Source organism: Pleurodeles waltl, chromosome 2_1 (genome assembly GCF_031143425.1).
Source record: "Pleurodeles waltl isolate 20211129_DDA chromosome 2_1, aPleWal1.hap1.20221129, whole genome shotgun sequence".
Classification (NCBI taxonomy): domain Eukaryota; kingdom Metazoa; phylum Chordata; class Amphibia; order Caudata; family Salamandridae; genus Pleurodeles; species Pleurodeles waltl.
This window is the reverse complement of record NC_090438.1, coordinates 657,111,467-657,255,645: the sequence shown is the minus strand read 5'-3', so window position 1 is coordinate 657,255,645 and position 144,179 is coordinate 657,111,467.

Below are 144,179 nucleotides of genomic sequence, written 5' to 3'. Positions count from 1 at the left end.
ATGTTCCACGCTTTTGACGTCCAGAAAGATTGAGCGGTGTTTCTTCAAGACCAAAAAGAACCTCTACCTAGTCCACACTATTAAGCAAAAATGTATGCTCTCAATGTGTGTGTTTATTTGTGACTTACACTCATATATTGACTCCGTATTTGAGATAACCCGTGAAAAAAGGAAAGAAACAATCAAAGGTATTAAAACAACTTAACACAGACACAATGCATGTTGTGTCCATAGGAGTCAGTGTTCACATCGACACACTAAGCGAGTGAACTTAGTGTTTTTGCCATCAAGACTTGTTTTGTGATAGTCATAAGTCTTGTGATGTAGCACGCACAAACAAACAAAATCTTACCCTCTAAAAGTAAGGAAGGGGCCCCTTCTGCTGCTCAACTTCAATAGGCCTAAGCTTGCTGAGTGATACGTCATATTATGAACCTATTCAACTAGATCCAGCAAAGGGTTTACAACATGGATGCACTCCATGATCGAGGGAGCAGAAATAAATGAGTGGATCACACACAAGGAGGCAGAGTTTTTGGAGACTCACCATCCACAAACCCCGTATTTTTACTGTATCCCCAAGATACATAAAGGGGTCCAGCTTCCTCCTGGACAATTTATTGTCTCTGGAACTGGTTCTATTTTGGAACCCTTGTCAAAGATTTGTAATTTCTGCCTCCAAATAATTGTACAGGCCACACCAACATTTTCGTGGGACACTAAGGATGTCTTGAATCTCATTTATCACATTAGCATAAAAGGACCAGTGGATGCCTTGATTAGCCTTGATGCTGAGGCACTCTGTACCAGCATACCCCAAGAGGCTTCATTGACTGTCGTGAAAGAAATGTTAAGTGTCAGAGACTGGACTTTGGCCACACCTATCCATTTCATAATGGAATGTCCCACACTAGCACTCACAGAGACGGTCTTCCAGTTTGAGGACCAGTTATACCACCAGATACACAGTACATCAATGGACACTACTTTTGCCCCAAGCCTGGCCTGCCTTTACATGTTCAAATGTGAGAAACAGTTCATCCTGGCTCAAGGTAATCCTATTTCACAGAATTTCAGACTGTAGTGGCATTACACTGATGACATCTTGATTGTCTGGAAAGCGATCTGCAGGATGTACCATGGTTTGTTAATGGGCTGAATAAGTTCTTGAAGTTCACTGCTTCTGTTTCTGATAAGGAGATTTTATTCTTGGATCTCTAGATTACCATCAATCAGGGTAAATGAACTATTAAGACTTTTCAGAAGACAAACCGTAATAACTTACTTCTGCTTGACAGCCATCACCCTTTGGCACTTAGGAATAATTTGCTGTATGGACAGTTCCTCAGAGTGAGACGTAATTGCAGGGAAAAGTTTACATTTGAGGATTAGGCTGATGACCTGAATCAAAAACTACTAATCCAGGCACATTATGAAAACTGACAGAACGAGATCTCATAATAACGATAGAGGGACTACCTTTTGAGAAACCAAACTACACTTGATTAATGTGTGTCACCACCTTTACACCCTTGTCCAATGAAGTCAAGAAAATCATCAACAAATGATGGTCAATTCTAAGGAGTGGGTGTGATGAGATCTCAAAACCCCTATTTGCCTTTAAAAGAACAAGGGACATAAAAGATATAGGCCCTCATTATGACATTGGTGGTAAGTCTCGCTTACTGCCATGCTGACTGCCGCCAACATACCGCGACCGATGCGGTATACCACTACCCATATTATGACCCACACATAGCAATCCGTCACTATACAGACACAAACACAAGTCCGCCATCCCAAAGGTCAATGATAAAATGGAGGTAGCAAAACCCACACCGTTACGCCAACAGAACTACGCCCACAACATTATAACCCACGAATCATTGCAGCAGACATTCAACTGCGGTAAACCATTGGCGGTACATACCGCAGCGCTCAAAATACACACACGCATACAAAACAACACCACATTGGACAATTTAAAATACACATACCTGACACTCATACACACACCACACCTACAACACTATACAACACACACACACATTACCCACAACCCTTAATGACTACAAACAATTGCCAACGGGGAGAGAGAGACACACCAAGAGCACCCACAGAACCAGAGCCACAGAACAACATCACCCATACACCATCCACGCACCTCACAGCACGCACCCCAACACATCACCTCACACACCCTTACACACACCACTCACGCTATACCCATGGCACCATAAAGACACCCCAAATTCTCAGAGGAGGAGCTTAGGGTCATGGTGGAGGAAATCATCCGTGTAGAGCCACAGCTATTCTGATCATAGGTGCAGCAGACATCCATTGCAAGGAAGATGAAGCTATGGTGGAGAATCGTAGAAAGGGTCAATGCCGTGGGACAGCACCCCAGAACAAGGGATGACATCAGGAAGAGGTGGAACAACCTCCGGGGGAAGGTATGTTTCATGGTTGCAAGACACCAGATAGCTGTACAGAGGACTGGCAGTGGACCCCCACCTCCTCCCCCACAGCTAGCAAAATGAAAGGAGCAAGTATTGGCAATACTGCATCCTGAGGGCCTGGCAGGAGTAGCAGAAGGACTGGACTCTGGTATGTCAATTCTCCATTAGTATCACCCCCCCTACCTGCATGCCATCACATACTCCAACCCCTACCCTCACCCCATCACCCCATCCCCTCACATACACCCCACCATCACAACCCACCCATCCCAATACCCAGGACTGCATGCACCACCAATGCATGGACATCACTCACAGCCCTGCATGGATTCCCACCACCACAGCATACACACTAGAGAGAGTCACCTAGCCCACAAAATAACTACTCATACAAGGCAAAGCTGACAGGGCAGTCACAACCATTCAGGGCAACACACCCATGCACAAGATGTCACGCGCAGAAACAATAACACTGTATTTACATCCCCACAGGTCCCACACCCAACGTCACCGGAGAGGAGGTGCCAGCAACAACTAGTCCACCCCCCCCTAGAAGAGGTCCACAGTGATGACAGCAGCTCTGCTCGCCTGGATCTGGATGACCAACCTGGCCCATCAGGAACCTCTGGACAGTTGGTTACCCAGCCACAGTCCCATACCACCACAGAGCCTCCCCCCTCAGCAAACACCACCACAGCACCCACCCAGATGGCCCATACCTCTGTCCCCAGGACACGTCAATCAGCAGTGTGTCCACCACTACAGGGACCCCAGGATACCCCACAAACACAGGACGATCAGGGGCCTGGGGTCAATGGCAGTGGACACATGGTTCAGGGGACAGAGGCAAAGGACAACAGGGAAACTGGGAGGACTGCTGTGTGACAGGGGGAGGACATGCCCAGGGAACCGATTCTCCACGAGGCAATCACCAACATCCTGGGAGCATACCACCATTCCTAGGAGACGATGGGCCAGATACTGGCCAAGTTGCAGGAGACCCAGCGGCTGCAGGAGGGGCAGTACCTGGGGATCAGGGAGGACCTGAGGGACATCCACACCACCCTGGTCACCATTGCAGGGGCGCTGGCTGACATGGCCAACACCAAGAGGGAGGCAGGCCCCTCCACAGGAACAACAGGCCACCAGCACCCCACCCCCTGCAGAAGGAGAACCACCCCACAAACAGTCCCTGCGATCCAGGCAGAAGCCAGAGAACATTGCCAAGGTCCCCGTCAGGAAATAAGACTCTCCTGATAGTCACCCTTATGTCCCACTCTGTCACCCTATCCACCTTGAACTGCCATTGCTTTACTTCCTATGTCCCCTTGGACAATGCACCTGTGATTCAATTAGAATGGACTCTATCCTGAACTCTCCTCCACCATCACCCAAGCCCATTGCACATCCCCATTTACTTTTAAACGTTTAAATTAAATAAACACCCTTTGAAAAAATACAAGTATGTAGTATGTCAAATTATTTAAGTATGTATTCCTTTAATAATCTGTAGTCACTGCAATTAGACCGTATAGTACATATCTGTATTGTGCTGCAGTCAATACACCAGGAGCCAGAGTAGGGCACAGATATATGTGAATAGACATGTCAAAGGGTACAGTAAGTGGCCATAGTAGTGGGAACAGCAGCCTGCCAGTGGAAATTTACAACACAAAACTGCAATGGAAGGTGAAGTTAAAGTGTCTTACCTGTGTGTCACTAGAAGTACTGTTGAATGATAGATGTTCTGTTGTCCACATCCTCGTCATCTGCCTCCTCTTTGTCACTGTCCACAGGCTCCACTGCTGCCACATGCCTATCTTCAGCCTCATCCTCCTGCAGGCTGGCAGTAAAAAGAAAATGAAAATATTACCATGGCGGAAACCGCCCAGACAGACCGACCGCCACGGCAGTAGCAACAAGCACCACAGCGGTAACCGCTAACAGCCAGGTGGAAGACAATGCTCCACCCACTGTATTAAGACAGGCCTATCCACCACCTTTTCAGGGGCGGTACCAACATCATCAAAAGCATGACAGAAATAGAAAACAGAAGGGAAATGACTCACCTCTGGAGTCTCAGGGAACAACCACGAAGACAAGGAGTCCGAGTTGCACATATTTCTCATGCTTATACACCTCTTCATGCATTACGAACATCAACGTCGGCGAAGACGACCATGGTGAGTACTGCTGCCTAGCACAGAAGGGAGAGGGGGAGGAAAAAGAGAGTGACGCACACATGCAACATGCAACACTCCCACCCCCAACACCATACACACAAACAGATGCAATAACATTACATATCCACCCCGTACCCCTCAGGAATAATGCAAGGACATAAGGAATTGATTAAAGTGAGTGTAATAAGATAAAATAGTATAAATACATGCTTCAAAATCAAAAAGTATATACATATATACAAATGGAGGGACACTGCCTAGACCTCAATGTTCGTGGGCCACAGGGACACTGCATATAGGCCGCCTCACTACTTCAATAACACGGAAAGAACACTGCAGGGGCATCAGGTCGAAAATACACAGGCACCTCATGGGGACGGGGAAGGGGGGGCACCTCAGCCGGAAGATGGTACAACGCCACTGGTCCTGGAGGGGGCTACAATCCCTGTGCGATGTCCTGGGGAGTGCAAGGCCACAGTCCCTCAAGTGGGTGGTTTGTCCACTGCTTGGTCCAGGGGAGTGCAAGGCCACAGTCTCTCAAGTGGATGGGTTCTCCACTGGTTCTCGAGGGGGTCTTGTGCCCATTGTGCTTCATCCTGGCAAGGATGAGGTGAGTAGATGGCTTCTTCCACTGGTTCTGGAGGGGGGTTTGTGCCCAGTGTGCTTCATCCTTTGTGCTTCATCCTTGCAAGGATGGGGTGAGTGGATGGCTTCTTCCACTGTTTCTGGAGTGGGCGTTGTGCCCAGTGTGCTTCATCCTGGCAAGGATGAGGTGAGTGGATGGCTTCTTCCACTGCTTCTGGACGGGGCATTGTGCCATTTGATGCAGCACTTGGGGGCTGCAAGGTCACAGTCTCTCACCTGGGTGTCACACCTACAGGATTTGCAGGGTCCAGGAAGCACTACAGCCCATGGGGGCAGGACTACACACTGCCCACTGGTGGTGGCGGCTGCTCAGTGGTGGCAGTGGAAGGGCTGGTGTCGGGACTGGCAGTGGAGGGGGAAGGCTCCAGAACATCCCCTACAGCCTTGGACAGCTGCCCACTGGGGCTGTTACTGCTGGCAGTGGTGCTGCTGGCGGTGCTGGCAGTGGTGGGGGGAGGCTCCAGCCCATCCCCTGCAGTATCGGGCAGCTGCCCTTTGGGGCTGCTGTTGCTGGCAGTGGTGCTGGTGGCGGTGCTGGCAGTGGTGGGGGAGGCTCCAGCCCTTACCCTCCACCCTCGGATGGCTGAACTGCCATGGTTGGTGGTGGGGGCTCAGAATCAGTCCCTGCACCAGGCCCCCTGTTCTTCCTGCTTGCTGGTGCAAGCCCCTTGCCCTTCCCTTTGGGAGCTGGTGGTACCTCCTTGCCCTTCCCTTTGATAGCTGATGGTGCCTCTTTGCCCTTCGCTTTGGCAGCTGGTGCAGGCACACTTTCAGTGCTGATGGCTGGTTCCCTGGAGCCTCTCTCACCTGCAGTAGCTGTCGACACTACTGTGGCTGTGGACTGGGTGGCTGAGGTGCTCGCCTGGGTTCTGACCACCCTAACCCGATGTCAAGGGTGGAGAGGAAAAGCTTCTTAGGGACATTGGGGCGGGAAGAGGGTGAAGGTTTGGGAGAGGAGGAAGAGGGAGTGGTTGTATGAGGTGTCAGTCTGCTGTGTTAGGGTGCAGGTGCATGGTCTGGATGCTGTTGTGAGATGGATGGCTGTTGGGTTTCTGAATGCTTGCGTTTGTGTACTTTGGGAGGAGGGTGCACAGACACAGTGGGAGAAAACACAAGGGACGTGTGCATGGATGTGGGGGTGGTGGCTGCCAGTGAGGGGTGTGTAGTGATAGGTATGATGGTGATGGAGGTAGTGGATGAGGATATAGTGCATGCAGGTGTGAGCAGAGACTCTACTGGGAGCGAGGTGGAGGAGGAGGGGAAAACAATGGAGGCAGTGGATGTTGGTATGTCTGCATCTGAATGGTGTTTGTGTGAGTGCCTGTGGGATGATGTGTGGTGCTTGTGTTTGCCTGAGGCACTCCTGTGTGTTGTCTTGTGTGCATACTGGTCTGCCTGTGTGCTTGGGATAGGTTGGGGTTGAGGGGAATGGGACTGGGTAGAGGGAGTTGGAGGGGGAGGCTAGAAACAGGGCAATGGTTGCCATCAGGGAGGTGACCAGAGCCTGGATTGATCTCTGTTGGGCTGCCATGCCAGAGTGAGTGCCCTCCAGGAATTAATTTGTTTGTTGCAAATGGCCTGCCAGCAACTGGATGGCATTCACTATGGTTGACTGATCAACAGAGATGGATCACAGGAGGTCAATAGCCTCAAGGCAGCTCAGGGCAGCAGGGCTAAGTGGACCAGGGCCTGAGGTGCCTGGAGTAAAGGAGATGCCCACCCTCCTGGGTGATTGGGCATGGGAAACTCGCTGAGGGGCTGTTGGGAGGGAGGTGCTGGTACGGGGAGTGGCAGCTGTACCTGTAATTGGGGTGGGCAAAGAGGTGTCCACAACCAGCAGGGAGCTTCCATCGGAGGAGGTATCACTGTCAGAACTGTCCCCTCCTGTCTCCGCCGTGGTGCTCCCCTCGCCTTCCATCCCACTGGTGCCCTCACCATCGTTGGATTCGGCCTCATGGGCTCTGTGGGATGCAGCTCCCTCTGTCGCCAATGCCTCTACTCCTCCGCTAGATGATGCTAATGCACATAAGGACAGGATGACAAAACAAAAAGGGGTGGGAAGAGACAAAGGATACACTTGGTCAATGGCTGATCCAACACCACCGTTGGCTTACACAACACACACACACACACACACACAGGGAACAGCCCTACACACTAGGCAATGCACAACCAGTCACAATGCTAGTCACCAGGCCATGGATAGGAATACCTAATGCCAATAGCAACATAGCTCACACCCGCAGACCCCTGCCCAGTAGTGGATGCCTACTAGCTTGGTAGGAGGTGGTGTTCATCAGCCCCTGCCCAACATGGGACCTACTATGTCTGACCTTGCCTAGGGGCACCCACAGACCCACATCCCCAACCTGGAGACCACCCCACCCCATGCAAGTAGTATATTGGGAAACTGTACTCACTCCCTTGTGGCTGCAGTGATGCCCTCCAGCGCCTATCCAGCTCCAGATAGGCCACCACCAGTATGCGGGCCATCAGGGGGGTCAGGGTTCGACGGGCACCCCTTCCTCGTTGGGAGGCCATCCCTAGTTGGGCCTCCGCCGTCTTCCTTGCCCAGTGTCTGAGGTCCTCCCACCGTTTGCGACAGTGGGTGCTCCGCCTGCCGTAGACCCCCAGGGTCAGCACGTGCTTTGCGATGGCACGCGTATACCCTTTTATGAAGGGCGCTGACCTGCAGAAAAATACACATAGAAAAAGGTATCAGTCAGACCGTCCGGCCTGTTACACTCATGTCCCACCCTAGCCCTCACATCCCCTCACACACAGACATTGCCCACACGACATGCATCATGCTGCCCAGAACCCTTCCACCAACCCCTCCCACACAGCACTCCATGCATTCATGCCCCATGCATCGTGCTCAAAGTGTACTCACCTGTTGGTCTGGAGGCCCATACAGCTTTCGGTACTGGGCTAGGACCCCATCCACCAGTCTCTCCAACTCCGCAGCAGTGAAGGCAGGGGCCCTTTCCCCAGTGACACGAGCCATGGTCGGTTCCAGACACAGGTCACAGCAGCACTTGCAGTGTAGGTCCTCTCCTGCTGAAGGTCAGGTAGCAAGTGAGTGAACAGATAGAAAATGGTGGTCACGTCTGTGGTCACCAGCGTACATCACCATTGGCCACTGTAACCCATAGGGCCCAATGACAACCAATGAGGAGTTGCACGGAGGTACTCGACCGCCTTCTGCAACGGCGCACAACATCAGTGGCATTACCTCATTTCTACATGTCCATCAACACTGGACAGGCAGACGCCATTTCAGGGGGTTGCAAGCCATGGCACCTAACTGCGTCACAGTACACTTAGGCACAATTTGGGCCGATCCAACAATATACTATTACAGTCACAACATGCAATGCACTGTAGTGTTTGGAAATGTAGAATAGCGACCAGCTGCTCACCATTTTGCATCCTATATTACAACCATTGCGGATGAATAGGAGATGGAGACATCCCCCGTGTACAGACCCCTGGTGGACTTATGGAGGACAGGCACATAATACTCACCTATAGACTGGACGGGGCCACAATCACGGAGCTGTGTGCTCAATTGGAACCTGACCTGATGTCTGCTATCCGTCACCCCACTGGGATCCCCCCTCTTGTGCAAGTCCTACCTGTGCTCCATTTCTTGGCAACTGGCTCCTTCCAAGTGACAGTGGGCTTGGCAGCAGGAATGTCACAGCCAATGTTCTCAATAGTGCTGACCAGAGTGTTGTCTGCCCTGATTAAACACATGCACAGCTACATTGTTTTCCCCCAGGTGGAGGATTTGGCCACATTGAAAGCTGACTTCTATGCAATGGGACATAGCCCCAACATCATTGGGGCAATCGATGATGCACATAGTGCATTTGTCCCCCCCCAAGGAATGAACAGATATTCAGAAATCAAAAGAGCTTTCACTCCATGATTGTGCAGATAGTGTGCCTCGTGGACCAGTACATCTCCCACGTCAATGTAAAGTATCCTGGGTCTGTGCATGATGCCTTTATCCTGAGGAATAGCAGCATCCCATTTGTGATGGCTCAACTCCAAAGGCACCGGGTGTGGCTAATATGTGAGCCCTGGTTCCCACCCAGTGGATGTTGGTGTATGACTATGGTGTGGGCTCTAAGTATTAGTGTGTGGCTAACAGTTGTCCCTCGATATTTGCAGGTAACTCTGGTTATCCCAACCTCTCATGGCTACTGACCCCTGTTAGGAATCCCAGGTCAAGGGCAGAGGAACATTACAATTAGGCACATGGGCAAACAAGAAGAATAATAGAAAGGACATTCAGCCTCCTGAAGGCCAGGTTTTGTTGCCTCCATCTAACTGGTAGATCCCTGTACTACTCACCCAAGAAGGTCTGCCAGATCATCGTGGCATGCTGCATGCTGCATAACCTTGCCTTGAGATGCCTGGTGCATTTTCTGCAGGAGGATGAGGCTGGAGATGGGCATGTGGCAGCAGTGGACCCTGTGGACAGTGAAGATGAGGAGGCAGAGAATGAGGATGAGGACAAAAGACCAGTAACTATATGATAGTGCTTCCAGTGACACACAGGTAAGACACTGTACCCCCACTTTACATTGACATTTTTGTGTATGACATTGTACATGGCAGGCAGATTCTCCAAATTCTATGGCCACTTCATATACCTTTTGGCATCTCTATTTTCAGATATCTGTGCCCCACTCTGGCACCTGGTGTGTTGACTCCAGCCTACTACAGGTCATTCTTATGTATTTATTCCAGTACAGTTGTATTGCAATGTTTAAAGCTTGTTAAATGAATACATTGTTCAATCATTTGACAGAGTCCATACTTTGTATTTTTTTAAATGGTGTTTATTTAAGTGCTAAGAAGTAGAGGGGGTACTGGAATGGGCTGGGTTGATGGTGGAGGAAAGTCCAGGTTAGAGTCCAGTCTATTTGTTTCACAGGTGCATTGTCCAAGGGGGCATAGAAAGGGGACTAATGGCAGTTCAAGGTGGACAGGGTGACAGAGTGGGACACAAGGGTGACAATCTTGAGAGTCTTATTTCCTGGCGGAGTCTTGGCAATAGTCTCTGGCTTCTGCCTGGATCGCAGGGACCTTTGGGGGGTGGTTCTCCTTCTGGAGGGGAGGGGTACTGGTGGCCTCTTGGTCCTGTGGCGGGGCCTCCTGTCCACTAGCGGCAGCAGAGGTGGAGGGCTGTTCATCAGTGTGGCTAGTGTCAGGGCCCCGGTCGTGTGCCACTACCTCCCTCATGGTGTTGGCCATGTCTGTCAGCACCACTGCAATGGTGACCTGGGTCGTGTGGATAACCTTCAGGTCCTCCCTGATCCCCAGGTACTGTCCCTCCTGCAGCCACTGGGTCTCCTGCAACTTGTCCAGTATCAGGCCCATTGTCTCCTGGGAATGGTGGTATGCTCCAGGATGTTGGTGAGTGCCTCCTGGGGATTCGGTTCCCTGTGCCTGTCCTTCCCCTGTCGCACAGCAGTCCTTCTAGCTTCCCTGTTGTCCTGTGCCTCTGTCCCCTGAACCGTGTTCCCACTGCCACTGACCCCAGGTCCCTGATTATCCTGTGTTTGTGGGGTTGCCTGGGGCCCCTGTAGTGGTGACACACTGCTGATTGACGTGTCCTGGGGACAGAGGTATGGGCCCGCTGGGTGGGTACTGTTGTGGTGTTTCCTGAGGGGGAGGCTCTGTGGTGGTATGGGACTTTGCTTGGGTAACTGACTGTCCAGAGATCCCTGATGGGCCAGGTTGGTCATCCAGATCCAGGTGTCCAGAGCTGGTGTCATCACTGTGGGCCTCTTCTGTGGGGGGACTGGATGTTGCTGGCACCTCCTCACCGGTGACATTGTGTGGGGGACCTGTGGTGATGTAAATGCAGTATTATTGTTTCTGCGTGTGACATTTTGTGCATGGGTTTGTTGCCCTGTATGGCTGTGATTGCCCTGTCTGCTTTGCCTTATGTGAGTAGTGATTTTGTGGGCTAGGTGATTCTATCTAATGTGCATGCTTTAGTGATGTGTGTCCATTCAGGTCTGTGATGGGGGTCCGTGCATTGGTGTTACGTGTATGGCTTGGTATTGCGATGGGTGGTTTGTGATGGTGGAGTGCACGTAAGGTGTTGGAGTGATGGGGTGAGGGTAGGGGTGGATGTAGGTGATGGCATGCAGATAGGGGGTGAAGGTAGTAAAGAGTTGACTTCCCAGAGTCCAGTCCTCCTGCTACTCCTGCCAGGCCCTCAGGATGCATGATTGACAAGACTTGATCCTCCCATGTTGTTAGTTGTAGGGGAGGAGGTGGCGGTCCACCGCCAGTCTTCTGTACAGCAATCTGTTGTCTTGCTACCGTGGAATGCGCCTTCCCCAGTGGGTCGTTCCACCTCTTCCTGATGTCATCCCTTGTTCTAGGGTGCTGTCCCATGGTGTTGACCTTGTCCACGATTCTCTACCATAGCTCCATCTTCCTAGCAATGGATGTCTGCTGCACCTGTGATCCGAATAGCTGTGTCTCTACCCTGATGATTTCCTCCACCATGACCCTTAGCTCCTCCTCAGAGAATCTGGGGTGTCTTTGTGGTGCCATGGGTGTGGTGTGTGTGAGGGTGTGAGGGGTGGTGTTGGGGTGAGTGCTGTAAGGTGCGTGTGTGGTGTATGGGTGATGGTGTTCTGTGGCTCCGGTTCTGTGGGTGCTCTTGGTGTCTCTCTCTCTCTCTGTTGTCAATTATTTTTAGTCGTTTAGTCCTAAAGGGTTGTGGGTAGTGTGTGTGTGTGTTTTATGATTATATTGATGTGGGTGTGTCGGGGTGGTGTGTGTATCTGTGTCAGGTGTGTGTAGTTTGAATTGTCCAATGTATTGTTGTTTTGTTAGGTTGTGTGTGTTTTGAGCATGGCGGTATGTACCACCAATGGTTTACCGCGGTTGAATGTCTGCCGCGGTGATTCGTGGGTCATAATGCTGTGGGCATAGTTCTGTTGGCATAATGGTTTGGGTTTTGCTACCACCAGTTTATCCCTGATCTTTGGGCTAGCGGACTTGTGTGTGTGGCTGCATAGTGACGGATTGATATGTGTGTGTCATTATATGGGTATGTTGGTAGCAGTCAGCAAGACGGTAAGCAGGACTTACTGCCAATGTCATAATGAGGGCCATAGTGTATAAGAACCAAAAACTACAAGTTAGTAAAAACACTACTACCAATGCATATAGATATACCAAACATCCAAAAACTGCGTAGATAGCTTGTAGACCTCCCCCATAAAGCCCCCCTGCCTTTAAAACCCTTGGAAATCCTTAAAAAAGGATTTCCCTTTTCTGATAAACAGCAGCACCACACCACAGCCTGGTTCTGGGAAAATAGCCTAAAAATAACACAAAAAGATTACAAAGGTAGCAGTGAAAATGGCTGCTAAATGAAACTAAAAAGACTACCTTGTCCTCTTAGAAATACATGGAAAATGATGTAATAATGTTAAATAAATGTATGAACATTTTTAAAAATGAATTGAACATGTAAAACATGTCAAACAATGTTAAACATGTAAAAAATATTATAAAGTATAAATAATAGTATTAATGGATGCAATTATTAATACATACTGAACAATCTTGAAAATATGTATATGAAACAATGTAAGAAATGTTAAAAACTGTGAAAACATGTTAAATAAAATTAAAACATTGGAATGTTGGCAGCTCCATTGAAAACAATGGATTGCTCCGGGCTTTTACTGGTGGTAAAATCCTGCAGCACCAACATTCCAATCTTTGTTCACAGCAATAGCTGTGAACAAAGCCTCACGGAGCCTGAGGGGATTTTAATCCCTTCCGGTTCCGTGAAGCCTTTGTTTAATTTATAAGAACATTCTGCCCTCTAATGGCAGAATGTTCTAATAGCCTTAGAACCTGCCGTAACAGGCTCTACCGGCTATTAAAGGCTCTCTTCCTTGTTAGAGGCGGGAGCGGGCCTTTAATAGCTGGTAGAGCCTGTTACGGCGCGTTCTAAGGCTATAATAGATAATATACAACATGTAATAGCAATTAAATTTGATGTACTTTTTATAATAAAAATAATGAAAACATATTTACTTAAGTTTAGATTAACTATATAAACTTTGAAAACATAAATAAAATGAGAAGCATGTGTTACATCTTTATTGTTTACAAATATAATACATTACATTATTGCCTACAAATACACATCTATTTTTTTTATGTTTCCAAAAACAAATATTACTCATAGATTTAATCAAATGATTTCTATTACACAGAAATGCAACTAAAACAAAGGATTTCAGATTAAAATTATACAATTAAATAATCACACAAACCATTTAAAAAAATGAAATACACTAAAAGGTTTTCATTTACTATTCCCACTCTAATAAAAACAAGTTTGGAGAAAGTGTTTGACACTAAAGGGTGACATTTAATATTCCCACTCCAATCTAACCATGGAGGAGGAAGCTGTTGAACACTAAAGAGGTCAGATTTACTATTCCCATTCCAATCTAACCATGTTGGAGGAAAGTGTTGAACACTAACTGTGATATTTATTAATCCCACTCCAATATAAAGAAATATGGGGAAGGCTTTGGACACTAAAATCATGCCATTCACTAGTCCCACTCTAATCTAACAATATTGTGAAAAGTGTTGGACACTAAAGGGGTGACATTTTACTATTCCCACTCCAATCTAATCATATTGAGGAAAAGTGTTGTACACTAAAGTGGTGACATTTACTATTCCCACTCCAATGTAATGAAATTGGACGAATGTGTTGGACATAAAGGGGTGACATTTACTTTTCCCACTCTAATTCAGCCATATTGAGGAAAGGTGTTGAACAGTAAAGGGGTGACATTTACTATTCCCACTTCAATCTAATCATATTGAGGGAAGATGTTAGACAAGAGGTGCATTTCCTATTTCCACTCCAATCTAACCATAAGAAGAAGTGCTGGACATTAACAGGATGACATTTACTATTTCCACTCCAATTTATGGGTATTTGAGAAGGTGTTAAATGCTAAAGAGGTGAAATGTACTATATAAACTTGCAAATTAAACATTCCATATACACAATCAATACTCCATACACAAACACAATCTAAACCATAAAATGCAATATAATATATTATAAAAGCAGACTAGCTGAAACTACAAACATATAAATACATATATAAACATTAACATTGATGCAAAATCTACTAAATTTAATAATGAATATATTCACTACTATTACTAAACTTTATACCATACAAAAGAATTAAAAGCAAAATCCAAAATTAACAATCATGAGATTAAAAATTAATAAAAAGTAAATGTTAATATAAAATTAAAATTGTAAAAACAAAATATATTTACAATATTTGTATCATTTAAAGATATTGCTGAACAATGTAAAAATGTTACATGTTCACGGAAAAAGTGTTTCTAATTATTTGACTTTATTAAACTACTTTTGTATTTTATTCACATTTGTTTCTAATGTACATTTTGTTCACGTTTATTTTTTAATTTAATATCATTATTGTATAATTTATTTAACGTTCAAGTAACATATATTAAACATATTAAAATAACAGTGGGAATTTAAAATATTATTTACAAAAATTTCCAGAAAAATTAAAAAACTTTAAACGTTCATATAAAATATTTCCTTATCGTTTTACTCATTAAACTATTTGTTTTATGAATTTACATTTTTATTAGTATTAACAAATTGTTTCATAGTTAATACTACTAATATATATTTTACTTAATATTACATTAAAATATATAAAAATAATAATGAAACAAAATACATGTAAAAATTGAAAAACAATAATTTTCATATCATTAACATTATTACTATAGATTTACTTTAAAGCATTCTCTTTTAAAAAAAACTATCCACCCTTATCCCCTACAAACCCAATATCCTGATACAAACAAAAATATAAAACCTTTATTTTCATACATTAATACAACTAAAAATTGAATTTCAGCATTTTCATAACTATACATGATATATTATAGTATAAATTATTACTAAAAACACAAATAAAGATAATACACATAGACAGTCAGACTACATTATAATACATACTAATCAATACATACAAACAATATTGCATACAACAATATTTTCTTCTGCAATATTTTTAAAATGATATTCAAAGTAACACTAAAAATGAAACTTTTATCTTTGATATTCATGTCTATATTTCTGGCATCATGATTTTTTATACAATATATTTGTACCACAATTTGTTTTTCAGATAGTTTTTCCAAACACTGGCACATGTACACAAACACAAGTCAAATGGGAAACCTACATCTAGTCCTAGTTTATTTGCCTGCATCACTATGCATATTGGTACAAATAGATTTGTTTACCTTTTTAAGTGTGGCATAGAATTTGCTGTTTGATCAGTTCTGTTGTGTTCTACCTATATTAGTGAGAGGGGCTTTCACAGCATCAGTATCACACCTCTTGTGTGAAGGCAGCTCTCCTTGCTTCCCATGGTTCATCGTTTTTGTGAGGGATGCTTGTAGTGCTCCTTCTTCGGTTAATGGTATCTATTTAAGGAAGGAATCTTTTGCAGCTGTTACTCATTGTTCTGATTTTTTAGTTAGAGAAAAACTTGCACACTCATTCTCTATGCAGCATGAAGGCTTACACTGATGCTGACTGTATTGCACAATTTATTTTGAGAGTTGTTTGCAAAGCTCCTATCCAGGATGCATTACTGTGTGAAGAATGTTTGCAACGCTACTGCTTGCTGTGTGCCTGTTTTATATGTGAACGCAAAAACAACAGATGATGGATGGAATGCAGAGCAAATCAAACATTCACCCTCAATCACAGATCTGGGTTTAATCCATCAGTTTTTTTGCTTGCCATGTCATTCCAGTTTGGACCCAGCCATATGCAAATCAGTCTTGACCCTGTTCCCTATGGGAACAGTGCAGCCCGAACTGCCAGGCCAGGTCCTCCCTGGACCAGATACAAGCATCCTGTGACCAGTTTCAAGGTATCACCCTTCATCAGCCAGGCTAGCTTGAATCTGGTGGCATAGAAAGCACAGGACCCACGTCTGGGCATACCCTTCCCACTTGGGGTGACAAATGCTTTTGTCGTCAGAAGTGCGCTGATGAAGTGGCTGATGAAGGATGATACCCTGAAACTGGTCCCAGGATAGAGTTAGAGTTCAGCATGATTACAGAAAGTCTAGGCCCCATATTTACTAAGGGTTTGCATTGCTCTTGCATCACGTAAGGTGACTTAAGGACTTAAACAGGATTTACTAAGCTACTCAAAGCCACCTTGTGCATCTCTGCATGGCTTAGAAACTTCAGCGTAACACAAGGCAGCACAATTTGCTGCCTTGCGTTACTCTGTGGTGAGAAGGGGTTCTATCAATGGTGCCTGGGCATTCCCAATCATCAACTCATTAATGTTGATACAATCCCAAGTTTGATACACCTTCCCAAGTGAGACTTAAGGACTTAAACAGGATTTACTAAGCTACTCAAAGCCACCTTGTGCATCTCTGCATGGCTTAGAAACTTCAGAGTAACACAAGGCAGCACAATTCGCTGCCTTGCGTTACTCTGTGGTGAGAAGGAGTTCTATCAATGGTGCCTGGGCATTCCCAATCATCAACTCATTAATGTTGATACAATCCCAAGTTTGATACACCTTCCCAAGTGAGACATAACAAGAACTATCATTATTTCTCCTTGTTATTTCCTCTTCATCTGTGCTGCGTTCTACAGCACACATAGAAAGAGGAAAACGCCTCTAAGGTTTGTTTTTGTGCAGGAATGCATCTCTTAATACACAAAAAATAATCCTGGCTGTAACACAGGCATCCTTATACCATGGCGCACCATGGCTCAAGGGTGTCTGTGTTTGCACTAGGCAGCACTCTGTGAGCCAGCAAAGAGTCTGAGAAGGATGTTTCATATCCGAGTTGATAAGTCTAATTTTTGCTCACTCCCTCTCACACAAAGCAACACAGCAAGTTTTGTTGCTGAGTTGTGTAACTTTTTAGTAGATCCGCTGCTAAGAGCGCAAGAGCAAAAATGAAGAGAGTGAAACAAAGGGGAAGGAGCAATTGTGTAGAGGCAAAGGGAGAGAATTAGGGCACAAAAGTAAGAGAGGGAGGAAAGAAAAAGAAGGGAAAATATCAAATGATATTTTGCAGCAATAGCAAAGGAGATATTACAAAGGGGAAAAATATGCAAGGAAGGGAAATTCAAGGTGAGGAATCAACAAGAAATGTTAATGAAAGGAAGCAGGAAATATGCACAGGTAAGTGAACTAGTAGTAAAGGAACAAAGGACTTGGAAAAAAGAAGTAAGAAGCACCAAGGATAGTTACTAAAATGAAAGGCTGTAGAATGGCAAAAAGAGCATGTGCAGGTGATATCAGGCAAAAAAGAGAGAGCAATATCAAATATGATAGAGTAAAGGATAAGAGAAGTAAAATAATTGAAAAGAAAGGGGACATCTATGAATATTGAATTCATAAGGGAGTAAATTGAGGGAAGACGCAGGAAGTTGACTGAGCTGAAATGAAAACTGGGAGTGATAAAATCAAGAGGAAAGCAGGAAGTTGGAAGATGCATGTAAGTGACTCGAATGAGAAAGGTAGAAGTGAAGGAAATCACCAATAGGATTGGAGTCTAAAATTTAAAAAAGTCCGGTAAAGGAGGAGATAGTTGGGATATGGGGATGCAGAAACAAGAAGATTACAAAAAAAGAGATGGAGGTAAATGTGGCAATGAGTGATGATAGTGGGAAGATGAGAGAAATTAAGCTAGACTTATCAGATCAACTGAAGAGATAGAGGTATTTGGTGGTCAAGAATTGTATGTTAAAAGGAAAGTGGATGCATGGAAATTAGAAAAAGTAAAGTGCACAAGTTGAAGATAAATTGGAGGGTGGAGTGCAGAATGAGAAGTGTGGGTCTAAGTGAAACTGGGAGAGATAGAGGTGAGCATGGGAAAGATAGATAATGAAAGCTTGAGCACTGGAAGTAACAGATAGTCCTTAATTTGAGTCAGTGGTTGATTCTCAGCACCAGCACTGTTGTCTATTTTTGAGGTGAGCACATCAACAGTGTTTCTTAATCCAATATGTGTTATAACATGTATAATAAATGCTATACAGGGCACTTCTATAGGTTTAGGTGTCCTGGAATCATTGGAATTGTCACTCTTTCAAGGGTGTGATAGTAGTTGTGTTCGTATTAGCATTGGCAGTGCTGGCTGGAATAATGAGTGGTGTAAGCTAATGCAGCCATGTAAGGAGGGCCCTGGCACTTTTATACAACTAAAGCTGTGTAAGCAGCAAATCTGAATACACAGAATGAACAGATGAGACATTCAGGTTAAGAGTAACCCAGAAGAAATAGAGGGGAGGGCAAGATTGTCTATCATTGTTGGACTTGGCCCTCTCTGCAGGGTCGCCCTCAATCCTTTTGTTTTCACCCCTCCAATTTTTGCTGAATTCATTTTTTGTTGGCCTTAGGACTCTGGCACCTTTATCAACGTTAAACAGTACTAAAGTGCTTACTCCCTTTAAAATTGGATAACACATGATTGGCATATTTAATTTATGCATAAGTCCCTAGTAAAGTGGTATACCACCTACGCAAGTACATTAAATGCTACTAGTGGGAATGCAGCACGCATTGTCCCACCCACTTAAGTAGCCTCTTAAAACATTTCCCAGAACTGCCACCGTAGCCTGTTTGTAGTCTTAAACTGCCAATTCGACTTGGTAAATAACCCTCTTGCCAAGCCTTAAACTCCTTTTTTATTAGATTTAAGCCACTCTTAATGTATGCTCTAAACAGCCCATAGGGCAGGCTGCATTGTGAGACATGTAGATTTAAGTTTGAAATGCCCTACTGTGAGGCCTACTTCTCCCATAGAATAACATTTAATTAGCGTTTACCTTTGATTGGGAGCAGGACAAATAAGAAAGTCATATTTGGTGTCTTAGAAGTAATTTAAAATCCTCTTTAATGGTAAAGTCTGATTGTCTGGTTTTAAATCACAATTTTAAAAATGACACTTTTAGAAAATTAACATTTTTATGCCCTATTTGGTGACTGCAGCCTGTTCCTGGGTCACGTGACTGGGTGTGGTTTGTGGTTGGCTTTTGTATATTCCTCCCAGACAGCTACAAAATAGAGGGATTAGGTGTTCCTGGATGGGCCATCTCAGGCAAGATGGAGGGATGGAGCTGGGCACAGCCTCACTTCCAAGTCAATAGAGGGTGCACTGCCTTCACCAAACAACCTCACATTGGGTCCTTTTTGCCTCCAGCCTGGATAGAAACAGGGCAGGGAGACAGAAAATTCCAAGCACTTTTGAAATAGAAACTTCTAAAATCTTCTCCAACTTCAAAGAAGGCACCACATACATAAATGTGACTCTCAGACCCACTCTTCAGATCACTTCTGGATCTGTTTAAGACTCAGAAAAAGGACTGCTCTGCTTCTCTGCTGCATGAGTAAGAAGGACAGGACCTGCCCCTTGAACCCTGTTCCAACAGAGTGACTCCAAGGGCAAGTTGGCTGGCCTCCTGAAATGAGCCTACGGAACCTGCACAGACTCCAACCATCTTCAACCTGCACCTGGATTCTGCCTGCTCTGCGTCCTAACCCTAAAGTGATAACTCCTTAGTCCTGCACCTTTCGAAGTGGGGATAAAGGGACTCTGACAGTCTGTCTGTGGTCCCCATCAGAACCAACACCGCACAACTCAACCTGACACAGCGCTCACAACTCCTTATCATAACTAATGCAGCTAGATGCAACTCAATGCAGTCCTCGCATCACAGCCCTTGCAGCTCCCCATCCAAACCAATAAAGTGCAATACAACTCGACATAGACCCCAAATCACAGCCTGCACAGCTCCTAATCAGAACTGAAGCAGCACAATGCATCTTGATGCAGGATTCCACATCGCTCTTAAGAACTGTTACTGCATTGCACAATGTCCCACATCAAGGTCATAAGGCATTATTCTCATGGGCCTAGCTTGGTCCCTGTATCGGGTCTAGACTCTATTCCGGTCAGCCTGAACTTGTGACTTTTTAACCACAGTTGGAGCTATGTGCTTTTAAGCACTCTTTTTAAATAAATCTTTGACATTGCACATCTCTGGTTCTACTCTTTGGATTTTTGTCATTTTGGGTCAAACCATTTAAGGGCCAGGCACACACCAGCAGAGGCCACCAGTATAGCTCAGTCCAACTCTGGGTGTAACTGGTCCATTCATCACTTAAGATATAAGGCCTCCTGCAGCTTGTGATGTCAGCCACACAGGAGGTCAGCAAATGGACACTTTGAGTCAAATTCTCAGTCCTGGTCAAAGATACAGAATTAGTGCATTAACTGTACTTTAGCTTTTGTTCACATAACTACCTACAGCCCTAAGAGTGACAATAGCTTTTTTTTTAGGATGGTCACTCTAGGAGCACGCAAACATCAAATTCTTATATTTTCCACTTTTTAATACCAGACTCTCTACTTTGTTGGCTATAAGGCCATCTTAGGGTGCCTTACTGGTTGTTTAAAAGTAGGGTTTTCCTCCTGCAAAAGGTTAATTTTGACATGTCTGCCTGTAGCTTTAAATGTTACAGGAGTCAGGCTACACATATAGGCCTGAAGTCATGTTTTCCTTGTCATTCTAGTGAATGACATAATAGGTGCAAACCACAGGCGATATTTAAATTTCTATTTTCTCACATTATATACCATGGTCTTACTATAAAGACAATGGGTTGAAAATGCCAAATGGGGATTAGCCATTTTGCCCAGAGTGCTTCATTCTGCTAAGGACAGAGGTAGTGGATGGATCTCTCGACTGGTTCTGGAGGGGGCATGGTGCCCAGAGTGCTTCATCCTGCTAAGGACAGAGGTAGTGGATGTATCGCTCCACTGGTTCTGGAGGGGGCATGGTGTCCAGAGTGATTCATTCTGCCCGTGACGGACTCAGTAGCATCAGTGCCCTTGGCGCTCATGGGCCAGCGGTACTTGAGGCGGCGGTGCCCTGTTCAGCGGTGCGTGCGGCGGCGGTGCCCTGTTCAGCAGTGCTTGAGACAGCGGTGCCCTGGTCAGCGGTGCTTGAGACGGCGGTCTCCATTGCAGGGACTCAGCTGTTGGTGGTCCTTCATGGCCCAGCGGGGCTTGTGATGGCGGTCCTTCATGGCCCAGCGGGGCTTTTGGTAGTGGTCCTTCATGGCCCAGCGGGGCTTTTGCTGGCGGTCCTTCATGGCCCAGCGGGGCTTTTGCTGGCGGTCCTTCATGGCCCTGTGGGGCTTGTGCTGGCGGTCCTTCATGGCCCAGCGGGGCTTGTGCTGGTAGTGGCCTCCTGGGCAGCTGGGCTTGTGCTGGCGGTGGCCTCCTGGGCAGCTGGGCTTGTGATGGCGGTGGCCTGCTGGGCAGCTGGGCTGGTGCTGGCGGTGGCCTCCTGGGCAGCTGGGCTGGCGCTGGAGGTGGCCTCCTGGGCAGCTGGGCTGGTGCTGGCGGTGGCCTCTTGGGCAGCTGGGCTTGTGCTGGCGGTGGCCTCCTGGGCAGCGGGGATGATGGCGGTCTTCTACACCGTGCTGCTCTTCCCAGACTTGTCGGGTTTCTTGTGGCCCTTCCCCACCTTGGAAGGTGTCACAGCTGACTCCACACTCCCACCGGGACCCCTGGGAGCGGCTTTGGTGGCTGGAGTCTTCCCCCTCTCCCGCCGGGCACTGACCAACTTCTGATGCTTCACAGGTGGGGGACTGTCTGTGCTGTGGCTCCGTGCCACACTGGCTGCCCTGGTGGCCAGTACACTCAAGATTCCGGTGACTACAGGCACCACTGGTCCCGGAGATGTTTTTGCTGAGGTGCTAGTTCGGGACCTATGAGACGGACGGGGTGGGGGAGGTGTGGGAAAGAGGTCAAGGTTGGACAGGAAAAGTTATTTTGACACACTGGGATGGGTAGCTGTAGGGGGTTTGGGAGTGGAGGAAGAGGTTGTGGTTGCAGGAGGTGTTCGTTTGCTGACTTTGGGTGAAGGTGCATGCGCTGGAGGCTGTTGTGAGGTGGATGGCTGTTGGGTGGGTGTGTGCCTGCGTTTGTGTATCTTCGGAGGGGGCGTCAAAGACACACTGGGAGAGGACACAGGGGACGTGTGAATGGTAGTGGGAGTGGTGACTGCACGTGAGTGGGGTGTGGTGGTGGGTGTGCTGGAGAGGGACATAGTGGCTGTAGAGGTAGTGCATGCAGGTGTGAGTGTAGACGAGACAGGGAGGGAGGAGGGAGATGAGGAGGAGGGGGACACAGTGGAGGCAGTGGATGTTGGTGTGTCTGCATGTGTGTGATGCTTGCGTGAGTGTCTGTGGGATGTGTGGTGCTTATGTTTGCCTGAGCTTCCCTTGTGTGTTGAGGTGTGTGCATGCTGGTCTGTAGGTGTGCTTGGGATAGGCTGAGGTACAGGGGATTGGGTTGGGGTGGAGGAAGTTGAAGGGGGGAGGCTAGACACAGGGACAATGGCAGCCATCAGTGCTGAGGCCAGAGTCTGAAAAGCTTGCTGAAGGGCCGCCTGACCAGAATGAATGCCCTCCAGGAATGCATTTGTTTGTTGCAACTGCCTTTTTACACCCTGGATGGCATTCAAAATGGTAGACTGCCCAACAGTGAGGGACCTGAGGAGGTCAATGGCCTCCTCACTGAGGGAAGCAGGGGTGACTGGGGCAGGGCCTGAGGTGCCTGGGGCGAAGGTGATGCTCACCCTCCTGGGTGAGCGGGCACGGGACGAAGGCTGAGGGGCTGCTGGGAGGGCGGTGCTGGAAGGGAGGGTGGCGGTAGTACCTGTAGATGGGGGGGGCACAGATGTTGCCGCCACCACAAGGGAGCTCCCATCAGAGGACGAGTCTGTGTCACTGGTCTCAGCTCCTGTCCCCGCCGTGGAGCTCCCCTCGCCCTCCGTCCCACTGGTGAACTCCGAGTCCGTAGTGTGGCCCTCCATGGCCATGTGGGATGCAGCTCCCTCCTGCTCCGGTGCCACTGCTCCTCTGCCTGGTGATGCTAATGCACACAAGAACAGGGAGACCACAAAAAGGGGACGACGACAGAAGAAAGACATGTTGAGTGCATGCATTACCGCTACCGCTGGCGGACACAACAGACACAGAAGCCTCCTGCACTACGTCGCAATCTTGGGCTCCACTGTTCAATTCCTGGGAAATGGCCTACCAGGCTATGGACGACATCTGCACACATAGATGACACAGGGGCATGACTAGGTGTAGTTGGCACTCTACAGAGGTGGGGTGGGGTGCCACAGGGCCTGTCTTACGGAGGGACCTTGCCTACGGAACTCGCCCTGGTGTAGGGAAACCCACAGCCCACCTCCCCCACCCAGACCCCTCCACTGCACGCAAAGTCAGCAGAATGCGAGTGTACTCACCCCTTTGTGGCTGCTGTGATGCCCATCCAACTCCAGGTACGCCACCGCCAGGATCCTAAACATCAGGGGGGTCATGGTGCGACGGGCACTCCTCCCACATTGGGAGGCCATCCCCAGCTGAGCCTCGCCGTCTTCTTGCTCCAGTGGTGAATGTCCTCCCAACTTTTCCGGCAGTGGGTGCTCTGTCTTTGGTAGACCCCCAGGGTCCGGATGTCCTTGGTGATGGCACGCCAAATATGTTTTTTCTGGTGGGCGCTGACCTACATGAAGAGAAAGTTATTACCAACTGCACCGTCAAAGTGATTGGCCCCCATCCCTACCCTTGCCATGTGGCACCTGCACTCACCGTTATTTCATGCAACGCCGCACTCTCCCCACCTTCCTTCTTACATCCACCCCTCTCCACCCAGGCATAGCCCATACATCATGCTCATAGTGTACTTACCTGTTTGTCTGGAGGACCGTAGAGTAACATGTACTGGGGGAGGACCCCATCCACGAGTTTCTCCAACTCCTCCTATGTGAAGGCAGGGGCCCTTTCCCCAGACACTCGAGCCATTGTCTCTTCCAGACCGAGGTCACAGCAGCACTTTCAGTGTAGGTCCTCTCCTATCGAAGATCAGGTATCGAGTGATTGAACAGATAGAAAATGGAGGTCACATCCGCGGCAGTGCGTACCATCACCACCAGCGTACATCGTCATTGGCTCCTGGGACCCATAGGGTCCAATGTTAACCAATGCAGCATTGCGCCTACCGTGACGGTGTACAACGCCAGCGCAGTTACCTCACATCCCATTGTCCCACTTTAGAGGTCAGGCAGCCACCATTTCAGGGGCCCACATGGCTTCATTTTCTACTTCGTCACACATACCTAGGCCTAGACTCAACACACATACATGCCACTTTTTGAGTATGAATGATGTGAAGGCAGGGGCCCTTTCCCCAGACACTCGAGCCATTGTCTCTTCCAGACCGAGGTCACAGCAGCACTTTCAGTGTAGGTCCTCTCCTATCGAAGATCAGGTATCGAGTGATTGAACAGATAGAAAATGGAGGTCACATCCGCGGCGGTGCGTACCATCACCACCAGCGTACATCGTCATTGGCTCCTGGGACCCATAGGGTCCAATGTTAACCAATGCAGCATTGCGCCTACCGTGACGGTGTACAACGCCAGCGCAGTTACCTCACATCCCATTGTCCCACTTTAGAGGTCAGGCAGCCACCATTTCAGGGGCCCACATGGCTTCATTTTCTACTTCGTCACACATACCTAGGCCTAGACTCAACACACATACATGCCACTTTTTGAGTATGAATGATGTTCTGTGTAAGCTGTGGGTACGTACCTCTGAGTTGTTTGATTCTGTGCTCGCTGTTGTCCTTCATATGCAACGTCCGCTGGGACATGTGAGGAGATGGCGGCATCCTCCGGTGTACCGACCGTTGGTGGACCTGTCGACAATGGAGGAAAAACATGTGATAATCACATACAGGCTTGACCGTGCCACAATCCAGGAACTGTGTATCCAGCTGGAGCCAGACCTGATGTCAGCTATCCGCCATCCCACAGGAATCCCCCCTCAAGTGCAGGTGCTGTCAGTGCTCAATTTCCTTGCAAGTGGGTCATTTCAAACAACAGTGGCCATAGCATCAGGGATGTCCCAGCCTATGTTTTCCAACGTGTTGTCCAGAGTGTTGTCTGCCCTGCTGAAACACATGCGGAGTTACATCGTTTTCCCTCAGGTGGAGGATTTGCCTACAGTGAAAGGTGATTTCTTTGCCCTGGGGCACATCCCCAACATCATAGGTGCCATTGATGGGACACATGTGGCTTTGGTCCCCCCCCCACATGAGTGAACATGTGTACAGAAACCGGAAGAGTTATCATTCGATGAATGTACAGATGGGATGTTTGTCAGACCCTTACCTCTCCCATGTGAATGCCATGTTCCCCTGCTTAGTGCATGGCGCTTACATCCTGCGGAATAGCAGCATCCCTTATGTGATGGGTCAACTCCAGAGGCACCGTGTGTGGCTATTAGGTGAGCACCTGGAAGCTAGTCAGTGGAAATGGTTGTCTGGGTCTGGGGATATCCCTCCAGATTAGTGTGTGTCTAACAGTTGTCCCTCGCCATTTGCAGGTGAGTCTGGTTACCCCAACCTGTCATGGCTACTGACCCCAGTGAGGAATCCCAGGACAAGGGCAGAGGAACGCTACAATGAGGCACATGGGCGAACTAGGAGGGCGATCGAACGCACCTTCGGACTCCTGGAGGCGAGGTTCAGGTGCCTCCATATGACAGGTGAATCCCTATTCTACTCACCAAAGAAGGTGTGCCAGATCATCGTGGCCTGCTGTATGCTTCACAACTTGGCTTTTCGACGACAGGTGCCCTTTCTGCAGGAGGATGGTCCAGATGGTGGTGTTGTTGCAGCTGTGGAGCCTGTGGACAGTGAAAACGAGGAAGCAGAGGAAGAAGACATGGCAACAGGGACTCATTGATCCAGCAATATTTCCAGTGAAACACAGGTAAGAATACAAACCTGCCTACTACAAGTACGTATACTCTACTACCTCTCTACTGTCTGTCTTTTTCACCCAGTGTATGGTCACTGAGTTGTCACTTTCCCTTACGATTTCACAGATCTGGGTCCCACAGTGTGACATCTGCTTTGATTCCTCATGGACTAGAGCTGTGTGACATAGGTATGTTGACATTACAAATGAAAGAGCTTTTTGCCACAGTTATTGCTAATACAGTATTCCAAAATCACAGACAGACTCCAGATTGTTTTGTGCTTTAAGGGTGTTTATTTTAGTGCTCAAAATTGGAGGGGGTAGCAAAATGGTGAGGGGTGATGGCGGAGGAATGTCCATGGCAGAGTCAGGTCTATTAGTCTCACAGGTGCATTGCCCAAATGGGCATAGGAAGTAGAGCTGGGGCAGTTTAAGGATGGACAGGGTGACAAAGTGGGACAGTAGGATGACAATCAGGGTAGTCTCATTTCTTGGCGGGGGTCTTGGCATTGTTCTCTGTCTTGTTCCTGGATCTCAGGGACCGTTTGCGAGGTGGTTCTCCCTCTGCAGGGGGTGGGGTGCTGATATGGTGGTCTGTGGCGGTGCCTCCTGTCCACTAGCGCCGGCGGAGGTGGTGGGCAGTTCATCATCCAGGCTACTGTCAGGGGCCCCTTGTTGTGCCACATTGTCCCTCCTGGTGTTGAGTACTTCTTTCAGCACCCCTACGATGGTACCCAGGGTGGAATTGATGGTTCTGAGTTCCTCCCTGAAGCCCATATACTGTTCCTCCTGCAGGCGCTGGGTCTCCTGGAACTTGGCCAGTACCGTTGCCATTGTCTCCTGGGAGTGGTGGTAGGCTCCCATGATGGAGGAGAGGGCCTCGTGGAGAGTGGGTTCCCTGGGCCTGTCCGCCCCCTGTCGCACAGCAGCCCTCCCAGTTCCCCTGTGTTCCTTGGCCTCCGTCCCCTGGACCATGTGCCCACTACCACTGCCCCCAGGTCCCTGTTGTTGTTGGGGTGGTGGGTTAGCCTGGGTTCCCTGTAGTGGTGGACACACTGCTGATTGGCGTGTCCTGGGGATGGAGGTATGGGCCCGCTGGGTGGGTGCTGTGCTCGCATTTCCAGAGGGGGGAAGGTCTGTAGTGGCCTGTGCCAGTGTGTGGGAAACTGACTGTCCCGAGGTCCCCAATGGCCTGGGCTGGTCATCTAGATCCAATTGGACAGAGGTGCTGTCATCACTGTGGGCCTCTTCTGTTGGTGGTGTGGACATGTGTGGACCCTCCTGTCCGGTGACGTTGGGTAGGGGTCCTGCAGGGGTATAAAGGCATGATTATTGCATCTGTGTGTGTCAAGGTGTGCAATGGGTGGGTGACCGTGTACCCCAGTGCTAGCATTCCTGTGTGGGACCTTGTGTGATGATGGTTTAGGGGGGTGTATGGGTATGTGCAGTGGGCATGCTTTAGTAATGGTGTCCATGCTTTGGTGTTGCATGCAGGGCTTGGTGTTGGGATGTGTGGTTTGTAATAGTGGGACATTTGTGAGGAGTAGGAGTGATGGGGATGAGTGTGAGGGTGGGGGTATGTGCTGGCATGCAGGTAGGGTGGGGGATGTAAAAGAAAAGCTTTGACTTACCAGAGTCCATTCCTCCACCTACTCCTGCGAGGCCCTCAGGATGCAGAATCGCCAAGACCTGCTCTTCCCATGTTGTTAGTTGTGGGGGAGGAGGTGGGGGTCTGCCGCCAGTCCGCTGAACCGCCAGGTGGTGTCTGGAGACCATGGAACACACCTTCCCCTGTAGGTCGTTCCACCTCTTCCTGATGCCCTCCCGATTTCTTGGGTGCTGTCCCACTGCGTTGACCCTGTCCACTATTCTTCGCTATAGCTCCATCTTCCTTGCAATGGAGGTGTGCTGCACCTGTGATCCGAATAGCTGTGTTTCTACCCGGACGATTTCCTCCACCATGACCCTGAGCTCCTCCTCCGAGAACCTGGGGTGTCTTTGCTGTGTCATGGGGTGGTGTAGATCATGTGTGGGGTGGTGTGTGGGGTGATATGTGTGCTGATATGTAGTGGGGTGTTGTGTGTGGTGCGTGGAAGTTATGTGGGTGATGGTGTTGTGTGCCTGTGGATGCTAGTGATGTTGATGGTGGTGTCTCTCTCTGGCTTTCATTCGTGATTTGTGTTCGTAAGGGTTTGTGGGTGATGTGGATGTGTGTTTTATAGTGTATTGAGTGTGTGGGAGTGGTGTGTGTATGTGTATCAGGTGTGTGTATTTGGAATTGTCCAATGTGGCTGTGTTTTGTAAGAGTGTGTGTATTTGTGTGTCGTGATAGTGTGGGTGTATTTCTGTTGGCATGAGGGTGGAGGTTTTGTTATCGCCAGTTTATCACTGACCTTTGATGCGGCGGACTTGTGTGGGTGTCTGAATTTTGGCAGATTCCGAACTGTGGGTCATAATAGCTGTGGCGGAATTCCTCGGCCGCGGAGGTGTGTTGGCGGTCTTCTGCACTGCGGTAAGCGGCTTTTATCGCCAATGTCATAATGAGGGCCACAGTGTTTGAAGGACATATGTCGAAGACATTATAGAATGCTCTGTTAAGAATATTGTACTTCATTTCAGAAGGTTAGTGTAAAAAGCTCAGTATGTAAGTAAATGTGAAGGCCCTTTCGAAGCAAATTCACCACTTCATTTATTGTCTGTGGCAAGCAAACTTTTATCATTTTATTTGTGTATGAGGCTGATGGGAGCTCCATTGATTAAAACAAAGGCCCTCATTATGACCCTGGAGGTGGCTGATAAACTGGCGGCAATACCACCAACAGGCTGGCGCTAACCACTGCCAAAAATATGACCATGGCGGTGATATCTCCGATAGACAGCAAATGTACCACACCGACCGCCAGGGTGGAAAAAACAGTCACCACGGCGGTAGCCGCCCACAGCCAGGCGGAAGACAAAGTTCCAACCACCATATTAAGACCCGCCACCTTTTCCGGGACGGTACCAACGCCAACAAAAGCCAGGCGGAAACAGAGCACAAAAGTGAAAGGACTCACCATTGGAGACACAAGGAAGAACCATGCCACCATGGAACCCGAACTGCAAGTTTTCCCAATGATCTTCAACGTTATGCTCCACCATGAACACTAACGCCGGCGAAGACGATGACAGTGAGTACAGCCACCTAGCACACAAGGGAGGGAGGGAGGAAAATGAGAATGACACATACGCACAACACACACCCGACACACCAAACCATACACACAACCAGCTGCATTACAAAAACATTTGACCCTGAAAATTGAAGAATAATGCAAGGACAACAGGAATTTATGAAAGTGATTGTAATCAGTGCAACATCAAAATTAATAATCCGATTTGGCCATGAAACAGATATGTACACTTGTATAAAAAAGGGACTCTGTCCAGTCCATACTTGAAAGAGGCCACACGGCCACAGGGCACAGTCCAAGGCCCAACTCGAATCCTGCATCAATCCAGATAGAACACTGCAGGTGCATCAGTTGCCAAATAGGCAGACACCTCAGTGGAAGGGGGGGCAATGCAGGCAGATGCAGGAACAAGCCCACTGGTTCTGGAGGTGGCAACATGCCCTGTGTTTTGTCCTGGGGAGTGCAACGCCACAGTTCCTTGAGTGGGTGTCTTGCCCACTGGTTCTGGAGGGGTCAACATGCCCTGTGTCGTGTCCTGGGAAGTGCAAGGCCACGGTTCCTGGAGTGGGTGTCTTGCCCACTGTTCTGGAGGGGGCAACATGCCCCTTGCTTTGTCCTGGGGAGTGCAAGGCCAGTCTCTAGAGTGGGTGTCATGCCCACTGGTTCTCGAGGGGGCAACATGCCCTGTGTTTTGTCCTGGGGAGTGCGAGGCCACTGTTCCTGGAATGTGTGTCTTCCCCACTGGTTCTGGAGAGGGCAACATGCCGTGTGTTTTGTCCTGGGGAGTGCAAGGCCACAGTCTCTCAAGTGGGTGTCTTGTCCACTGGTTTTGGAGGTGACAGCCCACACAGTAGCCCCTGAAGGGTGGACTACAGGGCGCATGCCAGCGATGATGGCTGCATGCTGGTGGTGGTTGTGGGAGGCTCCTGGACAGCCCCTGCACTCTGTGATGCCTGCATGCTGATTGTGGATGGGGGAGGCTCCTGGACAGCACCTGCACTCTGCAATGGCTGCATGCTGGTGGTGGTTGGGGGAGGCTCCTGGGCAGACCCTGCACTCTTGTGATGGCAGCACATCCACAGCTGGCGTTGGGGGCTCTCTGACATCTGCTGGTGGTGGCGTGTTTGGCTGACAGCTTCCACTGGCATAGAGTGTCTCTTCTCCTGGTCCTGGGTTTGGGCTCCCTTACCCTTCCTGGCAGGGGTGGATGGGCTCTTCCCCCTCTGCCTGGTGGTGTAGGTTCCTTCCCCTTATTCACAGCTGGTGCAGGCTCCTTCCCCTTCTTCCTAGCTGGTGCAGGCTCCTTCCCCTTTCTCACAGCTGGTGCTGGACTCTTCCCTTTCATCCCAGGCTGTGCTGCCTCCTTCCCCTTCAGTGTTGTTGGTCTGGTATCCCTACCACCACGAGTAGGTGGTGCTACCACTGTCTCCGTAGACTGTTTGGCTGAGGTGCTGGGCTGTATCCTTGCTACCCTGCCCATACGTGCAGAACAGTGGGGAGGGGTAGTGAAGAGGTTAATTTGGGCAAGGAAAAGCTTTTTAGGGACGTTGGGGCGGGAGGCGGGAGGAGTAATGGGAGTGGAGGATGAGTGAGTGGTCGTCTGAGGTGTATGTCTGCTGGATTTGGGTGCAAGTGCATGGGCTGGATGCTGTTGTGAGGTGGACAGCTGTAGGGTGTCTGAGTGCTTGCATTTGTGTCCTTTCGGGGGGGACAGACACAGTGGGAGAGGACACAGCGGACACGTGCATGGATGTTGTGGATGTGTCTGCCAGTGAGGTGTGTGTTCTGCTTGGTGTGTTGATGATGCTGGTAGTGGATATTGATGTAGTGCATGCAGATGTGAGTGTGGACGTAACTGGGTGGGAGGTGGAGGAGGAGGGGGAGACAGTGGAGAGAGTGGATGTTGTCGTGTCTGCAACGGTATGGTGTTTGTGTGATTGCCTGTAGGATGAAGTGTGGTGCTTGTGTTTGCCTGTGCCACTCTTGGCTGTTGTCTTGTGCGCATGCTTGTCTGTCTGTATGCTTGGGATGGATAGGGGTTGAAGAGAATACGACTGAGAAGTGGGAGGGGAGACGGTAAAAACAGGGACAATGGTTGCCATCAGAGAGGAGGCCAGAGCCCGAATGGATATGTTGGGCCGCTAATCCACCATGAATGTCCTCCAGGAATGCATTGCATTTCTGCATCTGGGCTGCCAGCCCCTGGATGGCATTCACAATGGTTGACTGCCCTACAGAGATGGATCTCAGGAGGTCAATAGCCTCCTCACTCAGGGCAGCAGGGCTAACTGGGGCAGGGCTTGAGGTGAGTGGGGCGAAGGAGATGACCACCCTCCTGGGTGAGCGGGCACGGGCAACTCACTGAGGGGCTACTGGGAGGACAGTACTGGTACGGAGGTGGCGGCTGTACCTGCAGCTGAAGTGGTCACAGGGGTGTCCGCCACCACCAGGGAGCTCCCATCGGAGGAGGTATCAGTCTCTGTTGTCCCCTCCAGTCTCCGCCGTGGTACTCCCCTCGCCCTCCGTCCCACTGGTTCCCTCAGTGTCAGTGGACTCTGCCTCCAGTGTCCTGTGGGATACAGCACCCCCTGTCGCCAGTGCCTCTGCTCCTCCGCCAAATGATGCTAATGCACATAAGTACTGAATGACAAAACAAGAAAGGTAGAGAGAGACAAAGGATACACTGGGTCAATGACTGCAACAACAACACTGTTGGTGTACACAGCACCCTCACACACAGGGAACAGTCCTACACAGGATGCATTGCACTACCAGTGAAATGGCTAGACACTAAGAATAGAGGAAGGGCACACACCGCCAACTGCAGCATACCTTGGACCCACACAGCCCTGCCCAGAAGTTAATACTCACAAGCTAGGTAAGCAGTATTTTTACATTCAAACCCTTGGCCACCAAAGGACCTACGCTGCTATGTCTGGCCTGGCCTAGGGGCACCAAAGGACACACAGCCACCACCTGGATACCACCCCACCAGCAGTAAGTTGTAATGACAGTCACTGTACTCACCTTCTTGTGGCTGCTGTGATGCCCTCAAGTGCCCATCCAGCTCTGGGTAGGCCACCGCTAGTATGTGGGCCATCAGGGGGATCAGGGTCTGATGGGCACCCCTTCCTCGTTGGGAGGCCATCCCCAGCTGGGCCTCCACTGTCTTCCATGCCCAGCGTCTCAGGTCCTCCCACCGTTTCCGACAGTGGGTGCTCCGCCTTCCATAGATCCTCAGGGTCCGGACCTCCTTGGCGATGACACATCATATTCCCTTCTTTTGATGGACGCTGACCTGCAGAGGCAATACAGACAGAAGAACACCATTAGACAAACAGTCCAGCCTGTCAGACAAATAGCCCCCATACCAGATCCCATCACCAATGGCACACACATAGCCCACTGCACAACATGTACACTGCCAAGAGGACATCCACCTACCACCCTTACAAGATGCCTTCACACACAACTCCATACATTCATGCCACATGCATCATAACCACAGCGCACTCACCAGTTGGTCTGGAGGCCCACACAGCAGTCCGTACTGGGGTAGGACCCATCCACCAGTCACTCCAACTCCTCAGAAGTGAAGGCTGGGGCCCTTTCCCCGGTCACATGTGCATTGCTAGGTTCCAGACACAGGTCACAGCAGCACATGCAGTGTAGGTCCTCTCCTATGGAAGGTCAGGAAACAAGTGAGGATTGAGATAGAAAATGGCGGCCACGTCCACGGCGGTGCAGACCGTCACCGCTGGCGTACATCCCCAGTGCCAATGTCCACCATAGGGCCCAATATAAACCAATGAAGAATTGCACGACGGTTCACGACCCCCTACCGCCATGGAGCACAACGTCAGTGGAATTACCCTACTTCCACCTGTCCCTCCACACAGGACAGGTGGTCGCCATTTCAGGGGGGGTGAACAGGCCTATCGGTAATTGCTGCGTCACAGTATAAATAGGCACATACATTATAAATCACACTGTCCCAAAGCATGTTTGCACGATGTGGACTGCTGTTGCGGTATAATTGTTCAGATTGTGACAGCCTACTCACTCTTGTGTCCCTTAGATACATACCGCTGCAGATGAATAGGAGATGGAGACATACCCCAGTGTACAGACCCCTGGTGGACTTGGCTACACTGGAGGACAGGCACATTATACTCACCTATAGAGTGGAAAGGGCCACAATCACAGAGCTGTGTGCCCAGTTGGAACCTGACCTGATCTCAGCTATCCTTCATCCCAATGGGATCCCCCCCCCTCTTGTGCAGGTTCTATCAGTGCTCCAATTCCTGGCAACTGGTTCTTTCCAAGTGACAGTGGGCTTGGCAGAAGGAATGTCACAGCCAATGTTCTCAATCGTGCTAGCAAGAGTCTTGTCTGCCCTGATAAAACACAAGTGCAGCTACATTGCTTTCCCCCAGGTGGAGAAATTGGCCACTATGAAAGCCGGGTTTTATGCAATGGGACATATCCCCAATATAATTGGGTCAATTGACGGAACACATATTGCATTTGCCCCCGCCAGAATGAACAGGTATACAGGAATCGTAAGAGTTTCTACTCCATGAATGTGCAGATGGTGTGCCTGGTGGACCAGTACATCTCCCACATCAATGCTAAGTATCCTGGATCGGTGCATGATGCCTTTGTCCTAAGGAATAGGAGCATCCCAAACATGATGTCTCAACTACAGTGTGTGACTAATAGGTGAGCCCTGGTTCCTACCCAGTGTATGTTGATGTATGCCTATGGTGTGGGCCATATAGGATAGTGTGTGGATAAATGTTGTCCCTCAATATTTGCAGGTGACTTTGGTTACCCACACCTATCATGGCTGCTGACCCCTGTGAGGAATGCTAGGACAAGGGCAGAGGAATGTTATAATGAGGCACATGGGTGAACCAGAAGGATAATTGAAAAGATCTTTGGCCTCCTGAAGGCCATGTTCAGGTGCCTTCATCTGACAGGTGGATCCCTGAGCGTAGGGTGCGAGGAGGAGTGTAGAAGGAGATGCGGTGGTTGATGAGTTCTGGTCCGCGGTTGTGCAGGGCTTTGTGTGCGTGGGTGAGGAGTCTGAAGGTTATCCTCTTGTTGACTGGGAGCCAGTGGAGTTTCCTCAGGTGTCCGGAGATGTGGTTGTGGCGGGGTATGTTCAGGATAAATCGTGCAGCAGCGTTCTGGATTCGTTGAAGTTTCCTCTGCAGCTTGATGGTGATGCTGGCGTACAGAGCGTTCCCATAGTCCAAGCGACTGGTGACGAGGGCATGGGTGACGGTCTTCCTGGTGTCGGTGGGGATCCAGCGGAAGATCTTGCGGAGCATGCGGAGGGTGTTGAAGCATGCTGAGGTCACCGAGTTGACCTGTCTGGTCATGGAGAGGGAAGAGTCCAGGATGAAACCGAGGGCCAAATGAGGGCCAAAGTTAGTTACATACTCTGCCTGAAGGCTGTAGAAGAGGACATTATAAGATTTTCCCCTGATTTGACACAAAGCTTATCTTTTAGTGTGTGTTTAATTTAGAGCATTCTGCTTTCAGTGCTTACTATGACAGCTTTTCAGTATTAAAATAAATCTGCTATAAGATATGCACTCTCTTCTTGTGGAAAGTCACTTGTAGCAAGGGCATATAACATGGGAGAGAGGCTTTAGTAATTAGTATACAACTTCACTGTGGGCAATAACTCAATATTCGGACATTCGAATGTTGTTATCTACACTAAAGACAACGAAGTGGCACAGGCCCAAAACTGCATGGTACATGCATCATACTACTATATTCAAGCACTTGTTTTTCGGTTTATCCGAGTTAAATGTATAACATTTTAACTGCTATAGGTCTTATATTCGAAAGCATTATTGGCCTCATTACGAGGCTGATAGTCCGAGAACCACCATCATTGTGGTGACTGTCTGACCGCCGCAAATGTGATGGTCCGTCTGCCACATTACAACCCTGGTAGATGGACCCTCTAGGAGACCACCATTCCTGCCAGGAAAAATTTTCCCAATAGGGATACGGCGGTCTGTGTTCTACTCAGCCTGGTGGATTAAACTCACCTTACCACCAGCCCTTTGATAGTGGTCACCCCAGTTTGGAAAGGTTGGTGGTAAGGGTATGCTGGGGCCAACCCTGCCCGCACCCTCTAAATGAGCACTCTCTATTTTGCAGACACTGCACATTCCGAGAGTGCTGGAGTGCTTCACTATTGGCATTGGCTCCCTTAAAGAAGCAGAGACCAATATTGTAGCACTGTTCCCACTGGTCAGCCCAGCAGGAACATGTATTACAATGTTCCCACCGGTCAGTGCAGAAACATTGTAATACGCTCGAGGGGGAGTGGCACCACCATGGCAGTTGTGTCCTCCCTCTGAGTATTTCCATTTTTGTTTCCCTTTGACTTAACTGCCCCTGTGTTTTTATTTTTCAGTTTGTGCACCTGTTTTATCTATTTTAACCAACCTCTTTCTCAAAGTGGCACCATGTCCTGTGGTAAACAGAAATGTGAGTAGTAATGCCCCAATTTCAGCAAGGCAGAGGTGGTAGGGCTGAGATCTTTCACACCTTTTTTCATACTGGCAGCAGGCAACAGGCCCAGCAATTGCTACTCCTTGGAGAATTGTAAGCTGTGATGGGCGAGTGTGTAGCACAGCATGCACCACTGCACCGAAGCCTACCACCCAGCGGCAGGTGACACACCGTTGGACAGATATCATTGCAGGGAAATGCTCTACCTGTTTTGCGTCATGGTGACAGGACTAGGTAGGTGATGTTTAGAACTTTTCAAGATGCATTATTTACAAAACAGGTAAGATTAAATGAGATATATAAGTATATAAATAATGGTGAATGATGTATATTTTAACCCGGTGTCAATCAATACTGCGCAGTAAAAACAAGTTAGAGTTTCAATAGGAAGAGTGTTTATTGTTTTACTACTTTATTGTTTTACTGATACATTTGGTGCCATTTGACAAATGTGCATAAAACTTTCCAAAACAAGTGTTTTCACTTCAGCTCCCTTCTGGAAATGTTATTGGTGATCTTTCAAGAAAAAAGTAATGGCAATTGGAAAAGTTTCCCCATGATTCAGAAAAAAGTCTCAACGGATTTACACCATGTTTGACTAAAAGGCTAGAAATTTACTCAGTACTCAGAAAGTGTGCTTTTTGTGATATGGTGTAAATCTGTTGAGCCAGGTTTTACAAATGAAAGTTTAAAAAGGTTCTGGGTTAAAAAGTCAGGTATACTTGGATAGTTGGTACGGCAAGAGTCCTACTTGAGTCCCATGGTGCTGAAAATTTTAAAAACTAGGACCCTTTGATTAGAGAGGTTTTTTAAAATCAATACTTTTGCTGTTGCAGAACCAGGACTGGTACTATAGTACAGAACAATCTCATTGGCTGGGACATATGTGACCACCACTACAGCACTTGGGGGCTCACCCCCGTATTCTAGAAAGGTAAAAGAAATCAGATAAAAAGCAGCAGGGTTGAGACACATTTGCTTCTAGGCCCTTGTGTGGAGTACCCAGCAAGGACACCTCTAGGGACAAAGGGGGTGATTCTGACCGCGGCGGACGGCGGTCGCCGCCCGCAACGCGGTTCCCGCCGAAAGACCGCTCTGCGGTCAAAAGACCGCGGCGGTCATTCTGGCTTTCCCACTGGGCTGGCGGGCGACCGCCGAAAGTCCGCCCACCAGCCCAGCGGGAAACACCCTTCCCACGAGGACGCCGGCTCAGAATTGAGCCGGCGGTGTGGGAAGGTGCGACGGGTGCAGTTGCACCTGTCGCGAATTTCAGTGTCTGCTAGGCAGACACTGAAATTCTTTGTGGGGCCCTCTTACGGGGGCCCCGCGGCACACCCTACCGCCATCCTGTTCCCGGCGGGAGAACCGCCAGAAACTGGATGGCGGTAGGGGGTGTCAGAATCCCCATGGCGGCGGAGCGCGCTCCGCCGCCATGGAGGATTCTCAAGGGCAGCGGAAAGTCGGCTGGGTCAGAATGCCCAGCGGTGCACCGCCAGCCTGTTGGCGGTGCTACCGCCGACCTCCGCCATGGCGGTAATTACCGCCAGGGTCAGAATGACCCCCAAAATGTTTAAAAATCAAGTTGTCACAGGTAGCGTGGCAAGTAGCTGACAGGAGTTTCAGATCAATTCCACAGATAGGCGCAGTGACACCACAATGGTCCAAAGAAATATGTCCCAATCAAACACACATTGTTCGAAGGGGTGCAGACATACCCTGAACAACATAAATTCACATGCCCCATGAAGTTAGGAAACTTAGCCGATCAGAACAGAGCACGCACAGCAACATGCAGCAATCATGCGCCCCTCAGGCCGTACATCTGGACACGTCACCAACTGGCCCTCATTGTTTCCTCTCAAGGTCGAGCCCACCTACATTTGCTATCAGGGCCTTATTTACGACTCCAAGACACCACATTCTTTACCTACAAAGGAATGTTGAAATTGTTTTGTGGCGCTTAAAGAAAGGTATAAAACACTGCTTAGACCAATTGTACATTGAGGCAGTCCTCGGACTCTGTTTCTGTAATTGTTCTCCCAGAAGTAGTGTTTAACTAAGTCAACTGTCCTGTTTCGCCAAACACCTCTTGTCTTTTCTTTTTTCAAGGTAAATTCATATTCGAGCAACATTTTGGCGATCCAGATATGAGCTGATTTGTACCTCCGACCCTACTGCAAATGAAGGATGGGGGTCCCGCCCAGACTGAACCACATTTGCGCAACAGGAAAAGGTGAGCAGATGCCCTAATTGATTGGAAGCTTTGCAGAATCTGTGGGAAAGAGGTCCATCTTCAAGTTGCCATCAGAGGACAAGAGGCTACACCATAACCTTAGTCCAGGATTCGGCAGATGGCAATCTAGGAAGAGGCATAAAAATTTAACCTGAGCTCCCTGCCACTGACATAAATCTGGTATGTTACCTATTTTATGTGTCCAAACTGAGTAGCCGCAAGGCTTTGGAGGTGTTCCAGTGGAAGTCAACTTTTTCAGATAGACAACAAACTAGGAAAAGTGAATGTTGTTTGTTTTTATTCACTTGGACTCCTGGGCATGACACAGATGCTATGCTTGTCCCCTGGGTATCATACAGGGTTGGGGCTTGTTTTCTTGGGTTGACGGGCGTGACACAGCTGGCGCTCTTGTCCTGTGGGTGTGATACAGGGTTGAGGTTTGTCGCTTGGACCATTGGGTGTGACATACATGGTAAGTTTGTCCCCTGAGTGTGATGGAGGGTTGAGACTTAGTTGCATGGACAACTAGGCATGACATAGATGGTATGCATAGGCCCTGGGTGTGATAAAGGGCCAGCACCTCAATATTGAGAGGTGTCTTTCGATTGTACTGCTGTGTATGGCACAGATGGTACACTTGCAGCCTGGGTGTGATACAGGGTTTGAGGCCTCACCACTTGAACTGCTGGGCGTGACACAGATGGTATGCATAGGTCCTAGGTGTTATATATAGAGTATGATTCAGACGTTAGGGAAAAAGATTTTAATCTGGAAGGTTAAGTATAGCTTGTGTTTGGCCAAGAAGGGCCCTTGGTTGTCGTGTTATTACTTCTTCTCTGCATAAATTGCTATTATCTTTGTCCCAAAGCCGATATTGGCAGACTATCATGCTCACTTAGTCCCATGTGCCACGCATAGAATCCCCTGGTCACAGGATAGCATGTGCTAGGAGTGGGCTAAGTTGTTTTTGACAAAGTCATCATTTTTGGGGGAAAATTGATAACAATTGTAGGCCCAAGGTAGAAATCAGCTATGTTGGTGGAGTTTGTGGAATTTGGGCACTTTGCACTATATGGAGTAGCGCACAGTTCCCGGATTCCACAAAACGGTGTGGAGCGTAGTTAATTTGTGTGCGTGAGGTTAGGCATTGGCGCTCTCTCATGAGCCCCTCAATACTCCTGGGCCACTGGAGAGCACACGCAAGACTGCATTAAATTGTGCTGTTTCCGGTCACGCACACAAGACTTTGGGGGTTATTCTAACTTTGGAGGAGGTGTTAATCTGTCCCAAAAGTGACGGAAAAGTGACGGATTTACCACCAGCCGTATTACGAGTCCATTATATCCTATGGAACTCGTAATACGGCTGGTGGTATATCCGTCACTTTACCGTCACTTTTGGGACGGATTAACACTCCTCCAAAGTTAGAATAACCCCCTTTGTGTTTATTGTGCAGATTATAGCCACAATGGCTGCCAAAAATACTTCCACTCATGAGTGCAAATGCTCCTGGAGTAGATTCTCTATTCCAAATACATCTAAATCTAGTCAGTGGTTTTTGAGTGGAATTTATTATCCAATGGACCCTTTTAAGTTGTTTTCTAGATTGAAAAGCCTTTTTTTTTAAATAGGAAGGAAGTGCCCAAGATTCTCCAGCTTCCTGTTCTTGTCCAGCAGGCTCCTCTCTGTGTGTTGTCCATCTCCTGGTCACTTCTTACTAGGATTTTTGAGGTGGAAGGATCACTCTCTTTGTCTCCTGAACATACCTTTGGATTTAAGGACTTACGGCCTCATAACGAGTTTGACGGTCATGAGACCACCAATCTCTTGGTGGTGGTCAGAGCGTCATAATCCTGGCAATCCGACTACCAGATTATGACCCTGGTGGTTGGATCACTAGGAGACAGCCGCCACTGGCAAGATCACAGGTCCCAATGGGTTGGCAGCAGTTGAAGTCTTGGTCAGACATGGCGCCACTGAGTTATTCAACTCTTTACTTATCACGACTTCCCTTTCTGACAGCCTTTTCATGGTGGGTCCCTGCCATGAAAAGGGTGGTGGGCAGTCAGTGCTGGTGCACACAAAGGCCCTCCTGCCCAGCACCTTTAGAATTCTAGCTGTCTGCAACAGCAGACAGTGCGCATTCTGAGGGTGCTGGGGGCACCATCTATGCAACAGCATTGACCTCAGTTCCATGAGGAGCTGAGACCAATACCACTGCAATATTTCCACTAGGCTGACCAGCAGAAACCTCCTATTACTGAGGTTTCTGCTGGTCAGCCCAGTGGAAACATTGTAATAGGGCGGAGGGACCTCTAACTTTGCGGTGGTCTTCTTCCCATGGGTCTGGTAGGCCGATGGCCGGCCTGACAAACTCATAATGAAGCCCTTAGTTTTTGTGTAATCACACAAGTAAGTTCCAAAACCATTGAATAAGGGTGTTTGTTTGCATGAGCATGCACTAATATTTCTTTGTATTTTAATTTGATTTAAAAAATATATATAGTGGTTGGTGGCCTTGAGTTTAATTATGGGTCTAGTTTATTTATTTATTTATGGTATATTTCATTGATTTTTCATCTTGTGTAAAGGAAAATTGTTGCACAGCTGTTCTTTTCTAAATGGTTCTAACATTTACAATGATATATTACTATATGGCCCAGATTTCCAAAGGGCCATCTAGCCAGTAGGTCCAGTACTAGTAGTCATTAGCGCATTAAATAAATATTTCATTGGTAGATGTTTTTTAAAACTTCATTTGGGACAGGGATGGGATTGGTTAAATTAAAAATACAGCTATGTTTTCATTTCATTTTGTTTTTGCAAAAAGTGTACATGTTGTGTGGTAGTATTTGAGGGCATAGGAGGGCGTGTGTATTGTTGTTGTGAACGTTTTATAGCTCAGTTAATTTTCATGTTTTGCACTGCTGAATTAATGTTAGTGTTTTCTTCAGGCATGTTACTACCATGGCTCCCTATGGCCGTTGCATGTGTGTGTGTCATCATCCACCATTTGTTTTTGTTCTCCGTGCAGTGTGGCCAGCAGCCAATTTGTGTAGTCTATGTCCAGAGGCGTGCACGTGTTCTTTTTTCTTCATGCCTCCTTGTTCGCAGTTGTTGTTTGAGCTTGTGGCTGACAGTCATTTTCTGCATCCAGACAGTGTGTCTTTGCAATAGGCTTGCAGGTGTTCTTGTTCTCCTTGCTCCTTGTTGTTGTTCTTTGACCAAGTGGCTGGTAGCCATTTTGTGCATGCAGCCAGTGTTCCTTTGCCACAGGCTTGCATGTGTTCTTCTTCATAAATGTTCTAATCCTTATCATCTAAAACTCTAATCTACCAAAAAACATACTTTAAGATTGAGCATAATTCAGTATGCAATGATCTCGGAGAAGAACCAAGCAACGGAATCTATGAGCTGGGAAATGCTAATTATGTCTCAGGTAGTACAGCCAAAACATCTACAGGCTCAGCTGTAAACTTAAAGAGCTATGGAGCTTCAACCATACTGATCCTTTGGAGACCTGGCAAGATGGAACACTCTCTGGAGACTATCTGGAGACTAATGGCAACACCATTGACTGTTCTTGGTCATAAGTAAAAATATCTATCTTCTTGTCTACAGGTGTATGATATTAATGTAGGGAATCACAACTAATGACCAAAGGAATGGGCAAATATGTACACTTTTTAGATACCAAGGAACTGCATGGGGTATTAAATGCTGACAGGCATGGTACAGATATACAAAAATGCTAACCAGTTTAAGCCAGCTCAGCAACTTACGTAATGCTTATATCCCTGAATCTGTTGAACAGAGTTAGACCAAATCATCATAAATATGCTTTCTCACTAAAGCTCTATTTTCATAACAAGGTTGGCATACATCCATTTTAGATGTAGACACAAGCAAAATTTACAAAGTAATCTAAAATGTGAAAACACAACTTTATGGATTGTCACCTAACTTTTTTTCATACACAGATCATCATGAAAATTGTTATGCCCAACATTAGCCAACTGCGCCAAGCAATAGCCAGATTGGTGCAAATCCATTCCTAGGGCTTAATGGTTATTGGTAAATCAAAAAATGCATCTTCAATAGAAAGCGTGGCTTAACCATAACTGCAAGTTGGTGAACCTAATTTGCAGCTATTAGTGATGCAGAAGAATCAGAATTATAAAATGTATTTTCTGAATAGAAGTTGACTTACTCTTATGTGGGTCTGTGATTTTGATTATTATGTGCCTTCCTAAACTCCTCCTTAATTTCCATGAACCCCACCCCATTTGTAGTAATATTTCTCCATGTTCCCACCACTCTTTCCTTTCCCTTCCATATTTACTACTAAATTCTATAAATGTCATTTGTGCAAAGATCTCCATCACCAGAACTAAGATCTCAGTACAGAAAATATATTTATTTATTTAAGTTAAAAAAAAATAAGTATAATTGATGCTAGATTTAAAAATATTTAAAAGTAATATTACAATGAATTTCAAAATACATCAAATTAGGGTTTTAACTCTGTTTAAAAGTCTAGAATTGTGACAAATAATTGAAAGCACAATTGACAACCAAGTCACTTCAGATTTGATTAAGCAAAACACACAAGTGTCAGGGTGGGTGATTTTAATTTTTAATTCATTTTAAAAAATAACGAATATATTTTAATTTACCACAAAGTTAGCTTTAGGAGGTAGTGTGTTGAATATATTGTAATTAGTCTTAGGTTAGTATTATTAGTTTAAATCTATTTTATATTTTTATATTACATTAAATGAATCTTACTTATTTCTTTTTTTTTTTACTTTGTCAATTGTATTTTCCCATTGGTAGATTTCCACCCCCTTGTGAAGATCTCCACAAACAGATGGAAAGTTATTAATATTTAATTTACACTCATAAATTCAATTGTAGGAATCTCCACTCTCTCACTTGATTAACAAGCACAAATAGGTCTGGTTGTATGGCAGACAAGGAAAGTGATAATCAGCAATGACAGCCCTAGTAACACTACTCAACACGGGGTTTGAGTCACTTTTTCTTCAGTTAATTAACTTCTCAGGAAACCCAGGCATCTTGTCTTTAATATACATTAACTGTGGTATTGATGGTTTATGATCAGGTAGGTCAGTAAAATATCATCTGCATGTAACATTAGTTTTATGTTCCTAGTGGATGTCTATAAAATTCTCTTGGAAACTGTCCTTTACTGGGACCTTCCCAGTAGACATCTACAATGGATTGTGCAATGTCCTCACAAGCAATGTCACTGTTCAATTGACAGGTGACATCATTTGGAAATGTTGGAACTGAGAAGGATCATTTGGACGAGTTTTCTATCAAAGTTTTGTATTGCAGTGTACATTGATGAGATGTATATAGCATTAAGAGAGATAGAGGTTGTGTGCATTTACCTATACATACTTACCTTCTCAATGATGTGGTACTTAATACTGTGGATGCAATATTTAGTAGTATGACATGGCTTCATGTTAAAATCTTTTGTTGTCTTCAAGGTAGCCTTTCCACATTTTCATGTAATATCATCTTTAATGTAGGAGTTTTTGTGGGCAGTAATGTTTTTTGTTCTCCATTGCATTGGATGGTGGAGCCACAAAGCTTAAGTCAAAGATTAGTTACACTGAGCATGATTCCTCATGTGTCTTCCACTGTCAAGTAGTCTTGAGTGTTTGAGATAAGAGAACCACTCATGTGGAAAAGTAATTCTAGAAATACGACACCAAGGTTAAGTAACTTGCTATGAGACACAGCATTCCCAAAGAGCCAACAATTAAAGTCTTCCAATATGTCTTGTAGAACTAGTCTATACACATTATTAGCAGTATAAAGGTTGTCAGTTTTGTACAATGTGGGATCAGGAACATTGCTCCTCCCCTGTAATCATAGGGGTGCTCTTAAAATGGTGAATAGTCTGTAATGATTAGAGAGAACTGACAACTGTTGTGACATTAGGTGCTAAAATTGAACTGATTAGGGTTAAACACAGTTTAGATCATTACAGCGATATACCAGCTTTTTCAGCAGTCAATGTCTTGAGGACCTTCAGCTGCAAATATTTTCTGAAACTTATTCTGCATTTTACTTTGAACTGCAGGAAAAGGTAGCCTATGTGTGCCGGACCAACAGAAAGCAGGAGCTGCTCTCACTTAACCCACCCAGACTCTGTTCAGTTTTTTCCAAATGTGCACGTCTTGCAGTAGTGCCATTTCAAAAACATTTGAAGGCAAGTATCATGTTCACGTTGACATAATGTGAAAGGCCATTAACATTGAGGGATAATATGAACAGGGTTTGTTGATTAGAATTACCTTGTTTATCAGGGATGACCAGTGTGCTTAAAAGGGAGGCCACAGTGAGGATGAAAAAATGATGTTGGACACAGACAGAAAGAAGTTCCCTGGAAGGCATCTGCTAGAACAAAGTCTATAACAGTGAGTAATGAGAGAAGGAAGAATTGGTTGAGTATGGAGGCACTGTTAGTGAAAGAAAATAGGATTTTTTCATACATATGTAAAAGGCACATATAAGGATGTGGGAGAAAACCGGATGCTTGAGTTTAGACACAGGTGTCTGTTAGGCCTTAGATGACTTAACCAAGCTTGAAGTACTTTCACACCATCGGCCTACTGGTCTAATAGTAAATGGAGCGGTTGATGACAACAACCACTAAAATGATGAAACAAGTCAGAGCACAATTAACATTATCAAGAATTGCAAAAGGGGCAGTGGGTGATAAATTACAATAGAAAGTATTGGGAAAAATATTGTCTAAGTTACAAGTTACAAAGGCCGAGTGGCAGGGATATCTGCTTCCATAAGTAGTGGGATTCAACATAACATGGTGTTGTAGATCAGGAGTGTAAACCTATGTACTAAACAATAAAATATCCAATGTGGCCATCTCCACTCACGATCACAATGGTGACAATGTAAGGAGTCCGCCAAAGGTGTACCATGCACCAGGTCAGTAGAGGGAGTCCCTTGCCCCTAGAAGCCTAATGGTTGCATGACACAGCCACATGTGGGGGGAACTGATTGTATGTCAGAATAACAACTGTAAAATGTTCTGGCACAAAATGTCTCATGTCCAAACAATCAATATATTCTGACATTTAAAGTATGAAAAATATCAACAACAAAAGATTGCCAGTAAAAATATAGAAAATGGAAATATATCAACTACAAATATGCAGAGTTTAAACATATAGCATAAAAAGTAAATAGAGTCGACCATAACATTGTTTTCAAAAACATAGTTTGCACCAATATTGAAAAAATATTATAATACGAAAGCTTAATTCCAAGTAGCAAAGGGAAAATTGAATATAGAAGTTTGCATTTAAATATAACATTGAATGTTTTGTGACTTTTTTCAAACATTCAAACAGATTGTTTTATAAATAAACAAGTAATGTATGTTAGCAGGGCCCACAAATGCTTACAAGCATCAGCTCAGTATGTCAGCTGGAAGTCAATTAATTTGATGAAATACCACATTTAAGTGAGACATTACCTATATTTCTCAGAATGTAGCACAATTTTGAATGTGTACTGGATCGATCCTTCCAGTGAACTCTTGGCCTGCTATGGTGAGCTCCAGCATCCTGGGACCTGAGTAAGAAAATGTGTCTAAATTTTCAAGTTTAAAGAGAAGGTTTATTGATAATTAATACAATATTCAAAAGATATAAATACATGTGATGACATGAGTAAAATAATTCAATAACACTTCAATTTCAAGAAAAGTACTTATTGAGAAACACAATAGATATATTAATACTTTGAAACGTGAGTATATATGCATATATTAAATATATAGAAATAAGAAGTTATAAATAATATAAGTAAGTACAATAAAATGTAAAGGAAAAAAGTTCATGACAGTTTAGAAACCTCTTCATTTCTAGGAAAATGATTATGTGAAGAATAAGCGTTTAGGTAATTTGTTGCAGGTATCCTTAACAAATCTCTCTTAATAGCAAGGGATAAGGGGGAAACATAAGCTCTATCCAGCCTATAATTATAACATATACCATACCACCAAGCTTGAAAGGATAATTTAGAAGAGTCCTTCCAAGTTTTCGTAATTCGTTGAAAAGCAACAGCCAATAATAAATCTAAGAAGAAGATATTACTTTTGACATAACAGGACCATTCCTCTGCAAGGCAGCCCAAAAATATATTTGTAAAGCTTAAGGTAACTTGAGTGCTAAAAATAGTGTTATTTGATTCCATACTTTAACCCAAAATTGAAATGTATATGGACAATCAAAAAGCATATGTTTAAGATCTGAGACCGGCCTATTACAAGACCAACACTAGGACGGATAGTTAGAATTCATTATATGTAACGATGATGGAGTATTTAATAACCTATTATATTTAAAAAAATAAAGTTTGAATTGCATTAGCTGCTCTTGAGGACTATCGTATTTTAATCTACACCTTATTCCATAAAGAAGGTGAAGATGAAGCATCCAAAATCTTTCTCCCACTGTATTTCTATTGCGGATTTAGGTCTGTCATCAGGAAGAGCTGTAATTGTTTTATAAATACGAGAAGCCGATGAAGACTGTATTAGTAGATTCTTAATTAGAGAAGGTCGGACAAAAGGTGCTTGCTGAACTGGAAAGGATTGATATGAACTATTCACAACATGTATTAAAGCATCATACTTTCTATCAAAAGAGGATGAAACGAAGTTGCACCTGTACAAAAGAAAGACGGGATTCATTTTCAAATAGTTGGTGCACCCATCTTAGCCCTATTAAATGCCACATTTTCTAGTAGATAGTTCTATTATTCAACTTGATGTACTTATTATACCAAATTGACAAATTTAGAAATTGTACTCTTTCTTCATTGTAGGCTGGAACACTCTGCATGAATTTTTCAAAATAGGATTGGAAATAGATGTTGGTTCATTTGAAAGAGTTAATACCTCCAGAAATGTCAATGGGACAACAAATGACTTTTCAACTTCAACCCATAATGGTAAAATAGTAGATTCATCTTCATTCAATAAATAAGAAGCTTGTTTAAGGGAAAAGGCCATATGATAGGAGCGAAGATTCAGAAAGTAACCCCTCCACAGGTTTTAGGCCTCATTTATTTAAGAGACATTCTGGGTCTCTTATTATTCCATAAGAATTTGACTAAAATAGAGTTCAGCTTCTTAAAATAAAGACATGGGCTATTAGTTGGAAAATGTGAAAAGTAAAAGAGGATTACAGGAAGAAACATCATTTTAAAAGAGTCTAATGTACCCCATCAGGATAAAAATGAATGGTTCCATTTAGATATAAGAGAATCAAGAGTAGAAAATAGTTACAAAAAAATTACAGGAAATTGTATCTTTAAAAGAAGATTTAAACCAAAGTCCTCAGTATTTAACTTTATTAGTGTTCCAATGAACATTTGAAGATTTAAAATCTTAAGGAAGGTAGAATTTATTTACAGGTAGTATTTCACACTTATCTTTATTTAACTTATACCCTGAAATAGAAGCAAAATTCTTTACTTTGAATTGGAAAGTAGGAAGTGAAGATTTTGGATTTTATATAAAAAGCAAGATATCATCAGCTTAAGCCAAATATGTTATCTGCTTTTCCCCATATTGGAAACCATGTAACTTTGGATTAGCTCTAAGTTTCAATTAACAGGGTTCCAAAGAAAGAACAAATAAAAGAAGTGACAATGAACATCCCTGATGAACTCCTCTATAAAGCGAGAACAAGGGAGAGATGAGACCATTTAGAAAAATAGCAGCTTTAGGAGAAGAATATGACAATAAGATTAGATTTAGGAATTTAGTTCTAAAGCCAAACCATGAAAGTGTCGTAAAAATAAAGATCAAACACGATCAAAAGCTTTTTCAGCATCTAGAGCAATTGCCGATAGAGAGTCTTTATACGTCACAGACTTACTTAAAATATAAAAAATTATAATCTTGTGTTGTCAGATAATAGACGTCCTTTAATAAAACCAGTCTGCTCTTTACCAATTAATTTAGGAAGAATCAGTTCCAAATGCATAGCAATAATTTTAGCAAAAATGTATAATTCAAATTTAACTAGAGAAATAGGTCTATATTTCTTACAAAACTTTGGATCTTTGTTATCTCTTGGTATAAGAACTATTAAAGGCTCTTGAAAGGAGCCTCCAGAGGATTATGCGTTGACAAAATAGGTAAAAATTTACAAATAATCCTGGAACTAATAGTTCAGAGAAATGTAAATAAAATTCAATAGTAAAGCCATCTGGGCCTGGAGCTTTACCTTTCTTGATATGATTTAGCGCATTAAGAAGGTCTTTAATGGAAATATCATTATCAAGAGCAGAAAATTCATAAGGGGAAATACAGGTGGATTAATGGTAGACAAATATTGATCAATAAGATCCTGCATTGGGTAAGATTCAGGAGTATATAATTGTATGAAGAAATGAATGAATTCATCCAAAATATTTTTATTCTTATGTAATAAAAAATTGGAAGAATTATAAATAGATTCTATCTTTGTTCTATCTTTTTTAATTTTAGGATAATTTGTTAGAAGTTTTCCTGATATCTTTTGACCCCCATTGTACTTAGCACTAGATTGAGAAAGATAAGAATTAGCAATATCAGTCAAGTTTTTATTAAAAGTAAATTTTGCTTGAAGTAAAAGATCACTTGTAGACTTGGAAGAGTAATATAGATTTTCTAATTGTTTGATATGATCCATCAAATGAAGTAATTTTTTAGTAGCCATTTTTCTTTTATTGGCAACATAGGAAATAATAAAATCCCTAGATACCGCTTTGAAAGCATCCCAAATGATTTGAACAGATAACTAAGGGGTATCATTTTCTACAAAGAATTGTGTTGCAAACTTCTCAAAAAGTTGAGTAAAATTAGTATCAAGAAGTAAAGAATGATTAAATCTCCATCTTTTACTTGGCTGATTGTGTACAACAAGATCAAGATCCATACTTACTAAAGAATGATCCGAGATTAAAATAGAGCCAATTTCTGAACCCAAGACATTTTGTACGAGATGCTGTGAGACAAATAAATAATCAATCCTCGACTGGGAAGAATGTACGGGGGAGAAAAAGGAATATTCCTGTAATGTGGGGTTACACAATCTCCAAACATTTGTTAATGCTGTTTGTTTAATCGAAGAGGGATAACTGTGAAAATATGGTGGTTTTTCTTTCAACGTCTATGTATTGTTGTATTATTGTCTGTGTGCACGTATCTATCTGAATTACATCCTGCTCTGGCTGAGAGATATACTGCTGCTTGCTTCTCCCCGGAAGTTGCACGGAGTATAAACTGTCTTGATTTTTCACGTGATATCCTCGATGACAAACGTCATGCACTACATCTTTACACTTCTATCTATGGAGGTCCCATATGAGTCAATCCCAATGTTTGCTTATAATCTGATTTAACATGGATGTACTATCGCCTCTTTGGGAAGTCTGTGATTTGGAATTTTGCGTAGTAGTTTTATATAAGCCTAAATGTTTGTATGGGGCTGTGCAGAACTGCTCATGATTCTTTAAACTCATGCGATTGTTTGCACTGCATTTGACATGTTTTAAACTGTTTTTATCACTGTTTTTGTAGTTGTGTGAATGTATATTTTTATCATGTGCTTTAATGGCTTGAGAAAAGCTGAATAAAGTTTTTACTGAGTACTGAGTGGTGGATGGCGTAAATCTACAAATGGATTTACGATCAATAAAAGGGTCCATACCCATATTACATTCTCCTCCAAAAATTAAATATATATCTGAAAGAGTCATTAACTTAACTAATATTTAATTCCAGAAAGATTTATCAGGGTGAGTAGGAGCATAAGCATTAAATAAAGTTAAAGGTAATTTATTAATATACATTGAAACTATAACCCATCTACCCATCACATCAAATTCTTGAGAAATATCAGAGATATTCAAAGCTTTGTGGCACCGTATAATGACTCCGTTTCTCTTCCCCGTGCCCAGAGATGAAAAAACATGCCCTACCCATTGCCTTTTAAGTTTGGCTACCTCATTATCCGATATATAAGTCTCTTGTAACAGGGCAATATCAGCCCTCAATTTTAAAAATGTGTTAAAACTCTTTGACACTTTATTGGGGATCCTAAACCTTTAACTTTACATGAAATAAATCTAATTGTGATTTAAAATAAAGAGTATATAATATAACCATGAATTAATGCAAATAAACCAACTATTGTTGTGGAAAATGTAACCAAAATAAATAGAAACAGTAGAATATAACTATGAACCAAAAATAGAGAAAATAGAAAGAAAAAAAGGAAAAGAGGAAAAACAGGAAAAGAAGAGGAAAAGGAGAAGGAGAAAAAACAGATCAAGTAATAAAAACATACCTATTAGACAAAAACAACGTGAGGATTGTGAAATCACAAAGGGAATACGACGCAACCTTCACTCCACAACTGCAGACATGGAAGGTAAGAGAGACCAGGCCATACAGGTTGCTACCACAAAAGATGGGTACTTTAAGGAAGTAAGATCTAAAAAGAGAAGAAAATAGGGAAATTCAAATCCCTTGGATAATATGTCACTCTTAAGATTACATGATCTGGTAATGGGCATAACCATTAAATAGAAAACAAAACAAAACAAAACAATATAATAGTCAAGTCTCAGATACATTAGAAGTATCCATTTTTCACCTCTACAAGAGTCAATAAATTGCTGAAGTAATATTGGGTCCTCATATGTTGTGGTTTTATTATTGTTAGTCACCTTGACAAACATGGATGGAAGAGACCATATCGAGCATTAAGCGACTTTAGTGCTGGACGCATATCCAGAAATTACTTTTGTTTGTCTGCAGTAGACTTAGTATAATCCTAAGAAAAGAAGAGATTGAAACCTGACCATGTGATCCGACCTTTAGCTCTTGCTGCTCTGAGAACCTCTAGCAGGTCAACATACTCCAAAAAATAAGGTATTATTCCTCTTAGTTTCTTTGACGTCGAAGCCATATGTGAAGGATTACCAAGTCTATGTGCTCTTTGTATATTTGAAGCAGGAGAAGAAGGTAGATCCAGAAATTTTGGGCAGAAACAACTGAAAGAAAGACAATGAGTCTGAACCTTCAATTCCTTCAGGTAGACCATAAATACATAGATTATTTCTTTGGTTCCGATTTTCTATATCCTCTGCATGTTTCTTCAGCATAACAACTTCAGATTGACTTGATAGATGCCACTGAGTCCTCAAGAACTTCCACTCTTCATTCTACAGGAGGGACTCTGTTCTCCACAAGAGACCATTTGTCATCCAGGATTAATAATTGTTTAGTTGTATCTTCCATACAGGGTTTAAGAGCTCTTATTTCCTCAAGAAGTAACTCCATAAATATGGTATCTACAACTTTAACAGGAGATGGAGGATCCTTTTTAGCTCTCTTATTTGTGGACGTCGATACCGTTACTGGACGTTTGGACGATACTTTATTTATAACAGTAGAGGGAGAAACAGGCATTGAAGGTGTAATGTCAAGATTAGTAGCCACTGTACTCTCCATATTGGACAAAAGGGCAAATGAGTTTGATAAAGGAATATTATTGGAACTTTTCTTACTTTGTATTTTACTATTAGTCAATTGAATGTTTGTAGATCTGCACATAAGCAAGATATCTAATTTTGCCCAATATGTAGTAAATCATATATTGTATGAAATGCGGTCCCACCTCATAAAATAGTAGACCAAAATATGAATTAAACTGGACATATTCTGGCAAAAGGTAGGATACGATAAGCAAAGAGCGAAAGCAAACACTTTTAGGCCAAAAAGTGCAAAAACAATACCTCAGGGAACGATGTATAAAGTAGAAAAAGAAAATGTGAGATGAAAACAAAAAACAAAATGGTGGTCGCAATCGATTCCTCAGATGACTGCCATTTAATTCAGTCAATTAGGGCATAACAATTAGCTTTCAAGGCACCCAAAGGGGAATAATGCATTCCAGGCATATTCCCCTAATGTTTCCTCTCTGCAACACTGAGAAAAAATACCAATAAGTACGAGCCGGCTCCCTCGTCTCCCACCGCCATCACAGAGCTCAGAAAAAGGTGGCCATCTTCGCTCAACGCCAAGCCACACCCTGTGTCTACATTTTTAAATTTAATATATAATGTAATTACTTTTTATTAAATGTATTTGATTGTTATTTTAATGTTAATTTACCTATACTAATATTTTAAAAACAAAGATGCAAAATTGGAAAACCGTGCATGCGATTTTCTTTACTATTATAACCAACATAAATAGATATACACTTTTTTTGCTTGAAAAGCTTTTAATGAGGAGGAATCAAAATTTGTAAAATATCTTAAAATGTTTAATTAAAACCACCATAAAAATGAAAGTATGTACCATTTACTATATCATCTTGAATTCTACAAACACTGAAAATATGAAACTCTCAAAAAATATTAATGTATTATGAATGTGATTTAATTTTTTTAAAAAAATGTTTTAAATCACATTTTTATCCTAACTCCAAAATAAAAACATTGATGAAAACATACTGATGAAATAAATTAATTGTACTATTACCACAAACACAAGTACATATTTATTTGGGTGGGTAGATTCAACTGTACTATCTTTAGTCTGACATAAATTGGGAAAAAGGCATATATTCTGGAGGGTGTCAAATGTACAATTCTGAATTGAATCCTACAAACATTGGCGAAAGTGCAAGTATTTGGAGGCAGTCTAATTTATGATTCTACGAACCACTGCGAAAAGTTGGAAAATTTGCTGAACATGCGTATATTTGAGGGAGAAATTTTACTGTTCCAACTTCAATCCCACTAACATTGCGGAATGCATACATGTTCAGGAGGAATCAAAGTAATTATCCAAACTCTAGTCCCACAAATATTGGAAAAAATACATACATTTAGAGGTGGGGTGGATTCAGATTAACTAATCTTATTCCAGTTCCACAAGCATTGGGGAAAGTACAGATATGTGAGATTATCAGATTTCCTTTTGTACCTCCACTCCCACAAATATTAGATAAGTTTGTTTCTTGGGGGCATGGGTGAGGTTTACTGTTATAACTCTACTCCACAAACATTTAATAAAATACAGATATTGATGCTGGTGGATACAACATATGTTATGTTATGCAGATTTGCAGATCACTCTATTGCCTGTGAGGGTATCCTGGTGCTCAGCAGGTGTGAGTTTCACCACACCTAGGGTCTAGTAGGACTACATGATCAATCAGGTCTTCAGTTTCTTGCAGAAGTCAAGAACTGAGGATGCTCATATGTACTAACAGGTCTTATCATGCTTTAGGAGCAATGTGGTAGAAGAGGTGACTGAAAGATCAGTTTTTTTGTATGTGTGGTATTTATAAAAGTAGCCCATAGGTATTTGAGAGGTTTGTGAAAGCAGATTTGAATGTTGAGGTATGAGATACATATATATATATAAAGCAGTTATAGTTAAAGTTATTTCAAGTAACTTTTACTCCCACCCTAAGATAACTATAACTTGCACCCCTGCCTAACAAAGTTTTTTCTTCTATAATGTGACTACTAATGTTTCATTTATATTTTCAGTGATATTGTGGAAGTTGTCATGAGTGATGTAATAGCTGGGTTAATTAGCAGTGTATGGCGAAGGTGTGAGTTATAGTTGCCTAAAGAAGCAAGTTATAGTTACTTAAAATAACTCTAACTGCTGAATTTCTATGGTTTTGTATGAATAAATTCAGAACCTAACTATAACTCTCTTATAACCACCCAAATCCGCGTGCACACGGTCAAAGGATCTGTCTCTCTGGGTGTGAAAGGATGTCTCTGGGTCTGTGAGTGTCTGTGTGTGAGAATGGCTATGTGAGGCTCTGAATCAGTCTGTGAGTAAATGTGTGACCTTTTGAGTGGGTCTGTGAGTATTTGTGTCAGTGTCTGAGTGGGTGCATGAATGGGTCTGTAAGTGGGTATGTGATGGTCTAAGTGGATATGTGAGTGTGTGCATGGGTGTCTGGGTCTGTGAGTGGGCGCACGAGGGCCTGAGTGGGTCTCTGAGTGGGTGCATTAGGGTCTGAGGTGGGTCTGTGAGTGGGTGTGTCACTGCTTGCGTGGGCATGTCAGTGGGTATGCAGATGTCTGAGTGGGTATGAGAGTGGGCGTGCAACAGTCTGAGTGGGTGTGTGAGTTGGAGAAAAAGTTTGAAAAAGAGAAGCTGAGAGAGCAAGAAGGGAGAGAGATAGGACATTTTTAGGCTATGATGAATGAAATTCTTAGAATTAGATTTTGCTGGATAATTTGAAAAGAAAAATGTATTTGTCAAGTAAAAATAGTGAGATCACATTTCAGAAAGTACCTTAAATATTTGAAATCGAAAAGAAATTGAATTAGAGAAATGGCCACTGATAGTTAGTGAGCACCTTCAGCACGGCAGAAGGCATGAAACTGCTAGTGGTATCCTGAAGCGGGAGACTGCCAGCATTTTTCTGCCAGTTGCACTGCCAGACAAAGCTGGTGGTCTTAGACCCTGGCGACAGGAATAAGCATTCCTGTACCCAGGATACACTCGCCCACATGTTTACTTACCCACACATATGCACTCACATACTCCCACACACAAACACATCTCCACTCACCCACGCACTCACGTCCTATATCCCTATTCACACAAACATATATACACAAACACCACACTCACACACGCATTTATTCTCCCTCCCTCCAATGCATACAGACAGTCACACACCCCTCCCCGTCGCATACATACATTCACACACCCCTCCCCCTGCACTGCATACATACATTCACGCCCCTCTCCCCCTGCATCACATACATACATTCACACCCTCTTCCCCTACACTACATACATACATTCACACCCCCTCCCCTGAACCACATACATAAATTCACACGCCCTGCACCACATACATACATTCACACCCTCTCTCTGTGCACCATATACATACATTTAACACCCCCCTGCACCACATACATACATTTGCACCCCATCCCCTCTGCACCGCATAAATACTTTCACACCTCCCTCCCCTGCACTGCATACATATATTCACACACCCCTCCCCCTGCACCGCACACATGCAGTCTCCCGCTCTCCCCGTTCACTCGCACAATCATGCACCCCCATCCACTCACACACTCACCCCACCCCCATCCACTTACACAAACACTCACCACCTCCCCATCCACTTACACAAACACTCACCCCCTCCCTGCCCACCTACATACACATGCACAAACATACAAGCACTCACCCCTTCCATCCGCTCAATCGTACTCACATACTCAATTCCTCACACCTGCACACATGCACTCATGCACTCAATCGCTCACACCCGTACATGTGCACTCATGCACTCAATCGCTCACACTCACACACACACACTCACCCCACCCACAAACACACACTCACCCCAACCACACTCACTCACCCCATCCCCATCCACAAAAACTCACTCAGCCCCCTGCCCCAAGACATAAACACTCACTCACCCCCACCCATCCATATATACTCACTCACCCCACCCCACCACATCCACAAACACTCAACCCCCACCCCATCCACAAACACTCACTCACCCCTCATCCCCGTCCACAATCACTCACACATGCGGACACGCACCCACAAACACACCTCCTACCCCGCATTCACGACATTCACACACGCTGACACGCACCCACAAACACCACTCCCCGCATTCAGGACATTCACACACACATGCACCCACAAACACCCCTTCCCCCACATTCATGACATTCACACACGCACTCACACATGCAGACACGCACACACCTCCCTCCCCAGTCAGACGATCCATTTATCTCATCCGTTGAGGAGGTCGTTCAGGAAGGGACGGGTCCTGGCACTTCCACCGCTGGCAGAGCCTCACCATCTGGACATCGCCACACCGTATTATGTGTTGTAATATGGTGCGCGGTCTCTTTTTGGCATGGTGGTACCAGTGATGGTACTGCCTCTGCACCGCCGACCGCCATTACGACTAGTCTCGGAATTCCACCTGATTTCTGGTGGAATTCAGAGATCAGTTGTATTATGGCGGTCTTAAGGCGCTTTCACCACTGGCAGCTTCGGCGGTCTTTGTAAAAGACCGCCGAAGTCGTGATGGGGGCCATAGTTACGGTTATCTCAAGTAACTATAACTCATACCCTGAGGTAACTATAACTCGTGCCTTAAGCATGCACAGTTATGTCATTATAAATTTGACTGCTAATCTTACATTAATATTAATAATGATGGTTTAAAAGATGTCATGAGTACTGTAATATCTGGAGCAATTAGTAGTGTATGGTGAGGGAGCGAGTTATAGTTACCTTTAGAACCATTCCAAAACAATAATTACAATCATATAGATATTAAAAGTGTAACAATTTATTATACACAGGAACGCGTTTCGGCATCACTGCCTTTCTCAACCTGGTAGTCGCCATTTTGGCTAACCTTATATATCATTGCAAAACCTAGGACCAAATCTCTAAATAACCGAATTCATTATGTTATAAATCATATTGATCACTATTGTAACTCATACATAAATGTTCATACACATTATATTATACCTGAGTGTGGCTTCCGTAAAGACACCCAAGAAAAGCATAACGATGTTGACAGACATAAAATTTGACATACCATCTGTCACGTATACATTGTAATTCACATTCATATCACACTAGAATGCCTATTTGACTAATTTAACTTAATCTGTACACTATGATGATACTGATATTAGTCCGTTTCATATCGTATTACCATAATTACCTTGCTATACTAATCTTGTCACTGCCTAGATATTATGTTATAATTATATTATAATTGACTACTTTCCTAAGGGCATGAGACAAATCTGATATATTATACTTTACTTAATTTGACTTGATACTCATGACTCTTGATGTTACAGCATTGTACACTAGTATACCACATGATAAGGGTGTGAGAGCTGTGGAGCATTTCTTGCGGGCCAGACCCATAGGGTTCTATAAACGAAGCAAAATGTTAATATGTGTGATCAACACAATATGTTTTCCTTTAACAATTACGTTTTTGAACAAAGATGCAGAACAGCAATGAGAATTTGCTTTGCTCCAAGTTATGCAAATCTTTACATGGGATGGTGGGAAGAACAAGTGTTGAACATCCCCCCCAGATATATGGAATAACCACATTATAATGTGGCTAAGACACTTAGATGACATCTTTGTAATTTGGAAAGGTGATCTCATCAGTGCAAGGAATTTTATTGATGACATTAATGACAATGATTGCAATTTGGAATTTACAGGCAAGATGCATGCACATGAAATTGAGTTCTTAGATGTTACTATCAGGATGGAAAATAACAAAATTGAGACAAGTTTGTATAGAAAACCTACAGCAGGGAATAGTATTTTACATGCGACTAGCTTAAACTGTAAACTGTAAACTTTGCACTTGTATAGCGCACTACTCACCCGTTAGGGTCTCAAGGCGCTGTACTCATACCGCTATGGAACCCCTCCTGGCTTTTTCCCTGTGAGGTGCCCACTCCTGGGCACCCTCAGGGTGAAGCCAGGCATCCAAGCGCTGTTGGGGCCGTTGTGGAGATTAAGCAAGCTATTGCCCAGAGTTGCAGAGTGGGACTCATTAATTAGATTAGGCACCGAGGCGAGAATTATCTGGTCCAAGGGAATTGAATCCAAAACCTGCCGAAGCGGGACTTGAACCCTGGTCTTGAGCCAGATCTCTGCTTCAGGGTCTGCCGCTCTAACCATTGTGCCACACTTCTCCACACCACTGAAAGATTGTATCCCTTTAGGAGAGCTATTAAGAGCTTAGAGAATCTGTAGCACAGAAACTAATTTCAATTTAGTACAAAATGACATGATGGATAGATTAAAAATTGCAACGTTGGAAACAGCCAGCAGAACAGTGAAATCTCGATCTAGAGATGCTCTCCTATTTTCAACATAGGATAAAGAAAAGAAAAAGTGGGAAATGGGGAGAGGTAGTGTGAGGTTTATAACAACTTACAATATGGCACATATACAAGTGAGAAAGATATTGCAAAAGTATTGGCACATGTTGAAGAGTGATCCAGTGATAGGTGCAGATATGATGAATAGACCACAGTTAACCTAAAGAAAGGGTAAATCTATGAGAAATACACTAGTGAAAAGTGATATCAGGCTGCAAACTAAGATGGATTTTACAAATGTTCTAGATGTAAAGCATGCGAAAATGGAGAGAACATCAAAACAGTGGTAATGGGACCAAAATAGCACATAAGATCAGGGGAAAATATACATGTAAAAGTGATTTTGTGATATACATCTTGAGGTGTAGCTGCCCTAAAATGTATGTAGGTAGCATCAAATTACAGGTTCACAAACAGATCCTTCAACATCTCATAGCTATCCAAAATAAGGATGATACCTATCCAGTTGCTCGCCATATACATGATGTTTATGATGGTAGGGTGGAAGAGCTAAGATACAGTGTGATGGATGGGTAGCCAAAGATATCAGAGGGGGTGACAGAGAAAGGAAACTGCAAATGTTAGAGTTGATGTATATAATAGCATTGGATACTAAGGAACCTAATCGGATAAATAGTAGTGAAGAGCTATATGTACATTTGCATTAATATGAATGTTTTTTTAAAGATGTTGAGAGCTTAAGTAAGAAATATGAAGAAGTTAAGTAAAGTATAATATATCAGATTTGTCTCATGCCCTTAGGAGAGTAATCAATTATAATATAATATCTAGGCAGTGACAAGATTAGCATAACAAGTTAATTATGGCAATAAAATATGAAATGGACTAATATCTGCCTCATCATAGAGTACAGATGAAGTTAAATTAGTCAAATAGGCATTCTAGTGTGATATGATTGTAAATTACGATGTATACCTGACAGATGGTATGTCGAATTTTATGTCTGTCACCATCATTATGCTTTTCTTGGGTGTTTTTATGGAAGCCACACTCAGGTATAATATAATGGATGTGCTACGATCCAAAGGGAGTTTAATATGTGGGCCACAGATTACTGATTTGGTGTAGGCTACGCAAGGGTTCTCACTTTTAATCAGTCTCACTGTGGCTCTCCTGGGTGTGCTAGAAACTTATAAAGGGGCCTCGATGTTATGTCATATGTTATGGATTTTGTACAGTCCTTGCCCTGCTTGTTTGGTCATGGAGGATAGGGATTACAGGGCATGCCAGATAGCCATATTTTATTTGGTACCCATGTATTTTTATTTGCCATGTACTAGTGTGCCATTTTGCCTACAAACCTGTGTGTGTATGAAACCTATGAGATTTTTACAACATTGTGTTGCAAATTATCAGTCGACCAGTTGTTCTCTTGAGGGACCCAGAGGCTTATTGACTCTATTCTTTATTATTCGTCGAGAAGTGTGATCAGTTTTCTCAGTGCCTTGTTGCTCTTCTCCATGCCTTGTGTCCTTTTATTGCCCTCAAACATCATTAAATATTTCCCAAATGTTCTCATATTTTCTGCATATTGCCTGTGAGTGTGGGGGTGGGGGGATTTGTGTAGAGCATGGGCGACATATGTTATTTGACCAGAAAGGTATTGCTTTTTCACAGTATACCCATTGTTCTGCTGGGGTTTCAGAGGCCCTGTCTTGTCCCCAGTATTAAAACAGAGGTTTCTCATCAGTGTTTAAAATAGTTGTTTCTTGTTTTATATAATAAAATTGTACTGGAAAATATATAAAACTTTATTTCACATACATTTTTGTATTTTTGTATTATTCATTCTAAAAATGAATCTTTTCTTTCGTTTAGATTTTCAACTGATCTAATGACTTTTTCATGTATGGGAAGAATCAATGTTCTGATTTACTGTGTACAAATGAACCTCTTTTCAGCCATTTCAAGCATTTCCTTAACATGATTCATCAACACTTCTCTTGTAAGTAGCCCACCACCACAAACTTAAATGGTCTTTCATTGCTTTTGTTTTATTCACAGGCCAGTCTCTATGCCTTCCTTTGTCTTGTTTACTGTGGAAAGGCTTTAAGCCTTCCTGTTGCCAAAAGCCTAATTTTAGTATGGCTCTTTCTGATCATGGTTACCATAGTGGCTTTTTTGCCTCTTCAACCACCTGTCACTGATCTGATCTACATGACCTCACCTACAAGGCATTTAGGAGAAGAGCAGATAACAAATGAATCTGAATGTCTCAATGCCTTTACTGTTTGGGCCTCTTGAGTGGCCAGTTACTGGCTTCCACACAATTAACCTCTGCCATGAGTACTCATGTACTCTAGTTTTGGTTCTACCAACATTACTTTCTTCTCATCATCCTAAATCTAACTCTATTACTTCTATAGAATTAACTGTTCCACAGAGGCTTTCCAGTTTCATTAGTAACTTCCCCTCATTAGGCTCACACCACCTTCTGCCACTTATCCTGTGCCTGAGGTGTTCCCAGTAGATCAACAGCTCTCAATTTGAAATTGATGGATAGAATTCTGAAATGTTATTGTCATAAATCTTTTTGGTTGCTACATGTCACACTCAGGCTACCAATTGAAGACTGAGGTTTCCTGCTCCAATTTACAAATGTGGTATTTACACCAGCCCTTAAAAATAGCTGCTGGTCACGTGATCACTCTCATAATCTCGCAATACTTCGAGTGTGATTACAGAAGCGGCAGGAGCCACTCTGGAGCATTGAAATATTAGTAAGCCCATAATGGACATCTGTAGTAACTGCAGGCAATAGAGCCTTCAACATTAGCATGCCCAAAATGGAAAGCCTGTGATAGAGGTGCCTCTGACAAAGGAACAATATGCAAAGGGGGAGGGTTCAGAGGCTATATGTGGAAACACAGTTTAAGAGAGGAACCAGTGAACAAATACCAGAGTAGACCAGAAGAGGGCATCAATGCTTATCAGTCTATGTTTTCATATGGTTTTGATGATGGGATAGTTTTTCAGGTAAATCTTGCAGGACATGGGCCAAATGTTGATGATTTATTTGAACTGAGGGTACATGACAGGTGTCATAGGTTTGGTCTAGCAGAAGCATTCTTGGTGGCATCCAGAAACACAATAAAAGGGAAGAATACTCATGATTTGCATTAATACTGTTCTTTTATAAAGAACTGAGCAAGCTCTTCGGAGATGATAACTTTAACAAGACAACCTCGTCCCTTGAAGAGTTTTCTGGTTTTCCTAACTTGGACTTTCTGTTTAACCACACAATCATTGGCAAAATGCCCTGATTTCCAACAGTAGAGGCACATGTTAACTTCCTTCTGTGATTTGTTTTCTGCGTGAGTCAGCCAAGGGCAGGGTCTGGCAATCTGCATTGGCTCTGGCTTTCCACTCTTATTGGGTGAATCCTTTTTCTCATTTTTGATTATTAACAATTTAGGGTCTCCTTGTGTTTGTTCTCCCTTTCTTTCATCTAGAAAGTGATCGATATTTACTACCAGATCAATAAACTCTGAGCAGTCTTCTGTAGGGTCAGATATTTGGGCTAAGACATCCTTTAAATTGACTCTGAGACCTTTATAAACAAAAAGGAAGTATGTTTTTCTTTTAACCAGATGATTTCTGTCACTAACCAATGAAAGGTAGTTATGTATGTAAGGAGATCCTTAGGGCCTTGCTGTAAATTCAGTAACTCACTGTCACTTGCTTGAAAAAAGATGTGTTTGGTTAATAATTTTCACATTGTTTCTTAAAAAAAAGATTAAAGTTATACAATTTCATAATTTTCAACTAGCAAAACAACCATTTGGCAGCAGTCCCTCCTAATAGGAAATCATAAAAGCCATCTTGCCAGCAATGCCACTCACTTGAAAAGCTCAGGTCCTCCCCAGGTGTGGGAAAAGTCCACCCATTCCGTCCAGAACAACTCTCAACACATGCTCAGTCATGTGGGATATTGGCAGATAGTCCCAAAGAGAAAGGCGGTTGGGAAAGAGGGAGATACAGATCTTCTCTATGATGCTATGGACTTCTTACAGGCAGTATGTTGGAGAATGTATGTCCAGGATTCAATTTTGGTTCAGGTTTTTGAATATTCTGCAAACAAGAAAAAAAGCAAACCATCAGTACCACATTACGATACAAGGATTTACAGATCTGATAATAGACAATAAAGAGGACACAGTGCTGTAGTGGACTCACCTGAGAGTTAATTCAACTCACCCTAAGGCCTTCTAACCATTAAGTTAGATTTTTTTTCAATTAGTTTTTCCCTCACAACCCTGTTAGATACTTGCAGTTTTAAACTTGTTGTTCTCTCAGTCCAGAAAATCACAGCACTCCAAAGAGAGTGTCCTCTAAGTCCAAAAAATCACAGCACTCCAAGAGAGTGTCTACCATAACCAAGAAATCACTCCTAAGTGTCAAAACTAGAGTTCTAGAAGGTCCAAAAAGACTAACAAAGTCACACTTTTGTTCTTTGTACAAGTCTCTGTCTTGTTCTGTGCATGCCCTAGAATTATGGAATAAACTTTAGTGTGCACTAACCTGAGGGTCCTCTCTCGTTTCTTTGTAAGATACAGCAAGATGCACCATCATGCAGTTGAAGACTCAGCTGCAAGATGGTTCAATCCAATGATGCAGGTAAGTGGGGCAAGGATGCAGGGTTGGTTGGCTGTGGGATGATAGCTCAAAGCTGTGCAGGTGCTGGTAAGGGAAGAGAAGATCAGCGGGACCTCACAAGGAAGATCCTTCTTCCTCAAGGTCCAGGAAGCCAAGCACTGGCTTCAGGAAGGGTGTGGTATTTATACTCGCTCCTTCAAAATGGCCACTGGTCACATGATCATGCTTGAGATCTCACAAGACTTCAAGCATGGTTACAAAAGTGATGAGAGATACTCAGGGAAGGCAGGGGAGAAATGCAGGAGTCACTCTGCGGTGCAGAAATATTAGAATTGGCCAAACAGGGACCTTTAATAAATGGAGAAAATAGGGTCTTCAACATTAGTATGCCCAAAATGCAAAACTTGTGATAAAGAGGCCCGTCACAAAGAAACAGTATGCACGGGGGGTCAGCGACTATATTTGTGAACACATTTTAAAAGAGGAACCAGGGCACAATGAGTTGGCCAAGTTGGGCCAGGTTCAAAACGGTACACATAGTGCAGGCTTGGCCCATGGAGACAGTAATAACACTTGATGAGATTTGAAAACTGTTCTCACAGCCAAGACAAAGGTTTGGGCTTGGAGTCCTGTTTGTGTTCCTCTGGCAGGATATCCACCAAGGCAGTGCCCAAGAACTTGATAAACTTTAAAGTAACAACCCTGTCACATTTGAATGTTAGCGGACACCTGGTATAGCCCTCCTTTGTACCCAGGAAGGTTCCAATCCCACTGGAGAAGGGCTGCCCCCAGAACTGGGGGTTGCTTGTTTTCATGTTCCACATCTCTGGTTTGGGTACACAGGTTTACACAAGGGGAGGGTGGTTTTACTATTTTGGATTTCAGCAGAGAGGGGCTCTGTGAGATTTTTTGCAGAAGGGCACACAGGAACTGCTGAATGAAATGGGTAGGTTTATCCCTGGGAAATGTTTCCCTATTGGCTAGGTAGGAGTCAGGAGTCACCCCGCCCACAGGCTAGTGCATAGCATGAATGTGGCACCTCTGAGCACCCTCTCTAGAACACTATTGGACCTGTGGAAGAAAAGAAGAAGAACTGCACATGTCATTGAGAACTTTGAGAAAACGTGAAAGGCTGTACTTGCTCCCTTTTTGACTTGGACTCCATGATTCAGTTGGCTGGCCTCCTGTTAAGCTACATAGACACAACAAGCTGCAGGAAGTCCCTTTTCCTGAAGAGCATAGCTGACAAGTTCCAGCAAGACAAACCCTGGATCCAGCTGATGGCGTCTTCTAAAATGTGCCATGACTCTTGACCCCCAATTGTTGTTCCTGACTTCCTCAATTCATTGGCTGTGTCAAAGTATACTCCTTCTAACATTCTGAAAACGTGGGACTTAAAAACTTTTTGTTTTGGCTGCAAAGACCTCTGGAAGACTGGGACAAGCCTGCCAAGTTAAAACAACAAAAATATGTTGTATTATAGCAGGGCGAAAGATTCAATTTGCTCCGACTTGGACAACAGGTAAATCCATTTATTGGAACATCCCAGAAAGGTTATCTGTTGTGTGGAGCCCTGTTCACCTACAGCTTGCAACCTCGCTCAACTGGGGGAATTTGAGATCCAATGAATTGAGTATGTCAAAATGTAGAAATCTTTGCGGGCGAAGGCAACACAAGTATCTGGCCAACACAGTACTTTCTTGGGTGCAAAGTTTCAATTTATCCTGCTTGGAGCTTTACTGCTGAAACTCAACTGCTTCACTGGGACCTCATTGAAGAGCAAACTGGCATTATGGAACCCTTCTAAGCCACAGCTGCTACCTTTCCCCACTAACGACTTCCATTTCACGTACTAAGTCAAAAGGTAATTCTTCCAACTAGGTCAAACTAGGCTTATATATGCAGCCTATGTTTCATTGTGTCAGTGTTAAATGGCTCCTAGGTACCAGTCAAAAGCAAAGAGATGACAGCAGTTAGTGCTTAACACTGTTTGATGCAATTTTTTAATTTAAACTTTTATAATTCATATCTCTGTATTTCTGAATCCCCTTATTGGATTTTTGCTGTTTTGGTGTCGTTTTGTTTGTTAAATAGTTTTTCAAAATTCGAATGGGATGAATTTTGTATTGTGTTTTTGACTTTTTATCTGTTTTGGTACTTCTAAGTGGTTTACACATTTTCTTAAGTTAAACCTGTCTACTCTGGGCCATAGCAATCAAGTGTTGAGCTCACATTTAAAGTACTGAAGACTTTACTGCACCTAACAAGAATAGTGACAATATCAGTTTGGGAACTAATAATGAAGTTTCTCACAATAGTCAAGCAAATGTGATTGTATAGGACCCAAACACATTCTACACTCCTGTGTCCCTCAATGGAATCCTACCAATGGTTCCGCTGTTTAGAAATAGTATTCTATCTCGCACACTCATATATGTTTACTATCACTCTAAGGGTCTGATTATAAGTTGACTGAATTTAGGTGTGGTTATACCCGGTATTCATAATTAATATTTTCAAACCACTATCCTGTATTGAAATCAGGCTAACACATGTTATTCTGCTTAGAATGGGGAATAACATTCGTTCTCTATTACACTGGTTCAAACACATTATGTGGATCCTTGTTCTTGGCTGAATAATAGGCCCGCTTCCTGTATAACATTTACCATTTATATTTGCCCTTAGCAGACAGTTCCATGCTATCCTCATGGAGTTGTATGTGTTCAGTGGGTGGATTTTTTTTTCTTCCATTGCCAGCAGCACATGTCCCACCCCCTGGCAATTTTACAGTCTGACTTGTAAGTTGTCTGTAATGGTTTTTGCAAAAAATGACAAAATGTGGCCCTTCACAACCATGAGGAAAGCTTTTTCATGGCTAACTCAATTGACCGTGTAACAGAACGTGTCACCTATTTTTTTAGAACATGAAGCCCAGCAGCAGAATATGAGGATTTTTTTCCAAGCTGTCATTAAGAGCTGCTTTTACCGTAAGATCATGAGAGGCAGCTGGGAAACATTTTTTAAAAATAAGTGTGTGACAGGCAGTTAGATCTTCCACTTGCCCCACCTGCTCCCATAATTTTCTTCTAGTAGCAGAATGGGGAGGGTGTACATGTCCCATACATGAAGATTGTGAGCAGTGACTCTATATATATAGTAGATTTCTTGCAGTCCTGGGTGGCACAAAAACATTTTTTTCTTCATTTTACAGTTACAACGCATCAGACTCCCATTCCAAACATAACAGTAGCAGTACTTAAAAATATACCAAGAGTCATAGTGTAATAGCTTGCATCAAACACCAATGTCATGCAAATAAACAATTTGTCAAGACAAGTGACTACATTTCCCCCACTCCCTCCCCCCAAGCTTCCATTTATCTATCTGGTTGGTGTTTTTAGAATCATGTCTGAGTGCATTCACATGCCTTCCTAAATTTGACATAGATGGGTGTCTATTATTCCACCGAGTCCTCAAACCTTCTTACCCTGAGAGTCTTCATCATATCTGTCTCTGTCAAACACTTGTCATGGCATACCGTCTTCTGGAGTTTCCATAAGTGCTTGTATCATAACTCCCCAAGAAAGCAGATCATCCATCACCCTCTCATCCCTACATGTCCTTGTCATAAGTGCTTCTTCTGTCCTTAACCATTCTAAGAGATCCCTCCTCCAGTCTCGCTGCAAGAGGGGGTCTAAAGCTCAATCAACTAATGTCAATATGTCTCTTAGCCAATATGAGATCCAGTACCATAAATCATCTTCTCAGTTTCATCCCAGCTCTATCAGTGAGTAGGCCCAACAGACATTGCTTAATCATGCGTGGGACATCCCACCCCGTAATTCTCTTGATTTGGGCCACTATATCCATCCAGTAGTACATAATAACTGGACAATGCCACAATATGTGAAAGAAATTGGCTTCAAAACACCACATCTTGAACTGTTCTGATCCCTGATTGGGTAGATAGCATGCAGTTTCTTAGGGGAAAGATAAGCGATGTGCACAAAGTTGTATTGCACCAATTTAAATCTTGCATTGATTGACACCTTTTGTACACCATAGTGGATTTTTTGCAAGTCCTTAAGACTACTGGGATCATCACTAACATGCCACAAGGCCTCCTCCACTCACAGAGGTACCAACCTTTCAACTGTGTGTAAAGCTTGGTATAATTGTGCAATCTGTTTATAGTCTCTTACCAGTGAGAGCATGGCAACCAACGTCTGCCTGGGTTCAGGCCCTTCAGGAAACAACAGCCACACCATTGGAGCTGTCATCACAATTTTCGTATACTGGAGTAACTGCCCCGGGCCCAGGCCAAACGACTTGGATGCATCCTGCATGGTGACAAAGATCCAACAACATGATGCACCCTCCATCCTTCCACCTGTCGGTCAACATAGCAAGACCTATTTGCGTGGAGAGCCACACAAGCCACAGGCCTGAATTCAGGACAAATAGTGCCCACAGTATCACCCGCTGTATCACCTGCTGTCCCAGAGCCAGCACACCAATTGGATCACATGAGGAAGGGAGTCTGGGACTGCCCTTCCCCTCATCAGCGGAGCCCCAAATTGATGGTCTTCATAGGAACCAAGGAGCAACTTTTCCCAGTTCCCTTCCACGTCCAACCAGTTTATTGCATGTTAGAGGTGTGCTGCCAGGTAGTAGAGGTCAGGAAACTCCATCCCACCTCTCTCCATATCTAGTCCAATCTTACAATGTTTCCCAGCCCACAAAAGCTCCACTGGTAGTCCATCTATTTCACAACTCACCCATTGAGGGATCTCATACATGGCCCCTTGAAGAACCTAGAGACACTGGGGCAGTACCGCTATTTTGATGAGTGCTATTTTACCCATCAGGGACAATTTCAACATGTTCCAAAAGATCACTGATTGATGTAGGTTATGCATCACCTGACCCAAATTCAGATCATAGGACTGTGCACACAAGGTGTGATATACATTCAAAGGTATTGTATTTAACACTATCCACCTTCCAAGGTAAGCCCAACTCGGGCAGTTGTTCCAAGGCTATTCCCTTGAGGTGCCCCTGTGGGAACAAGGCAAACTTGGCACTATTAACACAGAGTCTGTAGAATTCCCCAAATTCCTGCATGACATTCAGCAGGATCGGGCTGATATGTCAGGTTGGCATGGATAAATTATTGCATCATGTACGTAAAGCAAGACCACATGTACTGTGCGACCCACCGGGATAGCCCACCCTTGCAGTATCAATAGAAGATGGCACACTAGGAGCTCCATCGCAAGGACACATATCAAGGGAGACAGAGGGCATCCCTGACGTGTCCAGCTCTGCAATATTATTGCATTTGAGACATATCTCCGGGTTCGCATAAACACAGCAGTTCGTAGAATAATTTAATCCATTGTACATTATTATGGCCTAGCCCTGCTCTGTCTCTTACCTGCCAGATGGATCCCAAGCACACAGAATTAAATGCTTGTTTAATGTCCAGGAAGGATAGTGCATATTGGTAATTCTTAAGGCTGGGGCGTGCAGAATGTGTGTAAAGTGGAATAGATTACACAGTGTGTTCAGACGGACGTGGGATAAAACACAACTGATCTGCTTGGACCAGTTGACCAGATGGGACAGCAGCCATGCTACCAAGGCATGGCTAAGAATCATCTGATCAACACTCAACATAGGTAGCAGATGATGGGATGCCACCTCCGTTGAGTCCTTCCCTGGTTTCAATATTAGCACAATGAGGCTCTCCCTCATGGAGTGTAGGAGCACCCCTCTGTTTAGAGTTTCAGCATACGTTGTTAGCAATTTCTCTACCAGGGTCCCAGAGAAAGCTTTATAAAACTCTGCAGGAAGGCTTCTCCTCCCGGTGTCTTGGCAGTCTTCAATAAACCCCTGCCCTAAGTAATATCAGTTGGGTCAGTGGGGCTCCAAGTTCCTCGCATTCCTCCAGAGTTAGCTGCAGCAATAGCAGCTCCACCAGATATTCAGGGAGTAAGTGCATGTCAAATTGTCAGGGTTTAGTATACAATCCCCCCAGATGATTGCCGAAGTCCTCATTGATTGCCTGTTGGGTAGAAACTATGCTCCCCCTTTGGTTCTTAACAGCCAGTATGGGCTGTGGAGAGCTCTCAGTCCTAAACAGTCATGCTATTAGTCACCCCACCATGTCTCCCACCATGTACAATCTCTTCCAACATGTTTCTCTCGTTGGTCCCATAGTGTGCATACCTGGTGTCACACTATCCCTGTCCCACAATACCTTCGGATTGGTAGACAAAGCTCTCTCCAGGGCCTCTAATTCTAACTTTTTGTTTGTCAATTCTCTCTCATATGTCTGCTGTAATCCTATGGACTTTGCCATGCAGACACCCATAGTACCACTTTCATGGCTTCCCACTCTATCACTCTGATCCCTTCAGTTCCCTAGTTATGTTCAAAATAGTGACCTATGGCATCTGTCAGTGTCCTCCAGAAGACCTGGTCTGTCAGCACCATTACCAAGTCACCTCAACAGAATTCTACATGTTAGTCTAATCAGAGAGTATGTCATTAGTAAGGGCGAGTGATTTCATATATATTAAGCCAAATATGCTGTATCTACCACACGTGATGTCATGTTCGATTGTGTAAAAAAGTAGTCTAGTTAGCCGTATGCGCCAGCCACTGGAGTGTAGCAGGAGTATGCTAATGTCTAAGGGTGTTGTATTCACCATACACAAACAAACCCCATATTTGCCTTTGCCTGTGTAAGCACTGTCATCAAGTTGGGTTTAGTGCCCATCGAGACAGGGCTATATACAGCATTCCATCCAAACACAGTTAAAGTTGCCTGCCATGGTAACCTCAGCTACCAAACAACTCTGCTCTGTCACCAGCACCATGTCAAAAAAGCACCATCATCGACAGTAGACATGTAAACATTGATAAGACATAACCCATGTGCATGTAGTGTGCCCGCTGGAATAATGTACTTCTGATCAGTCTCAATGTGAATATGTAACATCTTTCATGGAATCCCCGGGGCAACCCATATTAATGGTTCCAGTGCATAGCCGGAGTAGGATGTGGCATATACCAGTCCCCACCATCTTTTCATCATGGATTTAATGCAGTCTCACCACAGGTGAGTCTTCTGGAGAAAAGCTATAGTGACCTATAGTGACCTCCGCAGGTATGTATGTACCCTACTGTTTTTTCTCAGGTCTATTCAGCCCTTGCACATTCCAGGTTAGAAATTTTTATTTAGTCTTTATGCTTGCCAGATGAGTCTTGTGAAGGTGACCAGGCCCAGCCGTTGGTTGACACTAACCAGCTCACTACCCTACATCTCTAGCAGGCACTGGAAGCTTTCCAACATAACAAAACAACAAATCATAAAATTGCTCTTAGTGTACCCCTCCAGTCCCTCCCTGAGGCAGAATATACAAGACCACCTCTGACTCAACTGTCATCCAAAGGTGCACTGAACCCCAACCCAATATCCCTCTCCTAACTATATAGTGCTATTCAACACTAGGTGTAAACACCGCCAAAGTCACTGGGACCCTTACGAAGCGCAAGAACAGTATCGGTATTCAGCAATCCAAAGGAGGTTGGACTCTCGGCCTCTCCCAGTCATGAAGTGAAAAGCAAGTGTATCATACAGTGCAACTACTTTGGTCCTCAACAAAAAAGATGTGGATAAACTGTCCCCTCCACCATTGTGGTCCCAAGCTTTGGCCTTACCGGTTACTCTGTACAAACCCTTGATTGGTACCAGGTCTATGACTGTCTTCCTAACCTCTGTACTGTCACTTAAGGTGCCTGGGACCACACATATTTGTGAAAAGGAATTCTGGTCCACCAAGTCCAGTTGTGTGGTTTGCAGGGTCCTCTGTGTCTGGGGTCCTAGACATTATCACCGGAGTTGCCTTGTTTCTGTTCAAACATTGCACCACTCATCATCTTGATCTTCAACATCCAAATGTCTTTGCTCATGGCTCAGACCCAGGAATTCCAACCATTCTGAAGCCTCTTGTGGTGAATCGTAAAATGGTGTACCTGGCTGTCGTACTGGACCCAGAGTTTAACAGAAATATCAGATTGTTCTTGATATTTAATGTCTCTTGACAGTTTTTTCACTGGCATAAAGTTTTTCGTGAGATCTTGCACCTGCCCTGTATAATCTGGAAAGATAAGCATCTGTTTGTCTTCATGTCTTGGGGGCTATGTGTGCCTACATGCTGAAGTATTATGTCATTGTCCCTATAATTAAACAGTTCAGCTATTAGTACTCTAGGTGGGGCTGCTAGGTGTGGCACCACCATCACGTTCAATCAAGAAGGATTTGGAAAGCCGCTTAGGCCTAAGTGTGTTAACGATCCATTCTTCCAAAAGGAGTTGTGCTGAGGGGACCTCTGCCTGTTCCAGAAAATCAAGAAGGTGTATGTTATTCCTTCTTGAGAGCCCCTTAGCGTGTTTAATAGGTTCCTTCATATATGTTGCACTTCATGTAGGCCCACCACTATGGCCTGATTTTACCTGACTTCTCCTTGAGGGTAGTTACATCCTCAGTACATGTAACCCTTTTAGCTATTTGCAGAGGTCTGTGTGGAGGTGGATCATCTCAATCGCTATTGTGTCCATCTTCTTTCCCAATGCAGCCCTAGTTCCTTGTATGGCAGCCAGGATTACCGCTGTGGCCTGCATTTGCTCTCTGGGTTCTGGGCTGGATCTCTCATTTGTTCCCAGTGCCTGTGCACTAGGTACATCATACTGATCAATTTTATTAGTCTGTGCATCTTTAGCTTTCCTTCCTTACCTCTCTTATGATCCGTTCAACAAGGTATTGCCTCTGGAGATTAACACATCCTTCACAGTTGTGCCCTTGTGCTGCTATGGAGTGTATGTGCAGGCCCTTGCTGCCACCATGTGATCGCAGGACGCTCCATTGCTGTCAGCAATGTATACTTTGTCAGAGACATCCACGCGCCAGGGTAATGGCCCTTATTGTATCACTGCAACAGCAATAGTCCAACTGTAGGCTGTGTTCAGAGAGCCACATGCCTATGTTACTGATTACATGCCAGTTTCCCCAGTGTCACTTACCTGTAGCACATCCTCAAGTGTTCCGCTGCGGTTCCCAGATCACACTGGTCCTCTTGTCACACCACTGCCAAATAGTCTCTCTGGGGGGGCTAGATCAAGCCATTCACTGTTGAAACTGAGTGTCCTCAAGCACAAGCCCTTCCTCTTCACGGTGTCCCCCAGGTGCAATTCCAAATGTTGTGATCTCCACCACTGGTACCTGAGCCACCCCCCATCAATGTTCACAGCTCTGGAGACTTCAGGGGAGAACCACAAGCAGAGAACTTGCATTCCTTTAGGGCATCCCTGCACCCACTAGCTTCTCTGTGGCACCCCTTGTCTTTCTCACTTTGCCGCTCCCCAGGCCTGTGCTCCACGCCACCCGCAAATTTCAGGTAGGTTATGTTTGCCCCAGGATCAAATGCACTCTCTTTGTTGTACCTGCTTGTGAAGCACCACCCTCAAATAAGATCACTGCTGAAGCCCAGGGATCCCGGGGAGAACTCCCATGCATTGGGCATGTTGTCTTCTAGGATATAGATGCACCTACCAGGATTTGTGGAGCACTTCTTGCCTTTCACCTCTCACAGGTACCCGGGTCCCCACTCCTCACCAGCCACTGACAGAAAGTATTTTTATATGTGTCTCAGGGTCGGGTACATTCTGTGCCATTTCTTCAAGTACTGCTCTGCTCTCATGTAGTGCACCACCGCACCCTGATCTCTTGCACCGCATGCCTGATGTGTATGCTGTCAGCAAAACATGCTGTTTGTCAAAGCTTGGGCCCAGTCCTCGTCTACCTCAGCTACATGGCTCTCATGGTCTGTACCACATCGTCCACAGCTCCCGACCTGCCATGCCAATTTCAGGATCGCCCGTGACCTCTGAGCACCTTTGCACTCATAGCCGCAATTTTGCTCCTCCTTCAGGAGTCCATAGCTGCCAGGCCGGTTAGCCGCTCTTGTGCCCCTGCTTCATTGTAGTGGGACAGGAGGGGGGTTCTTGTGATTTCTGCACGGTCCAATTCCGGAGGCAGAGTCGCAATTGTAGTAAGGCATCATCTCAGTCGTTTCAGCACCTGGGTTTCCTCCGTCCTCTTTGGGCGTGCCATCATCCAAGGCCGCCGCATCTCAGGACTGCCTTCAAGATTCCTCTTACCAGATAAGTGATGTAAAGGTTCACCAGCAGCCGCATCAGCAGCCCGAAGGAATATGGGTGCAAGCACTCTTGTCAGTGGGGCCCCTATATGCACCAATATATAAGCAGGATGGAGCAGGATTATGCACTTCTTGCTGGGAGCAACAGTGGGGCACATCCAGTCAGCCATCTAAGTTGGCCACATCCTCTTGCCACTCTCTTTTTTTTATAAGAAAACTTTAGAAAAAATTTAAATTTCAGTAAAATCAAAATTGCAACAGCCAGGCAGCACCCCATGTCATAAAGGTAGTTTGAAACATCACAACTTACAAGAAAGCTTTGTGGACCCAAGCTAACATGTAGGTGGGAGAGATATTTCAGAATGGTGGGTATTCCTGATGACAGTCCCATACTTTTGTATGTATTTTGTTGGCTCAACAAGCCTTGCTAACCAGTCCCTCCGCTTTTTCACAAAAATCCATACCCCTAGCCCACTCCATTAAAATAGCGGTTTCTGCATCCCGCCAATGGCATTCAGAGACTCTCTTTGCCATCAGAAGTCTGTGTCCACAAGTAAATGGGTAGAGTGTAAATCCAACGAGTTCTCCAAGAAGCACAGGCCTATTTAGTCCTCTGTTTGAATAGAGCAGCCAATCACTTTGTTGAACGTGTAACAAATTTCAACCTAGTATCTCACCACCCAAGGCTTGTCCATGTCATATGGAAACATTTTCATAGAATTGCATCTGGTACAATTAGGGCATTATGCCATTCCCATGTTCCAAAGACGCATCATGAGTAGTAATATTAATACAGATATTTTAAATGGATGAGGTTCAGATGTGACAACAAGATGAGAGACTGTGGGCTATCATGGCCTATGTCCAGTCATCATTGTCCAGCTCACCAACATCTGATTTCCACTTATTATGGAGCTGTAAGGGTTGGTCATTAATTGCCAGAGCTCTGTAGGCTCAAGAGATACCTTTTTTACCTCAGCCTATTTTGCACTAAAATTGCCTCTAGTGAATTGTTGTCCTGGATCTTCCTCAGTTTATCCCCATGAAAAGCCAAAGCATGTTGCAGCTCAATCTATCAAAACACTGGGAACTGTTAAGTGAGAATTCTTCCTTGAGGACTGCAAATGATTTGATGTGGCAGTGAGTCCACACATCCCCCAATGTAAAAATGTCAATGACATCTATTGTGAAAATCCTTGAGGGTTTTCCACATGCAAGAGACATACACTCTGCCAAAGTGGCATGGGGCAGTGAGAATGTCATGGAAGCCAGTGGATGTCAGTGCTTTTTGCCAATACAACAGGGGTAGTCTAGATACACGGAGGAGAGGGTATAGAATTGAACCCCATACAGAATATGTAGTAGACCATGTTTCTCAATACTGGCTAATTCTATTTTTGTGACTAGATAATTTTAGTCTCCATGTCAGTCATTGTTAATCTAGTGAAAGTTTAAAAATATTATGCAAATTTGCAAATGTGAAGCTTTGCATTTTCAGTCGTGAAGCTGTATATTAAATTAGGTGATTCATAGTTATAAAAAAAGAAAGTAGAAAAAGTTACAATCAACATCCTGCTCATAACCTTGCTGCAGCACCACCTTATTCTTCTCCCCTTTTAATTCTGCTTCAGCACCATCTGTTTCTCTTCCCCTTTTAGACTATGATTGTGGTAAAATAATGTAAAGAAAAAGTTGCTCATCATTAATACCAACTACAGTAACCATATGTAACACAGCCACAAAAATATGCTGGCTCACCAATCATACATCCCCTTCTCTAACATTGCAACATGGTTCTTGTCCAGAAAATATTGTTGTTCCTTTTATGCTATAGTTATTAGTCACAAATGTGTTGTTTGAGTGAATATGTGGTGACAATATTAGGACAGAGGTAAATTGGTAATGTGATTTAGAAATGGTAATCCTTATGCATGAAATCATAGCATAGTGAAATGAGTATGGCAGCAAAAGTTGAGGTTCTTTGTAGTTTTGAGAAGCAAATCAGTCCTTTCTTACATCTTCTGCATTACCATGAAACAATATAGGCAGAAATATGCACCTAACTGCCAACAGCATACCATGAGAAAGAAGAATTCCTCTCAAGCAGTATATCAGTTGACTAATGGCATTACCTCTGGCCTGAACTAACAAGGAGAAATGTAATGTACCTTTTTCCTCCTCTCTTATGCCATCCCTTGTCCCACTTGAAAAAATAAAACAGCTGGCAAATATTACAAATTAATAATCTGGCTTGACATCATGCCACAGCAGGAAAACAACTCTCATACTTACAAATAGGGATGACCTCTTGCTACTGATATAGCTAGACCTCTCAGCCACCTTTGACACAGTCAAACACCCCACCCTCATCTATACCCTACACTCTACAATGGGATTCACTGGCAACCTCATTCATTGGCTGTCCTACCACTTATCCAACCAAGATATGCTTATTCAACTAGGAACCTCCATGTGCTTGACACTTCGTATGTCCTGTTGAGCCCCTCATGGTTTCATTATATCCTCTGGAATCTTCAACCTCCACACATAAACTTGTGGGACTCAACATATTGATAGCAGCATTAAAATTCACCAATACTCTGATGACTCTCAACTGTACTTGAAAGTCTTCTCCATCTAATACCTCAAAGACTCACTTCATCCAGTGCTGGATTTCCAGCAACTTCATGAAGCTCAATCCTCCTAACATAAATGTTCTGCTCATTGTTAAGAACAACAAGTAAGAACTAGGGAAACCTAGCTCAAAGACATAAACCTGGATGGATTTGAAACCCAACTTTACCCAAGCACCAAGTTACTTGGATTCACCCTGGACACCAACGTCATCTTCAAGTAACAAACTGTGAAAGAAATCCAAGATGGCCTGTTACCAACTCTACAAAAAATATAAAAATATTTCTCTTTGAAAGTGGCTTCAAACCCTTTTGTTCACATACTCGTACTCTTAGTTCTGGATGGTGGCAATGTCTTATTATGTAGCCTTATGTACCTTTCCTTAAAGACACCCCACATGGTGCAGTACACCCCCTCAAGGACTGAAGAAACATGACCAAATCACCACCAATCTAATGGAAATTTGATGGATGCCTTTGCTGGGCCACATCATCTTACATTTCAGCTCCATCATACAAAGCCTTTGTAATAGCACCCCCACCTACATGTCTGAAAAACTAACTACTGGCCTACAGCTGCAGCACTATTATCCTTGGAGATAAAGAGGAGGAAAAGATAAACTGGCCTTCTCTAACTGTGCACTGAGAATCTGGAATGACATCTCTGTGTCCATCACAACCACCTCAATACTGCCCCCTTTTAGGAAAGAGCTGAATATTTACTTCTTTAAAAAATACTTTATCATGACCCAGTAACAATCAACCCCCTCTCTTACACCTCCAGTCACCTACTGATTGTCTTTTTGCTTTATGATGCTGCAAAGTCCTAACACTGACTGACAGACAAGGAGACAGAAACCGGGAAGCACTAGGTGGTGGTTTTACTTGAGACTTATGTTGTCAGGCCTACAATGAATCCCATCTCTGCTGTATTAGACCAGAGGTTTTAATCCTAAAGATCCAGATCTTACTATTGTACTCTAGTTGACCAATAAGAAACTTTAATGAGAATCAGTTTTAATAAATAGATTCACAACCAGAAGGCTTTTATACCTTTGTGATCTTTCTTTCTGGCTTCTCTTAGCAATACTTCAAAGGTCCACCTATGGGTAAATTGTGTATCAGATTGGATTTCCAGTGTGTCTTCAGGATCTTACTTTATTGAAGATGACAGCGGATTGATCCCTGCATGCATTCCTGACACTTCCTCTCGCTGCTTTCTCTCTTTCTTTCTCTGTCTCTCCCCATCTTCCCATGCGCCATTTATCTCAGCTCTGGTTTACTGAGGCCTGTCACTCATTTCCAAAAGTATAGATCTGTGAACATCTCTTGCTTTCTCTGTATAGTCTTGTTCCCTTTGTGAGTAAATATTTTAGTCTACTTAAGTAGATGTACCCCTTTTGTGAAAGAGCTCCTGTGTTACTGAGGAACCTCTAGGGCTCTCTCAACTCTGAGCCTCTGAGATATTTTCTGTCTCTTTTTTCTACGTCTTTCTCATGTTCTCACTCACTCTATTTCTTTCTCCTTCTATCTTGTTCTCTCTCTTAACTCTTTTGCCAACAGGTCATTCTCTCTTGCTGTCTATCCTCTCTGAGGCACCTCACTCGTACGTTCTGACAAATCATTGAATGTTGTGTTTCTCATCATGCTTACTTTTTCTTTTTAATTCATCTATTAAATGTCTTTTTCCCCACATTTCTCATCTTATATATTTGTTTCTTTGTTCACACTTTCTGATTGCATGACTTGATTGTATATTTCTGTGGAAACATTGTTAGGTTTCCCTGAAAATCTGGTGGTGGTACTGTTGAAGTATTTTTCATATATTAAAATGTTTACTTTAACACTACATTAACACATAGACAAGTTAACAATATTTTTAGAAGAATGTTTCTTTACAAATGGCTACTGTTGTATGCCATCTTGCTTCCTGGTCCATTTGATTTCATATCACGGACACAATATTGTGGCAAACAATACGGTTGACAAAAATATTATGTAGAAAATATAATTTACCACAATATTGTGCTTCTATACTTCTAATGAAAAGTACAAAATATCAGAAAAAATACTGTTGACACTAGAATATTATCTAAAAATATGCAAAAATATTGATTTTGTAAGACTAATAGAGTTTAACCCCGTGGGCGCCATGGACGTAATGGTTACGTCCATGGCTGCGGCACTCAGGCGCCACAGATGTAACCATTACGTCCTAGTACTGGCCCTCAGGGGAAGCGATTCACACCCCCCCGAGCCCTCCCCCAGTGACGTCTGATGACTTCAGCATGCGATCGCGTGCTGACCTCATCAGAGGTCAACTCCCATCGTGCTGGAAGCATGCTTTCACAGCGATGCCGAAGAGAAATGCTCAGCATTTCTCTTCAGCCCCAGAGGAGGGGGCAGGCAGAGACATGAAATGAAAGAAAAGGCCTTTCCTTTGCTTTCATGTCCCTGCAAGCATTTCTGCAACCCAATGGCAATGCGATCGGGCAGGATAAATGCCCACTAGACACCAAGGAATGTTTTTTTTTTATACTTACGCATAAGAGGAGCGGCCCCTTGGGCTAGGGCCGCTCCCCATGGGGGGCAAAATATTTCTAGGCCTATTTTTATTAGGCCAATCTGCCCCCAGTGGGGGCAGAAACCACTACACACCAGGATTTTTATTTTTTTGCGTCAATTTCATGCAAGGGTCTTTCCTCTTGGGGGAAAATTTATTTCAGGCCATTTCTGACCCGCCTGGAGGGCCTTATTTCTATGAGGCCGATCTACCTCTGGGGGGGCAGAAACCACTTAGGCATCAGGGATTGGTGTGTGTGTATGTGAGTGTTTTGTTTGGGGGGCAACCCCTTGGGCAAGGGTCACTCCCCAAGGGGGTACATTACTGTTGGCTATATATGCCCCCCTTGGGGGCAGATTGGCCTATTTGTGGAAGGCCCATATGCCCCCAAGGGGCACCACAGACCAGGGAAGATTTATTTTTGGAAAAAAGAGTGTGGGAATTTGGCCATACCCTCACCCTAACAAAATGGGGCCAAAGTTGTTCTGCCTACCAGTGGGCAGATGGGGCAATTACCCCCAATCCACACCCCAGGGGGGCAGAAAGTCTACTAGATGCCAGAGAATTAAACAAAAAAAAACAAATAGTGTGGTGGTGGCTACCAGCCAGCATGGGCATGGTTATCCCCCCACCCCAAATGAAGGGGGTAACAGCCTTTCAGCTCTCCCCCTGCACACTAAAACATATTATCCCACAGCAAGCAAGAGGACATTTGATTATTTTGGGTTTTGGTTTTACATTTGGGCCATGTGAGCTTGGCTAACTCTCAAAACCGTCCCACTTGGAGTGGTGAGGGTTGCACTTTTTGGACTTTGGGACGATGCCATGTAGAAAAATCCACAAGACCTAGACACATCTGAAAACTAAACATCTCAGTGAGTCCAGGGTGGTGTGCGTCACATGCAACCCACACCATTTTCTTACCCAAAATGCCCTGCAAACGTCCAACTTTGCTGGGAATTAGACATTGTTCCACATTTTTGGGACTTTCCGGAATCTGCAGGAATCCACAAAATTCCTACTACCCAGTGTTGTCTCATCAATACCGATAACATTTTTACCCCACTTGTCAGGCTAAAAATATATTTTTTTTCAAACTGTCCTTTTGGACGGCTTAGGTTCTCCCTCAATTTCAACATGTTTTTGGGTCTTCCCTGTCACAGGCACTTGGCCCACCTACACAAGTGAGGTATACTTTTTACCAGGAGACTGAGGGGAACGTTGGGTAGTAGGAAATTTGTCTCGGCATGGTGATCCCACACAGATATGTGATTTTTTTAAACTAAATTTGAGGTTTGTTGAGTATTCTGGGAAGAAAACATTGGGGGACCCACACAAGTCACACCTCCCTAGATTCCCTCTAGTGTCTAGTTTTCAGAAATGTTTGGGTTTGGTAGGTTTCCCTATATGGCTGCTGAGCCCAGGACCAAAAACGCAGGTCCCCCCGCAAAAACAGGTAGTTTAGTATTTGATAATTTTGATGTGTATACATAGTGTTTTGGGGCATTTCCTTTCTTGGGCGCTAAGCCTACCCACACAAGTGAGGTACCATTTTTATCAAGAGACTTGGTAAAACACTGGGTGGAAGGAAATTTGTGGCTCCTCTCAGATTCCAGAACTTCCTGTCACCGAAATGTGTGGAAAAAGTGTTTTTGTAGGCCACATTTTGAGATTTGCAAAGGATTCTGGGCAACAGAACCTAGTGAGGGAGCCCCTCAAGTCACCAATCTTGGATTCGCCTACGTGTCTAGTTTTAAAAAATGCACAGGTTTGGTAGGTTTCCCTAGATGCTGACTGAGCTAGAGGCCAAAATCTACAGCTAGGCACTTTGCAAAAAACACAGCAGACTTCAATGTAAAAATGTGATGAGTCCATTTTGAGTTTCCTGTCTCGAACATTAGGCCTACCCATGGAAATGAGGTACCATTTTTATCGGGAGACTTGGGTGAACACAGAATAGCAAAACAAATGTTATTGCCCCTTGTCTTTCTCTACATATTTTCCTTCCAAATGTAAGACAGTGTTTAAAAAAGACGTCTATTTGAGAAATGCCCTGTAATTCACATGCTAGTATGGGCGCCCCAGAATTCAGAGATGTGCAAAGAACCGCTGCTTCTCAACACCTTATTTTGTGCCAATTTTGGAAATACAATGGTTTTCTTTATACCTATGTTTCACTCTTTTGATTTCAGCAAATTAATTGCTGTCTCCCCCTTCTAGAATGAAAACCCATTGCAAGGTGCAGCTCATTTATTGGCTCTTGGTACCTAGGGTTCTTGATGAACCTACTAGCCCTGTAGATTCCCACAACCAGAAGATTCCAGTAGACGTAACAGTATATTGCTTTCAAAAATAGGGCATAGCAGGAAAATGTTACAGAGTAAAACGTTGAGAAAAATGGCTGTTTTTTTGCCTCAATTTCAATTTTTTGTTATTGCTGTTATTTTCTGTAGGAAATCTTTGTGAGATATACACAAATTACCCCTTACTGATTTCAGAATTTTGTTTACTTTTCAGAAATGTTTAGCTTTCTGGGATCCAGCATTGGTTTCATACCCATTTCTGTTGCTAACTGGAAGGAGACTGAAAGCACAAAAAATAGTAAAATGGGTTATGTCCCAGTAAAATGCCAAAATTGTGTTGAAAAATTGGGTTTTCTGATTCAAGTCTGCCTGTTCCTGAAAGCTGAAAAGCGTGTGATTTTAGCACTGCAAACCCTTTATTGATGCCATTTTCAGGGAAAAAACCATAAGCCTTCTTCTGCAGCCCTTTTTTCCCATATTTTTTTTTAAAACAAAACTTTTGCTGTATTTCGGTTAATTTCTTGGTCTCCTTCAGGGGAACCCACAAACTCTGGGTAACTCTAGAATCCCTAGACTGTTGGAAAAAAAGGATGCAAACTTGGCGTGGGTAGCTTATGTGGACAAAAGGTTATGAGGGCCTAAGCATGAACTGCTCCAAATAGCCAAATAAAGGCCTGGTGCCTGAGAGGGAAAAGGCCTGGCAGCGAAGGGGTTAAGGTAGTAAATGTTTATATTTTGGTATATACATTTAGTGCAATGTAAATCAATATGAATTAAATTAATTCTACTAATATTTATATTACTATATATAATATATACTTATACGAACTCACAAACACACACATATAAATGTGGTTGTGATTTTATATATATATACATATATATATAGATATATAGATATATATTTACATACATATACACGCAATAGTGTAACATAGTTAATTCAATGGATTATATAGACATAAATATATATATATGTGTGTGTGTGTTTTTTCATTAAAAACATAAAAACAAAGGTCACCTTAAGTTACACAAACATAAGAACTTCTAAAGTTATAATTATCTATTAAATTTATGATTTAAATATATGATTTACGTACCGCTTATGCACTCATAGATTTCTTATTAGTGACAAACCCAACTGTAACTGCACAAACAAAATAAATATAGTTATGTGTTAAATGTATCATTTCCGTACAGCTTTCAAATTACTATGTCATACTTATCACTCATATAATTACTCAGCACCATTAAATTAATATCACTCGTCACCTCCGTACACAGCCTTGTCACCTCACTTGCCACACTACATGAACTATAACTCAGCACTATACCATGTAATGTGTTATGGCAAATAATATAATTTCAGATGTCATAAGTGTTTTAATTAATAGAATGATTTCACATGCTTTAAGTTCCGCAGTATGGAAACGGGTTTATGTAGTGCACCAAGAAAGGATGAGTTATAGTTAATGTAGTGTTGCATGTGCGGTGATAAGACTGTGTACAGTGGTGCGCTTGTCATTTATAATACTTATATAATACTTTAATTTTATTTGAACTCATGTTAATTGATGGATTCTTATTTTGATTATTGATTGTTACTAATGATGATTATTTTTCCTTTTGTAACATTCAAATTTTAATTAGTATTCATGGTTTAAAACTTAATCATTCTCTGTCCTTTCTGTGGTGGCTAATGTGCTTACCATTTTTTTTAAAGTGATAATTTGTTGAGCAGCCTCAGTTGCAAACTTCGATTCACCCATTAGTGATTTATGGGCCCTACAAAGAAAAGACTCTAACAAATGACAGGTAAAGTTGTTCCCCTTCAAACGACTAAGGGACAGATTTATAAAAAGTGGTATTGCAGGTAGAGCAGTGGCACTTTCCTTGTGCCCCTTTGAGTCCCCCTAATGCCACCATGTGTGCGCTGTATTTAACATACGGTGCACGATGGCAGTTGTTGGGGAACTAGCATCAGAATTTTATTACAAGACAGGAGGCTCATATTATGCTTTTCTTTTCATGCTTTATTTTAACAGCAGCCAAGAAACTACAAATCCCAGAATCCCTGGGAAAAAACTACTAAACTGCATCACAATAGGGTCCTCCAATCACACGAGGAGCCCTATAATAACTATCTTGACTGAGAGCAACAAGCCCTCTTTTCTTGCTGCTCGCAGTCAAGATAAGTACACTGCTCGCCTTTTTACATATTTTGTGTATGGTATGATAGTGTGTTTGCTGTATTCACAGATATATTAACCTTTATTGGGTACCCGTTCCTGTGGGCATTTGTTTTCTAATGTATTCGGCTTGTTCTTTGTAGTTTAAGTTGAACGCGCTCGTGCGCTCCTGTGCGCATTTTCGCGCTGACAGGCCGTCTGTCAGAACGTTCGGTAAACATTCTGACAGACGCGCCTGAAACAACGGCATTCTCTTCATTCCTGACTCCCGGCAGCTGCTGTTTGAAGTGCGCTTCCTTCACGCTCGGTTGAATTTATGAGCGTTTAATTCAATTCCTTTCCCTCGGCTTCAGCGTGTTTAGTTTCAACACGCTTGACTTCTCATTATTGATTTCTTGAAGAACTGCCTCGGCCCTAACACGCTGTTCTTATTTTGACGCGTTTTTTCTCTTGAGGTTAGTGTTACATTTCCTCATATCCCCAGTCAGCCCCCCCCCCTGGTCCAGTTAACCCTTTCCAGGTATTTCTTTACTTTCAACTCAATTTTTACCATATTATTACATTTAAATCCTTCTTCCAACATGTCAGAGGACGATACCCAGTCCATTAAGGACAATTTAAAATCCTTTATTAAAGATTCAGTCCAACACGCCGTTTCGGTGTCTATGTTGGACGTTTCAAAAAATTTAGAGGCCTCTATTTCAAAAATGCTTCACGCACCCAGAGGCAATCCTCTTTTGAGAGGAAAGAAACGTGCGTCCTATTCTAAGGACAGTTCTAAAGGCGTTTCTCAAAAATTTGGGCCTCCAACCCGAGAGGCGAAATCTTCGGGTCTCCCCTCTTCCCCACTTAATATCCTCCATTTACGGGACACGGACAGTGATGGGGATGATGATGTCTTACAAGACAATATGGATGACGATTATTTTGATGGGCCTCCGGAGAAAAGGCGAAAAATTTATCCTCATGAGTACCCCCCTCACTTGGTGCCCGAGGACCTGGTGGACCCGGTTGGCGAACCTCTGTTCGACCCTAATACCATCCATCATCCCAACTCCTCTGAATGGTTCCCCTCTGATCACGTTTCCGATTACGTCTCATTTTATCTCCGACATCCCCTGGATAAATCATCCAGAAATAAATTAAAATCCGAATGTCCCAGACCTTCCCTGTAAAGTCACAGAAGCCCCGGCCATTGACCCCAATATGCTCCTTTTTTTCACTAAATTTGGCAAGGACCCCAAGAAGGGAGTTGACCGCGCCTGGTCAAATTGCCAGGATAGGCTCCTAGATTTGGTGGGTCCCCTCACCAGAATTTTTGACCTCGCTGAGGACGCCAAGTTGGAGGGCTCTCATGTGGATCCTGATACCCTCTCCAATTGGGCTCAACAAGCAATCTGTATGTTGGGCAACGCCAACTCCTACACTTCCCAAGAACGTCGGAAAAGCCTCCTCCTCAGGATTGATCCAAAACTCAGCACTCTTGCTTCTAAGGAGGAAGGCCTTAATGCTGATGGTCTTCTCTTTGGAGACTCTTTCATTAAGGAATTGGGCAAGTACGTTGCTACTTTTAATTCTCTGGACAAAGCACATTATTCTATGAAGACAATTTTCTCCAATCGGGTTTTTGGAAGGGCCGGCAAAGGAAGGAGCCGTTTTGCCGGCCGTTTCTCTGCAAAAGGTCAATCCCTCAACAGAGGCTCCTATACCCAGTCTAACCAGCTTGAAGTGTATCAAGGATACAAGCCCCAATTCTACCCCCGCAGATTCCGTGGTGGCCGCAACAGAGGTTAAAGAACCAAAGGAGAACAACTTGCAGGTAAGAACTTTCAGTTCTGGCCTTCCTCCAGTAGGAGGCAGACTAGCTTTGTGTTTAAACGCTTGGTTGTCAATAACTTCCGATCCTTGGGTAATCCAAGCCGTCCAAGGCTATTGCATAGAACTTTACCAGACTCCCTTTCAACCCTTTCTTCCTCATCCTCTTCGTTTTTCTCAAGATCAATCTCGCCTCATTCAAGTCGAGATACAAGATTTACTATCAAAGCAAGCGATCGAAGAAGTGCCCTTCAACGCTTCGGGGTTTCTCAGCAATATCTTTTTAGTTCAAAAGAAAAACAAAAAACACCGCTGGGTCATACATTTGAAAGAATTCAACAACTTTGTGGTGTATCATCACTTCAAGATGGAAACTATCCTCCATCTAAGGGATATTCTTCTTCACAACGACTGGCTAGTTTGCATAGATCTCCAGGATGCCTACCTCTCGGTACCGATGCATCCGTCATCCAGAAAATTTCTTCAATTCCGGTGGAAACATTCTTTCTTCCGTTTCAAAACTCTTCCCTTCGGTCTGTCTTCTGCCCCTTGGTGCTTCACCAAGATACTCAAACCTGTGGTAGCCTCTCTCAGGGCTCAAGGGATACGCCTTATTGTCTACCTCGACGATTTCCTATTGATGGCCCAAAATCAGTCTTCCCTAACAACCCATCTGAAAATTTGTCTGGATCTCCTCTCACAGTTGGGTTTCCTGATAAACTTCCAAAAGTCATCCGTGTTCCCTCTCAAACCCTCGAATTCTTGGGATTCCTCGTCAACACCGCCGAGTCAATTCTCCAACTTCCCCAGGACAAGGTTTCTTTGATAAAGAAAGAAATTCGTCAGGCTCTTGCGCTACCCTGTACTTCCCTCAGGGCTCTAGCTCGTCTTGTAGGCCTCTTTTCCTCTTCCATCCAGGCCATATTTCCAGGCCCTCTTCATTACAGAGCCCTTCAAAGGCTCAAAATCCGACACCATCAACAGGGTCTGTCATATTCGGATCAAGTGGTTCTCGATGCGGATTCCAGGGAAGAACTCACATGGTGGATGAGTCATTTAGACGCCTGGAACGGGAGAACGATTTTCTCTGCCGCCCCAGATCTTGTCTTAGAGTCAGATGCAAGTCTGACAGGATGGGGCGCAAGATGTGGTCCACACTCGACTGGCGGACCATGGTCTGTTCAGGAGTCGTCAATGCACATAAACTGTTTAGAGATGCTTGCAGGTTCCTTTGCCATCCAATCCTTTACCAAAGACAAAGTAAAATGTTCCATTCTTCTCAGGATGGACAATCTATCGGCAGTAACTTACATAAACCGTCTGGGCGGGACTCGCTTCAAACCGTTAGCCCTCTTGGCCAAGAGTCTGTGGGAGTTTTGTCTACACAAAAATATTTCAGTAAGGGCAGAATATCTCCCAGGCAATCTCAATGTGGTGGCCGATTGGTTCTCAAGGCACTCCCACGATTCAAGCGATTGGCAACTTCACCCTTCTATATTCAAGCGTCTTTCTTCTATATTTGGCACCATGTTCATAGACCTCTTTGCCTCAAGACTCAACTCCCAGCTCCCCAAATTCTTCAGTTGGAGACCAGATCCCTTAGCATTAGCTACCGACGCTTTTCTCCAACCTTGGCCTCCTTCCCTCCTGTACGCTTTTCCACCCTTCCTTTTTATTGCCCGGGTCCTAGCACATGTCCGACGTCAGGGCTCCTCCCTAGTATTAATTACCCCATTTTGGCAGGCCCAACCCTGGTTTCCGACCCTTTTGGAACTCTCGTCAGATCTTCCAGTTCTCATCCTCCCTTTTCCAGACCTTCTCCTGAATCCCCAGGGACATCCTCACAACCTCATAATGCAGGGTTCTCTATCCCTCATAGCTTGGAGAGTTTTGGGGCTTCCTGGAGAACCCCAGGAATTTCGCAACAGGCTGTCCAATTCATCCAACAATCTTGGGCTCCGGGCACCTCGAAGGTTTATCGAGCAGCCTGGGCAGTATGGTGCAGCTGGTGTTTGGACAGGGATTCCAATCCCGTTTCAGCGGATGTTACCTTAATCGTAAATTTCTTAGCTTCCTTAGCCTCTCAGGGCAAGGCGTATCGTACCGTCAATACATATAGGTCAGCAATTTCTTCAGAACACGTCAGAGTGGACGGTAGACCGGTGGGGGAGCATCCCTTAGTTTGCCGTTTATTAAAAGGAATACGTTTTTCCAAACCTCCAAGCCCCAAATATAAGTCTATGTGGGATGTGAATTCCGTCCTTCATCTTCTTCTTTCTTGGCCCGATAATTCAGAACTTTCGTTAAATATTTATCGGCAAAAATGACTATGCTCCTCTGTTTGGTCTCTATCAAACGAGTTTCGGACGTTAAAGCTTTGGATGTTTCCTCCTTTAATTTTTCTGCCTTCGGTGTGTGTTTCAATGTGACTAGACGTACCAAGACCAATTTCTCTTCTGTGCTTTATCCCTTTTTTCCCTCCCAACCTAAGTTGTGCGTGGCTAATTGCTTAAAAACGTACGTTTCACGAACTGCAGATCTCAGGGCATCCTCTTCTTCTCAACTGCTGATTTCTTATCAAAAACCGCATAAACCTGTCTCTTCTCCCACTTTAGCCCGCTGGCTCAAGTGGCTGATGAATTTGGCTGGCGTCCCTATTGACACTTATGGTGCCCATTCTGTTAGAGGAGCTACGGCTTCTGAGGCCTTTTTTGCCGGGGCCAGTTTACAGGATATCCTTAGATCTGCAGACTGGTCTAATGTCAATACATTTAGAACGTTCTATTGTAAACCAGTCGATCATCCTATGCAAAATGTTGTTTCATTGCTTTGAACAAGCATAATATGAGCCTCCTGTCTTGTAATAAAATTGAGATTTTCCTAGCCTTGGTGTCAGAAAGGCTAGATTTTATTAAAGACAACGAGGCGAGTATTATCCCGCCTCTTCTAACCCTCCCTGTTCTTCTATTGTAGTTGCCTCAACCGCAACCAACAGCAACGCTACTGTCTAACCAGCTTTCAACAACTGGCCCTTCTGGATCTCCTCTCCAATCAACAGGATCTACACAAGATCATCCTTCCCTCAAGACTTTCGCTTGGGACATACTTTCCGCATTTTTGACTCTTTATAGTCTACTGTTATTATTTTCGCATCGTTATATTGACTGACTTTCGCAAGAAAAGAGGGCTTGTTGCTCTCAGTCAAGATAGTTATTATAGGGCTCCTCGTGTGATTGGAGGGCCCTATTGTGATGCAGTTTAGTAGTTTTTTCCCAGGGATTCTGGGATTTGTAGTTTCTTGGCTGCTGTTAAAATAAAGCATGAAAAGAAAAGCATAATACTCGCCTCCTTGTCTTTAATAAAATCTAGCCTTTCTGACACCAAGGCTAGGAAAATCTCAATTTTTGATACAAGTTTGACGCTTTGCAGGATTCGCATCACAAATTCTGATGATATCCTGCAAAGCACCCAGAGGCATATTGAAACCAATGGGAGACTACTTTTCACACCTGCTCTGAGCAGGCATTAAAAGTGCCAAAAAATATGATGCAAAGAAATCTCTTTGGCCCCAGCAGCTGTAAGGGCTTGGGTGGCCTACAGTAATTTGGATGTGGAGGATAGTTGAATGTTGGTGACAGAACAGTATGGTGAAGATCATGTTCCCCCCCCCCAAGACGCTAGGCACTGACCCACCTAGCAGGTGAAGGAAATGATAATGGGTCAGGGTGTGGGTGTGGGTGCAGGTCCGATTTGGGGCAGGTTAGAGGACACAATGGGAATGTATTTGGTTGATTATGATGAGGATAGTCTGGAGGAAGGCGAGGTTCAGGTAAGGGATATGCCTGTGAAGGCACAAGTTGGGCTGTGGGCAGAGGGTCTAAATAATACATTGTTGTGTGATGTCTTACAGACAGAGCCAGGTAAAGTCCAGGAGACTAGAGGTGGTCTAATAATGGTGTCCACAGGTGTGGATGTGGGGGGGACACAGGTGTGTGGGGGAGAGCACTTGCAAAATGGTAAGTATGTAACTGATATGACAGCGGGGACAGATGGGGAGAGGTAGGTGCGATGAAGGAGTCGGGCAAGTTGGCACCAGACTGCAGTTCCAGCAGGACGCAAAGTATAGAGGATCTGGGGAATGGTGCATAGAACAGAAGTGAGGCCAAAAAGGGGCAGGACAGTAAAGAGTTAAAACTCAAGAGGCTTCCTTCTATGGGTACAACAAAGCCTTTGGGGGCGCACCTGATGTTAACAACAAAAGAAAAAAATTGGAGATGTTTAAGTTCCTTTATCTGGAGCTGAGAACCAAAGAAGAGTCACAGTAGGAAGATTCAGAATTGGCTAAGGGACCAAGGGTACCCTTGACAATAGAGAACTGGACTGCACCATTCTTAATTTATACAAGTGTTAATTGTGAGAAATTTCCTGAGAGTTGCATAGCATTGTTCAAATATATGGATGTGATCCATAAGGCACAAATTACTTTTGGGGGTTATGCCTGGTCTCATTATGATGAGGAATTCCGAGATTGCTTGGCTTGGGATCCGGAGGCTAAATGGGGGAATTGAACACCGATCTCTGACACATTAGAATGGGCCCGGCAAAGTTCACGGAGATGATTTTCATGGCCAGTGGCCTGCCTATCGTAACTAGCCCTTTCAGGGACGCCCCAGCTGGGGAGTGGTTGCTATCAATACCAAACTGCAGAATCGGTCTGCGGGAACACGCTAGGACTACAACAAGGATTTGTGTACCCATGAGTTCTGCACGTTTAAGTACAAATACTCCAAATGTGTAGCTTGACACACTCTTATATATTACTTTGGGGCATCTGGCGGGTGGGAGGGAAAAAACACAGGACAGTGGCAGCCAGCTAACAATGGAAAGGGCACTCAACAACAGCAGCACTACATCAATCAGCAGATAGAAGTGCACAGGGACCTAGTGTGGAAGGCTCGTACTCTCGTTAAGTTAGACAGCTTGGGATACAGGTTGGATAGATACGATCGTACTGAACTTGCTAGGTTTTTTTTGGAAGGTTCCCGGTGGGGTTTTAAGGTGGATTATGGGGCCCACAGGTCTGCAGATGGGCAGAAAATCTGAAATCCACCAGAGAACACAAGAAAGCAGAACAAATTGGACAAATAGGTTGCTGAGGGGAGAATAGCGGGCCCGTTTGAGGAGTGTCCAATGGAGAGATTGAATATTTCATCCATTGAGGTGGTGCTTAAGAAAGAACAGGGGCAATTTTGGCAAATGCAGCATTTGTCTTGGCTGGAAGGAAGGTCAGTAAATGACTTAATTTCAGATGAGGTGGCAGCAGTCTCACATTCATCTGCAGATATGACTTTTCGGCTGCTTCCAATACATCCAAATGATTTCAAGCTTCTGGGCATACATTTTGAAAGAAGGTGGCACATGGCCAAAGGGATGCTCACTATCTTGCACACTATTTGAGTGCTTTAGCTCCTACTTGCAGTAGGTCTTCACATGGAACACAGGCCACAATTTGGCGATGCATTACCTGTATGACTTCTTTTTTGTGGGGGCAGATGGCTCCGTGGACTGGCAGAGGCTGCTGCCAATGTTCCAAGAGCTCCTGGATAATGGCATTGTAGAAGTCAGTGGGCCCAAGTACACCATTGTCATTTTTGGGTGTTGAAATTGACTTGGAAAAGATGGAAGCAAGACTGCCACAGGACAAGAAATTAGGAATGTTGATATTGTCACAGACCATACTGGGGAATTAAAAGGTTACAGTGAGGGAGAATCAGGTCCTACTGGGGCATTTTAAATGTGCTTGTAGGGTGATCAGAGCATGCAGGACATTTTGCACAAGATAGGGACTGGCACTTACGGGTACATATTTACTGCATCACCCTTTACTTTTATCAGTCGGAGAAAAAGAGGACCTAAGAATGAGGAAATTCTTCTTGGATTCCTTTAATGGGATACCCCTGGCCAGGTAAGAAGCCCTGGGGTGGGATGTGCAGATCTTCTTGGATGCAGCAAGGGAAGTGGGGTTTGGATTGTACTGGTAGGGACGTTGTTGCTCTGAGTAACGGCCAGCACAGTGGAAGGCTGGGGGCAGAAGTATTGAATTTCTTGAACTCTTCCCCTTAGTGGTGGCCATGACTTTGTGGGGGATGCAATTGACACAAAGGAGAGTTCTGTTCCAAGTGGATAACGTCTGTGGAACACATAGTTAATTGGCAGTCCACCAGAGATTCCCAAATTTTGAAAGTGCTGTGTGTTTTTGTATTGGGTTGCCTGTACCACGATATATCTTTCAGATCTCAGCACAGTCTGGGTGTGGTCATTGAAATTGTGGATGCTTCGTCTTGTTCACAGTGGGAGAGGCTCCATGGGCTGGCCAAAGAAGCAGACAGATGTAATACCCCCATACCGACAGATATGTTGTCTGTAGGCAACATGGGATGGTGGTATAGTCCTTGAGAGAATCAACGAGGAAAGCTTACAGTCAGGCATGGGCAGAATTCTTAGCATCTGTGCTGCAGTGCAGGAGGTCAGGTTGTGGTAGGACAGAGGACGTAGTCCAAATTTATTTGAGTTGTCTTAGAGGGGCTTGTCACATGTGAAATAATTCCTGGTAGACGTGCATGGATTGCCTTCATGGGGAAACTTATTTGGCGCTATGCGGTTGAAGTGGGTCAAAGGATGCTTGACTGCTTGGCTAGAGAGTGCACCTCACTTGGAAGTTATTTTGTAGGGTGCTTGACCCCATGTTTGCAAGGGGTCTGACAAGGTTTGCTTGTTCTCCACTCTTGTGTCCTGGATGTTTTTTAGGGTGTTCCAGGTATCTGAGCTGCTTTGGTGCTGGTGCTGCAGGGACGTTCACTGGGACACTGTTACGAGGCGCAGGAGCAGGTTGGTGATCCAGATGGGCAGATCCAAGACTGATCAGAGAGCTTTAGGTAAGAGTATGATTTTTCAAGCATTGTCAGTACCAGAGTGATACCCAGTAGCATGGGGTGATTGTTGGGCAGTGCTTTGTGGGGCAGAGAGCAGGAAGGTGTTTTGGCATCACTCATGGACAAGGGTTACTGCTTTCCAGCTCATCTCTATTCTTTGCAAGGTCCTTGCGATTCTATCGTCCCCCGCAACTGAATTTGGGACTCACTCTTTCTGCATTGGCGCTACGACAGAAGCAAGGAATTGCAGCTGGGCTTGAGAGGACATCGTGGGTTTGGGGAGGTGATCTTCTAATTGCTTTCAGAGATTGTGTGCACCGCAGTGGAGGAAGGTAGATTGTCAGGGCTTTCTGAATGAATATTCACTGCCTTTTCTGTTTCATATTCGGTTGCTGGACTTGCTGCACCATATGCAAGTGGCTCAGCGAGGATCAAGTTGGGTCTTCATCAGCGTTCTTTTCTGTAATTTGGCAGGGTAAAGGGGGTATGAAAAGGCAGGAGTTGATTCAATGTTTGATTAGCATGTTGATTGTGGTGAGGTGCCCAGATGTATTGGTTCTTCACTTGGGGGAAAACAATGTTTTTCTTGAGAAAGGAATGGTCTTAATGCGGACAATGAGACAGGATCTTTAGCATCCAAAGTCTCATTGATCAGGTTCCTTCGTGATTTGGATGGAGTTTATGCCCAGAAGGTACTTGAGGGGCGCTAAGAAGCTGTCAGAGGTAGACAGAGCCCACAGGAAGATCAATAAGGAGATGAGCAGATTTTGCAAGGACCTTGGTTTTGGTTGTATCAGGCATGCAGTCTAGTAGATATGACTGTCAGGAAGCAATGGTGTTCATTTATCTAGAGAAGGGATAGAGTTCTATTTGTTAGAGCTGAGGGAAGTACTGGTGGTTTTCCCAGGTTTATGTTGTATTGTGCACCTGTTTCAATAAAGCAGCCTTTTTCACACTCAAAAGTGGGTTAGCAGTCTGTGTGGTGCCCTCCCTGGCAGGGGGGATGTGGGGGCAGACGGCCAGGGGGAGGTCTGCCCCCTGGGGGAATTTGAAGGATTTTTGCAGTCCAGTGACTGCCAATTTTGTTGGGCTATGTTTGCAGTTATAGCCCAGTATTTATAGGTAGGCTCCTCTGGGCTCCCAGACACCATTTTGATTTAGGGTGACCTGGTGGCTGCCATCATAGTAGATAGGGGGTTAGTTTGCATTATTTCCCACCCTCACTCCCTCAGTTATGGGTTTGTTTTGGGCGATGGTTTTATTAATTGCATGTAGACTCTTTTGGTTGAGACAGGTGCACAACATAGGATTTTCGGCAATGTACAGTTGTTGCATGAGACAGGTGCTGCGGTGACATGAAAGTTTGTAGGTTTTTACAGAGGTCTGATTGGCATGGCCATCGTAAACATGGGGAAAAAGAGGGTAGGCTGCAAGGGCAAGGTTACGGATATGAAGTTTTAGTTGATTAGTGGTAAGTGTTTGCAGACATAGGTAGTAGGGAAAAGTTGAGGTTGAAAGTTAGGGTTGGGAATGTTCAGAAGATGCTGGGTGGATCACATTGGTAGGATAGTAGGGGTGGGGGAGTTTGGCTAGTTGTTGGTTGTCTAGCTAGTTTTGAAGGTGGTTTGCCCAGGTCTATGTTGTAATGTGGACCTGTTTCGATAAAGTGGTTTAGTAATCAGTGGTGCACCCCATTAACCCCATAATTAAGCCTTAGAAGCCCTAAGGCAGGGTGTAATGTATTTAAAAGTAGGGCATATAGAAATGCAATGTTAGACATGTCCTTACAAAGAAAACACCACAAAATCTATTTTCACTATAGCAAGACTGGTTATTCAATAGAAAGCACTGGATTACAGTATTACATTCAATAATGGTAATTTCAGTTGGGAAAAAGCTAGAAACATATTTTAAGAACACTTTCAAAGTGGTATTTCAAACCCAACTTAATGGTAAAATCCCCTTTGAGATAGCTATTAAGAAAAAGGTACATTAGGAAAGTTACCTTTTCCTGCCGAACACCTTAGGAGGACTAATTGCATGCACTCTGACTGTCCCCTGGCACCTGTATAGCCCCATTAATGGGGTGTATAAACAGCTTCTAGAACAAGACAAAGGCCTTGGGTTTGGGGAGATGCTTCTTTTCCTCTGGCAGGGTGACCATCTCACCTTTGTTTTAACTCCAAAGAGACCTACCCAGTCACACACAATGTTAGCCTGCACCTGGGTAGGACCCCTTATTTGCTCTCCCAGTCAGACACACATGATTCCTAATGGCAGAGGAGCTGCCCATAGTACTGGTTTATAGTGACAAGAGACAAGGGATTATACATTTTCCTCTGGGGAGGGCACACAGGCTCTGCACAAAAGGAGAAGGGATCTGCCAAGAAGGATTGAGGCAGAGAGGTACAGTGTGGGATTATTTATTGTAAGGCAAACAACAATGTCTGCAAAAGGGGTTAGGGTCACCCCTAAGAACCTTTCCTCTATTGGTCAGGGAGGGCTCAAGAGTCTCCCTCAACTACTAGGTAGTGCCAGGGATACATGTGTCACTCATGGTAACTTCTGCACAACACAACTGGAGAAGTGGAAGATAGCAGAAGGACTGCACCTTCTGTTGACACCTGCTAGGAGACGTGAAGGACTGGAACTACCCCCCACTTGTTCCTAAGACAAAGAGATGGACTCCGAGGAACAATTGGCTATAAAAAGCAAAACACCTCTCCCTGCAGAGCCCAGCTACCCAGTTCTACTTGGACTTCCACTGTGCCATGTTGGTTGCTTCTGGTTGAGTGAGTCCGGACCATTAACTGCTGTTCCTGAGGCTCTGGGACTGCTGACTGTATCAAAGTGTTCACCCGATTACATCACAAGGAACTTGGCACTTAGAAGTATTTTGGCTCTGAAGACCTCTTGAGGACAAAGACAAACCTGGCAAGTAAATTGGATTAAGGTGTGTTGCCCCTGGGCCACATATTTAGGTTGCTCAGGCTTTGAGCTTTTCAGCAAGAGTAAATCTTTTTCCCCTGGATATCACAGAGAAAGTATTTGGTCTCCTGGAACCCCGCTCGGCTATAGCTTGCAATGTTGCTTCACTGGAGGAATCAGAGCTTTAAAAAAGTGTCTGAGCACGAAAATAGACATTTTAACCGAGTGAAGGTGCTAAAGGCATATTGCCTTTGACACAAAGTTTTAATTTCTCCTGCTTAAGCAGGAGCTTTCCTGCCAAAAGTCAACAACTTCACCATCACCTTGTCCTACGGATCTCCGGTGGAGGCCTTCCTTGCCAAAGCCCGCTGCCTTGCTTAGCCTTAGAGACCATGGGCTGAGCTCAGGTTTAAATGACTGAAGCCATTATTGGACCTAAAAAGATTGTCACATTATTACTTGTGGTGGACTTCCAGCCACCCCAACTAATAATATACTGTCAAAGAAAAAGTATATAAAATCATGTTTTGTACTTTTAGGATGTCTGCCACATTGCAAAATACAAATTGTGTTGCATCAGCATGTCATGGGAGCCCATTGATGATCTAATGTTCACCCATTTTGAAAGTAATGAAAACCTGGCACAGTACAAGTGTACATTAGGGTGGGGATGAAAGAGGAAGCAATGTGTAAGGACAAACTTCAGGGCAGTATTGAAGCTGCTATCCAGCAGTTGGCATACAGCTGATGAGCTATCTGGAAGGAAACCTCCAAAATGCATGATATTCACTGGCATGGAGTGCTAAGCAAATGAAAAGAACTAGCTCCATGATGTCAGCAGTAAAAGGATGCACCCGAGCCGATCAAATGCAAGAGAAAACAAGATATGCTCCATGGGAAGGACAAACACACACAAGGGAGGAAAGCCAAAAATAAAAAGCAGAAAACTTAGATTGGTAAGAAATGCATCTAATCATGCACAAGGGCTGTCTGTGACTGACACCTAGAGCTGTGTGCAGCAGGATTGAACAACAGCAAATGGAAAAACTATCACAATCTGACAAAAGATGAACATGACAAGTACACCACAAACATGGCCTATATGTGTAGTGTTGGGTTCAAAATGCTATGTAAAGTTATGTGCATTTGTAAAGCGTTCTATCAGCCTAAAGGGGAGACACAGGAGTAGGTCTGGGCGGATCCATGAACTTGTCTAGTTGAAGTGCCATGTTTTCACCTTTGTGCAGAATTCAAGAAATTTAGAGGTGGTACAGATATGTAGGAGCAGGTTGTTTCAGGCTTTCATGTCAAGGTAAGAGAAGGTACTATTGCTTGACATAGTGCTGCATAATCATAGGATGTGTGTATGCAGGAGTCTGGCTGAGTAGAGGTGTCTGGAAGTTTTCTGAAATCTGAGGCACTTCTTGAGGTTTGTTGGACCAAAGTTGTGTAATATATTGAATGTGTGCATGAGAACTTTGACTACAGCTCGCTAGTGGACGGGACCAATTAAGCTCTTTGAGGTGCGAGGTACGTGCATTGTGTGAGGTTGAGGGTGAGCCTGGCTGTTGCATTCAGTATGGTCTTGAATCATCTGGTTAGTTGATTGAGGAAGTAATTGAGTTCCAGGGTGAGTAGCATACCGATAGGGTTGAGTCCTTTGGTGAGAATGAAGGGACGGCATGAGTATTGCTAATATCTTGACTATCTGGTTCTACCTTTGCATCATCCCAATTAAAGTTCACTTTGCCTAAGCTTTTCTTACCTTTTAATGTCTCTGTCTGTGACAATGTGGGCTATATTCTGTCCACTGTTTTGTGCAATGTGGTGACTGTGATGCAGTTGTCAGAAGGCGAACAGAACATCTACCTTGTTCTGATGGCAAATGAAGGTGTCAAGCACATCATAACCAAGTCCAAGATTTTCTTATCAGGAGGAAAGTTTGAAAGGTTGCTTGCCTAGTGAAGTAGTGGTTAATGTAAGTTATATATCCATGCCCAGTCATTGAAAGATAAATAAAAGGACAGTTCCACATCAGTCAATTTACCAATACTTCACCTTTGTACAGTATAATACAAAACAAGTTGTAAAACGTAGGCCTTTCTGGCAAATGGCACCGGGGGCAATAATAATCTGTCTCCTGCCTCTTTCCTTGCTTAGAGCAGACTGCAATGATGACATGGTTGAGTCTTTCTCGCTGATGGAGACAAGCATTTGGCAAAGTGCAGTTCTTGCAGCCTTGCCGCCTCCTCTGCGGCAGATGAAGAGGAGGCTACTTCTTCAGCAGTAAGACTTTCAATGACAGTAAACTGAAAGTCTGATGGTAAACAACATACTTATTATATGTTGCCAACTGGATAATTTACATCATTGTATTTAAGCATTGTAATTTCCCTTCCTCACTATTCTCAGCTTCTATACTTTTTACACCACAAATAAAGTGTTGTATAGATACTAATTTTTTAACATTCCGGAGAAAAGCAGTCATATAGACTGTCAATAAAATCGATAAGTGCATAGCCCGTTATTTCAAATTAACGTTACTAAGCATCACAATCACTATAAATACTTACTTAACTGTTTTACCTATACTTGTTAAAGAATATGATGCATATTACAGTTGTATAATACAATTAACATGCATGAATGATAGTGGTAGATGAAAAGGTATATAAAGACATCACCGTTGGTAGGCTGCATGATGTCATTAAATCTGCTCATCTATTAAACAGGAGTAGAGTATACATGTGGTATAATTCTTTTAATATTTTCCAGCTGTTCTTCAAACATTTGTTTAGCAATGATTATTTTTGTCTTCAGTACATCTTTGTCTTTGTTTGCAGTTTGTGATGTGTATTTCCAATTTAGTGCTATCTCTTTTGTTTTGTTGCAAGGATAACTGCATCTCAGTATTTGAAACCCCTTACAAATTCATCACCCTTGGTAGGACATATGATATCTTAACCTAATGTTGAAGAAGTCCCAAAAGTGTATTATTCTATTTTTTTCAGTAGTAATTCTCCTTAGAAGTTTGGTCAAGAAAGAGAATTTGGCAGTTTATAGGGTAATCTCTGCTTGAATGTAAGATTGCTTTCATTACACTTAGTCTATCCGGTTGTATTTTTCAAGTGGATGGTGGATGGTGTAATGTCCAGATGTAATACTTTCTCCTTCATGAAAAATATTAGCTATACAGCCATATGTTTTACCAGAAATAGAGCAATGTCCCCTTTAAAATTTGCAATTTGGGTTTCCAGTTTATCTCCAATACATCACTGTACCATTAGGATGATGCCCTTGCCAGTTCTTATTATATTCAAAGTTGAGAGAAGAACTAAGTTACATTCTGCGCAGATAATATTCTTTGATGCATCTTTTAACAATTTCTAAAAACATACAGTTTTACAGTCTGGTAGAGTTAAGTAGATAAATGGTTCTGAATTTATTTCTGGTTCTGAAGAAAAGATACAATTTTCACAATCAAGCTGCCAGGAATAATTTAGTCCAAATAGATCATGAATAGGTACCATCTTTTCTTTTAAGATACCAAGTAGGACCATCAGGAAATTTTGTGCATCTTCTTGGGGGTTTTGAGTGAAGTGTACAGATCCAGTGCACATATCTGCAAGATCTCTAATTAAAGATGCAGAATATGTTTTTGTTCTATCTCTGCACAAGCGTTCTAGCAAGGTAAAGAGTTCAGAGCACAATCTTTTATTCTTTTTCTGTTTAATTGCATGAACCAGATGAAGTAAGGAGAATAGTGCATTGAGCTCTACATTGGCATAGCAGTTGACTCCAGGGAGGTTTGAGAACTGGTAACCAACAATTTAATCAGTATTTTTATTATTTTTTCACCAATACTTCTTTCTTCTCTTTCTTCTACTTTGTCTCAGGAACGTCACTATGATCCTTTGAAATCTTTCATTTCAGTAAGATTCTAGGGTTTTCGTAAACAGGGTACTGTTCTAAATGAGGAGCATACAGGCTTTTTAAACGGGTGTACTCTATCACACAACTCGAAGCAGCATCGGCTTTACTATCATCAAACTCTATGAGATACAAACCGGACAAATTTTTAACCCGTGACAATGCTACATATGACAAATCCTCCTTGAATATGGTGCTACCAATGTTAATAAATTCTGCATCCACACTTAACCCTGGAAACTTAGGTATTGTTACAGAATGTGCTAGACATATTGGAAACTGCTTTCTTTGAACATGGAAGTGTTTTACAAGCAAGAAATGCACAACAATCCTTGCTATCGGTTTATACTTTCAAGATCATCAAATTTAATTGCAAGGGATTGGACCTCATTTCTGTTTGAATACAAAATAAAATCAGATATTTTACCCATGGATCCATTAACTAATCCTTCCTACTAGCAGATACTTACAAATCTCTCTGAAAATATTAAAACAGCATAAGAATAGCATGCCACTCTTACACAAAGAAACCATTAATGACTCCTTTCAAGTTTACACTCTATGATGCTGCAAAATGTAGCAAATCAAAAGAAGCCTACCATTTTTCATCTGTCTTTACTGCAGTTTTGAATGGCTAGTGTCCCTTAACCCTTTCTTCACTTCTCTGAGTAACTTAAAATGGTAGGCTATCTGTCATTTCGCAAATATTTATGGGGATTCTAAAACATACCTAGCTTAATTTTTCAAAAACTTTACGGTTATACTACACTTCAAATACAACTAGGGAAATACTTAATCATTCTAGTATAAACACTGAAAAGATGTTTAATTTCACTTTAATGAAATACTATCTCTTTAATACCCTACTCCCAAAACTCCTTTGGACAGATTTCAACCCAGTAGAACCACAAAGTCAATAGTGCAACTTATATTTTAGAAACTTTACATTACTGTGTAACTGAAATTCAGCAGGTCTACTCGACTCTTAACAAATATAACCATATCAAACAATACATTTATTTTTTATTTCAAGCACAACCAATCACATACACATTTTCTTAGTTTCAACAATCCTGACCTAACTTCAAGTTCCTGCATATTAAAGTAGCCCACTGGAATGTATGCTTTTTCTCAAATAAGTGCTTCCTCCAATTTCATATTGAAATACCTCATTTTTGTGCAGCCTTCTCCTGTGAGGTATTAATCCTTCTCTTCACAATGCTCACAGGGTGGATTGTAGGGCACAGCTTTGTGTTTTGGACACGAGAATTTGCTAGAAAGAGTAGCATTGTCAGGGACATGGGTTTGTCAAATGTGGAGATAAAAGGGTTTGGCCAGAAAGGCTGAAAGTGGCATCAATTGCTGCCTTTGGTAAAAAGCATTAGAGATTCCCAACCCACTCATCTCATGATTCCTCACTTTGGTGGTAATGACCTGGGCATAATTACTGGGTTAGGACTGCAAATCCTAATGAAAGATATATTTGCAGAGTTAATGACACGTTTTTCCTAACACTGCCTTGGTATTTTCGAACATATGCCAAAAGCAGAAATGGAAATGGTCTACCCAATTCTGCCCATGGATGGACAAAGCCAGGAAGCATGTTAACAAAAATGCTTCAGCATTCCTCAGAGACCATAACATGGGCTCTCTCTATAATAAATATCTCCACTTTGACATGGATGAAATTTAATGAAGTGATGATGGTCACTTGATGATGTTCACTTCACAGACAAAGACATCAAGGTGTTTCTCAAAAACTTGTACCACTAAATCCTATATTTTGTGAAGTTATCATTCTCTACACAATAAACACAAAGGCTCTTCTTAGAGATACCCTGTGCCCCAAACACTAGGTCATTTTGTTAACATTTTTTCCCAGCCATTTAAAAACAAAAGCATACATTCAATTCACACTACCAGATTTAAATTTTACTAGTGCTTTAATAATTCTGTACACCACAGTGAGAGCATTAATTTAAATGGATAGCTAGATGCCTCTGTATGTGAATCGTTGAGTGGATGCATGAGTGTATGAGTGGGTATATGAGTGGGTATGTGAGTAGGTGTGTGAGGATCAGAGTGGATGTGTGAGAGTCTGAGTGGGTCTGTGAGTGGAAGTGTGGAGTCTGAGTCAGGCTGTGAGTGGGTGCACCAGGGTCTGTGTGGGTCTGTGAGTGGGGCATAAGAGTCTGAGTGAGTGTGTGAGTGGAGAACGAAATTGAAAAATACAAATTGAGAGAGAGAGCGAGAGCGCTAGAGAGTTTTTTAGGGTTCAATGAATGATACACTTACAATGAGATATTTCTGGACAAATTGAAAAGAAAAAATGTTTTTGTCAATTGAAAAGAGTGAAAGCACATTTTATTATGAATCCCAAAATTTTAAATTAAATTTTAATTTTTTTTTTAGAGAAATAAGCACAGGTACACCTGGACTAGAATCCTCAACTCTCGCTTGAGGGTCTGAGGCCTTAACCATTAGGCCAATGTTTTTACTTTTACTTGTTTAACCCCTTCGCTGGCAGTCCTTTTCCCCCTCACGTGTCAGTCCTTTTTTTGGCTATTTGGGGCAGTTCGCACTTAGATCCTCATAGGTTTTTGCCCACATAACCTACCCACACCAAATTTGCGTCCTTTTTTTCCAACATCCTAGGGATTCTAGAAGTACCCAGGGTTTGTGGGTTCCCATGAAGGAGACCAAGAAATTAGCCAAAATACAGCAAATATTTTGTTTTAAAAAAAGAAAAGGAAAAAAGTGCTGCATAAGAAGGCTTGTGGTTTTTTCCCTGAAAACGCCATCAACATAGAGTTTGCCGTGCTAAAATCACCAGCTGCCCAGGAACAGGCAGTCTTGAATCAGAAAACCCAATTTTTCAACACAATTTTGGCATTTTACTGGGACATACCACATGTTTACTATTTTGTGTGCTTTTAGCCTCCTTCCAGTTAGTGACAGGAATAGGTGTGAAACCAATGCTGGATCCCAGAAACCTAAACATTTCTGAAAAGTAGACACAATTCTGAATTCAGCAATGGGTAATTTGTGTAGATCCTACAAGGGATTCCTACAGAAAATAATAGCTGAAATAAAAAAGTATTGAAATTGAGGTAAAAAAACAGCAATTTATCTCTACGTTTTACTCTGTAACTTTTTCCTGCAATGTCAGATTTTTTAAAGCAATATACCGTTACGTCTGCTGGACTCTTCTGGTTGTGGGGATATATACGGCTTGTAGTTTCATCAAGAACCCTTGGTACCCAGAGCCAATAAATGAGCTGCACCTTGTAGTGCGTTTTCATTCTACACCAGGTAAACAGCAATTCATTTGCTGAACTATAACGAGTGAAAAATAGGTATCAAGAAAACCTTTGTATTTCTAAAATGGGCACAAGATAAGATATTGAGGAGCAGTGGTTATTTGCACATCTCTGAATGCCGGGGTGCACACACTAGCATGTGAATTACAGGGCATTTCTCAAATAGGCGTCTTTTTTACACACTGTCTTACATTTGGAAGGAAAAAATGTAGAGAAAGACAAGAGGCAATAACACTTGTTTTGTATTGTATTGTATTGGGTTATTTGTAGAGCGCATTCCGGCAAAAAGCATTGAAGCGCTATGCAGACCAGAGATACAAGAAACGACACAAGCTCTCCCCAAAATCTAATTAGCAAAAAGCCAGGTTTTAAGACCTTTCCTAAATGAGAAATGAGTCGAAGTTTGAGGCAACGAAATAGGCAGACCATTACATAGCCTGGCCGCTTCCACCGTAAAAGCACGATCACCCCATCTGACTTTTTTACAACGTGGCACCTTGATCATGAATTTGGAGGATGATCTCTGATGTCTCGGTGGTTGATAAAACGACAAGTTGGATTTCAGATAATCGCATCCTACCGACTGAAGAGCTTTGTGCGTAAGGCAGAGTGTTTTAAAAATAATTCTCTTCCTGATCGGGAGCCAATGTAGGGATATAACACATCTCTTGGCAGATAAAGACTGAGGAAAATTTAAAGTTAAATGAGCTGCCGCATTCTGAATTGACTGCAATTTGTCTAGGGCAGCTTTAGTAGCATTGAGCAGCAACAAATTACAATAGTCTAGTCTAGACGTGACTAATGCCAATACCACCGGTCGTCTTAGGTCATCCTCTAAAAGATGGAAAATTTTCTTAAGTGTTCTTAATATCCAAAAGCAAACTTTGACCAGATGATTGATCTGTAACTTAAAAGAAAATGAATCATCAAAAATGATGCCTAGGTTTTTTGCAACCGGCACGGGCGACGGGCCGCCCCCACAAACGGGAGGCCACCAGCTATTGTCCCAAGGGGAGTTATTGCAGCCAAAACACATAATCACTGTCTTGTCCCCATTGAGTTTAAGCCAGTTGCATGTCATCCAATTGTTAATTGCTAACATGCAGCGTTGAAAGTTTTCCTTTGTGTCCACCAAATTATGAGAGATAGGCACAATTATCTGAGTATCATCTGCATAGGAGACGATCTGGGCCCCAAATGAGCAAACCAGGCTTGCCAAAGGTGCCATGTAAAGATTAAAAAGCGTCGGACTGAGGGAGGATCCCTGCGGGACACCACACGGGAGTTGGAAGGGCGAAGCCCGGTGATCCCCGCATGCCACAGTGACAGTTCTGTCCGTGAGGAAGGAGATAAGAAGCTGCCAGGCCTTCCCTCTCACTCCAGCAAGGGCCAGCCGGTTACATAAAATAGTATGAGAAATATTATCAAAAGCTGCTGATAAATCTAACAGCACCAAAATCGAACCCTCTCCTAAATCGCCTCTTCGACGGATCATGTCAGACGTGGAAATGAGTGTGGTTTCTGTACTATGAGCACCCCGAAAGCCATGCTGCGAAGAGTTCAGTTTACCATTCTCCTGCAGGAAAACTGACAACTCATAGTTAAGATGTTTTTCTAATATTTTGGCCAACCCCGGGAGTAGAGAGATCGGGCGAAGATTAGTAAGATCCGCCCCTTCTTTTCCTGATTTTTTAATAAGCAGGATCACCATGGACTGCTTCCAGGCTGCCGGGAAGATTCCTTCCTGGAGAATCTCCGCAAACACTGGTTCAAGGGCCTCCGCCACCATCTGAGGGGCTAGCTTTAGAATACGGGGTGGACAGAGATCTGTGGGTGCCCCTGATTTAAGAGCGATAAGAAAATCACTAATTTTGTTAACAGAGAGAGGTTGAAAATTATCCAATACTTGCACTGGTTCTACCGTGCCTGAAGAAGCTATGTCCACAGAGTCTGCCCAAACAGGGAGAGGGGGACTGAAATTAGTCAGCAATATAATAATTTTATGATCAAAAAAATATGCCACTGACTGACAGAATTGAGGGGAATTTTCCAATGGGGCAACTGTAGCTGAGGGGGAGGTTAGAGAACGAACTGTATTAAATAGTTCCTTAGGCAAATTCAAGGCCCCTCTAATAACCTTGGAGAAGTGTGAAGTTTTAGCTAGCTTGATGGCTGTTTTATACTTCCTCAGGGCTTCCCTAAGAATTCCTCTTTCTGGAAGGGATTTATTCGAAAGCCATTTTCGCTCTTGCCTACAATAGTTTCTTTGAAGATCTTTCAACTCCTCCGAAAACCAGGGAGCAGATTGCGTCCGCCGGCCATTAGAGTTTATCCTGGCCTGAGGGGCAAGCTCGTCAATGGCCCTTTTCAAGCCACACTCAAAAATTTCCAGTTGAGATCCACCTAATAACTTAGCTAGGGCCCAACCTGCTTGCAAGGCCTGAGAAAAATTGCCCTTATTGATTTTGTACCATGATCTTTTTAAAGCCGTACTGACGAGGGGTTTAAATATAGGTGGTGACCGGGAAAGAGTAAAAGATAGAAGGGAGTGATCAGACCAGTCTACCTCCCTCTTATTATTCCTAGAGATCAATCCTGATCTTGAAAAGATAGCGTCTAGCCTATGGCCAGCTCTATGATAAGGAGCGCTATCTCCAGAGAGCCAATCCAAGCTCTGCATATAGCTCGTGAAGTCCACCATACTAGGGTCTGCAAGATCATCTAGATGAAGATTGAAATCGCCTAGAACCAGAGCATTCTTAACTAGGAGCAAAGGTTCCAACATTAACGGCCAGGCCGCCAAAAAAGCATTCTTGGGGCCTGGCGGTCTGTATAAAAACAGACATTATATAACCTGACTATTCTGAATTTTAATTTTGAAATAGGTACTTTCACAAGTTTGGGGAAGGCCTTTATGTTCCATTAATGAGCAACTTAACTCATAACACTTGTTTTGCTATTCTATATTCGCCCAAGTCTCCCGATGGAAATGATACCTCACTTGTGTGGGTAGGCCTAATGCCCCCAACAGGAAATGCCCCAAAATTCAACGTAGAAACATCACGTTTTCCCAAAGAAAACAGAGGTGTTTTTTGCAAAGTGCCTACCTGTGGATTTTGGCCTCTAGCTCAGCTGGGACCAAGGGATACCTACCAAACCTGTGCATTTTCAAAAACGAGACACCTAGGGGAATCCAAGATAGGGTGACTTGTGGGGCTCACACCAGGTTCTGTTACCCAGAATCCTTTGCAAACCTCCAAATGTGGCTAATAAAACACTTTTTCCTCACATTTTGGTGACAGAAAGTTCTAGAATCTGCGAGGACCCACAAATTTCCTTCTACCCAGTGTTCCCCCAAGTCTCCCGATAAAAATGATACCTCACTTGTGTGGGTAGGCCTAGTGCTGCGACAGGAAAGTCCCCAAAACACAACGTGGACACATCGCATTTTCCCAAAGAACACAGAGGTCTTTTTTGTAAAGTGACTTCCTGTGAATTTTGGCCTCTAGCTCAGCCTGCACCTAGGTAAACCTACTAAACTTGTGCATTTTTTAAAACTAGACACCTAGGGGAATCCAAGATGGGGTGACTTGTGGGGCTCGCACCAAGTTCTGTTACCCAGAATCCCCTGCAAACCTCAAAATGAGGCTAAAAGCACTTTTTCCTCACATTTCGGTGACAGAAAGTTCTAGAATCTGAGAGGAGCCACAAACTTCCTTCCACCCAGTGTTCCCCCAAGTCTTCCGACAAAAATGGTACCTCACTTCTGTGGGGAGGCCTAGTGCCAATGACAGGAAATGCCCCAAAACACAATGTGGACACATCACATTTTCCCAAAGAAAACAGAGGTGTTTTTTGCAAAGTACCTACCTGTGGATTTTGGCCTCTAGCTCAGCCGGCACCTAGGTAAGCCTACCAAACCTGTCATTTTAAAAAAAATAGAAACCTAGGGGAATCCAAGATGGGGTGACTTGTGGGGCTCTCTCCAGGTTCTGTTACCCAGAATTCTTTGCAAACCTCAAAATGTGGCTAAAAAAACACTTATTTTTCTCAAATTTAGGTGACAGAAAGTTCTGGAATCTGAGAGTAGTCACAAATTTCCTTCCAGCCAGCATTCCCATAAGTCTCCCTATAAAAATGATACTTCACTCGTGTGGGTAGGCCTAGTGCCCGCAAGAGGAAATGCCCCAAAATTCTATTTGGAAACATCACGTTTTCCCAAAGAAAACAGAGGTGTTTTTTGCAAAGTGCCTACCTGTGGATTTTGGCTTCTAGCTCAGCTGGCACCTAGGGACACCTACCAAACCTATGCATTTTTTGAAACTAGAATCCTAGGGGAATCCAAGCTCGGGTGAATTGTGGGGCTCTCACCAGGTTCTGCTACCCAGAATCCTTTGCAAACCTCAAAATTGGTCTAAAAAACACTTTTTCCTCACATTTCGGTGACAGAAAGCTCTGGAATCTGAGAGGAGCAAGAAATTTCCTTCCACCCAGCGTTCCCCCAAGTCTCCCGATAAAAATCATACCTCACTTGTGTGGGTAGGCCTAGTGCCCGCAACAGGAAATTCCCCAAAACACAACGTGGACACATCACATGTGCCCAAAGAAAACAGAGGTGTTTTTTGCAAAGTGCCTACCTGTGGATTTTGGCCTCTAACTCAGCCAGCACCTAGGGAAACCTACCAAACCTATGCATTTTTAAAATCTAGACACCTAGGGGAATCCAAGGTGAGGTGACTTGTGGGGCTCTCACTAGGTTCTGTTACCCAGAATCCTTTGCAAACTTCAAATGTGGCTAAAAAATATTTTTTCCTCACATTTCGGTGACAGACAGGTATGGAATCTGAGCGGAGCCACAAATTTCCTTCCACCCAGCGTTCCCCCAAGTCTCCAGATAAAAATGATGCCTCACTTGTGTGGGTAGGACTAGTGCCCGCGACAGGAGATGCCCCAAATCACAACGTGGACACATCACATTTTCCCAAAGAAAACAAAGGTGTTTTTTGCAAAGTGCCTACCTGTGGATTTTAGCCTCTTGCTCAGCTGGCACCTAGGGAAACCAACCAAACCTATGCATTTTTTTAAACTAGAAACCTAGGGGAATCCAAGATGGGGTGACTTGTGGGACTCTCACCAGGTTCTGTTACCCAGAATCCTTTGCAAACCTCAAAATCGGGCTAAAAAACACTTTTTCCTCACATTTTGGTGACAGAAAGTTCTGGAATCTGAGAGGAGCCACAGATTTCCTTCCACACAGCGTTCTCCCGAGTCTCCTGATGAGAATGATTCCCCACTTGTGTGGGTAGGCCTAGTGCCCGTGATAGGAAATGCCCCAAAACACAATGTGGACACATTACATTTTCCCAAAGAAAACAGAGGTGTTTTTTGCAAAGTGCCTACTTGTGGATTTTGGTCTCTAGCTCAGTTGGCACCTAGGGAAACCTACCAAACCTGTGCATTTTTTTTAAATCTAGACACCTAGGGGAATCCAAAGTGGGGTGACTTGTGAGGCTCTCACTAGGTTATGTTACCCAGAATCCTTTGAAAACTTCAAAATGTGGCAAAAAAAATAATTATTCCTCACATTTCGGTGATAGAAAGTTCTAGAATCTGAGAGAAGCCATCAATTTCCTTCCACCCAGCAGTCCCCCAAGTCTCCTGAAAACAATGATGCCTCACTTGTGTGGGTAGGCCTAGTGCCCACGATAGGAAATGCCCCAAAACACAACATGGACACATCAAAATTATCAAAAAAAAACTCCCTTTTTATTTGGTGTGGGGGGGCACCTGCGTTTTTGGTCCTCAGCTCAGTAGCCATATAGGGAAACCTACAAACCCAAACATTTCTGAAAACTAGACACCCAAGGAAGTCCAGGGTGGTTTGACTTGAGTTGATTCCCCAGTATTTTCTTACCCAGAATCCATTGCAAAAGTCAAAATTTGGCTAAAAAATACCCTTTTTCTTCACATTTCGGTGACAGAAAGTTCTGGAACCTGAGAGGAGCCACAAATGTACTTCCATCCATTGTTTCCCCAAGTCTCCCAATAAAAATTATACCTCACTTGTGTGGGTGGGCCAGGTGCCTGTTACAGAAAAAGGCCAAAAACCTGTAGAGATTGAGGGGATAGCACAGCCAGTTGATAAGCACATATTTTTCTTTTATACATCTTTAGGCTCTCTCTGCTTTGGGGTCCCGTACAAGTGAGGTGTCATTTTACTTGGGAGACTGAAGGGTACGCTGGGGAGTAGGAATTTTGTGCCGGAGAAGTGATCCTACAAAGAAAAGTCTGGAAAATATGCTTTTTAAGCAAATTTGGAGGTTTGCAGAGGAGTCTGGGTAAGATAATGTTGGGGGATCCATGCAAACCACACCTCCCTGGACTACTTGGGGTGTCCAGTTTTAAAAAATGTCTGGGTTTGGTAGGTTTCCCTAGATGAAGGCCGCACCTAGGACCAAAAACCTAGGTGCCCCCTCCCCCCAACACAGGTAGTTTTGTAATATATCATTCTGATGTGTCCACATACGTCTCTGAAGTGCCAAACACTAAAATTGTGAAAAGAAACGCACTTAGGTTATGTGAAAAAGACCCCTCACCCACCAACCAAATGGGTGGCATGCTTCATCATCGGGGTCGCACCTGAGACACCGAGGGGCATATTTATACTCCGTTTGTGCCGGAATTGCGTCGTTTTTTTTTACGCAATTCCGATGCAAAACTAACTCCATATTTATACTTTGGCGTTAGACACGTCTAGCGCCAAAGTCCATGGAGTTCGCGTCATTTTTTAGCGTTGACACCTACTTTGCGTTAATTATATGCAAGGTAGGCGTTCCCGTCTAAAAAATCGACTCCGAGGCATGTGCGTCGGATTTATACTCCCAGGCAAAATTCACGACCGGGAGTGGGCGGGTCCAAAAAAATTACGTACGGCCGCTTTTGCGCCGTTTTTTAGCGCCTGCAAAAGGCAGACGTTAAGGGACCTGTGGGCTCTGAAGGAGCCCAGAGGTGCCCTCCCATGTCACCCTTGCCCACCCCAGGAGGACACCCAAGGCTGGAGGGACCCATCCCAGGGACATTAAGGTAAGTTCAGGAAAGTGTTTTTAAAAAAAAAATTTTGTGGCATAGGGGGGCCTGATTTGTGCCACCCTACATGCCACTATGCCCAATGACCATGCCCAGGGGACAGAAGTCCCCTGGGCATGGCCATTGGGCAAGGGGGCATGACTCCTGTCTTTGCTAAGACAGGAGTCATTTCTATGGGGGTTGGGAGTGAAAACAAATTGCGCAAATCGGGTTGAGGCGAAAAAATTGCCTCAACCTGACTTGCCCCATTTCTTGACGCCCAAGCCCCATATCCCCCTACGCCGGCGCTGCCTGGTGTACGTCGTTTTTTTTAACGCACACCAGACGGCGCCGGCGGCTAACGCCGGCTAATGTCATTCAATAAATACGGCGCCCGCATGGCGCTTCAGAATGGCGTTAGCCGGCGCTAATTTTTTTGACGCAAAACTGCGTTAGCGCAGTTTTGCGTCAAAAAGTATAAATATGGGCCCTAGCGTGTCACAAGTGTGCTGTGACGCCTGATTACAGCAGAGCAGGTTTTGTCATTTTTACCACACATACTGGTTGGATTTGGCACGAGGGTGAGTGATGGTTCTGTAGATCAAATTTTATTAACAAGAGATTTCACAAAAGTAAAATGCACTGTTAATAACTGAAAGGCCAAAAAACTGAACCAATGACTCACAGCTTGTAAGCTGAAAAGCCCCATCAAGGCAACAACCGTTTTACAGTCCATTCACACACCTTTCATACATGACATGCACAAGACCATTCACGCCTCCAGCCACGGGCCCAGCACATTACAACACCCGCATCGACAGACAGTGCCCATCACTTACATACACCCACATGCCTGATACAGCAATCACACTAGCTGATGGGAGTAAGTGGACTGACGTTTGGCTGGCACCACCAGCCAAGAGCCACTCCACGCACACCACCAGCCAAGTGCCACTCCACGCTCACCGCCAGCCAAGCACCACTCCACACACACCACCAGCCAAGTGACACTCCACGCACACCGCTAGCCAAGCGCCACTCCACACACACTGCCAGTCAAGCACCACTCCACACCCCCCCAGCCAAGCGCCACTCAACGCACACCGCCAGCCAAGTGCTACTCCATGCACACTGCCAGCCAAGCGCCACTCCACACACCACCAGCCAAGCGCCACCCCACACACCACCATCACTTTTTTTTGTTTATAAACATCAAAGAAACTACTAACTAATTATAAAATAAGTACAAAACTGCAAACATAAAAGCTCTGACTAAATCCATGACAGTAATGCCAACTGTGAAACTGAACATATGAAAATATAAAATAGGCAGTTTACTCTCACGGTATTTCCCCAAAAATCTTTTGGGTGTGGTAACTCCTGAAACAGCCGGCCACACACAGCACAGGCATTGAAGGGCAATCAGGGCACTACATCCGGCTCTCCCTCCAGATACCTCTTCGGGCACATACTCTACATTTCTTAGTGGGCAAGTCTTTTTTAGGAGTGGGAGGAATGTGATCTGGAAAGTGACGATCTTTCAATCTAGCCACTTCCTCCACCACTGCTACTCTAGGAACTCTTGCCTGTTCCACCACAATAAGGCTCTCTATCACTGACTCCTGAAATTTAACAAATTCCATCCTTGACTCAGGTGAACAATCCTTGAACACAATAAAAGTATTAAAAGTTGCTAAATGAAATAAATGTAGGGCTAACTTTTTATACCATACGTAAGACTTACGAAGAGCAGTGTAAGGTTCCAACCTCTGATCTACCCCATCAACACCACCCCTGTGCCTAGTGTAGTCCAAAATGCATGCAGATTTGCACACTTTGGCAACCTGACCCCAAACAGTCACAGGGGAAGTACTCTCATCATGGATGGTAGATAGCATGTACACATCCCTCCTGTCTGAAAATTTCTGAGCTAGCAGCTCATTATTCCGCAAGGCACTGCACTGTCCCCTCTCAATTTATTTACAGACAAGCTCCCTTGGATAGCCTTTCCAGTTAGAACGGATTGTGCCACAAGCAACAGTGTCAACTCTAAACAACTCCTTGAACAACTGCACTACAGTGTATAAATTATCTAGGTACAAATGGTTATCTTTGTTAAACAGTTGTCTACCAACTTCCCACACAATTTTCTCGCTAACTCCAAAAGAGGGCAGACAACCAGGGGGGTCAATATTGGAATCCCTATCAGTGTAGACCTGAAAATTATACACGTATCCTGTACTACTTTCTGACAGCATGTACAATTTAATTCCATACCGTGCACTCTTACTAGGAATGTACTGCTTAAAAACTAAACACCCCTTGAACAGGACCAAAGACTCGTCCACGCTTAACTCTTTGCCTGGAACATAGACCTCTGAAAACCGATCTACAAAATTATCAAGGACAGGCCTAATCTTAAAAAGACGGTCACAATCAGGGTGATCTTGTGGCAAGGCTAAAGCATTGTCTACAAAATGCAGCATACGAAGAAGAAGCAAATAGCGATTACGAGTCATAGTTGCAGGAAATATAGCCGTTGCCATCAAGGGACTAGTAGACCAATAAGAAGCCAGTGACAGCTTCCTTATCAACCCCATCAAAAAAGTCAAACCTAAAAAAACGTTTTCATCTCTTCCAGATATGTGGGAACCCACTGAGTAGTTCTAGACTAAGGCCTAAGTCTGGCAGCGTTGTCCCTCAAATATTGCCCCGCATATATATTAGTCTGCTTAACAATCTCTTCCAAAAATACATCATAAACAAGTGAAAGAAATTGACAGGCAAAAAGTTTTCCGTATTGACTCTACATCCTGGGAGACCAGTAAATGCAAGTAACTGTAGCAGATCCATGTTTGGGGCAATCCAGGTGTCAGGTCTTCTAATGGGAAACCCTTCAGCCCCAGGCTGCTGCACTCTTGGCACATGAAAGTTCTCCTCTAAAACAGGCCCTTCATCTGCACTGAGAGTGGCTTCCTCATCAGAAGAATCTTCTCGGACAGAAAACTCACTGCCAGAATCTTTCACTTCCTCCTCTGCCTCAGACGCAGACTCAGTCTCATAATCATGGCCAGAAGACGACTCAAAAGTATGCCAACAACCTGCTGAGCTGTCACTCTGCGGCTAGCCATTATCCTTTCTAACAACAAATGTAATGCCAACAACAACCAGCACTAAAATAGGTAATAAAGAGTAAAGTGTAGCTTTAGCACAAAGAGTTATGTACTAAAAAACAATACCACTCACTTGCCTGGAAAAGCTACTCACCAGCAACTACTCTGCACAGACATAGCAATCACCAATGATATCCCACTAAAAAGAAAAAAAGAAAAAAGCAAATTAGACATATGGCAACACAAATATCGTGCTCAAATCTAAGGACAATTTCACACACAATCCTGCATTTAGTACATCGCCTACAAACATGTCATTCATGCATGTCAAGAATTCTCCTTTGGATTAAATTGCTTTTACTTACCTAAAACATGCAACTATGCAAACCGCAGGACAACTACTGCCAAAACCGCAAGGATCCACAGCAAAGGAAGCAAAAGCTTTGAACTAGAACAAAAAGAAGAAATAAACTGTTATAATCACAAATGCAAATACTTTGCCAGTTGACAAACACCCCACCACCAAAAACTTAGAAATTGTCCCAGGTGCCTAAGTGGCTTCTGCCCACCTTGGGGAAGATGGGCCTAAATAAAAATAGGCCGATCTGCCCCCAACGGGAGCAGAAATGGCCATGTGCCCCGACAAAACACACACACACAAGATCCCTGGTGCCTAAGTGGATTCTGCCCCCCTTGTGGGCAGATGGGCCTAAAACAAATAGGCCAGCAGAAATGGCCAACAGCTCTGTAACCTGTTTGGGAGGGTGACCCTTGCCAAAGGGGGCAAAAGGGGGCGCCCCCAGCACAAAAAAAACTAAGGGGAACAAAAAAAGAAATTCCCTCACGTCTTGGTGGCTTCTGCCCCCTTGGCGGCAGATAAGCCTGAAAAAAATAGCCTGGTCTGCCCTGAAGTGGAGCAGAAATGGCCATGAGTAATATGCCCCCCTTTGAGGGGCAACCCTTGCCAAAGGGGCCGCCCCCCACACACAAAACACACACACAAGATCCCTGGTGGCTAAGTGAATTCTGCCCCCCTTGGGTGCAGATGGGCCTAAAAAAAATAGTCCAATATGCCCCCAAGGGGGGCAGAAATGGCCAACAGCTCTGTGCCCCCTTTGGGGGGTGACCCTTCTCAAAGGGGGCACCCCCAGCACACCAAAAAAACTAAGGGAACCAAAAAAAAAAATCTCTAACATCTTGGTGCCTTCTGCCCCACTTGGGGGCAGATGGGTGTAAACAAAATAGGCCGATCTGCCCAGGGGCAGAAATGGCCATCAGTAACGTGCCCCATTTGGGGGGCGACCCTTGCCAAAGGTGCCACCCCCCACACAAAACACACGCACACAGGATCCCTGGTGCCTAAGTGGATTCTCCCCCCCTTGGGGGCAGATGGGCAAAAGAGAATAGGCCGATCTGCCCCCAAGGGGGGCAGAAATGGCCAACAGCTCTGTGTCCCCTTTAGGGGATGACTCTTGCCAAAGGGGGCAAAAGGAGGCACCCCAGCACAAAAAAAAAAAGGAGAACAAAAAAAATATCCCCGGCGTATTGGTGGTTTCTGCCCCCCTAGGGGAGCAGAAATGGCCAACACTAATTTCCCCTCTTTGGGGGTGCCCCAAGACACAAAACACACACACCACACAAACCCTGGGACAATTGCCTGAACAACTAATATATATATATATTCTAAACAACTAATAAACCATAAAAACCAAAAGGAAAACCTTACCTTAAAATTAGTTGTTCAGGCAATTGTTATTCAGGCACAATTGTTGTTTAGACAGTAGTTGTTCAGTACTTAGTTGTAGAGACTTTTTAGTTGTTTAGCAGTAGTGGTTCAGGCAAGTAGTGGTTTAGACCTAGTTGTTCAGGATGTTTCCCCCTGGTGCCTAGTGTGGATTCCTGCTCCACGATCACGGGCTCCGCCCGCGATCGTGGAGAAGGAATCAATTGAAAAAAGGCACGGGGAAAGGAACAACTCTTTCCTTTACCACTGTGTCTGTTTTCCCCCCCAAAACCTTGAAAAAGAGAAGGACTCATCTGAAATGCGTCCTTTCCCTAGACGCGCTGGAAGCAAAAGGGTTCCAGCGTGACCTCGGCAGCTTCTGATGACGTTGGAGCGCTGTGAGCGCGCTGACTTCATCAGATTGCCGAGTGGGGGGTCGGGGGAGGAAGGGGAAGTGATTCCCCTTCCATCCCCGACTGGAGCGTGTGGGAAGGAGGCCCATGGGGAGCGCTAGCGCTCCTTGTGGGCCGGGTGCAGGACGAGCTGGTCTCTCCCGGGCACACGGGAACCGTGCGCCTGGACGAGACCAGCTTGACCCAGGCACCCTGGAGGTTAAAATGTTTTGTTTTACATTTTATTTTTATTTGATGTCCTTTAAGGGCTATTTGGGACCACAGGGGGAACCTTAAGGCCTCACCCACAGTCCAGCTGGCTCTCGCCTCCTGTGTGAGCCAGCATTGGTCCAGCAAGAAAGGAGTTGCTTTTAAAAGCAGCTTTCAGCTATTTGGAGCAATATTTGTATCTGTCTTCCCTGCACACATATTTGTGTGCAGAGAAGACAGATGAAAATTCCGCTTTCTGACAGCAGGCCCTGTTTAACAGGCCCCACCTTCATAAAGGACAGTTATGTTGGCTGCAGCTGTCAAAGCTTCCACCAAGCCACAGCCAACAGTTATGTCCTCGGGTGGGCACCCCAGGCCATAGCAAGAGCTGGCTCTAGGGGGATGGCAGTCCCCAGGGCCATTAGTGGCTTCTCAAAGTGGGCCCAACCCCTCTTGCAAACAACTTCCCAGAGAGGGGGTGGTCCCTGGGGCTACCAGGGTCCTAACATTATTTTTAATATAGCCCCGGGGAGATGGTGGTTGTCCCCACTTTTTAATTGTTTAAAACCCTCAAGGAGGTGGTGGTCCCCGCGGCTGCAATGGGCCACAGGGCCCCCCACACACAATTTCAAAATATCCCCTAGGAGGTGGTGGACCCCGGGGCTGTAAGGGGGGCTGTGTAGGGCTGCACGCCCCCCACATTAATGTTGATTTGAATCCCTGGGAGGTGGTGGTCTCCTGGGCTGTGTGAGAGGCCAGTGCACCTTCCCCACACAAATAAAACATATAGGGGGTCATTCTGACCCTGGCGGTCAAAGACCGCCAGGGCGGAGGACCGCGGGAGCACCGCCGACAGGCCGGCGGTGCTCCAATGGGGATTCCGACCGCGGCGGTAAAGCCGCGGTCGGACCGGCACCACTGGCGGGCTCCCGCCAGTGTACCGCCGCCCCATTGAATCCTCCACGGCGGCGCAGCTTGCTGCACCGCCGCGGGGATTCCGACCCCCCCTACCGCCATCCAGATCCCGGCGGTCCGACCGCCGGGATCCGGATGGCGGTAGGGGGGGTCGCGGGGCCCCTGGGGGCCCCTGCAGTGCCCATGCCACTGGCATGGGCATTGCAGGGGCCCCCGTAAGAGGGCCCCTACATGTATTTCACTGTCTGCTGCGCAGACAGTGAAATACGCGACGGGTGCAACTGCACCCGTCGCACAGCTTCCACTCCGCCGGCTCGATTCCGAGCCGGCTTCATCGTGGAAGCCTCTTTCCCGCTGGGCTGGCGGGCGGTCTGAAGGCGACCGCCCGCCAGCCCAGCGGGAAAGTCAGAATTACCGCCGCGGTCTTTCGACCGCGGAACGGTAACCTGACGGCGGGACTTTGGCGGGCGGCCTCCGCCGCCCGCCAAGGTCAGAATGACCGCCATAGTCTCAGAGAGGTAGTGGTCCCTAGGCCTATGGGGGTCCCAAACAGACCCCCTATCATTATTTTTAATGCACCCCTGGGAGGTGATGGTCCCAGGGGCTGTGGGGGGTGACATGGGGGTAATTCAGACATTAACGTCACTTTTATTTCACTATAATGAGCCTTGATATGCCTTGGCTTTCCAAAGCTGACTCCAAGGGATCCACCCACGGGGGGAATATCCGGTGGAATAGAAGACCTTTCTAACCCTATTTGTGCCATCTATGCGATTCCACAACAATTCACCTACTTACCTCTCAGTGGAAGGAGACAAATGCACTGCAAGACTTTCAAACTCTCAAATGCCCTGAAAAGCACACTAACTACCAGTACCACACCACAAATACTGTATCTTCAAGAAGTTATAGACAAACCTCACAAAAATAACCTCTTCCAACAAACCTCAACATGATGCTATAAGGAGGTAGGCTTGTGAGTGTTGGTTGGTGTGTGAGGTAGATGTGGAGGGTAGGAAATCCCGCAACAGCCCATGGGTTTATGTGTGTTCTGCAAACCGGTGAAAAGACAGCATGCCAAGTGGTTCCTTAAGGAAAGACAATGTGCTTCTAGATAATTAACTGGAAAAAAAACATTTAATGGCAAATATTTTTGCAGATGGACCTACTAACTAACATGTCTCTAGTGACTGTAATAAACAAATCTAATTCATTAATATCTTCGCAGTTGCATAAATGATGACATTTTGAGCAAGTCATTAAAACATGAAAACTGCCAGCCTTGCACAGTTTTATTGTTAGTTTTCAAACAAGCATATTATGATAATTTATACATCATACATTTTTGTAGGTAAGATCAAATAACGCATAGCCAATGTTAAGGGCATGAAGATAGGGCCAGTTTTAATGCCATACAGCAGATAACTGCCTTTACTGTAAGCACATATTCCTCCCCTTGCGCTTGGCTCAGATATTTGGATCCGTTTTGCAAGGGAGCAAGAACCCTGCTCGTCTTTTGGAACAGTTTCACGAGGAACAATACAGCAGCTCCACTTCTAAAGGAGCCAGCAATCTGCAACCAGGGCCTGGGGTGTGACATAGAGGAGGTTAGCATGACAAGGGGTCTCAGTATAATAAAAATAACACAAGATTAGCATTAGAACACTTAGAGTTACTGAAGAAAAGGTGCTAAACCATATGTGCTTGCATCCACTCCTAAAGTGTGGGGAAAGAGTGGGATCTATGCCTATTAATGACAGATGGCTTCCCTCACGAGGGGATGAACAGTCTGACGCCCAAAATCATGACGCTATAACCGTCAGTGGCATTTAGTGGATACTGCAATAGACTACAATGGAAATGAAGGGCTTTAAAGGAGACAGCCCTGCATTGAGTGTCACAGTGTAGAAAATTGATTTACTGCCTGGCTTCCATCTCATGCTGCAAACCGAGGCAAGACAGCTGGGACAGACAGCCCAGGCTTTAATGTATCGATTTGTTTAGACATACAATCACATCTCTAAACAAATTGATCTATTTAATTTTTTTATATGAATGTGTAGGAATTTCTGAGGGGCACAGCTCCTCAGCCCTAAAAGAGAAACTGCCCATGGCAGGAGCTTTAACAGCTCCTCCCAAGTTAGAGCAAACACAAATCTGCTCCCAGCTGGCTGGGAGCAGAGGTTTCCTTGGTTTCTCTGCCCACAGACATGTGATAACAATGCCAGCTCCCACAGCAGGTGGGGAGCAGGCTGGGACTGCCCCTGAGGTCACATTGCACACTGGGTGCCATGGTGGGCACCCAGGAGAATTGGCTGTGCCCCGGGAAATGGGCTCCCTGGGGCCAACATTGGCCTGGGGAGGGATGCCATGTGGCATCCTCCCCCACAAAAAAAATTATAAGGCCAGGCCCTGGGGGATGGGGTCCCAGCGGCCAAGATAAACCTGGGGAGTAGGGCCACTTGGTGCCCCTATTGAATTGCAGTGGGCCCCATGAGATGAGGTCCCTGAGGTTAAGATCAGCCATGTGAGGGGGGCCATGCAGCCCCCCATTGGATTGTAGAGGGCCCCGGGGATGGGGCCACCAGGGTGGAGATCGACCAAGAGAGTGGGGCACAGAATGCCGTGTGCGATGCTTGGTTGGAGGGTTATGGGAGTTTGACCTCAGGGCCTAGCTGCAAATCAGGACCTGTGGCTAACCCCTGCTGCATAACAGCCAAAGGCTGTGTGTGGCTGTGGTTGGATCAATGTGTAGTAATGAAAATTACTTTATGTTAAAAAACATTGACATTTGCTGAAAAAACCCAAAGGTTACAGGGATGTTATATCTGGAAATAGAAATGAAAAAGTCATAGGAAGTCACTTAAAAAACAAAGGTTACAGAGATGTTATAGTTAGGTTCTGAGTTTACTCAGAAAAAAAACAGCAGATATAGTTAGTTATTTCAAGTAACTAGAGCTCACGGCCTAAGGTAACCATAAATTGCGACTTTACCATGCACTGCTAATTACCCTCGATATTACAGCACTCATGACAACTTTTATGACGTCAATAAAAATATCAATGAAACAGAAGTCAAATTATTGAAGAACAAAACTGCATGGCGGGATGCGAGTTATAGTTCCCTTAGGCCGTGATATGTATATGCCTGCAGTAGTCCCCACCTCCTGTGCAGTGCCCACCCAATGTACTCTGGCAATGCCACATCCCTACTTTGAGTCCAGCATGGAGGCAGTGTTTTCTCCGTGGGTCGGTGGAGGCAGTGATGGAAGGTGTTGTCCAGTCATGTTGAGGCAAAGATAGGGGTAGAAAGTGAAGAAAAGGTGCGTTTTCACCCCTTTCTCCCAATCTGTCAACTCAGATATGGAAGTCGGACCAGAACCTTTGTTTGGCACTAAGGCACATCCAAATCTGCATGGTGGAAAGGGTGTCTGGGTTCCCGCCGGCATCCACTTTTCCCTCTCCTGCAGTCAACGCTGCAGAAGTTCTTGGCAGAGATGGTGATTCTAATGCAGGCTTCCATCTTAGGTATCACTGACATCTAAATGTGGCGGGCAGACCATCACAGCGGCAGACAGGTTTTTTAGTCGAAAAGTCAATGGCAGAACCAATACCACCAAGATCTGAATCAGGCTCACTGAATTTCATAAAAATAAATGGACAGAAGGAAACCGTCCTATTTCCCCAAAAATTACTCACAAACTGGAAATTGTTATACAACCAAAGCAGGGATGTTTTCCTATTCAAACCATAAGAAAACCGCCATTGCCGGCCCAAAAGAGAAAGTTAACCTAGCCCCTAAATTCCTTCAAACAACTATAAGAAATAGAATTTATGGATCCTGTCAAAACAAGCAGGACAGCCGGCTGCCCCTCTGACCATTGCCCACCACAAATCATTTAAAACATCCTTTTAACCAGCTCTGCTGTCACCCTACTCAGAACGATCATCAATCAAGCCTTGACAATAGGAGTTTTACCCGAAGACTTATAAAAGACATACATATGACCATTAATAAAGAAAACAAACCTGTACCCTCAAGACCCAAACAACTACAGTCCTACTGCAAACAGACCACTCCACTGCAAACTAATGAGAAGAGCCACATTCACCCAGATGTCTGAATGTATTATAGATTTCTTTATACTTTCTAATTTAAAAAAAGGTTTACTTTTGGAAAGAAGCACAGAATCTGCCCTAATTGTCATCTGGGATTACCTTAAAAGCATAGTAGACCACATAAGGGTCACAGCCCTTCCTCTCCTGGACCTTTCAGTTGTCTTCAATACTGGTTAACATAAAAATCTAATTCAAAGTCTCTGTAAAGCTGGCATTCAGGGAACTGCTCAAACAGGATAAAATCCTACCTTCAAAACAAAACAAATGTCATCCATACTCCTTCTTTCTCAACCAAACCCTACATCATAAAAGCAGGGGTCCCTCAAGGGCGATTATCTCACCCATGCTTTTCAACACATGCATGAAGCCCTTCCAGACAATGATGAATGCCTTTCAACTCACCTGCTATATCTACACAGATGACACACAAATAATTCTTAAACTGGAAAGCTCCAAAGACACTGGAAATTCTAAAATCTTCAGTTGCCACCAAGCCTGTGATCAGTGAATGACATGGAGTCACCTCAAATTGAATGAATCCAAAACAGAAATACTCACCTGTGTTGAATGGAAAAATTATGAGACACTCTCTGCATGGCCTGACGATCTAGGACCCCTCCTAATGTATCCAAAGAAGTAAGACACATTAGAATTACCATGCACTCTAAACTTTCAATGAATGCCCAAGTGGACAAGTTAGCAAGATCAACCTTGATTTTTATGAAAACTCTGCATGAGCCTTCCCCTATGTAGCATTTTCTCACAAGGTCTGAGCCACTAACTGTCTAAACTTGATTATGCCAACTGACTCTACCATGGTTCACCTATATCAACTATGAAAGGACTAACAAATTCAAAGTTCTGATTCAGGCTACTTCTACATATAAAGCTATAAGCCCACATCACCCTTACCTTAAGGGTCCTAAGCTGGCTCCTCCTTACATGATCACCATATTCAGAATACAAATGTCCTGCAATAGTATGTACAAGACTTCAATGGAACACACCCACATGAGTGTGTGTGTGTATTTGTAAATATGCATGCTTTAACTATATGTATAATTCAGATATGTGTATCTCTTTGTACAAATGCACATATAACTTATGAATATATATATATATATATATATATATATATATATATATACTCTCTTATATTTACTCTTATCAAATGTATAAATGTATATATTACAATATTACATTTGGTTAAAATATACATTCATTACATTTATGCTTTAAATGCATACAGGTCATTATGCAAATAACATTTGAGTATTTGAAAACATGCTTATGAATCTCTATTTTTTATGGTCACTCATCACTGGCTTTCTGCCACCCTTTCCATGATGGGGTGACATCCATGGAACGTCTGGCAGAAAGCTGAGGTGTAAACAGCACAGCTGCCCGCTGAGTTCTGTGTCACCATTGCTGAAAAGTACTGTGCTTCTGTGCTTTCGCTGGACTGATGTTTAAAGGCACTGAAGTGACTTATGGAATTGCCATTTATCTTCACCATGTTGTAAAATCATAAATGATTAACTCACTCCTAAAGTGTGCCTTGTAATAACACATAATTACAAGCATACAAGGGAAACCCTGTAATCACACGGGACCTGGGGTACAGCAAACAATGGTCTCCAGTTCAATAACTTAAACAATAATTCCAGCCAGATAGCAATTTAACACAAAATATGCAGTACAACCTGAACAACAAGTGGATGACGATAAAACTTTGGTTGAGGCTCAGTTAAGTGTGATACATATGAATAATACAAAGTTATTAGTGTAGCAAAGAGCTGCACAGTCTGTTATGTATCCATGTGAATCCTAGTATATGAAAATATGGCATATTATCTATTTGAAATATGCGCCTTTGCAAATGCTGAAAGCTCACAAGCTGTAGAGACTGTATTGGTTTAGGATACCTTCTTCAGATAAGCAGACATAACTATGAGGCAAATTGTTATGGTATGTTATGTTAATTACCAATCATCCAGACAACAGTAGCCTGGTATCTAAACCCAGGAAGGCAGGGGTGTTGTAAATGACTGGCCACTTAGCTGGGATTATCTATATGAGAGTAGAAGAGAACATTTGGCAGAACAAATGTCATGCTTACACTACCTATTTGGAGATGACTAGTGGAGCAGCTCACATTTATTCCCAAAGCCTTCCTAGACCCCTTGGCATCAACCATTATTACAAATCAAGTTATGTTCAAAATATAATCCCTTGATGTATAGGAAACAAGAGGAGCATAATAGGTATTTGATGGAGATATTGAAAAGGTTAGGGCTGTTGATTGACAAAAAGAAGTGCTGGTTAAGTTGAGTGGCTATTACTTGCCTATGCACACAATTTCTAAGAATGGGATGAACCATATGTTTGATCTGCTAGTGGTGGTAAGGAAGTCTCCAGATCCAGGGGACAGGAAGAATTTGAAGCCAGGAAAAAAATTGTATTGCTCAAAATTTATGAAATGTTTTTCAAAGACAATGGATCCACAAACAGCCTCCTTAGGAAAGAGTCCATTGTGTTTGGTTAGAGGAATGTAGGAAGGCATTTTAGATGGTGAAAAATAGGTTTCTACAGCACCTTTACCACAAAGGTTTGATGTTAAACTTCGTAAGATCCTCACCACTAACACAAATGCTTACGATTTTGTTGTGATATGATTCCTAGTAAATTGTGAGTTATTGTGTGAGAATACTGGGCATATTGCAGAAGCCCCCTAACTTTTTGCCCCCCATTTTCACTTTTTGCTGGTGTTTTCCTGACTCTGATGGTGCCCTGGATACTGCCTACCAGTCCCAGGGCCTATGCTCTGTGCAAAATGGGTATACAAATTAGGCTAATTATAATTGTCAATGCCAATCAACCTATAAGTCCCTAGTATATGGTACGGCAGGTAGATTTAGGGACTGCAGCATAGATGATGCACCCATACATGCACTGCTGGTGTACAAAGTGCCATTTTAAAGGCATGCCAGCCTTGCTGGCTGCTTTTGAATTAAAGTTACATGCAAATTCGACTTTGGAATAAAAAGTACTTCCAAAGTCTTAAACTACCTTCTTGTTACATATGTCACCCCTAAGGTGAGACCCATGTGTCCCCAGGGTTGGGTGCAGTGTAACTAAAAGCAGGGACCTTATAAAATATGTTTTATAAGCCCTGGTGAGGAAAAATTGCCACATTTGTTTTTCCCTCATTGTAGTGAAATGATTCCATATGCTAAAATGCGAGACTTTATTTTAAGTAATAATGGGGGTCATTACAACATTGGCGGTAAAAGCCGCTTACCGCCGTGCAGAAGACCGGCAACACACCGCTGCGGCAGCGGGATGCCGCAACGGTCATTATGACCCAAAGCCCGGAATCCGCCAAAATCTAGACACCCACACAAGTCCGCCACACCAAAGGTCAGTGATAAACTGGCGATAACAAAACCTCCACTGTTACGCCAACAGGAATACGCCCACACTATCATGACCCACGAGTCCACGCGGCGGTCTTTCAACCGCCGCACTAAAAATACACACACATTTACAAAACACATCCACATTGGACAAATTGAAATACACACACCTTATACACCTACACAAACCACTACCACACATCCAATACAATATAAAACACACACCCACATCACCCACAAACCCCTACGACCACAATTGTGACTGAAGGCCAGAGAGAGACACCACCATCTACAAACGAGCATCCACAGGCACTCAACACCATCCCTCACATAACATCCACGCACCTCACACAACACACCTCTAAATATCACCCCACACATCACAACACACACCAACCCACACATCACCCACACCACCCCATGGCACCTCAAAGACACCCCAGGTTCTCTGAGGAGGAGCTCAGGGTCATGGTGGAGGAAATCATCCAGGTAGAGCCACAGCTATTCGGATCACAGGTGCAGCACACCTCCATAGCTAGGAAGATGGAGCTACGGTGAAGAATCGTGGACAGGGTCAACGCAGTGGGACAGCACCCAAGAACTAGGGATGACATCAGGAAGAGGTGGAATGACCTATCAGGGAAGGTGTGTTCCGTGGTCTCAAGACACCACATAGCGGTACAGAGGAGTGGCGGCGGACCCCCACCTCCTCCCCCACAACTAACAACATGGGAGGAGCAGATCTTGGCTATCCTGCATCCTGAGTGCCTCGCAGGAGTAGCTGGAGGAATGGATTCTGGTAAGTCAAATCTTTACTACTTCATCCCGCACCCAACCTGCATGCCATCACATACCCCCACCCTCGCCCTCACCCCCATCACTCCAACTCCTCACACATGTCCCAATATCACAAACCACACATCCCAAGCCCTGCATGCAACTCCAAAGCATGGACACCCATCACCAAAGCATGGCCACTGCACATACCCATACACCCCCCTAACCCATCATCACACAAGGTCCTACACAGCAATGCAAGCACTGGGGTACACGGTCACCCACCCATTGCACACCATGGCACACACAGATGCAACAATCATGCTTATACAACCCTGCAGGACCCCTACCCAACGTCACAGGACAGGAGGGTCCAGATATGTCCACTCCACCCACAGAAGAGGCCCACAGTGATGACAGCAGCTCTGTCCAACTGGATCTAGATGACCAGCCTGGCCCATCTGGGACCTCAGGACAGTCGGTTCCCCTCACACTGGCACAAGCCACTACAGAGCTTCCCCCCTCGGGAAACACCAGCACAGCACCCATCCAACGGGCCCATACCTCTGTCCCCAGGACACGTCAATCAGCAGTGTGTCTACCACTAAGGGAACCCAGGCTAACCCACCACCCCAACAACACCAAGGACCTGGGGGCAGTGGCAGTGGCCACACGGTTCAGGGGACAGAGGCCCAGGAACACAGGGGAACTGGGAGGGCTGCTGTGCGACAGGGGGAGGACAGGCCCAGGGAACCCACTCTCCACGAGGCCCTCTCCAACATCATGGGAGCCTACCACCATTCCCAGGAGACGATGGCAATGGTAAAAGCCAAGTTTCAGGAGACCCAGCGGCTGCAGGAGGAACAGTATTTGGGCTTCAGGGAGGAACTTAAATCCATCAATTCCACCCTGGGCACCATTGAGGGGTGCTGAAGGAACTCGTGAACACCAGGAGGGACACTGTGGCACAACAAGGGGCCCCTGACACTAGCCTGGACGATGAACTGCCCACCACCCCCGCCGGCGCTAGTGGACAGGAGGCACTGCCACAGGACCACCACACCAGCACCCCACCCCCTGCAGAGGGAGAACCATCCCGCAAATGGTCCCTGAGATCCAGGACAAAGACAGAGAACGATGCCATGACCCCCACCAAGAAATGATACCACCCTGATTGTCATCCTTTTGTCCCACCTTCTCACCTTGTCCATCCTTAAACTGCCCCATCTCCACTTCCTATGCCCCTTTGGACAATGCACCTGTGATACTGATAGACTGGACTCTGCCATGGACATTCCTCCACCATTACCCCTCACCATTTTACAACCCCCTCCAATATCGAGCACTTAAATAAACACCCTTAAAGCACAAAACAATCAGGACTCTGTCTGTGATTTCGAAATAGTGTATTAGCAATCACAGTGGCAAAATGCTCTTTCAAATGTAATGTCAACATACCTGTGTCACACAGCTCTAGTCCATGAGGAAACAAAGCAGATGTCACACAGTGGGACCCACATCTGTGAAATCGTAAGAGAAAGTGACAACTCAGTGACCATACACTGGTTGAAAATGACAGACAGTAGAGAGGTAGTAGATGTAAATCAGATGTAGCAGGCAGTGTTGTCTTCTTACCTGTGTATCACTGGAAGTATTGCAGGATCACCGTGTTCCTGTTGTCGATGTCCTCTTCTTCTGCTTCCTCGTCTTCACTGTAAACAGGGTCCACAGCTGCCACAACACCTCCATCTGATCTGGCATACCTTCTTTGGTGAATAGACATGGGAACCACCTGTCATATGGTGCATCGGAACCTGGCCTTCAGGAGGCCGAAGGTCCGCTCTATAATCCTCCTAATTCGCCCCTGGGCCACATTTTAGCATTCTTTTGCCCTTGTCCTGGGATTCCTCACTGGGGTCAGTAGCCATGACAGGTTGGGGTAACCAGAGTCACCTGCAAATGTCGAGGGACAACTGTTCAACAGACACTAACTCGTAGGGACATCCTCAAACCGAGATACCTAGTCACAATGTATTGGGTCCATGTTCTCACCTAATAGCCACACCCGGTGCCTCTGGAGTTGCCCCATCACATAAGGGATGCTGCTATTCCGCAGGATGTAAGTGTCATGCACTGAGCCAGGGAATTTTGCATTAACATGGGAGATGTTCTGGTCTGCCAAACACACCATCTGCACATTCATGGAATGGTAATTCTTCCGGTTTCTGTACACCTGTTCACTCCTGCGGGGGGGTACCAAAGCCACATGTGTTCCATCAATGGCACCTATGATGTTGGGGATATGTCCCAGGGCACAGAAATCACCTTTCACTGTAGGCAAATCCTCCACCTGAGTGAAAACGATGTAGCTCCGCATGTGTTTCAGCAGGGCAGACAACACTCTGGCCAACACGTTGGAAAACATAGGCTGGGACATCCCTGATGCTATGGCCACTGTTGTTTGAAAATAACCACTTGCTAGGAAATGGAGTACTGACAGCACCTGCACTTGAGGGGGGATTCCTGTGGGATGGTGGATAGCTGACATGAGGTCTGGCTCCAACTGGGCACACAGTTCCTGGATTATGGCATGATCAAGCCTGTAGGTGATGATCACGTCGCTCCTCCATTGTCGACAGGTCCACCAGCGGTCTGTACACCGGAGGATGCCGCCATCTCCCCACATGCCCAAGCGGACGATTCCTATGGAGGAGAACAGCGAGCAGAGAGTCAACCAACTCTGAGGTACGTAAACACAGCTTACTCTGAAAATAATAGCAAATCTAAATATCCCTGTTGAGTGTTTAGGCAAGGCCTAGGTATGTGTGACGCAGTCCAAAATAATGCCATGTGGGCCCCTGAAATGGTGGCTGCCTGACCTGTAAAGTGGGACAGGGGGATATGAGGTAACTGTGCTGGCGTTGTACACCGTCGCGGTAGGCGGTCGAAGACCGCGGCGCAATCCTGCATTGGCTAACATTGGACCCTATGGGTCCCAGGAGCCAATGACGATGTACGCCAGGGGTGATGGTACGCACCGCCGCGGACGTTACTGCCATTTTCTGTCTGTTTAATCGCTTGATACCTGATCTTTGACAGGAGAGGACCTACTCTGCAAGTGCTGCTGTGACCTCAGTCTGGAAGAGACAATGGCTCGTGTGTCTGGGGAAAGGGCCCCTGCCTTCAGCACGGAGGTGTTGGAGAAACTCGTGGATGGGGTCCTCCCCCAGTACATGCTACTCTACGGTCCTCCAGACAAACAGGTGAGTACACTGTAAGCATGCTGTATGGGCAATGCCTTTGTGGATTGGGGTGGATGAAGGATAGGGGGGGTGAGAATGAGGCGTGCATGAAACAACGGTGAGTGCATGTGCGTCATGGCAAGGGTAGGGATGCGGGCCAATGACTGTGACAGGGCAGATGGTAATTACTTCTCTTTTACCCCTATACAATTCCTGTAGGTCAGCGCCCACCAGAAGAAGGACATTTGTCGTGCCATCGCCAAGGAAGTCCGGACCCTGGGGGTCTACCACAGACGGAGCACCCACTGCCGGAAAAGATGGGAGGACATTCGCCGCTGGAGCAAGAAGACGGCAGAGGCCCAGCTGGGGATGACCTCCCAACGTGGGAGGGGTGCCCGTCACACCATGACCCCCCTGATGTTCAGGATCCTGGTGGGGGCATACCCGGAGTTGGATGGAAGCTTAAGGGCATCACAGCAGACACAGAGGGGTGAGTACACTCTCATTCTGCTGATTCAGCGCGCACTGTAAGTGTCCGGTGGGGGAGATGGGCTGTGGGTTCCCCTAGGCCAGGGCGAGTGTGCTAGTTAGGTCCCCTTCTTCTGGCAGCCCCTGTGGCACGGCACCCCACCCGACCTGTGTACAGTGCCAACTACACCTAGTCAGGCTCCTGTGACATCCATGTGTGCAGAAATCGGGCATAGCCTTGTAACCCATGTCCCTGGGATTGAATAGTGGACTCCAAGTGCACGGCGTAGTGCAGGGGGCTTCTGTGTCTGTCATGTCCGCCAACGGTAGCGGTATTGCATGCACTCAACATATCTTTCTTCTGTCTCCCCCCCCACTTTTTGTGGTCTCCCTGTTCTTTTGTGCATTAGCATCATCAGGTGGAGGAGCAGTGGCACCGGAGCAGGAGGGAGCTGCATCCCACATGGCCCTGGAGGGCGACACTACAGAGTCTGAATTCACCAGTGGGACGGAGGGCGAGGGGAGCTCCACGGCGGGGACAGGAGCTTACACCAGCGATACGGACTCCTCCTCTAATGGGAGCTCCCCTGCGGTGGCGGGCCCATCTGTGCCCCCCAGCATCTACAGATACAGCCTCCACCCCCCCCTACCACCACCGCCCTCCCAGGAGCCCCTCAGCATTTGCCCCGTGCCCGCTCACCCAGGAGGGTGGGCATCACCTTTGCCCCAGGCACCTCATCCCCTTCCCCAGACACCCCTGCTGCCCTCAGTGAGGAGGCCATTGACCTCCTCAGGTCCCTCACTGTTGGGCAGTCTACCATTTTGAATGCCATCCAGGGTGTAGAGAGGCAGTTGCAACAAACCAATGCATACCTGGAGGGCATTCATTCTGGTCAGGCAGCCCTTCAGCGAGCTTTTCAGACTCTGGCCTCAGCACTGATGGCAGCCATTGTCCCTGTCTCTAGCCTCCCCCTCCAACTTCCTCCACCCAGACCCACACCCCTGTACCTCAGCCTATCCCAAGCACACCGTCAGACCAGCATGCATATACCTCAACACACAAGGGAAGCTCTGGCAAACATCAGCACCACACATCCCACAGGCACTCACGTAAGCATCACACACATGCAGACACACCAACATCCACTGCCTCCACTGTGTCCCCCTCCTCCTCATCTCCCTCCTCCCTCCCTGTCTCATCTCCACTCACATCTGCATGCACTACATCCTCAGCCACTACGTCCATCACCAGCACACCCACCACCGCACTCTGCTCACGTGCAGTCACCACCCCCACTACCATTCACACGTCCCCTGTGTCCTCTCCAAGTGTGTCTGTGAGGCCACCTCCCAAGGTACACAAACGCAGCCACACACCCACCCAACAGCCATCCACCTCATGACAGCCTCCGGCCCATGCACCTTCACCCAAAGTCAGCAAACGTAAACGTCCTACAACCACTACCTCTTCCTCCACTCCCAAACCCCTTTCAGCTACCCGTCCCAGTGTTCCTAAGAAACTTTTCCTGGCCAACCTTGACCTCTTTCCCTCACCTCCCCCACCCCTTCAGTCTCATAGGGCCTGACTCTCCAGGTCCCACCTTGCACCTCAGCCACAACATCGGCGGGACCAGTTGTGCCAGTAGTCACCGGATTCTGGAGTGCACCAGGCAGCCGGGCAGCCAGTGTGGCAAGGAGCCAGAGCACAGACAGTCCCCCACCTGTCAAGAATAAAAAGTTGGCCAGTGCCCGGCTGGAGAGGGGAAATAAATCAGCCACCAAAGCCGCTTCCAGAGGTACAGTTGGGAGTATGGAGACAGGTGCAACACCATCCAAGGTGGGGAAGGTGCACAGTAAAATCAGCAAGTCTGGGAAGATCAGCACGGCGGACAAGACCGCCAGCAGCCCCGCTGCCCAGGACAAGACCGCCACCAGCAGCCCCGCTGCCCAGGACCAGACCGCCACCAGCAGCCCCACTGCCTAGGACAAGACCGCCAGCAGCCCCGCTGCCCAGGACAAGACTGCCACCAGCAGGCCACTGCCCAGGACAAGACCGCCACCAGCAGCCCGGCTGCTCAGGACAAGACCGCCACCAGCAGCCCGGCTGCTCAGGACAAGACCGCCACCAGCAGCCCCGCTGCCCAGGACAAGACCGCCAGCAGCCCCCCTGCCCAGGACAAGACCGCCAGCAGCCCGCTGCCCAGGACAACACCGCCACCAGCAGCCCCGCTGGCCAGGACAAGACCGCCAGCAGCCCCGCTGCCCAGGACAAGACCGCCACCAGCAGCCCCACTGCCCAGCAAAAGACCGCCACCAGCAGCCCCGCTGCCCAGGACAAGACCGCCACCAGCCCCGCTGCCCAGGACAAGACCGCCACCAGCAGCCCTGCTGCCGAGGACAAGATCGCCACCAGCAGCCCCGCTGCCCAGGACAAGACTGCCAGCACCACCGCAGGACAGTGAGTGCCAATGATTACAACACTACTGAGGCCGCCACGGGCAGGATGAAGCACTCTGGGCACCAAGCCCCCTCCAGAACCAGTGGAGAAAGGCATCCACTACCTCTGTCCTTAGCAGGATGAAGCACTCTGGACATCAAGCCCCCTCCAGAACCAGTGGAGACTGTTATCCACTTGAGAGACTGTGGCTTTGCACTCCCCAGGATTGAACAGTGGGCAACCCATCCACTGTAGAGACTTGAGAGACTGTGGCTTTGCACTCCCCAGGATTGAACAGTGGACAATCCACCCACTGTAGAGACTTGAGAGACTGTGGCTTTGCACTCCCCAGGATTGAACAGTGGGCATGGAGCCCCCTCGTGGATCTGGCGTCGTGCACTCATCCGGCTGAGGTGCCCCCCCTCCCCCTGAGGTGCCTGTTTTATTTCTATCTGATGCACCAGCAGTGTTCTCTCCGTCTTGTTTGGGTATTGAGTTTGGGCCTCGCCCATGCCTTTTGGGCCCAGTGGTCCACGCACTATGATGGTGGAATCCCTTGGACTTGTGTTCTTGGTTTATATAATTGTTTGTAGTGTAAATGTATATACATGTAAATATTTTTGATTTATGTAATTGAATATATGACAATTACTCAACTCATTTCCTTTTGTCCTTGCATTCTTCCAAGGGGGGGTGGGGGGTGTAACTGTAATGTATCATGCTTTATTTGTGTGTGAGTTGTAGTGGGTGAGGGTGGGGGTGTTGCGTATTGCGTTTGTGTGTCACTGTTTTTCCCTCCCCCTCCCCTGTGTCGTAGGTGCAGTACTCACCGTGGTCTTCACCGCCGGCGTTCGTGCTCCTGGTAGAGGAACAGGAAGGTAAAGGCTGGGAGTATCTGAAGTTCCGGTTCCATGGCATCCTGGTTCCTCGTGGGGTGTGTAGACGTGAGCGTTTTCCCTTCCAAGTCCTGTTTCTGCCATGTTTTTGTTCGCGGGGAATTCTGTGGGCAGTACATTGTCCCCCGCCTGTCTGTTGGCGGTTACCGCTGCGGTGTTTGTTTGTACCGCCGTGGCGGTCGGAGTGTTAAAGTGGCTGTCTATGTTGGCGGTTTCCGCCACGGTCGTAATTTAATTTTTTTTACTGCCGGCCTGTTGGCTATTTTACCGACGCTTTAACACTGACCGCCAGGGTTGTAATGACCACCAAAGCCTCCAAAGGAGCTAGAAATGGCAAGTTTGGTCTCAAACTGATTGTTATAATAAATGCAACAACTTGCTATTGTTGGATTTTATATATATAGTTCAGGGATAAAATTTTAGAACTCTTCCTAAAAAATTATCAGTTTCAGCTCTGTAGTGCCCTTCTGTGATTGGTCAGCCAGGCTATCTTCTTAAGGTGTGAAGTGGATTGGGCTAAACACAAATGATGTGCCTGGAGGAGGAGATCTGCCTCAGCATATGGTGAAACAGGTTGGCGGACGAGCAGACAAAATGGTCTTCAAAGGAGGGAAGGACATTTGGAACAGCTCAGGACCTCCCCCATTTCCTGTAAACCCAGACAACCAGGTGCCCTCTTGATTAGATTAGGAGAGGGCAGGAGAGGGGAGTGTTACGGATTTTTAGCCACACCAGTGGTGGGCTCAGCCAGACCTAACCTCCAAAATTCTGTTTCTGCCATTTTGGATTTTTAAAGAATGTTGCTCCCTGAGATTGATTTTTACCACACTTCCTATGAAGTGGTCATCCAAAGGGGTAGTGGCCTGCCTGCGACTGGACAGCTGCCCCCCAAACTGCTTTTCACCCCAGAGCAAGGATAAATTTGGCAGAGCTGCACCCACACCTCAGATCCCTACCAGGAACAAGACAAAAAGAAGAAGGACTGCCCTACAGGACCCCTGACATGCACCTGGACAATGCACTCTGAAGGACTGCACCAGCTGCACACTTGGGCTTCACCACCAAAATTACTTTGCCTGCCTTCAACTGGTTCAAGAAGGGACTCCTTTTTGGCTACAGGTGAAAAATAGCTAACCAGAGTCCCCTGCATCAAAAGGAACTGACCATGTTTGTCCCGCCGAAAAGACTTCCAGAATTTCACAGGGGGCTCCTGGTAACGCAATCTGATGACATCAAAATCGGCTTACTGCGAAGGGTCGACAGCTGTTAAAAGGAAAAACCTCCAAAAATGTGACAAAGTCTGAACGTAGAAAGTTGACCTGGACTTCCCGCGCAGTTTATCGGAGGAGCGCTCCAGGGACATCGGATCAAGACTCAGCTTTGGCCCTGACGATGATTTCCATCCTGAAAAATCATCTAAAACCGAAGGTAGAATTCTTCACCGATGTCTCCTGCGATGCATATTTGAAGAGGGCTTCTGGGAGGTCAGATCGAATTGGTGATTTCATCCTGCTGAAGAAAATCTCAAGAAAATGACTAAGGGCCTGATTTATCAAATGTTAGCACCGCCTTTGCGTCATTCTTTGACGCAAAAGCGACGCAAACTTACAAAATATAATTATATTTTGTAAGTTTATGCCGCTGTACATTAAAAAATTATGCAAAGGCAGTGCTAACTTTTCATAAATCAGGCCCTAAGTCTGACGGTAAACTTTTGACCGAGGCCTCTTGCATGCCGAGCAGGGCTCCATTGTGGCCGGCTTTAAATTTTGACTTTGCCCTGATCGAGGTGTGACCAGATATTTTGAGTGGTGCTTTTACTTTCTATGCGTTAAAAAACATTAATTCTTTAAAAATTCAGATCTCCAGTTTCCCTTATCTGATTTTATTAGCTTTGGTGTCAAATTAAAGATTTCCTATTTTTATAAATTGTATTTTTAAACAGTTTCCTGTGTTTTGTTTTATTACTGTTTTGTGATATTTGAATACTTTACACACTTACCCTCATTATGACTTTGGCTGTTATTTGGGAAGACTACCGTGGTGGCAGCCACTAAAAGATCACCAAGTTGGCTGTCATATAACTACCATATTATGAGTAACACTGAAAACACCACCAAAAAACAGTCAAATATCTGAAACCGTCAGGACACTTGTGGACGGAAAGGAGGCGGTTCCACCACCAGAACCTCCAGCCGGACAAAATTCCACCCATCAATTTACGATCCACAAATCACAACATTGGTTCTTCCATGGCGGAAAACCATTGGTGGGTCAAAACGCATTGATTTCAACACACTTCTGTCAGAACACAGCACCACATTAGATAGTTTGAATAGCCACATCTGACACACAGCCGACATATCTGCTCACTGCACTATTTAACACACCCCTACACAACCCTCAACTCTTTGCATCCAGAACACCATATACATACACCGAGAATCCAAAAAATAAGATTTAGCTTTTGTACACTATAGGCACACATACTCATTTTACTCAGCACACAACCCACATCAGCACAACAGTCACAATACACACATCACTAGCACACACAATCTGCCACAACTGTCTCCCACTCACATCGCACCACCGATACCTCACCATTTACCAAACACTGTACCCTTTCACTCATTTCACCACACACACCACCTACAAAAACACTACCATGGCCCCAAAAAAACACCCACATTTTACTGATGACGAGTTGAGGGTCATGGCAGATGAAATTGTAAGGGTGGAGCCATACCTATTCTGTAGCCAGTCATCCATACACAAGGGTGGACATCAAGAAGAGGTGGAAAGACATACTGGAGAAGGGGCGTTCCATGGCATCCAGGCATCAGTTAGCCATACAGAACACGGGCGGTGGGATCCCAACAATTCACATCTTGGGAAGAGAAGATTTTGAACATCCGCCATCCTGAGGGCCTGACAAGAATACCTGGGGGACTGGAGTCTGGCAAGTACCCACAACTTTCATGTCACACAATTGTCTTGTCCTGTAAGCTTCCTCACCACCTAAACCCACCCTAATTAACTTTTTACCTACTACACCTCTTTCCAAATCACCTAATGCCACTCTCAGGCATGGCACTTCTCCACTGAACTGAACTGGCCTCACTACCTTTGGAAATGGCATGTGAACTACAGACTAATCTTATCACTACAACTCCCAGAATTTACTATCCCATAATTTTGAAAACCTGGAATGTGCACAAAATATCACATCATGAATGTATAACTAATTTACTAGCTACACCATCTAGATTGTTATAGTGTGGGCACTACATGGCAATGGCAGCAATGGAATGTCTCACACAAAATAGCAACCAAAGCAAAACACAGTTATAGCTGAGTGATCAGTCATAATGGCCACAGATCAAAGATCCCAAGCCAGAAATAGACTCACTTGTGTTGGAATGTCAGATAGCTGAGTTGATGCACATGCAGCACATCCCGATACAGGCCATTACCACCATGGAGAAGATACCAGAGACTATCACTCCCCCTCGGGATGAAAGCCCTAGTCAGGACAATACCTTTGGATGTCTGGACACTGATGAACAACCTGGTCCATCTGGGACACCTGGTCAGTCAATGACTCTCAGCCTTACCCTGCCCACATCAACTCCTCCCAACCCTGTTGCATTGACATCACAGGCAACCATTCACCCCAAACCTGTGTCCCAAGGACTGTATCATCTACTGTGTGCCCCACAGTACAGGTACCTGAGTCTAACCTTGCCACCCCTGACAATGATGGACCTGCAACCAGTCGGAGTGGGCACACTGTGCCTGGGGCATAGGCATGAGGGGGTAGAGTACATAGGAGGGATGCTGTGGGCCAGAGGATAGGCCCTCAAAGGGACACAACTGACCAGGAAACCATCTCCCAAGTTGTGGGAGCCTACCAAAGTTCCCATGACAGGATGGGCCAAATCATCATCATGTTGAGGGAAAATCAAACACTGCAGAGGTGCCACCGACAGGAAGTCATGCAGCAGTGGCAGGTACAAAATGCCCACTTGAATTCCACTGCAGGGGTACTGAGGGATGTTAACACCACCTTGATTAGTTGTTCTATACAACATATGGCCCCTTCCACTAGCAATAAAACATCAGCCCCTTCCACATCTGTGGCTGTTAGTGGAATGGAGGCCCTGCCAGGCAAAGGACATGCCTCAGACACCACTCCCTCTGTAGCTGAAGACCCCCCCGCAAATGAGGACATCCACCCAGACAACCAGCAGATGGCAAGACCAAACCCACTGCCAACAAGTGAACCTCTCCTAATTAGTCCCCCTTGTGTGCCACAGATACACTTTGTTGACTGTTCTGAAACCTAACTCTATTTTCCCATGGTACAAGGACACTGGACTTGTGTTACCAACTGGTATAGCAGCTACCCTGATGGATTCATCCACAATGACTTCACCCATCACTTTTATGGTAATTTATTTCCTTTCATTGTTACAGATGTTCTTTTATTATGCATAATAAATCACACTTAAACAGAGGTCCTGTGTATGTGTCTTTTATCATTCATGTACAATAAGTATGCATGCCAACTCTGGTCTGGTCATGTCCCTCTGTATTGTATAGCCACTGTAATGGACATTCAATGGGGACTCCATCAGCAGGAGACTAGTTACAACAGAAATGTTACGGGACCGCTGTCAAAGAGTTGAAATCCACCTCTACACAAATTTATCAGTAGAATTACAAACAGCACATAGAGCATGACTGAGAGTAGCATCAGGACCTTTCACTTACACTGGTCCCATACCTGTAGGATTGTCACTCACCTATGTCAGTCTATAGAGACATGCACCTTGGTCTGCAAAGTAAGAACATAATTGCAGCTAGGTCCATTGTAGATCACAAATTAATCCACCCATTGTGAAGTGAGAGGCTATGATCCAAATGTTTACACATGTGCCAGACACTTCTCCAGACTCATAATACACCTTTTCACAACTTCCTGTACCCAGCAGGTAAAAGATACTGGAAAAACCTTTTCTACCCCAGCGTTATGACAGTATAATATCTTGGTTACACCCTAATTAAACCACAGAAATATTACTAGATTCAGCCATGTACATTTCTTATGTCTGTCAGCAATTCCCATCTGCTTCTGACACAGTATTTCTTAAGCCAAGGTTGCTGAGCCAAACAGGATCTAGGCAAATTAGTAAAATGGAAAAAAGGATAGGACATAGCTGAAAACATTCCTCATATCAGAGAAGTAATTTTCAGAAGTGTAAGTTTGAATCTGCTGTTACAATAAATGAGAATGTAGACCTCTCAGTCCTATTCACACACTACAGATTTTCAGTCTGCAATCACAACTCACTCATAGGCATTGGAGCTCACTACACCCCCATAGATGATGCAAGAAAAGAAGTGACATGCTAGCCATCTACATCTGGCTGTACAATTACATCACAACAATAGGTCTACTTTGCGTACCTATCAGTCAGTTGAAGAACTGATTGTGAGATCTTCTGTAGAGTCTCCTGCTTTATCTTCCTCTGGCTCTTTATCACTTGCCATATCAGCATTTCCACCCACAGGTTCTGCTGCCTCCCTCTCATCTGGTATCAATGGTATTGGACGTCTCAGGACAAGACTGTGGAGCATTCAGCAGGCAACTATTATTTGACAGACCATGTGGGGCGAGTAGAGAAGGGCTCCTCCAAATAAGTCCAAGCACCTAAATCTTGCTTTCAGGAGCCCAAAGGTCTGCGTAACTACACACCTTGGCCTTCTGTGGGCCTCATTGTAGAGGACTTCCCCTGGCGTGGTTGGGTACCTCACTGGTGTCAACAGCCAAGGACGGTTTGGATAGACAGAGTCACCTGAGAACACAATGGTAGAACAACACAAACATGTATGTGGGACTTGCAATATTATGATGGCAGGAGACATACATCCCAAATACACACTTCAATGGTAACTTACCAACCAGCTAGGCCCCTTCTGTGTAGAATTGTGTCATTAGCAGTGGGACATTGCTGTTTTGCATGAAGAAGAAATCATTGACTGAACCTGAATACTTGGCTGTGACTTGTGAGATATACTGGTCTGCCAGACACACCACCCGAATGCTGATTGAGTGGTAGTTTTTCCTGTTCCTATACACCTGTTCATTGGCACTGGGAGGGACCAAGGCTACATGGGTGCTATCAATGGGTCCAACCACATGTGGAATGTGTCCCATATCATAAAATTCTGCCTTTGCTTAGGCCAAATCAATTTGGTTGGAAAACCTGATGTAGCTGTCCAGGTGTTTCAACAATGCACACAGTGCGTCCTTCGAAACCAGAATGAACATGGGCTGAGACATCCCTGCTGTTAGACCCACTGTATTCTGAAAGGAGCCTGTTCCCAGGAAGTGTAGCACTGACAAGACTTGAACGATGGGAGGTATGCAATAAAGATTGCGAATGGCTTGCATCAAATCTGGCTCCAACTGACTACAAAGATCCAGGATAGTATGACGATTCAGATGATATATGTCTATACAATGTCTTCCCTCCATGGTATGCAGGTCTACTAGTGGATGGTACACTGGTGGTTGTCATACTCTCCTATTGGCAGAGTAACTATGTGAAAACATGTGAACATAGTATGTGAAATGCAGAAAGAACACATCATGTACAGCTAATTATATTCCTCACAATTAACAACTGTAGAGGATGGCTACTACATCTGACATGTACTGTACAGCACATAGCTATTCATCCGATTACACCATCCTTGGTTCACATTGCCGACTATAACAATGGGATTGAACTTATGAAATCAACTGTTACTGTCAATGTGTGTAAAACGTATCTGATATACATGATTCACACGTATTGTTAGACTTCATTGACATTTTCCTGACAAATAAGAACCTCTGAGTGTATGTACATAGCTATCACCACATGTCCTCCAACAACACAGCATTTACAGCATAGGTGCACAAAACGTCACCTAAGCATGAGGGCAGTACTTACATATGCACAGCATAACAAGGGGTAAAGTTAATCATGCAGATTAAGCAACACTGCCATACGTGAAATGTGCTCAAAATGGCAGCTGCCTGACCTACTGTACTGGACATGTGGAAGTGACCTAAGTCTGCGGGCGGAAGTCGTCATGGTAGTAGACGGTCAGAACCTCAGTGTAACTTGCAATTGGGATTTTTTTTTGCCTTTGGCGGACTTGGGCCAATTGTGATGCCCGCTGACAGTGACGGTCATATGCATCGTGGCAGTGACCACCAACTTCCGCAGTATTGCTCACTTGACTCTTGACACTGTTGCCAGCTAGACCTCCATGACATGAGATGCTGTGTAGTGCCTCTGGGAGCTTTCATGCCATTGTCATGCAGGTGATATGGCCCCTGCCTTCACTCCTGAAGAGCTAGAGAAGCTAGTGGAGGAGGTCCTGTCCCTGTATGAACAGCTATTTGATGCACCAGAGGAATAGGTGAGGCCAATGTCATAGCAATGTGTGATTGTAGGAGGATAGCCCTCTACGTAGTGTGCAAAGCTAGGAACACTGTGCAGGGGGTCCAGGCAACCAAACTTTGGTTTATAGAGGTACAAACTAGATCCCCAAATGTTCAAATGTTTATGGTAACTGGGTCGAGCAGTTAGGCCAATTTTGGAGAAGTGCAAAGCATTTGTTTTACTCACAGTATCAATCATGCAACGCACACATTTGAAGGAACAACTTGAGACCAGTTTATAACAATTCTTCAGGTCTTTATATACATTTTAAGAACAAGATTATAAAAATTGGTTAAGTACTTTTGGAGATATGAATTTTTGAAGTTCAAAGAAAATAGTCGTGTGCATAATTACGCACCTTAAGAATCAATGGAAAGTGCCCTTCAAAAATACATAGAAAATCGTATAGAGTTACCAAGTTCTCGTTTTGCAGGTTGGTTGAAGTCATGGGTGGACACACTGTGCTTGCTGGAAAAGTTTGTGTGGCTTCTGGTTGTGGGGGGAGTAGTTGGGAAAAGTCTCAGGAGCTAGTGCAGGCCCACTGCGGGGGACCACTTGGAAAAGCACTGCATAGGTAAGTTTCAAGGTGGTTCCTTGAGGTCTCATTGGATTGTCGAGGTCACAAGGGGTGAGGGCCCCTTAGGGCACAGCAGGTTCTTCGTTGCAGGGCACACGGCATCCGGGTGCACCGCAAAAAGGTGATCCAGGAGCTGTGCACAAAGATACCCTTTGGATCTGAATGTAAGTCTATTTGTTGGTCACTTGCAGGACAATGGGGGCACTCTGGTGGGAGTCCAGGGTATTCCCTAAGTCCCTTGATTGGGGCTTCCTCCTGGTCCATTTTCAGCCCCAGACTGGCTGGTTTTCCTGGTGTTTGATGTCAGCTGTACCCTGGGCATTTGTATGTTTCGGCCACTGGAGGGTGCAGTGCCTCCACACTTGGCACACTTTCAGGGATTGTTCTTGTGATTGCTGGTGTGTCATCAGGCCTAGCTGCAACTTCCGGTTCAGGAGTTAGTCGCTGGTTAGTGAAGTATCCCTCACTGGGCTGCTGGTTTCTTTGTTTTTGCAGAGTGGTGGTTCTTTGGTGATTGGTGAAGCCTGGAGTTTCACTCAGTTTCATGAGGTCAGTCCAGTTGTCCAGTAGCTTCTCAGTGGCGATTGTCAGGTCCTGGGTGCAGCAGGCAGTGTTTAGTGCCTTTCCTTTATGCAGCAGGTCCACAGTTCTTGTGTCTTGGATCTTCTTTGTGCTGGTCTTCTGTGTGCCCTTTGAATCTCATTATCTGGTCTAGGGGAGCCCACTAAATACTGAATTTAGCGGGTGTTTCAGGGTGAACCTGGTATTGTCCAATGGGACACATACCTTTGGGTGGCAACACCCACTACAGTGACCACTTCCTGTGGGAAGGGTTACTTCCCTATCCCTGATTGGCTATTTTCCTTCCATCTAAGATGGAGGAAAATTCAATGGAGTGTCCACCTTGCAGGCAACACCTTAGGGGTGGTGAATGCCAGGTGGGACCACTTCTCCTACGCTTTGTGTGGTTTCCCACCTTTGCTCCTGCCAAAAGTGGGGGTTTCGCAAAGGGGGAAGCGTACCAGCAGGGCAGTGCACATTACTGGGGGAGGGGGTGATAGCACCTCCACCCAGGAAGGGCATTGTTTTACAAACCAGAGAGACTGGCCTCTCCCCCAAGGTTTATAGATTGGGTGTCTGGAGGTGGCATGCTGGATAGAACCAGTCAGAACCCATTCCAGGGTTAGTTAACTTTTGCAGGGGGCACTTTTAAGGAGAACCCTGGGTACATTTTATACTAAATCCAGTAGTGGTACCAGTTTGGATGTATCATTCTGAGTTGTTTGATGCCATGATCAAAGAGGCCATCATGTAGCTGTGAAACTCATACTGACCAGTCTCCAGCACACACATTTAAGATGGCTACTCTGTTTATTGACTATGTCCCAGATTTGGCAAGGACACAGTGGGGGCATATTGCTCATGGAGCTAAACCCTCACATACAATATAGTGCACCCTGTCTGAGGAGTGAAAGGATTGCACCAGGACACTCAACCTGCTATGACAGTGCCAGGTGTATCTGGATGCATGGCCCTAGAGGGTGGTACAATCAGTGCTGCTGCCCTCTGTGGCCTACCCTTAGTACCCCATGCCCTGGGTACCTAAGTACCATTTACTAGGGACCTATAGTGGCAGCTGAAGGTGTTGCCAATTACCTTTGAAATTTTAGGGAAAGAACACTGGCACTGGGAACCTAGTTAACAGGATCCCTGTGCACTCTAGTCCAAGTTGCAGCCAGAAACCAGGCAAAAAGTGAGGGGGACTGCAACAAGTTGCCAGTTTACCACAGCAAAAGGTGTGGTGTTTGATGGTGTACTGTTAGTGTAAATTTGTGAAGGTTTTGATGCATGCAGATGGTATATTGTGAAGGCGTGTGAGCTGAGAGGCTGGGAATGTGTGCCAACTTGCTGTGACTGATGAGTTCTGTCCACTACTATTAGTATGGTGCATGTGGACATGACTTTCACCTTTTGTCTGTGTCATCCATACAGGTCAACACCCATCAGAAGAATGAGATTTGGCGTGCCATTGCCAAGCAAGTGTGGACCCCGGGGATTCACAGCCGGCAGAGCACCCACTTTAGAAATCATTGGAGGACCTGAGAAGCTGGGCCCGGAAAACTTCTGAGGCCCAGCTGGAGATTTCCTCCCATTGAGGGACGGGTGCCCGTCAGACTTTGACCCCCCTTATGGTCCGCATTTTGGCGGTGGCCTACCCTTAGGTGGATAAGCATTTAAGGGCAGCACAGCATCTACCAGAGGGTAAGTACTGACAGAAGCTATGTACTTTCTTCTGATCGTTTGGTGTATGCAGTCTCAGTATTGCAGCTGTGACAATGTTGTAAGTGCTACAGGTATGTTGACTACTGACAATACATAGTACTCCAGTTGCCAATATACAGACAGAGATGTGGCCTTTGTATTGTGCATGGAAACATGTTGATCACCTGTGTCCAGCAAAATGTATGGCTGCATTTGGTGATGCACATGTGACTGAGCCCTATGTCTGACTCTACTCAGCCATATATATTCCCACCTAGTGGCCCCAGGTCCATTCATCCAAATGGTGTGTTATGTAGCTCTTAGGTATCAGACCACTCCTATTTGAATGGATCTGCTCTATGTGCAACAGTGGGTCTGACAGATTAGTTACAGGGCCTAGTTATCCTGTGCCCTGAAACAGTTGGAGATTTCATGTGAGGCTGACATCCAAATCATGTTTTTTGGTATGGCAAAATTAGTACTGTCCTTATGAGGTTTGAGGAGGTGTCCCCATTGTCATGTCATATTCATACTACGGGGAATGTGAAGTTTAAAAAGGTTGGACATCCCACATTGGGGTACTCATGTTGTCCATTAGCCCATTAACATTTCTTGGTATTACATTGACATTTTTACAAATAACTTGTATCCCAGTGTGATTGTTGAGAAGAAGGCAAGTGGCTAAGCTGCTTAACCCTTTGCTCATGTGTATTGCCCATGCTAGAATGGCCAATGCTATACTGATAAGAGTGCTACATATGCCATTTGCTGCCTACACCATGCCTCAATTGATACTTTGTGCCAGATCATATGTTGTAGGCTATTTTTTTCCCAGACTTACCTTAGCTGATCTGAGGCTGTTTGGACAGGTTTGGTTTTGGCTCTGCTCATTTTAGCCTGATTTAATGGTGTAGCAGATGTTCCATATCTCATACACCTATTGGTATTGTGGGATATGCTGTCAGTAAAATAGCTTTCGTCTAGGTGCATGTGTCATTCATGGGAACATTGGTTTTCAGTTGTGCAAGTGTTTAGTCAGGACTTAGGTAGTGAGAATCACGTGTCAGGACAGTTGTACGTGATGCAGATGTACTCATGTTGTCATGTAGAGGCTCTGAATGAGCATGTCAAGTTGCATGTTATGAACCCTTCTGGTACATTGCATGTTGTCCATAGTTTTGTTGCTGTAATTACGCTCCCTGGGATTGTCTGTGGATGTATCATGTGTGCTAGTTATCCCCCAATTGCAATACATGGAGTTGTTGTCTATGTGACAATGTGTCTGAATAGTGAGTGCAGAAATTCATGAAGAATCTTTTTGTAGTATTTAGATAGATGTTTCCCAGATATGGAGTGCTAAATTGTGATGGCCACTGTATGGGAGTGTTACCTGTATTGTATTCATGAGAGATTGTTGCTATTGTGTGAGTTATGCACTGAATGATCAGTTCTGCATGTGATTGGAAGGAAAGATTCTGTGTCGTATGCAAAATGAGATGACTTTCCTTTCACGGAACATGACTTTTGTTGATGGACTGGGCAGGTGTGGAGTTAGAGTAGGCATAATATTGAGCTAACTGTCACCTGCATTTCCTTAGACTGATATGATGATGGACAGTGAAGAGTTGTATGGGAATGAACGTTTTCTTTTAGCCAGGCCATAATGTGTATGATGCTTTAGAGATACTGGTGATTTTTAAGGGATGATAAGTCGAAGGTAGTGCTCAAATAGTTGCTTCATGTTGTCGGTGAGACAGATGACAAATGGAGAAGTTGGAAGTATCATCTTTTGACGTGATGTAGGATCTGAGGTGTTCTTAACTGGGACTTTCCTAGCAGGAGAAGTAGCCCTACTGTTGTGCCTATTGTAATGTGTGTATGTGAAGAATGTGATGACCCTTTCTCTCTCCCTCTCTCTGTGTTTGTGTGCATCTGCATCAGCAGGTGAAGGAGACAGAGCGCAGGTGAGTGGGGAAGCTGTCGACCACAGGACCCAGATTGCTGAGACAAAATAGTTTCTTGGACTGCCCTCTGGCCTTGGGCATTTTACCATTATTTATTCAAATATTATATATGGACCAACATGTAGTTGGTTTCAATGTTACATCTTTGTCCTGTATTTCTTTTCTTAGGGCAGGTTTGTTCTTGGCTGACATTGTTTGAGTGTGAGTATTTGTGTGTCAGTAGTGGTTGTGCTACCTGTTTTGTCTGACCAGCAAGTGAAGTTGTGTGCAAAGCATTTGTCCCCCAGTGATGGGTGTGTGTTGTATGATGGGCATACGTATGTTGGGGACATGTTGTTGTGATGGTATTGAGTGATGTTTGTGTTGACATGTGTTTGTTGCAGTGTTGTTTGTTTTTGTGTGCTTGGACTGTGTGCCTGAGTGTGTGTGGTGAATGGTATGTCAGACACGTTGTGATGTGTGTTATGTGGGTTGTGTCGTATGGTGCGTTGTATGGTTGTGTGATAGTGTGTGTTCATTCCCTGTTGGTAGTACGTTGTGTTGTATGTGTAATTTGTCAAGGGTAGTATCTATTGTGGGTGCTTTCCAATGCTTTGCTGGTGCTGCAGTTGTGGTGTAGTAGTGTCATTTGATGGTGTTGTGTGTGACTCTGCTGGTGCTGTGTATGTGGGGGTTGGTGTGTTTTTGTCATGTGTGTGGGTGTGATGGCCGTATTGTGTGTACTATGTATGTGCGGGTGTGTATGTGGCTATTTGTGAGTGTGCATGTCAGTGTGAGGTTACATGTGTGTGCTGCCCTCACCACCCATTCCCAATTTGTATGTTGTGTGTGCATAGGTTCTTTGACATTTTACAACAATGGCAGGTAAGAGTGTGCACTCACGGCTGCTGTTGTCATCGTCGTTGCTGGTTCTGAAGTCATTGTATGAGCAGGAGCAGCGGGAAGACGTGTAGTTCTGGTTCCATGGAGGCTCTGGACAAGTACGGAAACATGGTCTCTGCTGGCCTGCAGGTGGCTACCGTTGTCTATGGCAGCCTGCCTGCACTGGTGGTGCTGGTGATGGTCTTACAGTATTCTGTGGTGAATACCGCCATGGTCATAATTTGGCTGTCTCCTTCACTAGCCTGTTGGTAGTACAACCACCACCACCAAACTGACGTTCCTAAGACCTCAAAACTCATAATGACCCCTTTGTCTCTTAAGTTAAGCCTTGTTGCTCGTAGCAAAGCTACCAAGGGTTGAGCTGGGGTTCATTTATTAAGACCTAGCTGGACTTGGTGGGGGTTAGTGGCCTATTGGTAAGCGTAAGTACTTACCTGCCTTTACCAATAATCTACTTTCCAACATATTGGGTAGTAAGAAATGTCAAGTTTTGTTTTCCTTTGAAGTGTGCCTTTTGTGA